This window comes from Rattus norvegicus, chromosome 6 (genome assembly GCF_021556685.1).
Source record: "Rattus norvegicus strain SHRSP/BbbUtx chromosome 6, alternate assembly SHRSP_T2T, whole genome shotgun sequence".
Classification (NCBI taxonomy): Eukaryota; Metazoa; Chordata; class Mammalia; order Rodentia; family Muridae; genus Rattus; species Rattus norvegicus.
In genome coordinates, this window is record NC_141539.1 from 44,002,143 (window position 1) to 44,146,321 (window position 144,179).

Sequence of the window (144,179 nt, forward strand, 5' to 3'; positions counted from 1 at the left end):
ATCTACTCCAAATATATTAAATACTTTTTCTCTGTAAGATATATTAAAAGGTAAAGAGAATTCCTGTAGCCTATGATAGCATTGAATTCCTAAGTATTATTTAGCATCTAAGCCTTCTGTCTGCACCTCTCCAATGCTGGGCGAGCCAGCCTGAGAAACCACAGACAGCTTTCTGTTATACCAGGAATGGAATCTAGATCCTCACAGATGCTAAGGACCTACCAAATGAGTTACATCCTATCCCTGCAAGATGTACCATAAACTCAAATTAGTCATTTTGTGGAGAAGCCCAAGCATGGTGTTGGAAAACCAAATGGTTTCTATAGAAAGGAAATTGACACTAATAATATTTGTTGATGCAATTGACTGCCAGTGTGATTTTCTAAACTTATTAGTCACTGTAGTCATGAGGCTCAGTAAACAGATGCCAGAAATCACCTCCAGAGGAGATTTTCTGTGAACAGCAGTGAGCACACGCTAGACAGACAAAGCATCTTAAACAGGATAATTGCTCTTGCAGCACATTCTGGGACGTCTCACCTGTTTTGTTTTCTATAATCTTTAATTTTCAGTTAGGAAGTTTGCAAATATGCTGCATTGACTTAGCCCTTTCCCCCTTGCAACTCTGTAAACATAGTTTTCCTGTCAAGTATGACTAAATGAGAAGTTCAGAATTGTTTGTGCCTAATTAAAGGTGGATAATGATAGAAAATAAAACAAAATTCAGTGAGGAGAAAAGCAAACAGGAGAACGAATATATTCCTGAGGAAGCCTAGCATATTCCCAAGAACTGATTATTGCTCAGGATTTCATTTAAATTAGAAAATGAAGGACAGTAAAACCCAATGTATATGAACATGGAGGAGGTACTCTACTGTATTTTTAAGTTCTTTGTTTGCTTTTCTGAGATGGTGTCTCAGTGGTTCTCCTGTTAATTGCTGGCATATAAGTGTTAAGTTCATGATGTAATTATCTGATCTCTCTTGGGAAAATGGACACCATGGGAAAATGGGCTGCCCATATAGAATAAAGGGATGCATTAAATAAGAAAGGGGGTTAGGTTTTCAGTTTTTGTTTATTGAAGGGGATCTCATCACATTGGTTAATAGAACATGTACTTTTTAAGTATTCCCAAAATATGTACCAAGTAGAATACACATAATTTATAATACCCTCACAAAATGAAAGCATTACAATAATATAGGCTGTTTGTGAAGCACACTGAGATCCATCTAAAAATAATAATTAAATGCAAGAAAACAGAACATTAATTACCAATACTTGAAACTAAATAGTTTACTTCTCATCTGTGGACTATAAAACAAAAAAAGTAGCAGACATGGGAATCCTGTCTCCATGGTTGGTGTTCAGTGGTGGTATCTTTGGTATCTGAGATTGTTGCAAAGATGGAGTCATCCTAATATGATTAGTGACTTTCTAAGAAGAAAGAAATTTAGCTTAATCTTAGGGTTTTTGAGTACAAGCAGACCGACTACTAAAGAGAATAAATTTACAAGCGTCTCAGCATGAGATGTCCAATCTTAGATCACTGTGTGGAATAGTTTGGGGGTGCTTAATTAACCTGTGCATGGAATTAGCATGTCAGACCTGAGAAAACTTTAAAAGAATTACAGTAATTCAGTAAAACGTGAAATACAATATGTCAAAAATGAAGGCATATATAAAGTTTTGCAGTATGGGGCAAGCATGGGAGCAATCATTACTGTGCATGTGACACCGCAGATGTGGACGTGCTTGAGATACGGAGTTATGTGTGCTGAAATCCTTCAGTGGTTAACTCACTCATTTAACCAGCAAACACATTGCTTATTGATGGAAGCCATGTGAAGAATATAGCATCAGACATTGTTATAAGACACTGCTATTCTTCTTTCTTTTTCCTTCTATATAGAAAAGAATTTCATGAAATAATGTCACCTCTTATAGTTATATGGAGCTCGATTAGTACTGCATAATGCTAACATATTTTATCAAGCAGAACAATTTGTAGACAATCCTGATTCCTTTAGGTCTAGCGAGTGTTTCTCTTTTAAGATTTACTTACATAGGTCATATGCAGTATATGTCCGTGCTGCGTCTGAATAAGACACGGATGTAGCTAATGGTACAATATGGTACAATAATTGAATACTGTTGAATATATTGCCTATGTTATTATCCATGATTTCACATTTTTTTTCCAAAATTTCTATCTAAAATTCCCAAGACTGGGCTGAAGACATGCTTCCTCAGGGAGGCGCAGTTGGGCTGGTGCAGAGGATCCCAGTTCAATTCCTAGAACACATATAACCATTTACAACCTCCTGTGACTTTATTCCTAAGGCCTCCAATGTTCTTATCTGTCTTTCATGGGTACAAAACTCACTTTGTATACTTACATACATGCAGGAAACATTCATACACACAAAATAAATCCAATAATATTTCCATGGGTGTTGGAGAAGTGGCTCTGTGGTTTAAGAGCCTTTGGTGTTTTTCCAGAAGACCTTTGTTCAGTGCCTAGCACCGATGCCAGGTGGCTCACAGCCTCACTATCACCTGAAACTACAGCTCCAGGGGAAGTAATGTCTTTTCATGGCCTTGGGCAACTACATGCAATCCAAATTAATATACATGTATGAATAAAACAAATCTTTAAAAATGCATATTTACAATCTTCATTTGACTAATTTAATTTCACAATTATATAAATACACAGTTTTATTTCTTCAATTAAATTAAGTTTAATTTTATTTTACATGTGTGGGCATTTTACCTGAATGCACATCTGTGTACCACTTGCATGCCTGGTGCCCACAGCATCAAGTAAAGGCTATTGGGTCTTCTGGAATAGGGGTTATATAGACTGTTGTGAGTTGCAATGTGGATGATGAAAATTGGATCGAGGTTTTGCAGAAGAGCAGGCAGTACATTGAACAGCTGAACCTCTTTCCAATTCCATATTATTGTCTTGTAACTATCTTACAGTGATGCGGTTATAGAAATAAGTTAATTAACTTTCTGAGGATCACAGAAGTCAAAAAATTGTTGAGAAATAATTTCAACACAAGTATTCTGACTTAGACTTTTGATTCTTAATTACTAAATTAGAGAAACCAAAATTGTCTAAGAAACAGCCACTATTTTCAATGCACATATTTTTTTATTAGCAAAATGATCAAATTGTCTAAATGAATTAAGTTACTATGTTTTATATGAGCATATTATAGAATTTGTTTTAGTGGGTTTATCGTTGACATGTATAAGTAATTTTACTAGTGAACAGCTCGGGTTAGCAATAATCTACAACTTTGTAGAGTATTGTTTGCTAATGGATACTAACAAGTTTGCTTAAATTATTCTTATGGGAAATTTTGGAATTTTATTTAAAGCCTAAGGAAAATACGCTTTAATAATCATGTTATAAATTAACTTTTGCATTTAATAAAGCACTTCAGACTTCATTATTTCATATTATAGAACTCAGAAATTAACTATGGGTAAATACCTTTAGTCTTATTGAAAAGGGCCTACAAATGTCTACTGTATGTAAGAGTTTCAAAATGTATCATGTTCTGATTTTTATTAAAGATGTAATTAGATTTTACCCACCTTTCAGAGAAATACTGGGCTCTAAGAAGCTAGTGCTCAGTCTTGCTTGATGAGTTTGGGTGTTTTTTTTTTTTTTTTTTGTTCTTTTTTTTGTTTGTTGGTTTGTTTTTCAATGACCAGGCAACTTGATAGTATGCTCCATTATTTATTTATATACCTCAAATATCAAAGTTTTCACTGGTGTTAAGAATTTCCAACTGCCTTTTAAGAACTGTAACTTTGATAGAATGACCATTTAGCAAAATAACTAAAATAGGTTACCCCTTAAGGCTTGGGAACTGCTTAGTCATTGTTTGTTGACTGGGTTTATTTTACAAAGTATGAATTCCCTTCAAAAAAGAATGCTTCAAATCCAACCAGAGGGTGATACCTCCATCCAAAATATCCATGACACTATCACACAAGTGGGCTCACTTTGACTGGAAGGTCCAGTGTTGGGTAAGATAGTTGATACCTTTTCCTACCCAGAAGTCTGCATAACACCTTCCAGAACCATAAAAGCTGGCAATCAGGAAGAGACTTTCTTGATCAGTTTTAGACTGATTTCTTGATGGACATGCCTATGAATATTTATGTTTATACTCTTAGATTTATGCCTCTTTCATCAATGGTCAGAGAAGCTACCCCCTCTCCCAACACACACTCAGTAGGTAGTGGTCAATGCAGAGACTCAAAACTGGTCAAAGTACTGAGAATCAACAAGTGGGTACTTAGTCATTGACAGGACACCTCTATCTACTTCCCTCCCAGCAAGGTTCAGAGAACATGGTGAAAAAGAAGGCAGGAAGAATGTAAGGTTGAAAGGACTGAGCAGAGTGCTGTGAAATGCCAGCTTAGAGACATGTTCTGGCTGTTTCAGATATGAACTCCAAGCTGCTAGGGTGGCCTATAAAAGACCTACACAGGATAAAGCTGGTTAGGATTTTACCATAGATGATAGAGCACCAGAGGTCCCATGCCAGAGAAATTATTGGCAACTGATGATTCCTGGGGTTAAAGGAGTCAGTTTTTCTTTGTGGATGTAACTATTTATTTATTTATTTATTTATTTATTTATTTATTTATTTATTTATTTCACTCCAGATCTTTTTCCTCTCCCGGCCCAATTTCTAACTGTTCCATATCCCATACCTCCTCACCGCCCCCCAGTCTCCAGGAGGATGTCCCCACCCCACCCACTCCACCAGACCTCTAAACGTTGTGGGGCCTTCAGTCTCTTGAAGGTTAGGTGCATCTTCTGTGATTAAAGCCAACCCAACAGTCCTCTGCTGTATATGTATTGGGGGCCTCATCTCAGCTGGTTTATGCTTCCTGGTTGGTAGTCCAGTTTCTGAGAGATCTTGGGGTCCAGGTTAATTGAGACTGCTGGTCCTCCTACGGTGTTGCCTTCCTCCTCAGCTTCTTCCAACTTTCCCCTAATTCAACCACAGGGGTCAGCAGCTTCTGTTCATTGGTTGGGTTCATATATGCATCTGACTCTTTCAGCTGCTTGTTGGGTCTTTCAGAGGGCAGTCATGATAGGTCCCTTTTGGTGAACACTCCATAGCTTCAGTAATAGTATCAGGCCTTGGAGCCTCCCCTGGAGCTGGATCCCACTTTGGACCTGGCACTGGACTGTCTTTTTCTCAGGCTCTTCTTCACTTCCATCCCTACAGTTCTATACTTATGTAGTCAATGTTTCAATTATTGTTCCCACACATGTGAGCATATTGGCAGTACTATCTGAACTGAATGAGTTAGACTGATAAAAATATAATTTATTCAAAGTTAAAAAAGGATAACTTTTTTGTGTACTGAAGCATTTTCTACTACAACGTTTTATACATTTAAATTACATCCACAAATGAGATGTTTTAAGGAAGAATGACTTTGGGCAGGTAAACAGGATGACTATAGATATTCCATGACAGGATCCACGTCTTAATGGCAAGACAAAGAGGCAACTTGCCTCTTCCCTTTTCCTCCATTGTGAAGATTTATCAAGAATTTGCAAACAAGGAAGAGGCTCCTCATGAACCACCACATCCTTGAGTATCTTGTCCCTGAACTTCCTGGTTTTTTGATCATGAGAAATAGACAATAGTTAATGAGGCCAGTCAGTGTGCCGAAGTTAGCTGTAGAAATCTCACCTAAAGCATTACTCTCTCAGGAAGTAGTTGGTGAGTAAGAAAACATACACATGTTCTTGTTTCATTCAAGTGTGTTCTGCCTATATTTGGATATGTGATGTGGACCTGGACATTCATTTAAAATGGAGTTGTGGAAGGCAAACTTCTCTGAATTTTATATAAGTATATATTGTTCTTCCTTTTATAGATAGCACAAGAAGCAAGATGGATGAGAAAAGAGGAAAAGAATGAAGAGCAGATAGAAAATGATCTTAGAAATGAATAGTCCTCAACATCAAAAAACTATATGACAAAAGAAAGTATCCTTAGGAGAGTAGTTCAAACATACCCCTAGTAATGAATGGTGTTTGTTATCTTACATACTCTGTAGACACTGCTAATTTTGGCACACACATACAAAAAGGACAGATTCTGTTATTCTTGTTTGCTTATATCATAACTTGTAAGTCATATAGAGTTTTTTAAAAACATGGCTAATGTAGAGAAGAACACAGACATAAGAAAAGGGCCAAGAGATTACCTCACTTGCCATCAAAATAGTTTCAAGACAGACATGAGGGTGTGAAGGTTAACTATGAGAAAGTTAGCTATAGGAAGTTAAACAAATATCTCAAAATCAGTACATGGAATAATAGAGTCTAATAACATTAAAGAACCTTACACATATAGAACAGATGTGCAGCTTAGTATGCTGTTAAACAGTTCAAAGATCTAATTCCAGTGGCATCTAAGAACAGTTTTCTTAGAATAGAGAAAGGGACAGAACTTGGTATAAACAGTTTTGCTATTTAGTTTGGGTTCTCTCTAAACACCAGTAGCCAGAAACTGGTGAAGCTCATTTAGTGTTTATTCAACCACTGGTTGGAAGTGACATACATAAACATAACATTAGAGGGTGATGAGTATGACATAGTATTTTTATATCATCTACTATTAATATATAGTCATTTATTTATATTATGTATATTTGCATGCAAATACAACCACTTTTTTTATAGTAAATCTGTATCAGCACAAGAACTGGGTAGACATCTACCCTTTGTGCTATTAGAATTTATTTTTCCATCATTAACCACATTATATAATTTGTCATGTTCCATTTGGGTAACTCTTAACTGCAACTGTCTAGCATCCATGGCCATATCTTTGTGACTCACCCACTACATGGTGGCTTCCTTCTCTTTCCACCTTCTTCCCTCCTCATGGTTCTCCTCTGACCCCAAGCCTCACGTATCTCAATTATGCAAAGCTATAGGTTGTAGATATCTATTTGTCTAATAGTTTTAAATTAAGGAGCAAGGTCACATTGTGCATGTGAAATACAACCACGCTTAAGTAATAGAAGTTTCATCTTTATTTTATCACAACCTGGGACAATATCTAATATTTGATAACTACTGAATAGAAGGAAGCATCAATAGATAACTAATCAATAATAATTACTAGATAACTATATTGTTTATGATAAACCTGCAACCATGTTGTATGTGCATTTGTGTGTCTGCATGTATGTATAAACTCAAAATGTTTAACTCAAAAGCTGAATAAAATAGATGCCAAAATAAATTTTAAATAGTCTAAAATCAAGTATAATTCATATGCATTTGTTGCTTCTCAGAATTTCCAAGATCAATTAATGGGTGCACATTTTTCTTCAAAAAGTGCAGGCATAATAACATGAAGAAACAAAAGCTTTAAACTTGAAAAGATATAATAAATTGAATTTTTATAAATCTTTTGCTTGTTATTTATACTTAACTGAGCATGATTAGATTTTTTTTCAAAATGTGTTGTCAAAAACCTACAGTTTTGTTCTAAATCTTCAAAATTGGGTTAGGTTTGTTTACAAAGCAAAAGGTATTAATTTAATCTTATTATACTTATAGTTGGCTTAAGATTCCAGAGAAACTTCATGGGATTGATTCTGTAAGTATAAATCTAATGAATATGAACAGTTTCACCCAAAATAATTTGTAAGCTTAAACCAGAGGATGATTAATAACATGAAACTATTATTTATTTATTATTAAGTGCTGGGGATTAAGCCAGAGTCTTCTCACATACTAAGGAAGTGCTTTGCTTCTGAACTATACCCCACCACATATACTTTTCAGAACGCTGGCAAATGACCTACATTTGAAAGCAGATGAATCAGCAGGCAAGCTGGAGGTCGATGAACCATTTTTGAAGCATATGACCAGAGCTTTTGGATTCTAATATGTAGGCAGTGAAAATTAAAACATGAATAAAATATCCTACTTATTTTTATTATTCTAATTTAATATGTTATTTCACATATTCATTTGTTAGTTTGCTTCTCGTGCCTATGTGTGAATGTGCGAGTACACACAGGACATGAAGAGATCAAAAGATAAATTCCAGGAGTTGGTTTTCTGCATCCATCATTTGTGTTCTGGGGAGTATGCTCATGTCTGCAAGCTTGGCAGCCCAGCAGGTATCTTTATCAGCTTATGATTTCCACTGGGCCCCAAATACAATATTAATATATACGCAGAAATGAATTTTCTTGTGGAATGAAGGGTTTTGTGTGAACAAAAAGTGATTAGCATTTAGAAAGGATTAATAATGGTGTTTTAATTATACAATGGGTCAATGATCAGAACACACCTAATAAAAGGATTATAACCTACAACCTCTGGAGGCACAAGTTTAGGAAGTCAACCCCCAGCCAGGCATACCAGTTGGTCTAGGCATGGAGTATTGCAACAAGAGTTACCTCTTCATTTTTAGCATCATTTTCCAGGAGATGGCCAATCAACCAAGAAAAGCCAAATGAATTTCCCTAATGTATGTCTCAGATATCTTGCTAATCAATTCCATCTCCCCAGGATATGAACCTCCAATCAGAACACAATTGCAAGCTTCCTTTTCCATGATAGAGCATGCTGCTCCTCCTCCTGCTTTTGAGTCTGTGAAATGGTAACTGGGGTTCTTGCTATACCTACCTCTTAAGAGGTAGTCTACTTGTTCTTATTTAAGAAACTTTTTGCCTATTTTTTGTAAGGCAATATGAATAGAGTCTTTTTTATTAAATAAATTAGATGCATGGAATAAAATGTGAGTTATGAGAGTCTTCAGATATTAAAATCTTGTGATTAGGAATGCTGTATTAGTTTTAGATTTTGTTCTTTTAAACCTTCAGTGTGTTGTATCTTGGCCTTGAATTTATGATTACCTTGAATCAACCTCCTGTGTTTGAAGGTCACCAGACATGCCCAGAAAAATGAAAGACACAGAATATTTAGCCTTTCTTAAGCTGTAGATATCAAAACAGTGACTTTTTACTTGGTACTCAGTCCAGAATCCTAATAGAGCACTGTAGAGAAATTCCTTGGTGTACTTACTTTAGCTATTCTATGAATGGAGATAAATAAGTGCATATTTTAGGGAAACAACAGAATTTTCATAGCACCACCTACAGTGTAAGAATCTGTTCCTTTCCTCAACCTCATCCCTACAAGGTCCTATTTATTAAGGATGTCAGTGATTGTTCATATTGGCATATTCAGAATATTTGAGCATATCTGATTATTTTAGCATTGTAATTAGTAAAATGAATCATTTAATAATGAGTACTGATAAGCCTTAGTGTCCAAGTCCAAACACAGTGTCCTCCTATTGAATTCATATAGGATAGAATGACATTGTTCTCTTACTTCCCTAGTCTCCCAAAATGAACATCCCTGTCTATTCTAATCCAGTGTCTTTCCTTAGCAAAGAATTTTGAAATCATTGATTAAGGCAAAATGAAGTCCCATGAGTGTCTAGAATAATATATTTGGTTCTACTTTTACTTTTTTAAAAGAAAGGAACATGTACACTAGTACTTAATTATGACACAGGTTTCTTACTCATGTAGAAGAATAGGATACTAGATAGGTGATATCTATTAAACCCACTAATATCTAGAGTTCATATCTCACAATCTTGGGGTTTGATGAATAGGGAAGAGATATTTTAATAAAGAGTATTATTGTAGAGGAGAATAATAAAGTAAAGGAAGCAATCAAAAACTCCTGTATAGAAAACGATGCTATGGTGGTTTGAACAATAAATACCTCTACTGTCTCTGGTATTTAAATACTTGGATCCTGTTCTGTGCTGTTTGGGGAGGCTTAGGAGATGTGGCTTTGCTGGAGGAAGTGTGTTACTAGGGGTGGGTTTTGTGGGTCTAGTTTTGCTCTCTGCTTCCTATTCGTGGTGCTTAGCTATTCCTGATGACTTGACTCATCTTGTCATGAGGTCTAAACCCCTCACCTCTAAGCCTTAACCATTCTTCTTTTCCCCAAGTTGCCACGATACAGCGTTGTATCCTAGCAACAGGAAAGTAAGTACTATACATGTGACCAAAGTTCCTGCACTAGGCTTTACTAAGCATTTACTGGATTGTAACATGAGAGGTATGACAAGCCATCTAGTCGCCCTATCCATTAAGTGTCTATGGACTCTCCATCTCAATGTGCTCTTTAGGGAATACCTTCCAGGAGTCTGATACCTTACAACCCAATCAGCTCATTATATTCACTATGAAAGAAGAGAAGAAAGTAAAAAAAAAATGGAAATTGAATGTTTTGGTATTTCTGGCTGGAACAGAACACCAAGAAAACAAAGGACATTTTCTGGTGACTGTTTAAGGCAGAACAAGTTGTCATTATCAAGAAACAGAAATTCATTTTCAAGATCCTGCCCTCAACTGCCTGTTTGGTTTCTTTCTCTTGTCCCCATCAACTTCATATGATGCATTGTCTTATGACAGTTTATGATAATCCTTGCTAATATCCTGTGGTGGTTTGGATATGAGTAGCCCACTAAATGGTTCATATGCTAGACATAGTGTCCAGTTACTGAATTCAACCATTGTGAGAGGATTGGACTTTGAGGACTTTGAGCTAATCCATGTATTTATCCAATGAACATGTCATAAACTAATAGCGTTCTTGAGAGATGATAAAAGTCTTTAGAAGTAGACTAAGATGGAGAGATGGGCTCAGTCTGAAGGTGTCCTCATGGGTATGCCTTGCCCTGAGTCATCTTCTGCTTTGTGACTACCACAGATATAACAGTTAGTCATACTCTTCCTCCTTCTCTTTCCGTCATTCTTGTCCTCCTCCACCTCCTCCTCCTCCTCCTCCACCTCCTCCTCCTCCTCCTTCACCTCCTCCTCTTCCTCCTTCTCTTCCTTCTCCTCCTTCATGGTGTTCTTCCTTACCTCAAGCCCAGAGCAACAAAGACATTTAATCATATCCATAAATATCTGAAACCATATACCAAGCAAAATTCTTCTCAAACTGTTTCTCTAAAGTACTTGTTCTCAACCTGTGGGTTGTAATCCCTTTAGGGGTTGAATGACTGTGAGGAGTTGGTTCCAGCTTAAGGCGAGGAAGGAGAGACAAAGTTCAGATAAACCTTGATCTCAAGGTTTATTCACTACAATGACAAGCAGCAGTCTATAATACATGCATGTACCACCTGACTCAGAAGCAAGCAGCTGGGAGGCTCATAGGCAAGGCTTGAGATCTGTCTGTCACACCAGCTTTTTCCTGTGGGAAGGCACATTCATTTGTCCTCTGGTCAGAGAGCAAGATGCCATGACTGTCCTCACTGTCATATCAACAAGACTCTCTACCTGCTTGTTGTGAGCCTCTGCTTTTATTTGCTATGAGAGGGCAGTCACTCTCTAGTCAATTACACTGAAGCAATACATCATGGGTTATTATTTAATTCTACTCTGCTATTCACAAATGATGTTAGCATTTTGTCTAAGCTTCGCCCCACAGTTACCAGGCAATAGCCAGGTATACTCCACCCCACAGTTACCTGGCTGTTGTCAGGTATGCCTGACTCACTATAAAAGGGGCTGCTTGCTCCCTCTCTGTCCTCTCCCTCCTTCCCAAATCTCAACCCATTACCCTCCTCCTCTTTTTCCATGTGCCCATGGCTGGTCTTCTTCTCTTCTCTTCTCTTCTCTTCTCTTCTCTTCTCTTCTCTTCTCTTCTCTTCTCTTCTCTTCTCTTCTCTCTCTTCCCTTCCTTCCCCTCCCCTCCCCTCCCCCCCCTCTCTCTCTCTCTCTTCTTTTCTCTGTCTCTATTACCCTTTTTACTGTCCTCCTCATGCCCTCAATAAACACTATTCTATACTATACCATTGTGTGCCTGGTCCCTCAGGGGAAGTGAATGCCTCTGCATAGGCCCTCAGAGGCACCCCCTTCCCCCATACCTGTCTACACTTCCACCAAAATATATTCTTCTTCTCTCTTTTTTGTTATTAACTTGAGTATTTCTTATATACATTTCGAGTGTTATTCCCTTTCCCGGTTTCCAGGCAAACATCCCTCTCCCCCCTCCCCATTCTTATTGGTGTTCCACTCCCCATCCTCCTCCCATTGTCGCCCTCCCCCCAACAATCTAGTTCACTGGGGGTTCAAACTTAGCAGGACCCAGGGCTTCCCCTTCCACTGGTGCTCTTACTAGGATATTCATTCCTACCTATGAGGTCAGAGTCTAGGGTCAGTCCATGTATAGTCTCTAGGTAGAGGCTTAGTCCCTGGAAGCTTTGGTTGCTTGGCATTTTTGTTCATAAGCCCCTTCAAGCTCTTCCAGTTCTTTCTCTGATTCCTTCAACGGGGGTCGTATTCTCAGTTCAGTGGTTTGCTGCTGGCATTCGCCTCTGTATTTGCTGTATTCTGGCTGTGTCTCTCAGGAGCGATCTACATCCGGCTCCTATCGGTCTGCACTTCTTTGCTTCATCCATCTTGTCCAATTGGGTGGCTGTATATGTATGGGCCACCTGTGTGGCAGGCTCTGAATGGGTGTTCCTTCAGTCTCTGTTTTAATCTTTGCCTCTCCCTTCCCAGCCAAGGGTATTCTTTTTCCTCATTTAAAGAAGGAGTGAAGCATTCACATTTTGATCATCCGTCTTGAGTTTCATGTGTTCTAGGCATCTAGGGTAATTCAAGCATTTGGGTTAATAGCCACTTATCAATGAGTGCATACCATGTGTGTTTTTCTGTGATTGGGTTAGCTCACTCAGGATGATATTTTCCAGTTCCAACCATTTGCCTACGAATTTCATAAAGTCATTGTTTTTGATACCTGAGTGATATTCCATTGTATAGATGTACCACATTTTCTGTATCCATTCCTCTGTTGAAGGGCATCTGGGTTCTTTCCAGCTTCTGGCTATTATAAATAAGGCTGCTATGAACATAGTGGAGCACATGTCTTTTTTATATGTTGGGGCATCTTTTGGATATTTGCCCAAGAGAGGTATAGCTGGATCCTCAGGCAGTTCAATGTCCAATTTTCTGAGGAACCTCCAGACTGATTTCCAGAATGGTTTTACCAGTCTGCAATCCCACCAACAATGGAGGAGTGTTCCTCTTTCTCCACATCCTCGCCAGCATCTGCTGTCACCTGAATTTTTGATCTTAGCCATTCTCACTGGTGTGAGGTGAAATCTCAGGGTTGTTTTGATTTGCATTTCCCTTATGACTAAAGATGTTGAACATTTCTTTAGGTGTTTCTCAGCCGTTCAGCATTCCTCAGCTGTGAATTGTTTATTTAGCTCTGAACCCCATTTTTCAATAAGGTTATTTGTCTCCCTGCGGTCTAACTTCTTGAGTTCTTTGTATATTTGGGATATAAGGCCTCTATCTGTTGTAGGATTGGTAAAGATCTTTTCCCAATCTGTTGGTTGCCGTTTTGTCCTAACCACAGTGTCCTTTGCCTTACAGAAGCTTTACAGTTTTATGAGATCCCATTTGTCGATTCTTGATCTTAGAGCATAAGCCATTGGTGTTTTGTTCAGGAAAATTTTTCCAGTGCCAATGTGTTCTAGATGCTGCCCTAGTTTTTCTTCTATTAGTTTGAGTGTATCTGGTTTGATGTGGAGGTCCTTGATCCACTTGGACTTAAGCTTTGTACAGGGTGATAAGCATGGATCGATCTGCATTCTTCTACATGTTCACCTCCAGTTGAACCAGCACCATTTGCTGAAAATGCTATCTTTTTTCCATTGGATGGTTTTGGCTCCTTTGTCAAAAATCAAGTGACCATGGGTGTGTGGGTTCATTTCTGGGTCTTTGATTCTGTTCCCTTGGACTATCTGTCTGTCTCAGTACCAATACCATGCAGTTTTTATCACTATTGCTCTGTACTACTGCTTGAGTTCAGGGATAGTGATTCCCCCTGAAGTCCTTTTATTGTTGAGGATAGTTTTAGCTATCCTGGGTTTTTTGTTATTCCAGATTAATTTGCAAATTGTTCTGTCTAACTCTTTGAAGAATTGGATTGGTATTTTGATGGGGATTGCATTGAATCTGTAGATTGCTTTTGGTAAAATGGCCATTTTTACTATATTAATTCTGCCAATCCATGAGCATGGAAGATCTTTCCATCTTCTGAGGTCTTCTTCAATTTCTTTCTTCAGATTCTTGAAGTTCTTATCATACAGATCTTTTACTTGCTTGGTTAAAGTCACACTGAGGTACTTTATATTATTTGGGTCTATTATGAAGGGTGTCATTTCCCTAATTTCTTTCTCGGTGTTTCTCTTTTGTGTAGAGGAAGGCCTCTGATTTATTTGAGTTAATCTTATACCCAGCCACTTGGCTGAAGTTGTTTATCAGCTTTAGTAGTTCTCTGGTGGACCTTTTGGGATCACTTAAATATACTATCATATCATCTGCAAATAGTGATATTTTGACTTCTTCTTTTCCGATCTGTATCCGCTTGACCTCCTTTTGTTGTCAGATTGCTCTGGCTAGAACTTCAAGAACTATATTGAATAAGTAGGGAGAGAGTGGGCAGCCTTGTCTAGTCCCTGATTTTAGTGGGATTGCTTCAAGTTTCTCTCCATTTAGTTTAATGTTAGCAACTGGTTTGCTGTATATGGCTTTTACTATGTTTAGGTATGGGCCTTGAATTCCTATTCTTTCCAGGACTTTTATCATGAAAGGGTGTTGAATTTTGTCAAATGCTTTCTCAGCATCTAATGAAATGATCATGTGGTTTTGTTCTTTCAGTTTGTTTATATAATAGATCACGTTGATGGTTTTCCTTATATTAAACCATCCCTGCATGCCTGGGATGAAGCCTACTTGATCATGGTGGATCATTGTTTTGATGTGCTCTTGGATTCCGTTTGCCAGAATTTTATTGAGTATTTTTGCGTCGATATTCATAAGGGAAATTGGTCTGAAGTTCTCTTTCTTTGTTGGGTCTTTGTGTGGTTTAGGTATAAGAGTAATTGTGGCTTCATAGAAGGAATTCAGTAGTGCTCCATCTGTTTCAATTTTGTGGAATTATTCTTCCTCTCTTTATCTGTTTTCACACACAACAGATGACATGAGCTGCCTGCTCATCACTTCAACAGCTAACTCAGTCTTCATCTTACTGTTTAAATGCTCTCTAAAATGACCTCACATGAGTCATATATCATATATCCTGAAAATCAAATATTTTTATTATAATCCATAACAGTAGTAAAATTATGAAGTAGCAACAAAAATAATTTTATAAAAATAGGTCTCCTATAAAACATGAGGAACTATATTAAAGGGTCACAACATTGAGAACCAGTCCCCTAGGACATTTACCACAGGAAGAAAAAACCTAATATAGTCTTTTTTAGATCCAATTGATAAGGTAAATTGCCCACTTAAACCTACAAAGCCCAGTACCATCCACCCCTTGAGAACATTAATAAAAACCTGTAAATACACAGAGCAGAACCTTTATGTCAGCCTCCATTGTCCTGCCATCGCTTCCCTCTCTCCCTCTCTCTGTCCCAGTCTCCTCTTTCTTTAAACTTTTCTCCCACCCATCCTTCCTTCTTGTCCAATGACAGGCCACCTTCTTTCTTGTGCCTGCCTCACCTGTGACATCATCCTACATTTCACCCTTTTTGTCTAATTAAAAAAATTTTTTCTCTCAAATATAAGCTGAACACAACTGTTATCATTTTGTAATTAAAAGCATAAAATATATCTAACTCCCAGTCCAACAATATATCAGTTAAACAGAACATTTAGTTATCCATTCCAGCTTAACTCTTAAACTCTATATTATATTTTGGCTAGTTCGTATACTATCTTATAACTATTTAATAAAATATGTATTATTCAAAGTTAAACAACTTGATAGGCTGTGAAACTATAATCAGTCTTCAACCCCATCAGAAATCTGAGAATGACCAAATATCTATACACAAAGGAAGCCTAACACGACTTCCAGAACTGAGAGGTTGTAGAGACAAATCTCCACTATTACAGTCCCCTGTTAACAACATGTGAGTGCAAGTCTTCAGCCTTCTGGCCCAAAATCAACTGACAGACTCTTGAAATGCAGATTTTGAAGGGCTGATCACCCTGTCTTGTCAGAGTTTATCAGTCAACTATTCTGCTAATTTATCCTTTTCTGGACAGTATTAGTCTGCAGATGAAACAGGCGGTTTTGTGCAGTGGCTGCCTAGACAGAAAGTATTGCCTCACCTGGAGGTAGAGATGTTCTAATTCTTCGTTAAATCTGCCAAAGGGGAACTGTTAGGAGCAGATATGTCCCAACAAAAGATAAATAACTTTAAATCTCAAATTTTGCGGATTTCTGACGTTTTTGAAAACCATCTACCTATATAAGACAATCTGTACTGTTGTCTTTTTAATCTTAATAATATCTTGAAAGTACTCTCACAAAGTCAGCAATGTTTGCTATTTGGTCCTTAACTCACATGTGTAATCAACTCAGGAGTTTGTAATGGCATCAATAGAAGGATTGGCTCTAAACCTTGTACTTTTAAACTTTTAACAAATAAATTCTATGTCAAAGTAAAGATATGATTTTAGTTTAGTTAACAAGTGAGATTACGACTGTGTAACACAATCTAACTAATTCCTCCCTATTAAATTAAAACCATTTCTAAATTCCTCATAAAAACAACTTTAGAATAACAACTTTCAGCCCCCCAAAGTCCAGGGAATTGGGGTGACGACTCCTCTATAACTTCTTCAAGCTGTACATGGGCGTTGAGTTATCCTTGAGGGTAGGGGCTAGGAAGAATGAAGCAAATGGTGTAGCCGATGTGTCCTGACTGGACCCAGCTGAAAGTCCTTGAGACCAGGAATCCAAGTAGGCACACTCTATAAAATACAACCCTCAAGACAAAAGTTTAGACTCAAAATCTCTTTTTTGTTTGATTCTCCTCCATTAATTTTTTCAGGCAGTCTGCCTCTAACAAATCTGATCAGTATAACTCTGTGAGGTTTCCAGAGCCTAATCACATTTCTTAAAAACACAAAGACAAAAATCTTTCTCCCAAAATACTGTGTTCCTTAGTCTGTAAGCAGAAAAGCTTGTATCTTGCACTCTCTCCCAGAGTAATAATAGAACCATAAAACTCAAAGTCACACCCATTATGAAGATTAAACAATTTTTTAAAAAGGAAATAAGCTAAACAATGAGCCTGATAGGCTTTTGCACTCTGTGATATCAGGAAATTAACCCAAAATTCCTATGGAGCCCATGTTAAGAGAATCTGAGCTTCCTGTTGTGGTAGATATAAAAAATAACCACAAACCCTCAGTAGTCGGCATCAACAAGCCATGTGGTCTTTAGCGGGGTAATTCATAGAACAAACCAAATACCTTCTATCAATTCCAATATGAATAAACAACATATTAAACCAGGACTTTAGTCCAAAATATGTCCATCTGTTAAGCTCTCTACCCGGAGCCACAGATTTTTATTTAACTGTAATAACTTTTATAATATATGTCTGCATTCACTCTGCCTGGTGTTACAGACATTTACCACAACTCTCTACTTGGAGTTAGTGACTAGTTTTTCCCTAAGTTCTGACCCGTGGATGAAAATTCCCACCTGATTCAGGTAATCTCTTTATTCTCTTCTTTCTAAAAACAAACTTAATCACCTTTTAATAATACCTGTAATTAAGAAGTAAGTTGTCTCACTAGGATTTCAACCCAAAATTCCCGTGGAGCCCACGCTAAAAGGAATATGAGTATCCTAAAAGATGTTCTAAACAACTTTCTTTAAAAAGCAGCTTTTAATCTCAAACTTTCTGAGCTGCCTTTACTTATCACACAGCCTGGGACCTACAGCCTGCCAGCCCAGGCTACTTCCCTGTTTCTTTGTTAAATTCCTGTGCTAGAGATATCACATGACTTAACATGGCGTCGGAATCCTCTTACTTAGAAAATAAAAGATTTCTCTCAACTCTTAGGATTACTAGTGGATTCTTGCCCATCACATTGGTTCACCATCTGTTGTTGTAAAAATATAAAAAATAAAAAAAAGTATTGGTGTCTTTTACCCTGCTAGGTCTGGCACTGCAGTGCCCCAAGATATCTGTTAGATATCTTGGTGGAAACACATCCCAACCTTGCCGTGATGGCCCAGTGTCTCCTGCCGCTGCACACTTTCTTACACGCAAACCCTCACATAAATAACACACAACACAATAATCTTAGATCCAATTGATAAGATATAATTGCCCACTTAAACATACAAAGCGTGGTACCATCCATCCCTTGAGAACATTAATAACAACCTGTAAATACACAGAGCAGAATCTTTACATCAGCCTCCGTTGTCCTGACATTGCTTCCCCCTCTCCCTCCCTAATATAGTCTTTTAAACTCTTTCAGTGTTCAATGCATCATTATTACCTCATAATAATATCCTTATGAAATTCTGTTTGCCATATATGATGGAGGCATTCCTAGCATCACCATCCACCCAAGAAGTCACAATTTCAAATGATATTTTATTTTTATTTTATATGTATGAGTACTTTACTACATGGGTGTATGTTCATCACACACATGTAGTACCCATGAAGACTGCAAATAGAAGATAAAAGATCCCCTGGGACTGGAGTAACAGATGGATGTAAGCTTTCATATGGATGTTGGGAAATGAATCTCGGTTCTTTTCAAGAACATCCAGCACTCTTTACCACTGAACCATCTGTCCATTACCACCCTGAAATCGAAATAGGATTTCAAAAGATTAATTTGTATAGAATCATGAAGTGAGTGAAGGAAGGGAATGAGTTCTCTGTTTACTATCTGAGCTAGCAAACACTTTCACAACCGCTCTTCCATTCACACTCTCTTCCATTAAGATTAGTTGGCCTTTTTTTGTATGCTTTCCTTTACTTACAACATCTTTGCAAAAAAAAAAAAAAAAAAAGCTTGCCTTGTGTAGAGACTACCATACTAGCTGCACTTTATGGCACTAATTGTGTGGATGCATTCTGTCTAAGTCTACTGGCCTCTTGGCCTCTTAGAATCTTAGAATACTTATTTTAAAAAAAAAAACCAAAACCTCACAGTGCAAATTCTTTCTTGAGCCTTTTGATGTATAAATCTTAATAAAAGCCTATTGACAATTTTACAACCCAGAACTGTCTTTCCCAAGGACCTGGGGGACCATAGACTTTGAAATGTGATCATCAAGGAAAATACTACCCTCACAGGTTGTTTTGGAAAACAGAAACTGAACACTGTGAGGTGTCTGGCTTCAAAGAATAAAGCCCCTGCCTGTTGGGAAGATGTGAAGTTTACTTTTCTTCTGAGCAAAGCTCATCAGACAGAACAAATAGTCTAACAGTTACCTCATTACAGACTTTAATATCTCTCCACCTTGCATGTTAGTTGCTAGGAGCTCAAACTGTGTGCCCTTTAAAGTCTTTTTATTTATTTATTTTTTCAGGTTCATGTGTGTCTGGTTTGCTCTGGTTTGGTAAAACCTTGAGCTTTGGTTTTATATTTTCTTTGCCTTAACACCTATGGAGTGTTGCCAAACTGAAAACTCATAATCACATCACATCTATCATGTGGTGAGAATGATCAACCATGATTCTTAATTGTTAAGTCCAAAGGAAGCTCCATTTCCTCAAATTGAAGCAAGTTGAGAAAAGCCAGGATCACCTAAGAACTCAGGGAGCTCTTACCCTCTACCCAAAGAAGCCCCTTTTCTTATCACTGCCAGAAGGGGAAAATGGTGGCCTACAGTGCCTATTAGCATATCAAAGTGACTTCTAGCTCTTCTTCTCCACCTTAAACTCCTCATTCCTGGAATTTCTTGACACCAGCTACTCATTCTCTTTATAACCCTGTTTTTTGACTATGTTCCCCCTTTTATTACTATAATATTTATTTATTTATTTTTCTTTGCTTTTATACTCCACATTTTATTCTCCTCCGGGTCCATCCTCTGACTGTTCCACATCCCATACCTCCTCCCTACCCCTGTCTCCAAAAGAATGTCTCCACCCCACCCATCCCACCAGACCTCTAACCTCCCTGGGGCCTCCAGTCTCTTGAGGGTTAGGTGCATCTTCTCTGACTGAACCCAGACCCTGCAGTTCTCTGCTGTATATGTATTAGAGATCTCATATCAGCTGGTGTATGATGCCTGGTTGGTGATCCAGTGTCTGAGAGATCTCGGGGTCCAGGTTAATTGAGACTGATGGTCCTCCTACAGGGTTGCCCTCCTCAGCTTCTTCAAGATTTTCTCTAATTCTACCACAGGGGTCAGCAGCTTCTGTCCATTGGCTGGGTTCAAATATCTGCATCTGTCTCTTTCAGCTGCTTGTTAGGTCTTTGGGAAAGGAGTCGTGATAGGTCCCTTTTTGTGAGTGCCCCATAGATTCAGTAATAGCTGGGATGGAAATGTAAAGAGCCTGAGCAAAAGGAGGTCCAGTGACAGGCCCAAAGTGGGACCCAGTTCAAGGAGAGGCCCAAGTATTATGTGCTCTCTTGCCCATTCTGTCTCCATCTTTTTCTCTGTCCCCACCTCCTTTTTCTCTTTTCCTATGTCTCTCTCTGACACATACTCTCTCAGTTTCTCTTTCATCTCTGTATCTCTCTGTGTCTCTGTCTCTCTCCTCTCTCCTCCCTCTCCCCCCCCTGCAACTGCTCTTGCTCTTGTTCTTGCTCTGTTTCTGCTTCTCTTATGGCCAGTGTATTCTGCAGTCATGTTCAGTCTACTTCTTTCTCTTTCTGTTCTGGACTCTTCCACATGTCTCTGGCTGTTCTCGCTCTCATCTACAATATAATTCACCCATTAACCATGCCATGCAGTGGTTATTTGACTGTTCATAGGCAACAAATTTTGTTGGTTACATAAATTATATATAATTATTTTTAAACTTTCACATGTATTTTATGCTATCAGTTATCACAGTCAGCTATGAGTCATTTACCTATAATAGATATATTTCAGTGTATTTCTGATGCTATTGCAATTTTTACAATACTATTGAAAAATTGTTAATTTTTATAAGTTAATTTTTATAAGAACAATTTGTTCTTGCAATATTTTAAAGTAGCTTATTTTAGATTAATTAATATTAGAATAAGACATGTTGTGATAACATGTAAATTATCTTTGATATGCATATTTGCTATGAGAAAATAAAAAGGCTAAAAAAGTAAAATAAATATAAGATTCTGGGTTAGACATATAGCTTATTCAGTGAAGTACTTGCCTTATAAATATGAGGATTTAACCCTAGTGGTTTATGCTTGTAATAACAGAGATAAGGAGGTAGAGCTATATGAATCTTTGGGAATTACTTGCCAGACAGGGAACCAGAAGTTAGGAATGAGCAACTAGGAGTTAGACAGACTCCTTGGAAGGCAGACAGATAGAGAAGGGGGGCTCAATTAAGCAATAAAAGTAGTGAACTTTCAAGAAGGTAATAGACTTTCAAGATAATATAGCTTCTTTCTTACCCTGCTGATCAGAGGCAAACACCTGGCAGCTTCAAACAAAGACCTTGTAGGCTCTTTTTTCCTGCTAGCAGCCTATTGATGAATTGGTTCAAAATTTTGAAGCAAGATCAGGTCAGGTCACACAACCGTTGTGGACCAATCAACCATCCTACCTTTTTATGAACAAAGCAATTCTAAATTAGGGGATGAAGAGCATTCAGAGAATTAAAAATATTCCAGCTATCAACTGTGCTTCTAAGGGCCCCCTCTGAAATGCAAAGGTTTGTCTCCGTGTGACTTCCTTTTCATTTGTATAAAACTCATTTAAAATTTATTATAATTTGTTATTAATCATTTCATTTGTTTACATCTCAACTGATAGCCCACTCTCTGGTTACCCCTCCACAAAACTCCCCTCCCACAACTGCCCTCTCACCCCTCCCCTTTGTCTCTATGAGGGTGCCAGCCAAAACCTGCCTCACTGCTCCAGCATTTCCCTATGCTGGGTGATCAAACCTTCACAGGACCAAGGGCCTCCCCTCTCATTGATGTCAGACAAGGCCATCTCCTCTGCCGTATGTGTATCTGGAGCTATGGTTGGTGGTCTAGTCCCTGGAAGCATGTGTGCGTTTCTTCATCCTTAAGAATGCCCTTTATCAGGAGGGAGAGCTAAACCTTCAGAGAGGCAGACACGCCTGGGAAACCAGAAGAGACTTCACTCTGCACACATTACTGATTCCAGAGGAAAACACCAAACGCCATCTGGAACCCTGGTGCACGGAAGCTCCTGGAAATGTCAACATAGATCTTCCTGGTTGCTGCCCCGTCGGAGAGCTCATAAGCAACACCCCACAAGCAAACTTGAGCCTCAGGACCACAGGTAACACCAACTTTTCTGCTCCAAGCAACCTGCCTGGTGAACTCAAGACACAGGCCCACAGGAATAGCTGAAGAACTGTAGATAGGAAAAACTACACGCCTGAAAGCAGAACACTCTGTTCCCATAACTGGCTGAAAGAAAACAGGTCTACAGCACCCCTGACACACAGGCTTATAGGACAGTCTAGCCACTGTCAGAAATAGAAGAATAAAGTAACACTAGAGATAATCTGATGGCGAGAGGCAAACGCAGGAATCCAAACAACAGAGACCAAGATTACATGGCATCATCGGAGCCAAATTCTCCCACCAAAGCAAACACAGAATATCCAAACACACCAGAAAAGCAAGATCTAGTTTCAAAATCACATTTGATAATGATACTGGAGGACTTCAAGAAAGATGTGAAGAACTCCCTTAGAGAAACACAGGAAAACATTAATAAACAAGTAGAAGCCTACAGAGAGGAATCACAAAAATCCCTGAAAGAATTCCAGGAAAACATAAATAAACAAGTAGAAGCCCATAGAAAGGAGTCAGAAAAATCCCTGAAAGAATTCCAGGAAAACACAATCAAACAGTTGAAGGAATTAAAAATGGAAATAGAAGCAATCAAGAAAGAACACATGGAAACAACCCTGGATAGAGAAAACCAAAGGAAGAGACAAGGAGACATAGATACAAGCTTCACCAACAGAATACAAGAGATAGAAGAGAGAATCTCAGGAGCAGAAGATTCCATAGAAATCATCGACTCAACTGTCAAAGATAATGTAAAGCAGAAAAAGCTACTGGTCCAAAACATAAAGGAAATCCAGGACTCAATGAGAAGATCAAACCTAAGGAAAATAGGTATAGAAGAGAGTGAAGACTCTCAGCTCAAAGGACCAGTAAATATCTTCAGCAAAATCATAGAAGAAAACTTCCCTAACCTAAAGAAAGAGATACCCATAAGCATACAAGAAGCCTACAGAACTCCAAATAGATTGGACCAGAAAAGAAACACCTCCCAACACATAATAGTCAAAACACCAAACGCACAAAATAAAGAAAGAATATTAAAAGCAGTAAGGGAAAAAGGTCAAGTAACATATAAAGGCAGACCTATCAGAATCACACCAGACTTTTCGCCAGAGAATATGAAAGCCAGAAGATCCTGGACAGATGTCATACAGACCCTAAGAGAACACAAATGCCAGCGCAGGTTACTGTATCCTGCAAAAATCTCAATTAACATAGATGGAGAAACCAAGATATTCCATGACAAAACCAAATTTACAAATATCTTTCTACAAATCCAACCCTACAAAGGATAATAAATGGCAAAACCCAACATAAGGAGGCAAGCTACACCCTAGAAAAAGCAAGAAACTAATCGTCTTGGTAACAAAACAAAGAGAAGAAAAGCACACAAACATAACCTCATATCCAAATATGAATATAACAGGAAGCAATAATCACTATTCCTTAATATCTCTCAACATTAATGGCCTCAACTCCCTAATAAAAAGACATAGATTAACAAACTGGAAAAGCAACGAGGACCCTGCGTTCTGCTGCCTACAGGAAACACACCTCAGAGACAAAGACAGACACTACCTCAGAGTGAAAGGCTGGAAAACAACTTTCCAAGCAAATGGACGGAAGAAGTGAGCTGGAGTATCCATTCTAATATCAAATAAAATCAATTTTTAACTAAAAGTCATCAAAAAAGATAAGGAAGGACACTTCATATTCATCAAAGGAAAAATCCATCAAGATGAACTCTCAATCCTAAATATCTATGCTATAAATACAAGGGTACCGACATACATAAATGAAACCTTCTAAAGATCAATACACACATTGCACCTCAAACAATAATACTAGGAGATTTCAACACGCCTCTCTCATCAATGGACAGATCATGAAAACAGAAATTAAATAGACGTAGACAGACTAAGAGAAGTCATGAGCCAAATGGACTTAACAGATATTTATAGAACATTCTATCCTAAAGCAAAAGGATATACCTTCTTCTCAGCTCCTCATGGTAATTTCTCCAAAATTGACCATATAATTGGTCAAAAAACGGGCCTCAACAGGTACAGAAAGATAGAAATAATCCCATGCATGCTATCAGACCACCACAGCCTAAAGATGGTCTTCAATAACAATAAGGGAAGAATGCCCAAATATACGTGGAAATTGAACAATGCTCTACTCAAGGAAGAAATAAAGAAAGAAATTAAAGACTTTTTAGAATTTAATGAAAATGAAGGTACAACATACCCAAACTTATGGGACACAATGAAAGCTGTGCTAAGAGGAAAACTCATAGCGCTGAGTGCCTGCAGAAAGAAACAGGAGAGAGCATATGTCACCAGCTTGACAGCACACCTAAAAGCTCTAGAACAAAAAGAAGCAAATACACCCAGGAGGAGTAGAAGGCAGGAAATAATCAAACTCAGAGCTGAAATCAACCAAGTAGAAACAAAAAGGACCATAGAAAGAATCAACAGAACCAAAAGTTGGTTCTTTGAGAAAATCAAAAAGATAGATAAACCCTTAGCCAGACTAACGAGAGGACACAGAGAGTGTGTCCAAATTAACAAAATCAGAAATGTAAAGGGAGACATAACTAAAGATTCAGAGGAAATTCAAAAATTCATCAGATCTTACTATAAAAGCCTTTATTCAACAAAACTTGAAAATCTGCAGAAAATGGACAATTTCCTAGAGAGATACCAGGTACCAAACTTAAATCAGGAACAGATAAACCGGTTAAAGAACGCATAACTCCTAAGGAAATAGACGCAGTCATTAAAGGTCTCCCAACCAAAAAGAGCCCAGGTCCAGTTGGGTTTAGTGCAGAATTCTATCAGACCTTCATAGAAGACCTCGTACCAATATTATCCAAACTATTCCACAAAATTGAAACAAATGGAGCACTACCGAATTCCTTCTATGAAGCCACAATTACTCTTATAACTAAACCACACAAAGACCCAACAAAGAAAGAGAACTTCAGACCAATTTCCCTTATGAATATCGACACAAAAATACTCAATAAAATTCTGGCAAACGGAATCCAAGAGCACATCAAAACAAGCATCCACCAGTATCAAGTAGGCTTCATCCCAGGCATGCAGGGATGGTTTAATATATGGAAAACCATCAACGTGATCCATTATATAAACAAACAGAAAGAACAAAACCACATGATCATTTCATTAGATGCTGAGAAAGCATTTGACAAAATTCAACACCCCTTCATAATAAAAGTCCTGGAAAGAATAGGAATTCAAGGCCCATACCTAAACATAGTAAAAGCCATATACAGCAAACCAGTTGCTAACATTAAACTAAATGGAGAGAAACTTGAAGCAATCCCACTAAAATCAGGGACTAGACAAGGCTGCCCACTCTCTTCCTACTTATTCAATATAGTTCTTGAAGTTCTAGCCAGAGCAATCAGACAACAAAAGGAGGTCAAGCGGATACAGGTTGGAAAAGAAGAAGTCAAAATATCACTATTTGCAGATGATATGATAGTATATTTAAGTGATCCCAAAAGGTCCACCAGAGAACTACTAAAGCTGATAAACAACTTCAGCCAAGTGGCTGGGTATAAGATTAACTCAAATAAATCAGAGGCCTTCCTCTACACAAAAGAGAAACACCGAGAAAGAAATTAGGGAAATGACACCCTTCATAATAGACCCAAATAATATAAAGTACCTCAGTGTGACTTTAACCAAGCAAGTAAAAGATCTGTATGATAAGAACTTCAAGAATCTGAAGAAAGAAATTGAAGAAGACCTCAGAAGATGGAAAGATCTTCCATGCTCATGGATTGGCAGGATTAATATAGTAAAAATGGCCATTTTACCAAAAGCAATCTACAGATTCAATGCAATCCCCATCAAGATACCAATCCATTTCTTCAAAGAGTTAGACAGAACAATTTGCAAATTCATCTGGAATAACAAAAAACCCAGGATAGCTAAAACTATCCTCAACAATAAAAGGATTTCAGGGGGAATCACTATCCCTGAACTCAAGCAGTATTACAGAGCAGTAGTGATAAAAACTGCATGGTATTGGTACAGAGACAGGCAGATAGACCAATGGAACAGAATTGAAGACCCAGAAATGAACCCACACACCTATGGGCACTTGATTTTTGACAAAGGAGCCAAAACCATCCAATGAAAAAAAGATAGCATTTTCAGCAAATGGTTCTTGTTCAACTGGAGGTCAACATGTAGAAGAATGTAGACCGATCAGTTCTTATCACCCTGTACAAAGCTTAAGTCCAAGTGGATCAAGGACCTCCACATCAAACCAGATACACTCAAACTAATAGAAGAAAAACTAGGGCAGCATTTCGAACACATGGGCACTGGAAAAAATTTCCTGAACAAAACACCAATGGCTTATGCTCTAAGATCAAGAATCGACAAATGGGATCTCATAAAACTGCAAAGCTTCTGTAAGGCAAAGGACACTGTGGTTAGGACAAAACGGCAACCAACAGATTGGGAAAAGATCTTTACCAATCCTACAACAGATAGAGGCCTTATATCCCAAATATACAAAGAACTCAAGAAGTTAGACCGCAGGGAGACAAATAACCTTATTAAAAAATGGGGCTCAGAGCTGAACAAAGAATTCACAGCTCAGGAATCCTGAAAGGCTGAGAAACACCTAAAGAAATGTTCAACATCTTTAGTCATAAGGGAAATGCAAATCAAAACAACCCTGAGGTTTCACCTCACACCCTTGGGAATGGCTAAGATCAAAAACTCAGGGGACAACAAATGCAGGCGAGGATGTGGAGAAAGAGGAACACTCCTCCATTGTTGGTGGGATTGCAGACTGGTACAACCATTCTGGAAATCAGTCTGGAGGTTCCTCAGAAAATTGGACATTGAACTGCCTGAGGATCCAGCTATACCTCTCTTGGGCATATATCCAAAAGATGCCCCAACATATAAAAAAGACACGTGCTCCACTATGTTCATCACAGCCTTATTTTTAATAGCTGGAAGCTGGAAAGAACCCAGATGCCCCTCACCAGAGGAATGGATACAGAAAATGTGGTACATCTACACAATGGGATATTACTCAGCTATCAAAATCAATGACTTTATGAAAATCGTAGGCAAATGGTTGGAACTGGAAAATATCATCCTGAGTGAGGTAACCCAATCACAAAAAATACACATGGTATGTACTCATTGATAAGTGGCAATTAGCCCAAATGCTTGAATTACCCTAGATGCCTAAAACACATGAAACTCAAGACGGATGATCAAAATGTGAATGCTTCACTCCTTCTTTAAAAGGGGAACAAGAATACCCTTGGCAGTGAATGGAGAGGCAAAGATTAAAAGAGACACAGAAGGAACACCCATTCAGAGCCTGCCCCACATGTGGCCCATACATATACAGCCATCCAATTAGACAAGATGAATGAAGCAAAGTAGTGCAGCCCGACAGGAGCCGGATGTAGATCGCTCCTGAGAGACACAGCCAGAATACAGCAAATACAGAGGCGAATGCCAGCAGCAAACCACTGAACTGAGAATAGGACCCCCGTTGAAGGAATCAGAGAAAGAACTGGAAGAGCTCGAAGGGGCTCGAGACCCCTTATGAACAACAATGTCAAGCAACCAGAGCTTCCAGGGACTAAGCCACTACCTAAAGACTATACATGGACTGACCCTGTACTCTGACCTCATAGGTAGCCATGAATATCCTAGTAAGAGCACCAGTGGAAGGGGAAGCCCTGGGTCCTGCTAAGACTGAAACCCCAGTGAAGTAGACTATGGGGGGAGGGCGGCAATGGGGGGAGGGTGGGGAGGGGAACACCCATAAGGAAGGGGAGGGGGGAGGGGGCTGTTTGCCCGGAAACCGGGAAAGGGAATAACACTCGAAATGTATATAAGAAATACTCAATAAAAAAAAAAAAAAGAATGCCCTTTATCTTCTGCTATTCTGTCTGCTCCTGTTAGTGGTTTTTGATATTTCTCTGCTTTTACCTACTGCACTTGATATTTTTCTGCTTTTTAATTTTTTTTAAACTGGCACAGCAAACAAACCTAATCAAGGGCTCTATACTATAATATAGCCCAACTAATTCATGAACTCCAGGTGAATTTTTGACCTTGTCTCTGGGGAAAATAGTGGACCAGACCAGAGGAGTTACTAACACCCAAGTTTAATCTCTGGCCTCCACTTATATCTGCTAAAATTCATGTTTGCATGTTAAAATGATGCTTTGGGGAACATATAAATCCTACTTACTTCAAGTAAACAGTAACTTCTCTACATAATCTAACATTAAGTTATATCTGATGATTTCATCAGCATAGTGATGCCTATGGGGAAGAACTGAACTTACAAGATTGTGATCTTGAAGTACAAGGTCCTTATTACAATATTTAGAGTGCATTAAGATTCTTGGCTAAGGAAGGCTGGCTGAACTGCTCTGATTATAAAGCCATCCTGGGATATATACCAAGAACTGGATCAATGTTGAACCTCTCACCCCACCAAAAAAAAAAAAGACAAATCACAAGACAAATCTTGCAAAGCTTTATTAATGGTGAATTTTGAAGAATGAGTTTAAGTTGTGATTGCTTCTGTTTTTGGAATTAGTTTTGAAATTACATTTTAGTTGGGTAAAATTGTTCATTTGGAGTAATCCCAGGACTGAGGCACCATTTATAATTCTGTTAGAGATTGATCCAAGGAGGTTTTCCTCTTTTTGTTTTTCCTATTTATCCTCCATTCTATCTCAAACACAGTCATGGACAGGTACACAAGTGTATGCACATACCAGTGGGCCCAAGCATAAAATATTTTCCTAATGGAGTCAACGAAATGATTTGCAATACAGATGAAAACCCTTTTGGGTATTATTATAAGATTATTCTTCATTAGGCATTAGCTAATTGCAGTTTCCTTCTCTTGCTCTACTCTACTGCTACACACATTGTGTACTTTAACTGATTACTTCTCTTATATTTGATTAGTGAAACACACACACGCACACACACACACACACACACACACACACACACACACACACACCACTGAAGGCCAATAAGATGATTCTTTAGCAGAGATACTTAATACCAAGTCTGACTAATGTTTGAAACCCACATGCAGATGGAAGGAAGTTAATTCCATCTACAAACTTCTTCTCTAATATCTAGAGATGCACATGGCACGCAGGCAAAACACCAAAACCATCACCACCTACACACTAAACAACTTTCAAAAATGTAAGCCCACTGATAAAAAATTTGAAATGGGTTTATTGTTATATATGATTATAATCTTCCCACACAAATACTTCTATACAGAGTAAATATGTTTGAAATGAATGCTTCGTGTAGATGGAACAGTGTCTTCTGTAAAACTTGTAGTTTGAACATGCTAATGTAAATATATTTGGAAAGAAGGCCCTTAAGACTATACAATAAGGTCAAACATGATCCAAAAATGGAGGCCGTACTGTAACAGTACTGGGACATTTAAAGGACAGAGTGCCACTAGGATGCACTTGTCAAATGAAATGGGAGGATGGCCAACATGACAGAACTCACAACAGCCAACGTACTGGATATTCGACCTTAGCGGTCTAGCCTCCAGTGCAATGAGAAAAATCTTTCTGGTTAGAAAAATACCTAGTCTGTGTTTAAATTTTGTTATGGTACTCTTAGGGAAATAATATACTCCTAAAGAGCATATAATAATCATAAATATTTTTAAAAACTCGAATAATCTTTTGCCTCATATCACTGCAGGGTTGAGTTGAGTGACTGGTGATCTCTTCCATCACTGAAATGAACTAAGGTCACTTACTGAATGCTATCACTCCTTATTGTCTAATAAAAATGTTGACTAATATTCACCAGGATGTAAAATGTTGTTCTGTGTATATGTGTTACATTCTCTGTCTCTAGCTTATAACCAATGTAAATGACTTGAGACCATTCTAGAGGAAACCACTGTACTACAGCTCTGAAATTGAGTGTAAATAATTTATAGCATAAAAAATTAGCTTTAAATAATATAAAATGAATCATCAATAAGTCAAGTTATGCAGCCTTTCTAAACATAAAACTCGTCACTTTATTAATATTGATTCTTTTTATAATGGGCTTTCTCTGAGACATAGAAATAATCTAAAATACATTTACACATGAATGGAAAATATACTTTTGGAAAATAACAAGAATCAGAATAATCTATTCTTATAATTAAAAATGAATTAACCTCAACTAAAGGCATATTTCTATACAATTAAAACATATATGCCAAGAGGTAGTACCTCAATGTTAATGATACAACATAAACCAAAAAAAGGGTTTACAAAGTCCACAAGGCTAAAAGATTTAGATAAGAACAAAAGTTTTAAAACAAAATGTTACAATTGAATTTCTATCAGGATGGTAGGATCAAGTTTGGAGAAAACATAGTCTTTTTTAGCAAATAGTGTTAAATCAAGTATAAATCTAAAATTAAAAAAAACCTATCCTCCATCTCCATGTTCCATGTGTATAATCAGTGAAATATATTATGATTATATCAACCAGACATCAACAGATAGACATTTATTACATAAGGCTATGAACTTATGAGAATAAATAATAGAAACATTTCAATTTTAGTCCAGAAAGTTACATATTAAATACAACAATAAAAACTACCAAATGTGTAAAGAAAATTTAGATATCACCATGATTTAAAAATCTGTTTTCATGGGCATTACTTTTTTCAAAATTTTTGTTTCTCTTGAGTGAGCATGCAAGCTCTTTCTGTATGGGTGTATGCCATGGATATTTGGCTAACTCTGGAGTACAGAAAAGAGAGTCAGATTCCCAAGAGCTAGAGTTAAGGGAGTTATGAGCAGACCACTATGAATGCTGTAAATGTAAATGTAATTCAATTCTCCTTGGAAGAGAAACAGGTGCAACTGAGTGTTCAGTCATCTTTTCAGCCCCTAAACAACTCCTTAATAGAAAATTAATGTAATTAAACCCCTGTGATTTTAAGACCTTTGGACACATATAAACCAGGGTATCCATGAGTGCTATAATACATATATTCTATATTATTACAATTCTTTTGGGATCTTTAAATATCTACCAATTTAAAAGAATTTGAGAGTTTAGAGCTAATAAATTAGTTGGGAAAGTATTATACTGTAGAGAGCCATTCTTTTCTTCAAATGACTGGCTTGACTTCAGCAAAAGATCCAAGAGAACTAGGATCATAGGTCTAGTACAGGTGTTTACTCTTTCACCTCTACATGTATTCTAAAGAAATGTGGTCATAGTAGATACATTTAAGCAGAAAGAAAAATCATTATGTCTGTCAGAAATACATCAACTTTTCTACAACATTCATACTAAACTCATTTTTTGATCAGTGGCTACAAAAAGTTGATTTTTATCAGAAGCATACCATTCAATTTCTGAATGAGCTTATAGAACTTAAGTGGGTCACACACTGAATTTGACAAGTCTGAAATCAGCTAACTTGGTTTGGTATAACAAGCATGGGTTTCCTCCTCTGGTTCAGAGCTGGAATCCAAGGGAGAGTCATCTGAGAGGAGAAAAATTCGATTGAAAAAATGACTCCATAATATCAGTCTATTGGCATGTAAGACTGTAGAACATTTCCTTAGTAATTTATTCAGAAGAGCCCAGCCCATTGTGAATGAGGATATTCCTGGTTTGACGGTCCTGGATGTTTTAGAAAAGTAGACTGAAAAAGGCCATGGAGAGCAAACCAGTAAGCAGCATTCCAAACCTGAGCATGATGGATCAGGTTCCTGTCTGGCTTTTAATTCTGCCTTTGCTTTGCTTAATGGACTGTGTTCCAAAGCACTAAATAACCCCCAAAGGCTTCAGGTTATCCTAAAAGTCTTCTTTATCAGTAAGGAAGCCACTGATTCTGAACTATTGACAGGATTTTAGAAAGAACTCCTGAAATCTTTAAACAAATGAATAAGTCAGTTTACAACTTTAAGTTCTGTAGTCAGATTAAAGAGAATACTTAAAAAGAGAGTACAAAAGTCAAAAAATATTTCTTCAGGACCCAAGTGGCAGGTCCCCTGTGGTCCAGACACCACCTGGATCTGAAGGGACCCAATCAAAAATTCCCTGCACCCAAATCCCCTGGGAGGAAGAGCTAAACCTTCAGATGGACAGACATGCCTGGAAAGACAGAAGAGACTACAGTCTGCCCACATTTCTGACTCCAGAGGAAAACACCTAATGCCATCTGGGACCCTGGTGCATGGGAGGCTCAGGAAAAAGCGGTGCAGGCCTTCCTGGTTGCCAACCTCACGGAGAGCTAAAAAGCAGCCGCCCAGGAGCCACTTCAGCCACAGAACCATAAGTAAGACCAACTTTTCTGCACAAAGCGACCTGCCTGGGGGACTCAGGACACAGGCCCACAGGAACAGCTGAAGACCAGTAGACAGGAAAGACTACATGCCTGAAAAAGGAACACTCTGTCCCATACCTGGCTGAAAGAAAACAGGAAAACAGGTCTACAACACTCCTGACAGACAGGTCTATAGAACGATCTAGTCATTGTCAGAAATAGCAGAACAAGGTAACACCAGAGACAACCTGATGGCGAGAGGCAAGCACAGGAACTGAAGAAACAGAAACCAAGACTACATGGCATCATCGGAGCCCAATTCTCCCACCAAAGCAAACAATGAATATCCAAACACACTAGAAAAGCAAGATCTAGATTTAAAATCACATTTGATCATGATGATGGGGGACTTCAAGAAGACATAAAGAACTACCTTAGAGAAATGGAGGAAAACATAAATAAACAAGTAGAAGCCAATAGAAAGGAATCACAAAAATCCCTGAAAGAATTCCAGGAAAACAAAATCAAACAGGTAAAGGAATTAAATATGGAAATAGAAGCAATGAAGAAAGCACAAAGGGAGACAACCCTGGATATAGAAAACCAAAGGAAAAGACAAGGAGACGTAGATACAAGCATCACCAACAGAATATAAGAGATAGAAGAGAGAATCTCAGGAGCAGAAGATTCCATAGAAATCATCGACACAACTGTCAAAGATAATGTAAAACGGAAAAAGCTACTGGTCCAAAACATACAGGAAATACAGGACACAATGAGAAGATCAAACCTAAGGATAATAGGTATAGAAGAGAGTGAAGACTCCCAGCTCAAAGGACCAGTAAATATCTTCAACAAAATCATAGAAGAAAACTTTCCTAACCTAAAGAAAGGGATGCCCATAAACATACAAGAAGCCTACAGAACTCCAAGTAGATTGGACCAGAAAAGAAACACTTCTCATCACATAACAGTCAAAACACCAAATGCACAAAACAAAGAATATTAAAAGCAGTAAGGGAAAAAGGTTACCTAACATATAAAGTCAGACCTATCAGAATACATCTCACCAAGACTTCTCACCAGACTTCTCACCAAAGACAATGAAAGCCAGAAGATCCTGGACAGATGTCATACAGACCCTAAGAGAACACAAATGCCAGTCCAGGTTACTGTATCCTGCAAAAATCTCAATTAACATAGATGGAGAAACCAAGATATTCCATAACAAAACCAAATTTACACAATATCTTTCTACAAATCCAGCCCTACAAAGGATAATAAATGGCAAAACCCAACATAAGGAGGCAAACTACACCCTAGAAAAAGCAAGAAACTAATCACCTTGGCAACAAAACAAAGAGAAGAAAAGCACACAAACATAATCTCACATCCAAATACGAATATAACAGGAAGCAATAATCACTAATCCTTAATATTTCTCAACATCAATGGACTCAACTACCCAATAAAAAGACATAAATTAACAAACTGGGTACGCAATGAGGACCCTGCATTCTGCTGCCTACAGGAAACACACCTCATGGACAAAGACAGACACTACCTCAGAGTGAAAGGCTGGAAAAAAAACTTTCCAAGCAAATGGTCTGAAGAAGCAAGCTGGAGTAGCCATTCTAATATTGAATAAAATCAATTTTCAACTAAAAGTCATCAAAAAAGATAAGGAAGGACACTTCATATTCATCAAAGGAAAAATCCACCAAGATGAACTCTCAATCCTAAATATCCATGGGCCAAATACAAGGGCACCTACATACGTAAAAGAATCCTTACTAAAGCTCAAAGCACACATTGCACCTCACACAATAATAGTAGGAGTTTTCAACATCCCACTCTCATCAATGGACAGATCATGGAAACAGAAATTACACAGAGACGTAGACAGAATTACAGAAGTTATGAATGCAATGGACTTAACAGATATTTATAGAACATTCTATCCTAAAAGAAAAGGATATACCTTCTTCTCACCACCTCATGGTAATTTCTCCAAAATTGACCATATAATCAATCATAAAACAGGGCTCAATAGATACAGAAAGATAGAAATAATCCCATGTGTCCTATCAGACCACAATGGGCTAAAGCTGGTCTTCGACAACAATAAGGGAAGAATGCCCACATATACATAGAAATTGAACAATGCTCTACTCAATGATAACCTGGCTCAGGTAGAAAGAAAGAAAGAAATTAAAGACTTCTTAGAATTGGGGGTTGGAGATTGGGCTCAGTGGTAGAGCGCTTGCCTAGCAACCACAAGGCCCTGGGTTCGGTCCCCAGCTCCAAAAAAAAAAAAAGACTTCTTAGAATTTAATGAAAATGAAGGTACAACATACCCAAACTCATGGGACACAATGAAAGCTGTGCTAAGAGGAAAACTCATAGCGCTGAGTGCCTGCAGAAAGAAACAGGAAAGAGCATATGTCAGCAGCTTGACAGCACACCTAAAAGCTCTAGAACAAAAAGAAGCAAATACACCCAGGAGGAGTAGAAGGCAGGAAATAATCAAACTCAGAGCTGAAATCAACCAAGTAGAAACAAAAAGGACCATAGAAAGAATCAACAGAACCAAAAGTTGGTTCTTTGAGAAAATCAACAAGATAGATAAACCCTTAGCCAGACTAACGAGAGGACACAGAGAGTGCGTCCAAATTAACAAAATCAGAAATGAAAAGGGAGACATAACTACAGATTCGGAGGAAATTCAAAAAATCATCAGATCTTACTATAAAAACCTATATTCAACAAAATTTTAAAATCATCAGGAAATGGACAATTTCCTAGACAGATACCAGGTATCGAAGTTAAATCAGGAACAGATAAACCAGTTAAACAACCCCATAACTCCTAAGGAAATAGAAGCAGTCATTAAAGGTCTCCCAACCAAAAAGAGCCCAGGTCCAGACGGGTTTAGTGCAGAATTCTATCAAACCTTCATAGAAGACCTCATACCAATACTATACAAACTATTTCACAAAATTGAAACTGAAGGAACGCTACCAAATTCCTTCTATGAAGCCACAATTACTCTTATACCTAAACCACACAAAGACACAACATAGAAAGAGAACTTCAGACCAATTTCCCTTATTAATATTGATGCAAAAATACTCAATAAATTCTAGCAAACCGAATCCAAGGGCACATCAAAACAATCATCCACCATGATCAAGTAGGCTTCATCCCAGGCATGCAGGGATGGTTTAGTATGTGGAAAACCATCAACGTGATCCATTATACAAACAAACTGAAAAATAAAAGCCACATGATCATTTCATTAGATGCTGAGAAAGCATTTGACCAAATTCAACATCCCTTCATGATAAAAGTCCTGGAAAGAATAGGAATTCAAGGGCCATACTTAAACATAGTAATAGCCTTATACAGCAAACCAGTTGCTAACCTTAAACTAAATGGAGAGAAACTTGAAGTAATCCCACTAAAATCAGGGACTAGACAAGGCTGCCCATTCACTCCCTACTTATTCAATATGCTTTTTGAAGTTGTAGCCAGAGCAATCAGACAACAAAAGGAGATCAAGGGGATACAGATCGGAAAAGAAGAGGTCAAAACATCACTATTTGCAGATGACATGATAGTATATTTAACTGATCCCAAAAGTTCCACCAGAGAACTACTAAAGCTGATAAACAACTTCAGCCAAGTGGCTGGGTATAAAATTAACTCAACTAAGTCAGTTGCCTTCCTCTATACAAAAGAGAAACAAGCCGAGAAAGAAATTAGGGAAACGACACCCTTCATAATAGTCCCAAATAATATAAAATACCTTGGTGTGACTTTAACCAAGCAAGTGAAAGATCTGTACAGTAAGAACTTCAAGACTCTGAAGAAAGAAATTGAAGAAGACCTCAGAAGATGGAAAGATCTCCCATGCTCATGGATTGGCAGGATTAATATAGTAAAAATGGCCATTTTACCAAAAGCGATCTGCATATTCAATGCAATCCCTATCAAAATACCAATCCAATTCTTCAAAGAGTTAGAACAATTTGCAAATTCATCTGGAATAACAAAAAACCCAGAATAGCTAAAACTATCCTCAACAATAAAAGGACTTCTGGCGGAGTCACTATCCCTAAACTCAGGCAGTATTACAGAGCAATAGTGATAAAAACTGCATGGTATTGGTACAGAGACAGACAGATAGACCAGTGGAACAGAATTGAAGACCCAGAAATGAACCCACATACCTATGTTCACTGGATCTTTGACAAAGGAGCCAAAACCATCCAATGGAAAAAAAGATAGCATTTTCAGCAAATGGTGTTGGTTCAACTGGAGGTCAGCATGTAGAAGAATGCAGATCAATCCATGCTTATCACCCTGTACAAAGCTTAAGTCCAAGTGGCTCAAGGACCTCCAAATCAAACCAGATACACTCAAACTAATAGAAGAAAAAGTGGGGAAACATCTCGAACACATGGGCACTGGAGAAAATTTACTGAACAAAACACCAATGACTTATGCTCTAAGATCAAGAATTGACAAATGGGATCTCATAAACGTGAAAAGCTTCGTAAGGCAAAGGACACTCTTGTTAGGACAAACTAACAACCAACAGATTGGGAAAAGATCTTTACCAATCCTACAACTGATAGAGGTCTTATATCCAAAATATACAAAGAATCAAGAAGTTAGACTGCAGGGAGACAATAACCCTATTAAAAATGGGGTTCAGAGCTAAAAAAAAGATTTCACAGCTGAGGAATGCCGAATGGCTGAGAAACACTTATGAAATGTTCAACATCTTTAGTCATAAGCGAAATGTAAATCAAAACAACCCTGAGATTTCACCTCACACCCGTAAGAATGGCTAAGATCAAAAACTCAGGTGACAGCAAATGCTGGCAAGGATGTGGAGAAAGAGGAACACTCCTCCATTGTTGGTGGAATTGCAGACTGGTAAAACCATTCTGGAAATCAGTCTGGAGGTTCCTCAGAAAATTGGACTTTGAACTGCCTGAGGATCCAGCTCTACCTCTCTTGGGCATATACCCAAAAGATGCCCCAACATATAACAAAGACACGTATTCCACTATGTTCATAGCAGCCTTATATATAATAGCCATAAGCTGGAAATAACCCTGATGCCCTTCAACAGAGGAATGGATACAGAATATGTGGTACATCTACACAATGGGATATTACTCAGCTATCAAAAACAATGACTTTATGAAATTCGTAGGGAAATGGATTGAACTGGCAAATATCATCCTGATTGAGGTAACCCAATGGTGTGCACTGATTGAGAAGTGGGTTTTAGTCCAAATGCTCAAATTACCCTAGTTGCCCAGAACACATTAAACTCAAGAAGGATGGCCAAAATGCAAATGTTTCACTCCTTCTTTAAAAGGGGAACAAGAATACCCTTGGGAGGGGATAGGGTGGCAAAGTTTAGAACAGAGGCAGAAGGAACACCCATTCAGAACCTGCCCCACATGTGGCCCATACATATACAGCCACCAAAGTAGATAAGATGGATGAAGCAAAGAAGTGGAGGCCAACAGGAAGTGAATGTAGATCTCTCCTGAGAGACAAACCCAGAATACAGCAAATACATAGGCGAATGCCATCAATAAACCACTGAACTGAGAACGGGACCCTCGTTGAAGGAATGTTAGAAAGGACTGAAAGAGCTTGAAGGGGCTTGATACCCCATCTGAACAACAATGCCAAGCAACCAGAGCTTCAAGGGACTAAGCCACTACCCAAAGACTATACATGGACTGACCCTGGACTCCAACCTCATAGGTAGCAATGAATAGCCTAGTAAGAGCACCAGTTGAAGGGGAAGCTCTTGGTCCTGCCAAGACTGAACCCCCAGTGAATGTGGTTGTTGGGCGGAGGGCGATAATGGGGGTAAGATAATGAGGGGAACACTTATAGAGAAAGGGAGGGGAAAGGGTTAGGGCGATGTTTGCCCGGAAACCGGGAAGGGGAATAACAATTGAAATGTAAATAAGAAATACTCGTTAATAAAGATGAAAAAGAGATAAAAATATAAACAAAAGAAAAAAGAAAAAGAAAAAATATTTCTTTGGACATGTCAAATTCAAAACTCTGTGATTGTTCACAGAGTGGGCAAGCACAAGAAATGTTTCCCATTACATCTGAAGCAAAATAAGTGGATGTAAATGGTAAATTTCACTATTTGTTATACCTGAAGCAATTTTTTAGCTTAATGATTTGAACCACAATATTCTGTGATATATCTAGAAAACTAAGTCTATATCCTCCTTTAAGGTTTCTAGGTTCCTAAATGGGAAAACACTTATCTTTTTCACTTTAGAGTTGCACACTGATTTTATGGAAGGATCAGTTTGATCATGGAAATAATGTAATAAATTTTCTCTGCAGATACATATACACACACACATACATGTATATATAATGCTTATAACTACAGTATTCCTTTCTCTAGAGCATATCTCATCTTATAAGACTATTCTTTTTAACTGTAGTTTAAACATCTCTTCACAGACTCCCTGATATTAGATTTCCATTCATGTGTGTGAATTTAATTTTTAATATTTTAAAAAATTGAAGTCATATCAAGTAAAATTTCTTCCCAGAGTTAAATTTGTAATTCTGCAGTTTTGTCAACATACAAAAAATTATACATATATCTCCCCATCTCTTCACATTTTGGGTCAAGCAGCTTTTAATTTTTTGAATGGTTTTTTCATCTAACATATATGTGAAAAAATCAATAAAATATTTCCTTACATCTGAGCCTTCAAATTTATGACCCAGAATGTTCTAACCCACATTAGAAACAGGTTAAAGGAAAGATACAAAGTTATCTATCCAGTGGGTTCTGTAAAAACTGCCATGTCTGACAAAATATTGACTTATGTCAATGGGTAAAATGATTTGTTCTATTTTTTCCCCTAAGTCAAAAAAAACCTCACCAGCACTTTAGACTTCATTATGATTCATAGCTTCTGTGGTCTACAAGAGTATTTTGAGTGTCTGCTTTCTAACACAAATACCTACAGAATTGATTCGCTGCATTATATGTCAGAACAAATGGCTAGCTGCTCCAAGAAAATGAAGCAAGACCCAGCTGAGCCTCTGCTTTAAACTTCATGTGCCATTCCAAGAATGTGACTTAAGAGTTCTACCTATTCTTTTCTGACAGCGTGTGTCCAATTATTTAAACATCTAACTTGTATCTATTGATCGCTATTGAATTTCCTTTGTCCTCAAAAACCTTGGAGGGATTCTCTAAAACTGTATAACTGTATTTCTTGGGAAAGTAAAAGAAGTAAAACCCTATGGAGTTGATATGTACAAGAGTAATTCAGACATGTTCCATTCACTGAATGATCTTTAAAATTGGTTTATTTAATGTGCTCAATATTTTATCCTCTATAGAGTTCACTCTGAAGTTGATTTTAGGTCTGGCTATTGCTGGTAGATGGATTATATAAACTCTACAACCCACACAAAACATCAGGCCATCAAATAAGCATAAGCTATTAGAAACACACACACACACACACAAACACATATGTATCAATATATACGTTTATCTTTATGTAACATATGATATGACATGTCATATGATGTGACATAACATAATATATGATTATATATAATGTCAACTATTTTGCCTCAAGTAACATTAATAGTAAAATATTCCTTAGTAAATAGTATGAACAATAATATTTAAATAAAATGCAAATTCATTGCAAATTATAAAATAAAGGTCTAAGATAAAAATGAGTTTATATGGAAATATACAAATTCATAAAAATATGTAAAAACTCTTGTAACCTCTAGTTTCCTTTTCTATGGGAGGTCCTATGGTTCAAGCAGCTGCTAAGACAAGGTCTGTGCTTTTCCAAAATACCTCTGTTGCTACAATTGCCTTCCATTGTCCCTTTAGCTGATTCTGTACCTTTGTAGTTGTGACTCAAACCTTAATTCTTCACATATGAAGAGCATGAGTAACTCTGCCTGGATTAAGCTCTTTCTGACAGTTTTCCACTGACCATAATGATAAGACCTAGACCATCCACAGATATCTTAGGCCTCTTGATATTGCAGATGCATCCTTCCTCAAATCTACTTTGAAACAGTAGTACAGTTTCCCTTGGCTATGAGAGAAGCATCATCACACACGGGATGCAAATTTTGAGCATGTATGCCCTACTGAGAAAATGTCCCTAATCTTCACAAGTTGCTGTGTTGTAGCTGTCAGTTGACAGGAGTCTTAAGGTATCTATAGTTCAGTAAAGTTTGCTACTTTAGGAAAGTGGGAGTGCAGTCAACCCTTAAAGTCCTTGAGCATAAGCATAGACTTGTCTCAGTAAAGTCAGAATCCTCCGAACTTAATTTCCATCATTATGCCACACACATTTTACATATTTCTGGTTGTAGAAGTGATAAATTTTGGGCACATGACTATTTTGGGGGATACACAGCTTCTCATTTGCTACATTTTAGATGCCCTGCAAAGTAGCATACTTTGACTCTAGAGGCAAAAAAGAAGCAAAAAAAAAAATGATGATTTAGAGAAGGATTCTGGGGAAAGATCTTTTCTATTTATGGGGTTAAAACATTTTTTCAAGAAAGTCAACAAAATTGAATGAGTCTCACCTTAAGAAAGTCGATTTGCTTAACTCAAAGCCTATTTATCTAGTATTTATCTCATTTAAAAACATAATCACAGAAACACCGTATGAGTATTTGAACTATTATCTTTTTAAACAAATAAGACAGAATATGTATTGTCCATAAATGCCACAATCAGTTGTCTTATTACTGACTCCCTTCAAACTTATTTCCTCACAAAACTTACATGGAAATGCATGTCTGAGTCGACCCTTATGTACCCCCCCAACCGACTCTCTGCTTTCAGTTGCAGTTAAAACGTGAAACCGATCGCATCCATCATTCTGAGTCTTAGTAATGACAGCTCTCACAGTCCATGCATCTAATGAAAACTATCTCCCTCATCACTTGAAATCCTCAACCTGTAGGATGATGGCCAGTGACTGAAAGAATAAAAGCATACCCTTTTTAGTTTCAAAGCTATAAATCTGAGGATTAATAATGTCTTGTCCTCACATTAAGTCTTCAAAACTTCCTGGAGGCTATTGAAAGAACAGATATCAATCATTAAATAAATATAGGATTCAAAGTGACAAACCTGTGACAGTCTTCAGATCCAGGGAAAAATATTACCAGGAATATTAATGTGACTATTTATTATTTATTGTGAATATTAATATTTTCTTTATCTGTAGAAATCCTGATGGGCTTGGTTTCATGTGAAACTGTCTTGATAGTAATTCTCTGCTTGTGGAGGTTCCTGCAGTCATTACAAATTAATTACTTTTAATCTATATAATATTTAATGTGATTTGTCCTTTCTCATTATTTTTTTTAAACCATGAGACATAATAATTAATGGAACTATATATCTACACATATGTGTGGGCATATGAGACATACACAAATGCACACACACATTCATAATAGCCACTACATTGTTTCTTTAAATGCTGAATCAAATACAAATGTCTATGTTAATGTAAATTCAAAATAAAAGCACAAACATATATATTTGTACGTAATATGTGTGTGTCACATATATTTTATGAATAGTTATATGTGTATATAGGCATACAATTCCATTTATTAGTCATCATAATTGTTCTCAAAAAACTTTCTAAACTCATATAAATTGTGGAATTGGAATGAAATATAATATACTAAATCAATCAGATGAAGCAGGATTCTCAGTGTGTGTAGTCATCCAAAACCAGTCCGTGGAACTGACCAACCACCACTGAGGGGCTGAGGTCAATGTGTCAGTGTGAGTCAGGGGACCTACCTATCTCTGCACAATGTCATCTTTGATTCTATGTGACTATTTTCATTTTAAAGTTATTTCCCTTTGGAGGCAGAGTGAGTAGTGGGGCTTAAATTGCTCAGTCACAACTATAGATATTTGTAAATCACAAATAGGTAGGAAAAATGAGCATTGTGTATTTTGTTGTTTTATCTTCGGTATTTTTCTTCTCTGTTTCCTATTTTCTGTCAGTGTCACAGACAAAGAGGGAGCCAGACACATAGGCAAAGCCACTATGTGCCTATCAGCCACATCGGTCACTTGACCACAAGTCGTGGGGGTTCTGCTTATATGTTTGTTGTGTATCAAGAGTGCCTGGAAGGATGAAAAGTCTGTAAAAGTACACAGAGATGGGCAAGGAGATTTACAACTGGTTACTGATTAAAAATATTGAGATGTTAAATTTCTTATCTAGAGCGATGTAATAGAGATGATTTAAAAGTATTTACACAGCCTTAAACCTGCAAGTTTTATGAAGGTTGTATATTTCTAAATAGCTTAGGGAGTTCATAGGCAGAGTACATGTTCCATGCATGTTGACTTTTCTCTCCTCTCTAACCCAAAACTATGAACATCATATATTTTTACTTCAGACGTTTTAAAGTTGTGTTTTAATATAATTCCTTCCACCTCATTAAGATTTGCCTTGTCCACTAACTTCTTTCCTAAATTAGGCTTATGGTTTTCTAAATATTCAATAGTGGTAAAAACTATCTAACCATCTAAAAGTCAGAATGTCAAAGTCAATAATATAAAATAGTGTCAAAATATCTAGGCAATGAGATGTTATGAAACGATCTGACAAGATGGAGGCAATTAATCATAAGAATATTATATCTCTTAGTTTGGAGTATTACAGATCTTTATCACCTGATAAACCTGCAGTGTTTTATAACTTGTTTTCCATGTGCAGTATGCAGAATTTCCACAGTCATCACTAAGAGTAGAGTATTCCTGTTTACCTAAAGCCAAATGAGTATTAAGGTTTCATTTTACAAGTCATTAAATATTAAATATATATCTTTTGACTGCACATAATTTCAAAATAGAGACTGCTTGTGGAAATTTAGTTAAGCTAGATCCTTTACATTTTTCCTTTTGGGAGGGTGTTTTAGGTGCTAGTATAGGAGAGTCACAGGGCAGAGAAATATATTTAATTTGACTACATGTTTCCCCTGACTTAGGTTTCATGGAGGATAATCTACTATAACTCATCACAGAACACATGAAACACATAACGAATGTTAACGGTGTGTTATAAAGAACATAAATAAACAAGCCAATAGAGACATACGTGAAAATATGTCTGGAAGAGTCCCATCATGATAGATGCTGTATACACACAGGGCTGAGATGTACATCTTTTCTGCCACATGGAATCATATGTGATCTCAGATTTTCTCTGAACTTCTTAGTTTAAAGATCTGCAAAGAGGCCTCTCCTCTCCTCTCCCTCCCTCTCCCTTTCCCTTTCCTGGTCCTTGTCCCTGTTCCTGTCCCTGTCCCTCTCACTCTCACTCTGTCCTCTGCCCTCTGCCCTCTGTTCTCTACCCTCTCTTCTCTCTCCTCTCTCCTCTCCTTTCTCTCTCTCTCTCTCTCTCTCTCTCTCTCTCTCTCTCTCTCTCTCTCTCTCTCTCACACACACACACACACACACACACACACACACACACAAACCCACAACAAAACATTAATGTTATCCCCAGCCTTTCCTGGAGAGTGGAGTGGTAGCTGAAAGTTTCAGAATCCTGCCCAGCTCTTATATTGTGGCACCATTTTAGTTACTGTTCTATTGTTGCAATAATAACATACCCTGACCGACACAACTTACCAAAGAAAGCATTTCATTTGATATACGCTTCCAGAGAGTCAAAATCCATGATGGTGAAGTGAATGAACAGCTGAGAGCTTACATCTTGATTAACAACCAGGAGGCAGATAGAGTTAAACTAGAATCACATGAGTCTTTTGAAATATCATAACCTACCCCCCTGTGACACACCTCCTCTTACAAATCCACACCTAATAATCAATCCTTCCCAAAGAGTTTCACCAAACAGTGATCAAATATTTAAATAGATGAGCCTAATGGAGTCCATTCTCATCTAAACTATCGCACTTTCTAAGAGCCTACGTAGAGTATCTTCTAAGACAGAACTGTGCCTATGTCATTCAGAAATCCCAGAAACTTCAGAAGTCCATGAAGCTATTCTTGTCATTCTATCATGATGGAATTATAGGTATGTGCAGCCCCTCAGAACAAAATGCCTGGGGGTATAGAAAGCATTAAATTGATCCCCTTCATAAGGATAGCAAAGTAAAATGTTTTCTGATTCTAAGACAGCACTTCCAAGAAAATGTGAGCTTTTGTGTTTGTGTATGCATTTACATGATGTATATATTGGGTTTTTTGGTGTGTAAGCATGTGCATGATGTGTATATGTTAGTGTGTGAATATGGACATGTATATCACACACTATACATTTGGACATCAGAGTATAACCTTAGGAGTTTGCATCTGTCTTTTACCTTGTTTGAGATAGTAGGTCTTCATTGTTCAGGGCAACACACAGCAGGTAAGCTAGTCGTGGAGTGTGCAGAGATTCTCTTGCTTCTGTCTTTGATCTCACCATAACAGCACTGTGAAGACATGTGTGCACTGCTATGCCTAGTGTTGGCTGCATGGGTTCTGGAGGTGCAAACACAAGGCCTCATGTTTGAAGGAAAGTGTTTACCCACTGATCCATCTCCATATCTCAAGGAGACGGATTTAAAGTTAACAGCAATGTAAAATTAATTATTCTTTGATTAATGCAGGATAGGAATACTTCAGAGGGATGAAAATGAACAGAGTCCCTGAGAAACAGCAGGATAGTTTTTCAGCACTGATCAGGATATCCAGACTGAGTCACCTTATGAGAGAAGTAATATTTATATTTTCATGTTTATTTGCCTTTCCTGAGGTTATATCATAGGCTGCTATGGTCAACATGCAAAATAGTGCAGACCAGGTAAATCAGAAAACAGGACTTTGTTCTTTCCTCATCCTCTTTTCCATGTTCCCCTACTACTTACTCTTCCATATCATTCCTTTCAATTCTGGAAATTTCAGACACTAGAATCCCATAAGCATGAGTCGCAGTGACTAGGTTCTGGTGAAGATTTTAGTTCTGGCTTTCAGATAACTACGTTTTCCGTATTCTGACACGATCCTTTAATGATGCACAACCTTAAAAGGAAAACAGACCACTTTCGTCTTCCCTTAAGCTTGCCTACCCATTAGAATGGAAATTCTCCACTTTTGTCTCTTACTGCCTTTTAGAAATCTCTAGTCCCATCTACTCACACTGGGATTCAGGACTTCAGTAGTTGGATTTAAATGTAATGGATATTCAATCCATAGATAAGCGGGTCATAAAATGTATTTACTGAAAGAATGACAAGAACCAGTCTCCAAACTCTCTGAGGAAATAAGTAAATAATGATAGACTAGGAAGTGGATGATCTTCTTTCAGCCGAAAAGGGTGTTGGACATACTGAAGAACAACATTTGCCAGATGTTTTGGGAAAACTAGTGACTTCCTCTCTGGGCTAGTTTCTGCTGTCTGTTGTGTTATGGCTTGCCTATCACAAGAAAGATACCCCAAAAGACATTTGATTTCATTTGATTTATTGATAATTGTGTGTATCCACTGTGTCTATGTGATCTGTTGGTGCAGGCGCATGCTGCCTTATGGCATCACTACATATGACTTGGAATTTTGACACTTTTATGAGAATACCCACCACTTAATATTCTTCTTATGATTGGTCACTTTGTCTGACCCATTTCCCTGATTTCATGTGACAGGTAACATATTATACTATGCAGAAGGATATCACATTTACTCTGTTTAATGGCATCTGACCTACAGAAATGAAGAATTTCAGCTGAGTCAACCTAATACTGATTTCATTAGGCATGGTAGCCATACATGCATATGAAATCATTGAATGCATATTAGTTTTGAAATGGAAACTATTAGCATTTGCTTTTCTTGTATTTGATGTTTTCTGGCATGGGCGAATACTTGCTTGGAAATATAATTTATACTTCAAGGCTCCCCACATGTAGTTGATTCAAGTCATCCTCAGTATCTTTCTCCCAGCTGTAATTTCCATTTATATTTTCATGTATTGTTTCCATTTTCCTCAATTCTGCTTCTTTTATGCTTATAAAATTATATCTGATCCAATCATTTCCAGGCTCAAATATCTTAAGAAGTTTGTCTTAAGAAAATTTGCCTGGAAAATGAAATCTTATAATTCTACAACATTATTTTTTAGCTCTAGTAATCTAGTCCACATTATAACTCAAACATTCACTTTGTCTCATTCTTCCTTTTTTCATGTTTCTTATCCTCTTCCTGCTCTCGTGTTCCACCTCACTATAGCTAATCAAAAAGATGTAACTAATTTCTTACCAACAGCCCAATACTATTACCAATTGTTAGAATATTCGTTTGGGCTTAGAACAATCAGTATATTATTTCCTAATTTTCACAAAGATGATTATCTCCCAATTATTATTAGCACAGTGTATCCTCTTTGCCCAACCTTAAAGCAATAGCATCTACCTATAGTAGAAAATGGAATTCCTTCTCTTGTCTTCCAAACCTTCCCAAGCACCTGACATTTACCATTGGTTTACGGTTATTGTAAATATGCTTACTTTCTCTTTGTTCTAGATTTAGAACAGAGTATGTATACCAGGCTAGACTGATGATTTGAGATGAAAGAACTTGCTCTGTAAGCCTGATGACCCAAGTTTGACTTCTTGAGTGCAGGGTAGAAGATCGACCAACATCAGAAAGCTGTCTTCTGAACTCAACATGCATACCATACTATGAACATACCTGCAGTAACACAAACACATATGCACACACACGCACACAAACACACACACAAGTGCATGTGTGCACACACACATACAAAAACAAGATGAATTATGAAACATGTATACACCAAAATTGAATTGTCTATAATAGTCTCTCTAATGATGAATTTTTAATATCATTAAAATACTCTACTATTAAAATGACATAATAATCAAAATGTAAATAAGAATACTCAAGTTAATAAAGATGAAAAAACGACATAATATTTCATTTTGAGAATTCAGGTGTTGTCTCTGAGTGATCTCTATTTCAGTAGTATGACTCCTTATGGGATTTTATGACATAATAAACTTGGAGATTTAAAGAATGGTTTAGAAACAAAAAAGTGGCCTTTTAAGTATTCATCTTCTGGAGACTGTAGCAGAGTTAAAAACTGGAAAGGAATTACAAAACAGATTGTGAATAGAGTTGATCGTATTGACAACCCATAAAAGCCATAATACTGTCAAAATGAGTAGAAAAGGAAATTCATTGTTGTTTTTGTTGCATGGATTCTTTGTTTTCCAAGTCAGATGCACAAATACCTTTTCAAGGTCTAATTGACTAAAGCCTTCTTTGTAAATTACCATCATTCTTTCAGGTGACAGATGGGACAGTTCAGAAACAATTGCTTCCCCCACCCCCCCTCATAATGCATACTGCTCAACTCTTTCCTGCAGACTAATTTCATTGACTCCTCAGCACTCAGCCATCTTGCTGTGACTTACTACAAAAACCAACCACTTCTTGCTTCTAGTCAGGATTTCTGCCTCATAAAAAGTCCCATGAACCTATCATATGTTTTCATTCTCACATAAGAGTCAATATTCCCACACAGGGTTCTACCAGGATACAAAAGGACTCCTCAGGCTGGTCCATCAATGCCATGGGCTTTAGAGATGCCATCAGTGCTACAGGTTGTCTACAGAATAGGACCCTATCAAGCTGTGAATTTCATAAGCTGCATACCTCATGGCTTGGAAACACAGTAGCTTCCAGTGACAACCGTTGCTGCTTCCTAATACTGAGACCTTCTCTAAATATTTCATTTCACTTTAGGAACTGAGGAGAAGGCGTTAAGCATAGCTCAATTCTTTAAAAGTTTAGAGTCGGTGGCTTGTCAGCAGAACAAATAGACAGGGCTCCAGTGGGCCTACATATAAAACCACAGGCTGGATAATCCTAAGGGATGTCAAAATCTATGCTTCAATGACAAAGCACTTCAATAATGGTTTTCTACAGTGATATTTTTTACAATCCAATGAGCTAACAAATTCTAACCCACCGAGCTTAAAACAAGATGAAATAAAATAAAACATAAAATGTTCCTGTTTGGCAGAACTGGGCATGGAAATTTCGTGGGGTTTTGCAAAAGGAAAGTATTGAATTTGAAATGATACTTCTTATGTGGTTTAGTTAGAAATGATTCCTAAGTAAGAACATTGATCATTTGTGTGTTATTAAAAGACTGTCCAGGCTATAGCAATCTATAGCCTTAGATAATTGTTATCTAAAGCCTTCAGAAAGGCAAATGAATGTTCAGCTGTGTGCACTTGTGTGTTAATTAGCATAATTTTCTAACATGTAGCAAGATAAAGTGTGCTAAATGCTGGTGAGATACAGTTGGTAAAAGAATACCAAAGCTGGTGAATATCCTACCTTTTTGTCAGCCTTTTCTCTTTTTAGTTTTAATTCAAGGTGGGTTTTCCATAAGCACGTCATCTTTAATAATTGTATCTTGTGCTTCCTCATTAACAACAGTAGAGGAGAAAGATGATAGGGACACTGAATATGTCCTAATATGTGGGTAGGACAACATGTCAAGGAGAGATAGCTATGGGACATGACATCAGCTACCCACCTTCTAGATCAGCACCCACCATGTGAATTGTAAACCCCTTGCCTGTGTCCAACAGCAAAATTAAACAGATACTGATTTGGCTCTATGGAAGAATTTTCTGTTATATAGATGGCAATTAGCTATAAAATGAGCATTTATTTTAAATTTCTTAAACATGTAATATAATGAGAATAATGGCAGCAACAAATTTCCCCTAGAAATAGTTTCACTACTCAAGAAGGATGACCAAAATGCAGATGCTTCACTCCTTCTTTAAAAGGGGAACAAGAATACCCTTAGCAAGGAATAAGGAGGCAAAGTTTAGAAAAGAGGCAGAAGGAACACCCACTCAGAGCCTGCCCCACATGTGGCCCACACATATATAGCCACCAAATTAGATAAGATGGATGAAGCAAAGAAGTGCAGGCTGACAGGAACCAGATGTAGATCTCTCCTGAGAGACATAGCCAGAATACAGCAAATACATAGGTGAATGCCAGCAGCAAACCACTGAACTGAGAACAGGACCCCCGTTGAAGGAATCAGAGAAAGGAATGGAAGAGCTTGAAGGGGCTCAAGACCCCATATGAACAACAGTGCCAACCAACCAGAGCTTCCAGGGACTAAGCCACTACCCAAAGACTATACATGGACTGACCCTAGGCTCCAACCTCATAGGTAGCAATGAATAGCCTAGTAAGAGCACCAGTGGAAGGGGAAGCCCTTGGTCCTACCAAGACTGAATCCCCAGTGAACGTGATTGTTGGAGGGAGGGTGGTAATGGGGAGAGGATTGGGAAGGGAAGCCCATATAGAAGGGGATGAGGAGGGGTTAGGGGGATGTTGGCTGTGAAACCGGGAAGGGGAATAACAATTGAAATGCAAATAAGAAATACTCAAGTTAATAAAGATTAAAAAAAGAAATAGTTTCACTAATGATTTGCTTACTCAAAACTTTCATAAGAGAAGGGAGCTAGAGAGTTATCTCAGTGGTTAAGAGCACTTGTTGCTCTTGCAGAGGACCAAGGTTCCATTCCCAACACCACATGGTGTCTCCCAACCAAGTCCAGTTCTAGAGGATCCAAACTCCTTTGGACATTAGCAGGAACTAATTTCATATGATGTAGGAAATGATACATAGCAACAACATAGCATGCAGCCAAAGTACTTGTAAACATAATCTAATAATAACTTTTCTTGCAAAAAGGGAGCAAATGTCTAACAAGGTAAAGTTTATATTTTTATTTTTTAGCATTTATGTGTTACTGTATGATTAAATTAGTGAATCATCTGTTATTTTTAAATGCTGTACTACATTCTTAGTAAAAATAGAATTTTTTCCAAATGTTTTTCCATTTGTCATAAAATACAATCATTCTTTTTGTAGCAAACTTAAAACTACAAAGTCATTTAACAGTTATTATGCATTCATAAATTTGGTTTGTAATGACAATTCTCTCTCTCACACACACACATACACACATACATGCATGTATATTAATAGGAAATTCTCATCTAAACATATATATACATATATATATATATATATATGTGCTAGGAAAAATAGGGAGAAATGAAAGTCTAAATGATATCTCTATCTGATGGCCAATAATACATTATCAGTCTGAAACAGGCTTCATTTATCTGTCCTTGCAATTTGTACTCAGTGGATTATGTGTATTCTAATAAGTTATTAGTTATGATACCAAGATAACAAAATGTATAGTATTCATTCCTATTCTACACTCCTCCAATAGCCCTCTTGGGTCATTCAAAGCCTGCAATGTGAGTTATTTCTTATGATTTATAATAAATCTCAGGGAATCAATTGACCCGATGTTTCCAGATTTTAAAAATAGTGGCCCTTCTCAGTCACCAGGCACCCTACTGCAACCATGCCTGAATCTGAACCAGCTCCATATTATTCTTTATTTTCTCATTCTTATCCTTTTCTTTTATTTCACTTTCAACTTTTTCATACCATGTCTTCCCCTTGCTAGCCACAATATAGATCATTCTACAAAGATAAATCTCTCAAGTTCAAACTAACAAACATAGCTCTTTAGTGCTTAAGAAAGGAATTTATTCCTACTGCTCTCCATGTATTCAATTGAAATTTTAAATATATTCAAACTTCATATTCATTTCTCCTTTTGAGCCACTATATTACTATATTTCAAAATTTAAAAGCCTCTTCCTCTCTATTAAAATGCTAGCTTCAGATATATATTTAATGAAATATAGTGTTATAAATCCTCATAAAACCTTGGCTATGTGCCTTATCAACTTTTGAGCATTCAAAGAGATCATAAATCTGAAAGTGAATATAGAAATTGAATGCGTTTTTGCTAATACAGCAATGACTATTGAACAGCAGACAACATTAATCTACTTGGAGGTTTAGATGTTGATTCTTTGGATACAATCCAAAGCAAAACAAGAACTTTAAGAAAACCAAATATTAAAGGATATACACTATTAGATCAAATTTAATATGAGAGTCAAAAGGATTCAGGTGAGAATTATAAAAATATGATAGAAAAGGATAAAATATATTTCACTAGGAGGCTGGAGGAGTGTATTACTGGTAAAAGGCATGTAATGCTCCCATATAGGATTATAGTTGGATTCCCATATCAGAGGATTCATAGTTGCCTATAACTATTGCGCCAATAGACTTGATGGTATATTCAGGCTTCGGTGGGCTATTGTACTCACATGTGTATATCCTCTGACCAACACTGACATATACACATAGTCAAAAATAAAATTTTTAAAATATTTGCTTAGGAAGGACTGAAGGGACTGAAGAGGATTGCCACCCCATAGGAAGAACAATAACAACTAACCAGACCACCCAGAACTCCGTGGGGCTAAACTACCAAGTAAAGAGTATACATGGAGGGATCCATGGAGCAACCTATGTAGACAGGATGGCCTTATCTGGCATCAGTGGGAGGTGAGGACCTAGTTCCTGTGGAGGCTTGATGCCCAGCATAGGGGGATGCTAGAGCAATGAGGTGGAGGTGGGTGAGTGGATGGAGTAGCACCCTCATAGAGGCAAAGGGGAAGGGGATGGAAGAGGAGGTTTGTGGAGAAGAAACTTGGAAGGGAGATACAATTTGAAATGCAAATAAGTAAAGTTATTAATAAAAATATTTAGCTAGTATGAACTTCCGGAATATTTTATTAGCTTGGAGCATCAGTGTGTAAACAAGGCTTGGAGGGATGGTCTGTAATAGTTAGTATCCCAAAGCAATACATCAAGCAATAATTCTATCACTTTCCCAAATGGATGCTCAGAAAGCACCAAGTCCAATAACAACTGGTTGTTTTCTGAGTATATTAGAAATGTGACTTATTGTAAGTGGCTTATTCATGTTGGAAACCTCAGCCATAATGGTGTTGACTGTTTCCTCACTCCATATTCCAAATACCTGATGTTGTAATTATGCCTAACTCACACCTTTGGAAATCACCCCACAGTTCTCCATCTCACATCCATTTGTGTTTCACTGTGCAGAAACCAAGTACTCATTATGTGGTTCATTGGTTCCCTCTGCACCATGTTATGAATGTGGCTCCGTCCATCAATAGCATGCCTACTTTTTGTTGTAATATATTTTATTTCAGTTTGACTCTCCTACAAAAGTTCCAGCTCTTTGTATTACCCACCTGTGCTTGAATGTTTTCTAGTTGGAACCTTCAAACTTTAATTATATTAATTAAAATCCCCTCTCTGATAATCCCCACATTTCTGAATGTGGCTCTGATAGTTATTTTCCTCTTCAAATGTGTAAAGAGAAAAAGTCCCCCAAATCTCAGGCATCTGAACACTTGGTTATCTTATTTGTTGCTGTTTGGAAGGTTTTGGAGCCATTAGGATGTGGAGCTTTCTGGATAATGTACATTGCTGGAGTTGGGCTCTGACTCTTTATGCCCTGACTCCATTTCTAGGTTGCTTTCTGTCTGCTGTGTGTGGTTAAAGATAAATTCTACCAGATTCCTGATGTAGCAACCTGTTGACCTGCTTCACCATGCTAGAATTAACCCTTCAGCTAGAACCCTAAACCAAACTTGACTCACACTTCTATACATTGCTTTTGATCGCGGTGGGTTTTTTTGTTTGTTTGTTTTTATTTTATAATAATGAATGCAACTGATATTCAATGCATTGCCTTGTGTATGTTGTTTGAATTTCCTCTGATATTTTTATCTAAAGTATAAAAACATATACTCACATACATACAGTATATAATTATATATTATACACAAATATCCACCATTGTAGATATATATTATATGAATATATACATATATATCATATATTACATATATATGATACCTGCATGTAAATGAGCTACAGTATATGGAGTCAAGTTAATCTGGCTATTGCACTAGTCTCAATTTAATACTTATTTTACCTATAGGATGCCATACATAATGTTAACTGTAAAGACATCAAGACCATCCACTATCCTCATATCCTGGTTGTGATTTTCTGTTCATCTCCTTGGAAACAATGTCAGAAGAGCTTCCTGGATCTAGAACAGCAAGTGGACAGACATCTGGATAGTAGTAAAAGCAGGCACACTTCATTAGAGAAGGACATATCTCTAAAGGAACAAGTGGCCAGACTCTTACGGAAGTTCAGTAACCCAAGTGTCAAACTCTAAACAAAAGGAAGAAAACTCCCTGGTACCTAGTGGGGGCTTTGGGGTCATTTGCACAGTGAAGACTTTGTAGCACATGACCTGTCTGCTACATATAATTTTACATAGAATGGCATGTATTTTTAGAGCATTAGCTTCTCAACTAACAACAATTGAGTATTATGCTCAGGCCACTGTGCTTTGTCCCAGTTCTCTGGAGCACCTTTGTGCTTGGGCTTTGTTCACTTGCGGATGATAACTTACGGGTATGGTAGTTGGAGTAAGTAGGCTGTGTCTTTCTGCTCAGATCCAGTGTTTTTACTTGTCTCTATTAAAATATTTTTGAAGTCCTATATTGCTGGGGACAGCATACCATGACAGAGACTGCCCACAGCAGAACAGGATGGAGATATCTCAGAAGCCCACAGTAGCTCCTTGTAATATAGGATGGCATCTAGGACCCTGGGAAGCAGGAGACATATCCCTTCAGGGTGCCTACCATTAGAAATAAGGGACTGCCCGCAGTAGCCCAGAATGGAGACATCTCAGTAGCCTGTGGCAGCTCTTCATAAGAAAAAAATTTTGTTCCCATTTCTCCTAATCTTAGCCCTGGACAATGGCTGTATAGATTTCATTTGTGCATGACTGCTTTTCTGTTGGCCTTGGTGTGCATAATTATTCTATTCTATTTGACTTTCCTACTCCCTTCTCCTTCTGCTCTGGTGAATTCTGTGAAACTAGATGTTCCTTGATGCAACGATTCTTAAACAATTAAAAATTAAGGCATAGGGGCACAGCATAGCACGGTCCTGGTGGCCCAGGTGCAAGCTGTGTGTTCTCATCTTGGAAACAATGTAATAACCGCCCAATGTTAGTTCCAGATTAATATTTGACTTGCAAAGAAATTTGAAGAAATTATGTTTAGAAATATTAGAAAATGAAACAAAGTCATGTACTGCTACAGTCAGACAGAGTCCATTACCAGAAAGTGAAGGAATTTACTGGAATCATAAAAGACATTAGTTTGAGATACATAATGTTGGAATAAAGGAAAAATGGAATAAGGAAATATAAACACAGTATATTTTAATTCAGAAAGGAAAATCACTATTTAAGTTATGAAATAAGTTTCATATAATACTTTAGAGTGGTTCTTGGATGAGCAAGTAGAGAATGCATAAAATTATATATTAGTAAATCTAGGTCAAAACACTGGGACTCTTAGGAGAGTCATTGTGTGCAATGTAAAGGAACAGAAAGCTAGGAGAACTACTGAGTTAAGGGTTAACTTAACTCTTTCTGGCCACTGCTTGACAGCTTTGCCCATGTCATTTATCATTACAGCTTCACAGGAAAATGCAATTAGCTGACAAATGGGTTCTGAACTCTGAAGTATAATAAGTCCAAAGTAAAAGTTTAAATAATGATAAGTTTGCCATTATTATTATTTGGGCCACAGGCCTGTGAATAGGGGAAGCTTGAAACTTTGGAGAACAATTGTAATTCTTGATTCTTTGTGGGATGTGGTTATTCTTTTGAATTTGATTTGGGCAATGAATATACGATGTCTTTTTTTTTCTACCTGCTTTTGAATTATCAGTAAAGACTGGGGCAAGTTAAAGGCAAGAGTGTTGAGAATATGAAAGAGTGTCGAATGAGTGGATGTATGGTATAGAGAGAGTGAGTGAAGAGAGAATGTGAGTTGCATGTAGATAGGGAGTGTGGAATGAGTGCGACAGGGAATGAGTGAGAGAGTATATGCAGAGAGAGTGTATGTGGAAGAATAACACACAGAGTGAGTGTGTGAGTCTCTGAGTGTGAGAAAGGGAGTGAACAAAAGAGTACAACCCCCAGACCAAAGAGAGAGTGAAAGTACATATAGCTTCAAGCTATGACAAAGAAGGGAGAGAAAGAGAGAGAGAGAGAGAGAGAGAGAGAGAGAGAGAGAGAGAGAGAGAGAAAGAGAGAGCAACTTTAAGCCTTAAAAATTGTCTGTCAGTTTGTACTCCAAAAAGTTGCCTGTGTGTGTTTATTATGTGCTTTCCAGATATGCCTGCTTCCAGTTGAAAACTCCAATCCTGTGTCGAGTCTGGACCCCAACACTATATTCTTTGCTGTATGTTTCCACATTATCTGAGACAGAAAATCTAGAGAATCTAGAAAGGGTAAGAGAGAGAAAGGCCCCCACAGTCTTATTTCCTGGAGAATAGTTCTTTTAATTTCTTTAAATTAATATTTTTATTCATTCAGAATTCTCTCCATGTATGCAATGAAGTTTGAGCATAAGCCCCCCTATTCACACTATGCAGTTATTCCTGGATTTGCCTTCCCACTGTCTAACCTTTTAGCCTTTGCGTCCTTTTAGCCACTGAGTCCATTTAGTGATGCCTCTTATGGACATGGGTGTGTGGCCATCCAATGGAGTATGGAAAACTTCCTTGAAACAAATTGACTCTTCCTCATAGCCATAATCAACTGCCAAAAGGTTCTTACTAGTGTGTGGACCTCTTGGGACACTCCTTCATCCACGATGAAGTATTCCCTAACTTTGTGAAGTTACACAGACAACTTGTACAGACAACTGAAGTTGGTTTGAGTTCACGTGTGCAATGGCTCTGTCACAATCACACAACATTCTTCTATAGTGGTCTTCCCTGAGCTCTGGCTTCCACAATCCTCCCAACTCTCTTCCCATGTTTGTTGATTCTCAGAGAGAGGAAACAGGTGACTGAGTGCACCACACCTCATACTCTTTGTACTTTGACTCTTTATGAGTCTCTGTACCAACTGCAGTTCTCAGTAAAATGTGATTTGAGGACTGAGAGTTGAAGTTATCTATGACGATGGAGCTGAATATTTAGAGGGCTATTTCATACTTTGTCAATTTGTCAAAATAATAGTAGTGGTACTCCTTCAGGGCCGAGGAGCTCCCAGTTATTAGTTCTGGGACATATTTACAATTTGCAGCACTAGGCATAAGTTTCATTTTGTGTAGTGAGTCTTAAGTGTATTTTGATATCAATTAGTTACTCATAACATCTGTGCTGCTGTTGTACTCATGGGCTTATCTCGTCAAGCTGGCTAATGCTACAGCGTGCAATAGATCTCTATAAAAACAAAATTCAGAGTCTCCTAGACAAGGATTATGATATTTCACTTATTTCAAGTTCGAGAGAGGACATTGAGACCCCATGGTGGTGTCCTCATGTAGGTAAACATAGTGATGATGGTTAAGCACTGAAGATTACCATCCTTGGCAACACCTATATTTGATGTATAAAGTTTCTCCACAAATAGCATCCAATTCAAAAAAGGTCTCTTTGCACTGTTACACACAATGTTACACTGCAGGGAAGCCGATCCAGGATGTAGATCTGTGTGTCTGTGTGTCTGTGTGTCTAGTGATGTGATTTGCTTGAATAACTATTCTCTCGAGGGCCCCAGATAAGTTGCCAGTTCTGTTTGGCCAATGTTTTCTGGTAGCACTGCATGTTAGAGAATTCTGTCTTCTCAGTTGTTTACAAGCTATAGCAGACAGTGGGAGTTAGGAAGTTTTAGAAACTCTATTTCTGGCCTTTCCTTATAAATAATTCTCTTGGAGTGGAGATAAAAATGGAACAGTTTTACTCTATTCTGTCACATGCCAGGGAGCCATAGGAAGCATGTTATAAAGTAACATGAATCAGGAAATAAATCAGAAGACATATAGTTCCCTGTGATGTGCACTGCTGCAGCTTCTTAAATATTGGAATAATGTGTTAACGTTTAACCAGTAAAAACTTTGCAGGTAAAATGCATCCTTTTTGTTTATTTGCTTTTGAATAGTTGGATTTTAGTATCACTTAAGATAAATGTGTGCATATTTATCTGTACTAGGGCGTTTATTGAAAACAAACATTTCCTTTTGCATTTCTTAGCATTTGTCTACCACCTACCAGACCTTTGTAAAGTTACATAGAATGATAAAAGGTCAATTACTTGAGAGATTGTTCAGAATGCATGCTTCTCTTCCAGCGGTTCCTAGTCCTATTCCCAGCATACCTTGCAGCTTATAACCATCTGAGACTCTAGGTCCCAGGGATCCCATACCAGCTTCTGACCTCCATGAGCAAGACACACACACACACACACACACACACACACACACACACACACACACAATGTCTTTGTTCATGGATGGAGTTACAGTTGGTTTGTAAAAATAATTTTTCCATTTTATACACCGATAAGGGATACATGCACTGAGCTTCATTTTCAATTTTGTAAAAACTGTGAGTTATTGCTTTCACGATTCATTGTTTAGTGTCAAAGATAAATGAAATTTAAGGAAAATTAGTAAAATTCAGAAATAATTTTAATGTATTATAATCACAGATTAGACCACTATGGAAGAATATCCCAAACAGCAAAAAACAAGTAAATTAGTTTTCCACCTTCATTGTTTTGTGTAACAGGACTCCATATATTTGTATATATTTGAATAAGCAAATAATAGAGTAATTTCTAAAGCATAAAATTTAAAGCTCATGAATATTTCCACAGTCAATTCAAACACTATCTATATCACATGCATTCTAATTAGCAAAAAAAACGGCTGCAATTAGGAGCACATGTCTTATTAATTCTTTAAAGAAAGGAGGTGCTCCATCTTGGTACCTCTCACAAGGAAGATTTGGAAATGTCAGAGATTGAGTTATATAAAAAAGAACATTTCATGGCTTAGTAATTCAGGCAATAGATGCCAAGCAATAAGACTGGGAGGGAGATAATTGAAGTAGGTAGGATAGAAGAAAGATTGTGGGATAAACATTATATATGGAGGCATACTCCCAGGTAATGAGGTGATAGATCTAATCTTTTGTAAAATGCAATATACAAATAGCCCTGTTTTGTAGAAACAGACAATCCTTGCAGCCATAAAAGAACAAGTAATCAAGCATTTATTATTCTCTAGCTCAAGCAATAAGCAGAAAATTATAAGAGTGAAAGAAACTTTTATATTAAGGAAATCGTTCAATATAATCTTTCTCTAACTGCAAGTCCGTTTTCAAGTGTATGTGTTGATGGAAGAGTGGTTATGAGGCAGGCGTTTGGAAATGACAAATAGAAATTTTGGTTGACACTCTGGGAATGGACTATACATATTCTTATGCGAGTTCTGCACACAATGAAGAGTCATCATTTGCTGGGCAATTTTGGCACAGGAATCTATAACCTGGATGTCTGTGTCCCAATAGCTGAGAATAAAGTTTCATATTTGCATGAATGCTACATTGTATAAAATTAGTAATTATTAATCTAGATAAGAATCCTATAGGTTTTCTGATCATTAGTGTTCTTGTGCATTAGTTGTGTTAATATTTACAGCACATTATTTATACAGGTTTTGTAATGTCTGAAGAATTAATGCAATATGTTGCATGAAAATATTAAGGAATGATTTACATTCTAGGTATTAATCATGTTGGGGAGATGGCTTGGTAGGTAAGAGTATTTGTTCTACAAGCATTAAAATCTGAGTTCAAATCATCACACGCATAAACAAAACTTTTCATGCCAGTTAATGTGTGGCATCTAGACTTAGAGTGAGTGTGGAGACAGACAAATCCAGAGAGCTAAGTGGCCAGCAATTCTTACTAAATGGAGAGCTTTCAGTTTGATAATGGAGCCTGTCTGAAGGGAAGAATGTGGATATCAATAGAAGATACTCAGCTTCCTTCTCTGTATATGCAGATACTCTTACTCCTGTGTATATGCTGCATAAAAAATATACTATGCACCACACACACACACACACACACCATATATTTAGATGCATATACACATGTGTGTAATCAAGATAATTTAGAAGCCTAAAAATTTAGTCACAAAGCCAACTGATGCATCTTTAAATGTCCCATTTCCATTATATGAATCATACACTAAGTAAATTTTGAACATTTGAACAAATTAAAAGTTGAATTGTTATAATTATAGTTTCAATCCAAATGAAATGTAAAGCAACTCTTCAAACTGGACACCACTGCAGTGGCAGTAGCTGGCGACTTAAATTTTGAGGAACTCTGGAATTGTAATTGACCAAATATAATTACAGAAGATTCAGAGGCTCCCAGCGTTCCTGTGGGGATCAACTATGCTAATACTGTGAGCTTTTCCTGTATCAGCGAGCCAGCTGGAACAATTCCTAGTTAGTAAAACCTGCTATTATTTAAATACCTAATAATTGTATCAAATTGCAAGTCCTGTATAACACAGAAAATATTATATGTAGCTGGTTCATACCATTTGACTTCCTGAAAGCTGACAGAAAAAAGAGGTGGAAGTTGTAAAACATTTCCTAGCAGATACTTAGCTGGAATCCCAGCTGAGAATTATTCTATACCATTTTTTGTCCTTTAACAATATTTATGCTATGTAAATGGAAGCATGAGTTTTGTAATCGAGTGTAAAAGAATATGTAAAATACATTTACGTTATATGAGTCCTTTTAACTTTAGAAGGTATAATGTCATATGATTTTTCCTCTTCATCCTTTGTAAATGCCAAAAAATACTTGACCCTTCTCCAAATTTCTACCCATTCCCTCATGAAATAAAATTACAGACAATTATAAGATTTAGAAATTTGTTTAAAGATTTATAGTCTAGAAGACAATCGAATGCTATTGTTCTACTAAAGGAATACAACAATAAAATGAATTCTAGTGGAATTCAACTAGACCCCCAAATCAGTGCCTTGCTTAGCACTCCTCAGAGAAGCTTCTTCGTGCAGTAGATGATAATTAGGGTAGAGATCTACATCCACACAGTGTTCAGATGACTGGGATATCTTCATCAGACCTCTGTCCAAAAGCCTCAAGACTGTGTGCATTCAAAACAAACAAACAAACAAACAACAAACAAACAAACAAAAAGACAGAAAGATTATGAGAGCTTTAGGCTATGAATAAGTACAGAGAAACATTTCCCAGAAACAAAAGGACTGGTGTACACATACATTCACAGAGACTGTGGCCACATCCGCAAGACCAGCAGAGGTTCAAGCCAGACAGAATTCAGTAACTGAGAAGGGAGGGTAAACTTGAGATCCCATCCCTAACTTAGAAACTATTTACAATGGATATTGACTGGCAAAGGGAGATCACTTTGCTCTAGTAGAGTGACACTGGATAAACCAACCATTGTCTAGGGTTGCCTCCATGCCTACAAGTAGATCGACAAGACTCAATTATATTTTTGTGACTTTTTGCTTCATTTTGATTTTTCTTGGAGGGGAATCTTATTGCTCTGTTGTTTTTTTTTTCATTTTTCCTCTCATCAGATGTTTATGGGACTAAGATATTAATCCACATGTGTAGGGTGGTCATGGGATGGGGAGGATCTATGAAGAGTTGGGGGATAGAAAACTGTCATAATATAATATATAAAAATCTTTTAATAAAAAGAAAGCTAGAGCCACTGTAAACTTGAGCATTCCTGGTGCTAATGCTTTTTTCTGACTTGTGAAATACCCAATGTTCTAAATGTATTTGAATTCAGTGTAGAGTATTATTAAACTAAAAGGAAGATCCTTAGGCTTGCCAAACCAAGAAAGTCCTGAGGAATGCAAAACACATAGTTCACACTCACCCCATTCTACCAAACTCTCTCTGTCCTACTATGTTTAAGTTTATTATGTATTTTTCTGGAATAACCAAATAAGAACAGGTGGGCTGTTCTGTCTGGAGGCATACTTAGCCTATGACATATATAAAACAATATCATTTTAAGCTGAATTATTCTGTGTGCTGTATTATAGAACTATTAACAAAAGTGAATATTGTTAGTCACTTTGAAAATAAGGGCTTCTGGTTTCTGCAGTCACCTGCTATAGAATGTTTTATGAGTTTAAAGGTTATATATGGTATTTTGATAAATGGATTGCCTTTCTAACCTTCCTTTTTAATTTTTCATTTTCTGAGGTATACGTTTCCGTGACTAAACACCGTCAATGCAAAATTTCTTACCATCATGAATAACTCGGGTTAATTTAAGGCCTGCAAAGGAACGCTTGGTTAGAAAGCAAGCACGGAACAGTGCATGACCGAATGCAAATGGAGGTCATATGTCAGATCTTTTAGGAATAGCCCGAGTGACTGCATGTGACGAAGATGAAGATGATGATGATGTTAACCCTAAAGCGATACAAATTGCAAGTATCAGTTTGTGACAGCAAAAGAGGCTTTGATGGACCCCTTGCTTATCCCCTAAGCCAAAGACTCAGCATGGGCACTGAATTCCCTGGTTGTAAGTAACAGCAACTCACATGTCACTTGATCTATTCTCAGAGCTAAATGCTTCCCAATTGCTCACGTTAAACTTTGCACGAGTACAACAGTGTGGACGGTAGTAGTCTCCACTTTATAAAAGAAAAAGAAAAAGCAGAACAGAGAAAATCTGATTGCTCTTCCCAGGTTTCAAAGGCACATTGGAAAGAGAACTTCATAAAACAAAGATCAGGTACTTATTCTCACCATGACAGTCCCTTCCTTCCCCAGCTCAGCATGGACAATTCACTCCCTCCCTTCATCAGTGGCTTTTAGGTTGAAGCTGTGTCTGGTTTAAAATCCTGTCTGGCACTACTAGCCATTTCCCATGCTCTAGAGTACTAAAGCTGTATAAAGCTCTGTATATTGCTAGTGGTTAGCAGAGGCAAAGTCTTGAGTGAACCAGACATTAAAGCACAGAATGCCAGACAAAGACAAGGGAGTATTTGTCAAACTTGAAAAAGCCGATGCATTACCTCAATAAACATGAGCATTAGTATACACTGTATTGGTGATAATATAAAATGTAAACCCTCTTATAATAGGGATGATAAGATATTCATGTTCTGCCAAACATTAAAAAGGGTGAACATCTTTTTTTACGAATTATTTAATTTAGTCGGGCCCAATGCACAGACTCCCCCTTGCCTCTCTTAAGGGCACTCTGTCAAGCTTAGCAGGAATATCCTCTTTCAGTTGCTCTTTATGACTAGAAGTTGGTGACTATGTTTCTCCATATTTCTGGTTTTCTGCTTTTTCTGCTCAACAATTTTTATATTGATTCAAATGTACAGAAACGTCTTCCTCATTCAACAAGATATATGTGGACAAATTTTCTTGGGGTTGCTGTTACAATCTCACTTTTTTGTTGCCCAATTCTTTTTATATTTTATTGGCTATTAATTAAGTTTATTTACTTTACATTTGGATCCCAGTTTCCCCACTCCTCTCTTCTGCCATTACTTCCCTGTCAGCTCCCATCATCCCACCCTGCTTCCAGTTCTCTACAGAGAATAGGAGGGCTCCCATGGATACCACCCTGCCTTGGCAAATCAAGTTGCTGTAGGAGTATGCACCTCCCCCAATTGAGGAGAGACTAGGCAGCCCAGTTAGGTGTCTAGTTCTTAATAAGTTATAAGAAATCAAAAAGAATACATTTGTACTATCAAAGAACTAAATAATGATGGAATATCATTTTGTTTGTCTGTTAAAATGTATCAAGATGCTATTTTCTATCACTTTCCCCAAATGTTAATTGTAATTTCATTTTCCCTAAATGCAATCCCTTATCCAAAAGTTTCTTTTTAAATTCCAGTCTATCCTTCAGTCTCTGCTCGACTTTTTGTCCCTGTATTTCCTTTAGCCAGGAGCAATTCTGAGTGAAAATTTTGTGAAGGGTAGGGGGAAGGCCTTCCAAAGACTGTCCCACCTAGGGATCCCTTCTATACGCAGCTATCAAATCCAGACACTTGCTGCTGCCAAGAAGTGCTTGCTCACAGGTGCCTGATATGGATGTCTCTGAGAGGCTCTGTCAGAACCTACCGATACAGATGCGGATGCTTGCAGCCAACCATCAGACCGAGCAGGGATCCAATGGAGGAGTTAGGGGAAGGACTGAATGAGCTGAAGGGGTTTGCAACCCCATAGGAAGAACAACAGTATCAACCAAACAGACCCCCCCAGAGCTCCCAGGGACTAAACCATCAACCAATGAATGAACAAGGAGGGATCCATGGCTCCAGCTGTAGATGTTGCAGAGGATAGCCTTATCTGGCATCAGTGGGAGGGTAATCCCTGGGTCTTGTGAAGACCTGATGCCCCTGCGTAGGGGAATGATAAGGCAGTGGAGTGGGAATGGATGGGTGAAGGGAGGAACACCCTCATGGAGGAAGCGGGAGGGGGTGGAATCCCGGTTTTCAGAGGAGAAACCAAAAAGGGGATAACATCTGAAATGGAAATAAACAAAATAACCAATAAAAAAATCAAAAACATATTCCAGTTCATAATGCCTTAAAATTATCATCATTAAACAATAGCTGACAGATTACAAGAGAGGTCCTGTGGTTCTCTATGATCTCCATTCATACGTGGTTTGCAGAAAGCAGCCCAGACTTTGACTGCCCTCTGTCCTCTATGTTGTCTGTAGACAATGAATGTAACATTAACAAGATGAGGTTCTTGGCGACCAGATAGAAAACACGCCAATGGTAGTGAGGGTGACAGGAACAGAAACATCTCTTGCAAAGCTGGCACGTGAGGATGACCAATTTTCCCAGTATGTGCAAAGTGCAAAGAAAACTGCGTTTGGTCAAATGATCTTTGTATTCTAGCTGTACAGTTTCAGCATCATATGACCTGAGTTTCCAAAAACATTGGTCAGGAACAATTAGATACAGAAACCATTTTGAAAGTCCATTTATATCAACTCCTTGATTCTTGACGATATGAAGTTGGTGCTAACTGAAAGTCACTGAAATGGATATCTTAGCTAATACCTTTATTCTTCACCAATGGAACTCATACAAATTAGGAGGCAAAAACAAGAAAATGGTCCTCTCTCTTGCCATTGATAGTGTTGAATCATGAAGCCATGGGGAGATCAAGAGTGAAATATAGGGGACATAGAGGTTATCAGATTGAAGCCCATACAAAGAATCCAGGTTCATTTCCCTGAATCTACACCTAGCAACCATTGTCCACCTGTGCAAGGAGATCCCACAACTCTGACCTCCCAGAACACGTCTACACATGTTCTCTACCCATGGTAAAATATGCACACAATTAAAACTTAAATAATTATAATTAATCTTAAAGTGTGTGATATAAATAATCTGTCTTAAGGCCAATATTTCTGTCTAAAGTGTGTTCAATAATGAACCAAGAAACCACAACTACCATATTTCCAAATACTAAAGATGACAATGATGCCAAGTAGAAACAGGTTTATAAAATCATACATAATAACATTTGAGATTATTTAAAGAATGTAGAAGGACTGGAGAGATGTTTATTTTGGATATAAGCACTCTACAGTTGTAGGATTGTTAAATATCTTTTTGCAATATGTTGATTGCATTTTGTCATAATGACAGTGTCCTTTGCCTTACAGAACATTTGCAATTTTATGAGGTCCTATTTGTCCACTCTTGATCTTAGAACATAAGCCATTGGTGTTCTGTTCTGGCAATTTTCCCCAGTGCCCATGTGTTTGAGATGCTTCCCCACCTCTTCCTGTATTAGTTTGAGTGTATCTGGTTTGATATTAATGTCCTTCGTCCACTTGGAATAACCTTTATACAGGGCAATAAGAATGGACTGATATGCATTCTTCTACATACTAACCTCCAGTTGAACCAACACTATGTTGAAAATGTTATCTTTTTTTGCACTGGATGGTTTTAGCTCCTTTGTCAAAAGTCAAGTGACCATAGGTGTGTGGGTTCATTTCTGGTTCTTCAGTTCTATTCCACTGGTCTATCTGCCTGTCTCTGTACCAATACCATACAGGATTTGTCTCTATTGCTCTGTAATACAGCCTGAGGTCACAGATAGTGATTCCTCCAGAAGTTCTTTTAATGTTGAGAATAGTTTTCATTAGCCTGGATTTTTTGTTATTCCAAATGAATTTGCAAATTGCTTTTTCTAACTCTATGAAGAATTGAGTAGGAATTGTGATGGGGATTGTATTGAATCTCTATATCGCCTTTGGCAAAATAGCCATTTTTACTATATTAATCCTGCCAGTCCATGAGAATTGGAGACCATTCCATTTTCTGAGATCTTCCTCAATTTTTTTTCTTCAGAGACCTGAAGTTCTTGTCATACAGATCTTTTACTTGCTTGGTTAGATGTAGACCCAGGTATTTTATATTATTAGTGACTGTTGTGAAGGGGGTCATTTCACTAATTTTTTTTCTCAGCCTTTTATCCTTTGAGTAGAGGAAGGCTTTGATTTGTTTGAGGTAATTTTATACCCAGCCATTTTGCTGAAGTAAACATATCAGAGTTAGTAGTTCCCTGGTGGAGCTTTGGGGGTCACTTAAGTATACTATACTATCATCTGCAAATGGTGATATTTTGACTTCTTCCTTTCCAATTTGTATCCCTTTGACATCCTTTTGTTGTCTGATTGCTCTGGCCAGGACTCTGAGTACTATATTGAGTAAGTATGGAGAGAGTGGGCAGCCTTGTCTACTCCCTGATTTTAGTGAGATTACTTCAAGTTTCTCTCCATTTCGTTTGATGTTGGCTACTGATTTGCTGCATGTTGCTTTTACTACATTTAGGTATGGGCCTTGAATTCTTGATCTTTCCAAGACTTTTAACATGAAGGGGTGTTGAATTTTGTCAAATGCTTTCTCAGCATCTAATGAGATGTTCATGTGTTTTTCTTCTTAATGTCCTCTATCATCATCATGTGATGTGATTTTTAAATCCAAATCTTGCTTTTCCACTGTATTTGGATATCCAGCATTTGCTTTGGTGGGAGAACTGGGCTCTGATGATTCCAAGTAGTCTTGGTTTCTGTGGCTTAGGTTCTTGAGCTTTCTGCTAGCCCTTAGTTTGTCTCTGGTGTTAGCTTGTCTTGCTGTCTCTGACAGTGGCTTCACCCTCCGGTAAGCCTGTATGTCAGCACTCCTGTAGACCTGTTTTCTTACAGCAGAATCTAGTTACAGAGGTATGGAAGCAGCTCAGCTCTGGACACAGTCAGAAACCAGAAGGGTCCTTTCCCAGACTGCTCCTGGGTTTGTATGTCCTGAGGGCTGCAGGCGGGTTTCTCAGAGCAGAAGATTTGGTTTTACCTCTGCTCTCAGGTGTGTCAGCCAGGTTATACAATTTAAACAGTTTAATTAGATTCTTGAACTTTGGCTTCTCATTTGTGATAGGAATAAAAACACCTCACAGAATTATTTAAGAATGAATGAGGAATTAATTAAAAGTGAGGATCTTAGCAGAGGATCTAGAGTTTAATAAATACTTTTGCTACTGTTAATAATTACACTGTACCTGTCTTGTTCTATAGATTGACCAGATTGTTCTGATGTAGTGTGAGACTACACACACACAACACATACAAACACACCATACACACATACACACATACACACACACCACATACACACACACACACACATACACACATACACACACACCACATACACACACATACACACACATAACACACACCATACACACACACACCACACACACACACACACACACACACACATACTTCACAGGATGAAGTAGCATAATATTGTAGCAGAAAAAAAAGAAAAAAAGAAAAGAAAATCTGGTTTTGTAAAAATAGTAAAGAAAAGAGTAAAGACCATCTCAACAAACTTTCTATGGGAAATTTTAGATAAGGCCAATAGTGTATTAGTACTATTAAAGAACTAAATAAAGTACCACCCCAGAGGAGATAACTGGTGGTCACTGTACTACAAGATAAATGGCAAAGAAATCTATGTAACTTTGTTAAAAAAACATTTTAAAATAAATCCATTAAAAGAAGAACAGTTGTGGTAGCACAAAGATATATTGAAAAGCTGATAGTACTCTTCTGTGCATTGTTAAGAAGACAAGGGGTCTGGGTACAGAATGTTGGTCACAGAAAACACCAAGAAAATGTGTGTCTTTTTCTCTTCAAGTTGCCCTGAAAGTTACCAATGTTTTTTATAATATGCCTGCCTTTTTTGAATCTCTTATTAATGGCATTTGTTGTATTTCTATGAACTACTTGGCAACACTTCTTTTTCATCCTGTTTTTCTGGCTTTCTTCTTAACCTTATTAAATGTGTAATGGTTCCTATGTACCTGTCCTCAGAGACACTCAATATCATTAAGAATTAAGTTGTCTTTGTGGAATTGGGACTTTGGCTCTTTACAGTTCTTAGAAGTATGTTGGTGTCTTTCAGGTGCCCTTCTCCATAGTAGCCACAGACAGAACACACATATGATTGCAGAACTATGTTGCAATCCAAGATAAAGTAAGGATTTTATATCTGTAAGCATTCACCCATTTTGCTTATTTTGCTTATTTTATTGTCTACCTCAGTAGAATAAAAATGCCTTCCAAGTAAGGGCTTGTGTTATTATCATTTATGGCCTTTGTACTTAAAATGCTTAGAAAGGGTTTCTAAGGATGTCAGAAAGATGTTCTCAGTAAATATTTTTGAATGAATTGTTATTTAGTAATGTATACTTGAGTGAGGACTTTAACTTGTTTTCATATCTTAAAGGTACTTAAATACATGTGCTTCATTTTGAAGAAATAAAATGATTTTTTTTTATTAACTTGAGTATTTCTTATATACATTTCGAGTGTTATTCCCTTTCCCGGTTTCCGGGCAAACATCCCCCTCCCCCCTCCCCTTCTTATGGGTGTTCCCCTCCCAACCCTCCCCCCATTGCCGCCCTCCCCCCATAGACTAGTTCACTGGGGGTTCAGTCTTAGCAGGACCCAGGGCTTCCCCTTCCACTGGTGCTCTTACTAGGATATTCATTGCTACCTATGGGGTCAGAGTCCAGGGTCAGTCCATGTATAGTCTTTAGGTAGTGGCTTAGTCTCTGGAAGCTCTGGTTGCTTGGCATTGTTGTACTTTTGGGGTCTCGAGCCCCTTCAAGCTCTTCCAGTTCTTTCTCTGATTCCTTCAATAGGGGACCTATTCTCAGTTCAGTGGTTTGCTGCTGGCATTCGCCTCTGTATTTGCTGTATTCTGGCTGTGTCTCTCAGGAGCGATCTACATCCGGCTCCTGGCGGTCTGCACTTCTTTGCTTCATCCATCTTGTCTAATTGGGTGGCTGTATATGTATGGGCCACATGTGGGACAGGCTCTGAATGGGTGTTCCTTCAGTCTCTGTTTTAATCTTTGCCTCTCCCTTCCCTGCCAAGGGTATTCTTTTTCCTCATTTAAAGAAGGAGTGAAGCATTCACATTTTGATCATCCATCTTGAGTTTCGTTTGTTCTAGGGATCTAGGGTAATTCAAGCATTTGGGCTAATAGCCACTTATCAATGAGTGCATACCATGTATGTCTTTCTGTGATTGGGTTAGCTCACTCAGGATGATATTTTCCAGTTCCAACCATTTGCCTACGAAATTCATAAAGTCGTTGTTTTTGATAGCTGAGTAATATTCCATTGTGTAGATGTACCACATTTTCTGTATCCATTCCTCTGTTGAAGGGCATCTGGGTTCTTTCCATTTTCTGGCTATTATAAATAAGGCTGCGATGAACATAGTGGAGCACGTGTCTCTTTTATATGTTGAGGCATCTTTTGGGTATATGCCCAAGAGAGGTATAGCTGGATCCTCAGGCAGTTCAATGTCCAATTTTCTGAGGAACCACCAGACTGATTTCCAGAATGCTTTTACCAGGCTGCAATCCCACCAACAATGGAGGAGTGTTCCTCTTTCTCCACATCCTCGCCAGCATCTGCTCTCACCTGAGTTTTTGATCTTAGCCAATCGCACTGGTGTGAGGTGAAATCTCAGGGTTGTTTTGATTTGCATTTCCCTTATGACTAAAGATGTTGAACATTTCTTTAGGTGTTTCTCAGCCATTTGGCATTCCTCAGCTGTGAATTCTTTGTTTAGCTCTGAACCCCATTTTTTAATAGGGTTATTTGTTTCCCTGCGGTCTAACTTCTTGAGTTCTTTGTATATTTTGGATATAAGGCCTCTATCTGTTGTAGGATTGGTAAAGATCTTTTCCCAATCTGTTGGTTGCCGTTTTGTCCTAACCACAGTGTCCTTTGCCTTACAGAAGCTTTGCAGTTTTATGAGATCCCATTTGTCGATTCTTGATCTTAGAGCATAAGCCATTGGTGTTTGTTCAGGAAATTTTTTCCAGTGCCCATGTGTTCCAGATGCTTCCCTAGTTTTTCTTCTATTAGTTTGAGTGTGTCTGGTTTGATGTGGAGGTCCTTGATCCACTTGGACTTAAGCTTTGTACAGGGTGATAAGCATGGATCGATCTGCATTCTTCTACATGTTGCCCTCCAGTTGAACCAGCACCATTTGCTGAAAATGCTATCTTTTTTCCATTGGATGGTTTTGGCTCCTTTGTCAAAAATCAAGTGACCATAGGTGTGTGGGTTCATTTCTGGGTCTTCAATTCTAATCCATTGGTCTATCTGTCTGTCTCTGTACCAATACCATGCAGTTTTTATCACTATTGCTCTGTAATACTGCTTGAGTTCAGGGATAGTGATTCCCCCTGAAGTCCTTTTATTGTTGAGGATAGCTTTAGCTATCCTGGGTTTTTTGTTATTCCAGATGAATTTGCAAATTGTTCTGTCTAACTCTTTGAAGAATTGGATTGGTATTTTGATGGGGATTGCATTGAATCTGTAGATTGCTTTTGGTAAAATGGCCATTTTTACTATATTAATCCTGCCAATCCATGAGCATGGGAGATCTTTCCATCTTCTGAGGTCTCCTTCAATTTCTTTCCTCAGTGTCTTGAAGTTCTTATTGTACAGATCTTTTACTTGCTTGGTTAAAGTCACACCGAGGTACTTTATATTATTTGGGTCTATTATGAAGGGTGTCGTTTCCCTAATTTCTTTCTCGGCTTGTTTCTCTTTTGTATAGAGGAAGGCAACTGATTTATTGGAGTTAATTTTATACCGAGCCACTTTGCTGAAGTTGTTTATCAGCTTTAGTAGTTCTCTGGTGGAACTTTTGGGATCACTTAAATATACTATCATGTCATCTGCAAATAGTGATATTTTGACCTCTTCTTTTCCGATCTGTATCCCTTTGATCTCCTTTTGTTGTCTGATTGCTCTGGCTAGAACTTCAAGAACTATATTGAATAAGTAGGGAGAGAGTGGGCAGCCTTGTCTAGTCCCTGATTTTAGTGGGATTGCTTCAAGTTTCTCTCCATTTAGTTTAATGTTAGCAACTGGTTTGCTGTATATGGCTTTTACTATGTTTAGGTATGGGCCTTGAATTCCTATTCTTTCCAGGACTTTTATCATGAAGGGGTGTTGAATTTTGTCAAATGCTTTCTCAGCATCTAATGAAATGATCATGTGGTTCTGTTCTTTCAGTTTGTTTATATAATGGATCACATTGATGGTTTTCCGTATATTAAACCATCCCTGCATGCCTGGGATGAAGCCTACTTGATCATGGTGGATGATTGTTTTGATGTGCTCTTGAATTCGGTTTGCCAGAATTTTATTGAGTATTTTTGCGTCGATATTCATAAGGGAAATTGGTCTGAAGTTCTCTTTTTTGTTGTGTCTTTGTGTGGTTTAGGTATAAGAGTAATTGTGGCTTCGTAGAAGGTATTCGGTAGGGCTCCATCTGTTTCAATTTTGTGGAATAGTTTGGATAATATTGGTATGAGGTCTTCTATGAAGGTTTGATAGAATTCTGCACTAAACCCGTCTGGACCTGGGCTCTTTTTGGTTGGGAGACCTTTAATGACTGCTTTTATTTCCTTAGGAGTTATGGGGTTGTTTAACTGGTTTATCTGTTCCTGATTTAACTTCGATACCTGGTATCTGTCTAGGAAATTGTCCATTTCCTGAAGATTTTCAAATTTTGTTGAATATAGGTTTTTATAGTAAGATCTGATGATTTTTTGAATTTCCTCCGAATCTGTAGTTATGTCTCCCTTTTCATTTCTGATTTTCTTAATTTGGACGCACTCTCTGTGTCCTCTCGTTAGTCTGGCTAAGGGTTTATCTATCTTGTTGATTTTCTCAAAGAACCAACTTTTGGTTCTGTTGATTCTTTCTATGGTCCTTTTTGTTTCTACTTGGTTGATTTCAGCTCTGAGTTTGATTATTTCCTGCCTTCTACTCCTCCTGGGTGTATTTGCTTCTTTTTGTTCTAGAGCTTTTAGGTGTGCTGTCAAGCTGCTGACATATGCTCTTTCCTGTTTCTTTTGGCAGGCACTCAGCGCTATGAGTTTTCCTCTTAGCACAGCTTTCATTGTGTCCCATAAGTTTGAGTATGTTGTATCTTCATTTTCATTAAATTCTAAAAAGTTTTTAATTTCTTTCTTTATTTCTTCCTTGACCAGGTTGTTCAATTTCCACGTATATGTGGGCATTCTTCCCTTATTGTTATTGAAGACCAGTTTTAGGCCGTGGTGGTCCGATAGCACGCATGGGATTATTTCTATCTTTCTGTACCTGTTGAGGCCCGTTTTTTGACCAATTATATGGTCAATTTTGGAGAAAGTACCATGAGGAGCTGAGAAGAAGGTATATCCTTTTGCTTTAGGATAGAATGTTCTATAAATATCCGTTAAGTCCATTTGGCTCATGACTTCTCTTAGTCTGTCGACATCACTGTTTAATTTCTGTTTCCATGATCTGTCCATTGATGAGAGTGGGGTGTTGAAATCTCCCACTATTATTGTGTGAGGTGCAATGTGTGTTTTGAGCTTTAGTAAGGTTTCTTTTACGTATGTAGGTGCCCTTGTATTTGGGGCATAGATATTTAGGATTGAGAGTTCATCTTGGTTGATTTTTCCTTTGATGAATATGAAGTGTCCTTCCTTATCTTTTTTGATGACTTTTAATTGAAAATTGATTTTATTTGATATTAGAATGGCTACTCCAGCTTGCTTCTTCTGACCATTTGCTTGGAAAGTTGTTTTCCAGCCTTTCACTCTGAGGTAGTGTCTGTCTTTGTCTCTGAGGTGTGTTTCCTGTAGGCAGCAGAATGCAGGGTCCTCGTTGCGTATCCAGTTTGTTAATCTATGTCTTTTTATTGGGGAGTTGAGGCCATTGATATTGAGAGATATTAAGGAATAGTGATTATTGCTTCCCGTTATATTCATATTTGGATGTGAGGTTATGTTTGTGTGCTTTCATTCTCTTTGTTTTGTTGCCAAGACGATTAGTTTCTTGCTTCTTCTAGGGTATAGCTTGCCTCCTTATGTTGGGCTTTACCCTTTATTATCCTTTGTAGTGCTGGATTTGTAGAAAGATATTGTGTAAATTTGGTTTTGTCATGGAATATCTTGGTTTCTCCATCAATGTTAATTGAGAGTTTTGCTGGATACAGTAACCTGGGCTGGCATTTGTGTTCTCTTAGGGTCTGTATAACATCAGTCCAGGATCTTCTGGCCTTCATAGTTTCTGGCGAGAAGTCTGGTGTGATTCTGATAGGTCTCCCTTTATATGTTACTTGACCTTTTTCCCTTACTGCTTTTAATATTCTTTCTTTATTTTGTGCGTTTGGTGTTTTGACAATTATGTGACGGGAGGTGTTTCTTTTCTGGTCCAATCTATTTGGAGTTCTGTAGGCTTCTTGTATGTCTATGGGTATCTCTTTTTTTAGGTTAGGGAAGTTTTCTTCTATGATTTTGTTGAAGATATTTACTGGTCCTTTGAGCTGGGAGTCTTCACTCTCTTCTATACCTATTATCCTTAGGTTTGATCTTCTCATTGAGTCCTGGATTTCCTGTATGTTTTGGACCAGTAGCTTTTTCCGCTTTACATTATCTTTGACAGTTGAGTCAATGATTTCTATGGAATCTTCTGCTCCTGAGATTCTCTCTTCCATCTCTTATTCTGTTGGTGAAGCTTGAATCTACAGCTCCTTGTCTCTTCTTTTGGTTTTCTATATCCAGGGTGGTTTCCATGTGTTCTTTCTTGATTGCTTCTATTTCCATTTAGGGAAAAGGAATTAAAAATGGAAATATTCCTTCAACTGTTTGATTGTGTTTTCCTGGAATTCTTTCAGGGATTTTTGCGATTCCTCTCTGTAGGCTTCTACTTGTTTATTAATGTTTTCCTGTGTTTCCCTAAGTGTGTTCATGTCTTTCTTGAAGTCCTCCAGCATCATGATCAAATATGATTTTGAAACTAGATCTTGCTTTTCTGGTGTGTTTGGATATTCCATGTTTGTTTTGGTGGGAGAATTGGGCTCCGATGATGGCATGTAGTCTTGGTTTCTGTTGCTTGGGTTCCTGCGCTTGCCTCTCGCCATCAGATTATCTCTAGTGTTACATTGTTCTGCTATTTCTGACAGTGGCTAGACTGTCCTATAAGCCTATGTGTCAGGAGTGCTGTAGACCTGTTTTCCTCTCTTTCAGTCAGTTCTGGGGACAGAGTGTTCTGCTTTCGGGCGTGTAGTTTTTCCTCTTTACAGGTCTTCAGCTGTTCCTGTGGGCCTGTGTCTTGAGTTCACCAGGCAGCTTTCTTGCAGCAGAAAATTTGGTCTTACCTGTGGTCCCAAGGCTCAGGTTCGCTCGTGGGGTGCTGCCCAGGGGCTCTCTGCAGCGGCAGCAACCAGGAAGACCTGTGCCGCCCCTTCCGGGAGCTTCAGTGCACCAGGGTTCCAGATGGTCTTTGGCTTTTTCCTCTGGCGTCCGAGATGTGTGTGCAGGGAGCAGTCTCTTCTGGTTTCCCAGGCTTGTCTGCCTCTCTGAAGGTTTAGCTCTCCCTCCCACGGGATTTGGGTGCAGAGAACTGTTTATCCGGTCTGTTTCCTTCAGGGTCCGGCGGTGTCTCTGGCAGGGGTCCTGCCGCTCCTGGGCCCTCCCCCACGGGAGCCCAGAGGCCTTATACAGTTTCCTCTTGGGCCAGGGATGTGGGCAGGGGTGAGCAGTGTTGGTGGTCTCTTCCGCTCTGCAGCCTCAGGAGTGCCCACCTGACCAGGCGGTTGGGTCTCTCTAATAAAATGATTTTCAAAGATGCTCAATTAATTGATGTCCATAGAACACTCTTACTTGTCAAGAAAGGGCAAAGCCGCATCTTGGAGAAAATGAGGATTTGTGTTAGGCAAAATTGGGTTTGAGTCATGGCTTTACTTTTTGTTGCCATGGAGAATTTGAGCAAGTATCTTTCATTTTTCAGGGGGGAGAGGAAGAATCTGAAGTATCCTTTACAGTAGTGATAATATCATTTCTGTTAAAATGTTGCATTTTTTCATGTTTTCAATCTGGCCTCTAAATATCTATGTTTAAACCATTGGTTTGTGCAGTTCTCAATCTTTTTTTTTTTTTTTTTAGCTTTTTTTTTTTTATTAACTTGAGTATTTCTTATATACATTTCTTTTTTTTTTTTTTTATTAACTTGAGTATTTCTTATATACATTTTGAGTGTTATTCCCTTTCCCGGTTTCCGGGCAAACATCCCCCTTCCCCCTCCCCTTCCTTATGGGTGTTCCCCTCCCAACCCTCCCCCCATTGCCGCCCTCCCCCCATAGACTAGTTCACTGTGGGTTCAGTCTTAGCAGGACCCAGGGCTTCCCCTTCCACTGATGCTCTTACTAGGATATTCATTGCTACCTATGGGGTCAGAGTCCAGGGTCAGTCCATGTATAGTCTTTAGGTAGTGGCTTAGTCCCTGGAAGCTCTGGTTGCTTGGCATTGTTGTACTTTTGGAGTCTCGAGCCCCTTCAAGCTCTTCCAGTTCTTTCTCTGATTCCTTCAATAGGGGACCTATTCTCAGTTCAGTGGTTTGCTGCTGGCATTCGCCTCTGTATTTGCTGTATTCTGGCTGTGTCTCTCAGGAGCGATCTACATCCGGCTCCTGTCGGTCTGCACTTCTTTGCTTCATCCATCTTGTCTAATTGGGTGGCTGTATATGTATGGGCCACATGTGGGGCAGGCTCTGAATGGGTGTTCCTTCAGTCTCTGTTTTAATCTTTGCCTCTCCCTTCCCTGCCAAGGGTATTCTTTTTCCTCATTTAAAGAAGGAGTGAAGCATTCACATTTTGATCATCCGTCTTGAGTTTCATTTGTTCTAGGGATCTAGGGTAATTCAAGCATTTGGGCTAATAGCCACTTATCAATGAGTGCATACCATGTATGTCTTTCTGTGATTGGGTTAGCTCACTCAGGATGATATTTTCCAGTTCCAACCATTTGCCTACGAAATTCATAAAGTCATTGTTTTTGATAGCTGAGTAATATTCCATTGTGTAGATGTACCACATTTTCTGTATCCATTCCTCTGTTGAAGGGCATCTGGGTTCTTTCCATTTTCTGGCTATTATACATAAGGCTGCGATGAACATAGTGGAGCACGTGTCTCTTTTATATGTTGAGGCATCTTTTGGGTATATGCCCAAGAGAGGTATAGCTGGATCCTCAGGCAGTTCAATGTCCAATTTTCTGAGGAACCTCCAGACTGATTTCCAGAATGGTTTTACCAGTCTGCAACCCCACCAACAATGGAGGAGTGTTCCTCTTTCTCCACATCCTCGACAGCATCTGCTGTCACCTGAGTTTTTGATCTTAGCCAATCGCACTGGAGTGAGGTGAAATCTCAGGGTTGTTTTGATTTGCATTTCCCTTATGACTAAAGATGTTGAACATTTCTTTAGGTGTTTCTCAGCCATTCGGCATTCCTAAGCTGTCAATTCTTTGTTTAGCTCTGAACCCCATTTTTTAATAGGGTTATTTGTTTCCCTGCGGTCTAACTTCTTGAGTTCTTTGTATATTTTGGATATAAGGCCTCTATCTGTTGTAGGATTGGTAAAGATCTTTTCCCAATCTGTTGGTTGCCGTTTTGTCCTAACCACAGTGTCCTTTGCCTTACAGAAGCTTTGCAGTTTTATGAGATCCCATTTGTCGATTCTTGATCTTAGAGCATAAGCCATTGGTGTTTTGTTCAGGAAATTTTTTCCAGTGCCCATGTGTTCCAGATGCTTCCCTAGTTTTTCTTCTATTAGTTTGAGTGTGTCAGGTTTGATGTGGAGGTCCTTGATCCACTTGGACTTAAGCTTTGTACAGGGTGATAAGCATGGATCGATCTGCATTCTTCTACATGTTGCCCTCCAGTTGAACCAGCACCATTTGCTGAAAATGCTATCTTTTTTCCATTGGATGGTTTTGGCTCCTTTGTCAAAAATCAATTGACCATAGGTGTGTGGGTTCATTTCTGGGTCTTCAATTCTATTCCATTGGTCTATCTGTCTGTCTCTGTACCAATACCATGCAGTTTTTATCACTATTGCTCTGTAATACTGCTTGAGTTCAGGGATAGTGATCCCCCCTGAAGTCCTTTTATTGTTGAGGATAGCTTTAGCTATCCTGGGTTTTTTGTTATTCCAGATGAATTTGCAAATTGTTCTGTCTAACTCTTTGAAGAATTGGATTGGTATTTGGATGGGGATTGCATTTAATCTGTAGATTGCTTTTGGTCTAATGGCCATTTTTACTATATTAATCCTGCCAATCCATGAGCATGGAAGATCTTTCCATCTTCTGAGGTCTTCTTCAATTTCTTTCCTCAGTGTCTTGAAGTTCTTATTGTACAGATCTTTTACTTGCTTGGTTAAAGTCACACCGAGGTACTTTATATTATTTGGGTCTATTATGAAGGGTGTCGTTTCCCTAATTTCTTTCTCGGCTTGTTTCTCTTTTGTATAGAGGAAGGCAACTGATTTATTTGAGTTAATTTTATACCAAGCCACTTTGCTGAAGTTGTTTATCAGCTTTAGTAGTTCTCTGGTGGAACTTTTGGGATCACTTAAATATACTATCATGTCATCTGCAAATAGTGATATTTTGACCTCTTCTTTTCCGATCTGTATCCCCTTGATCTCCTTTTGTTGTCTGATTGCTCTGGCTAGAACTTCAAGAACTATATTGAATAAGTAGGGAGAGAGTGGGCAGCCTTGTCTAGTCCCTGATTTTAGTGGGATTGCTTCAAGTTTCTCTCCATTTAGTTTAATGTTAGCAACTGGTTTGCTGTATATGGCTTTTACTATGTTTAGGTATGGGCCTTGAATTCCTATTCTTTCCAGGACTTTTATCATGAAGGGGTGTTGAATTTTGTCAAATGCTTTCTCAGCATCTAATGAAATGATCATGTGGTTCTGTTCTTTCAGTTTGTTTATATAATGGATCACGTTGATGGTTTTCCGTATATTAAACCATCCCTGCATGCCTGGGATGAAGCCTACTTGATCATGGTGGATGATTGTTTTGATGTGCTCTTGAATTCGGTTTGCCAGAATTTTATTGAGTATTTTTGCATCGACATTCATAAGGGAAATTGGTCTGAAGTTCTCTTTCTTTGTTGTGTCTTTGTGTGGTTTAGGTATAAGAGTAATTGTGGCTTCGTAGAAGGAATTCGGTAGGGCTCCATCTGTTTCAACTTTGTGGAATAGTTTGGATAATATTGGTATGAGGTCTTCTATGAAGGTTTGATAGAATTCTGCACTAAACCCGTCTGGACCTGGGCTCTTTTTGGTTGGGAGACCTTTAATGACTGCTTCTATTTCCTTAGGAGTTATGGGGTTGTTTAACTGGTTTATCTGTTCCTGATTTAACTTCGATACCTGGTATCTGTCTAAGAAATTGTCCATTTCCTGAAGATTTTCAAATTTTGTTGAATATAGGTTTTTATAGTAAGATCTGATGATTTTTTGAATTTCCTCCGAATCTGTAGTTATGTCTCCCTTTTCATTTCTGATTTTGTTAATTTGGACGCACTCTCTGTGTCCTCTCGTTAGTCTGGCTAAGGGTTTATCTATCTTTTTGATTTTCTCAAAGAACCAACTTTTGGTTCTGTTGATTCTTTCTATGGTCCTTTTTGTTTCTACTTGGTTGATTTCAGCTCTGAGTTTGATTATTTCCTGCCTTCTACTCCTCCTGGGTGTATTTGCTTCTTTTTGTTCTAGAGCTTTTAGGTGTGCTATCAAGCTGCTGACATATGCTCTTTCCTGTTTCTTTCTGCAGGCACTCAGCGCTATGAGTTTTCCTCTTAGCACAGCTTTCATTGTGTCCCATAAGTTTGAGTATGTTGTATCTTCATTTTCATTAAATTCTAAAAAGTCTTTAATTTCTTTCTTTATTTCTTCCTTGACCAGGTTATCATTGAGTAGAGCATTGTTCAATTTCCACGTATATGTGGGCATTCTTCCCTTATTGTTATTGAAGACCAGTTTTAGGCCGTGGTGGTCCGATAGCACGCATGGGATTATTTCTATCTTTCTGTACCTGTTGAGGCCCGTTTTTTGACCAATTATATGGTCAATTTTGGAGAAAGTACCATGAGGAGCTGAGAAGAAGGTATATCCTTTTGCTTTAGGATAGAATGTTCTATAAATATCCGTTAAGTCCATTTGGCTCATGACTTCTCTTAGTCTGTCGACATCACTGTTTAATTTCTGTTTCCATGATCTGTCCATTGATGAGAGTGGGGTGTTGAAATCTCCCACTATTATTGTGTGAGGTGCAATGTGTGTTTTGAGCTTTAGTAAGGTTTCTTTTACGTATGTAGGTGCCCTTGTATTTGGGGCATAGATATTTAGGATTGAGAGTTCATCTTGGTTGATTTTTCCTTTGATGAATATGAAGTGTCCTTCCTTATCTTTTTTGATGACTTTTAATTGAAAATTGATTTTATTTGATATTAGAATGGCTACTCCAGCTTGCTTCTTCTGACCATTTGCTTGGAAAGTTGTTTTCCAGCCTTTCACTCTGAGGTAGTGTCTGTCTTTGTCTCTGAGGTGTGTTTCCTGTAGGCAGCAGAATGCAGGGTCCTCGTTGCGTATCCAGTTTGTTAATCTATGTCTTTTTATTGGGGAGTTGAGGCCATTGATATTGAGAGATATTAAGGAATAGTGATTATTGCTTCCCGTTATATTCATATTTGGATGTGAGGTTATGTTTGTGTGCTTTCATTCTCTTTGTTTTGTTGCCAAGACGATTAGTTTCTTGCTTCTTCTAGGGTATAGCTTGCCTCCTTATGTTGGGCTTTACCCTTTATTATCCTTTGTAGTGCTGGATTTGTAGAAACATATTGTGTAAATTTGGTTTTGTCATGGAATATCTTGGTCTCTCCATCAATGTTAATTGAGAGTTTTGCATGATACAGTAACCTGGGCTGGCATTTGTGCTCTCTTAGGGTCTGTATGACATCAGTCCAGGATCTTCTGGCCTTCATAGTTTCTGGCGAGAAGTCTGGTGTGATTCTGATAGGTCTCCCTTTATATGTTACTTGACCTTTTTCCCTTACTGCTTTTAATATTCTTTCTTTATTTTGTGCGTTTGGTGTTTTGACAATTATGTGACGGGAGGTGTTTCTTTTCTGGTCCAATCTATTTGGAGTTCTGTAGGCTTCTTGTATGTCTATGGGTATCTCTTTTTTTAGGTTAGGGAAGTTTTCTTCTATGATTTTGTTGAAGATATTTACTGGTCCTTTGAGCTTGGAGTCTTCACTCTCTTCTATACCTATTATCCTTAGGTTTGATCTTCTCATTGAGTCCTGGATTTCCTGTATGTTTTGGACCAGTAGCTTTTTCCGCTTTACATTATCTTTGACAGTTGAGTCAATGATTTCTATGGAATCTTCTGCTCCTGAGATTCTCTCTTCCATCTCTTGTATTCTGTTGGTGAAGCTTGAATCTACAGCTCCTTGTCTCTTCTTTTGGTTTTCTATATCCAGGGTTGTTTCCATGTGTTCTTTCTTGATTGCTTCTATTTCCATTTTTAATTCCTTCAACTGTTTGATTGTGTTTTCCTGGAATTCTTTCAGGGATTTTTGCGATTCCTCTCTGTAGGCTTCTACTTGTTTATTAATGTTTTCCTGTGTTTCCCTAAGTGTGTTCATGTTTTTCTTGAAGTCCTCCAGCATCATGATCAAATATGATTTTGAAACTAGATCTTGCTTTTCTGGTGTGTTTGGATATTCCATGTTAGTTTTGGTGGGAGAATTGGGCTCCGATGATGGCATGTAGTCTTGGTTTCTGTTGCTTGGGTTCCTGCGCTTGCCTCTCGCCATCAGATTATCTCTAGTGTTACTTTGTTCTGCTATTTCTGACAGTGGCTAGACTGTCCTATAAGCCTGTGTGTCAGGAGTGCTGTAGACCTGTTTTCCTCTCTTTCAGTCAGTTCTGGGGACAGAGTGTTCTGCTTTCGGGCGTGTAGTTTTTCCTCTCTACAGGTCTTCAGCTGTTCCTGTGGGCCTGTGTCTTGAGTTCACCAGGCAGCTTTCTTGCAGCAGAAAATTTGGTCTTACCTGTGGTCCCAAGGCTCAGGTTCGCTCGTGGGGTGCTGCCCAGGGGCTCTCTGCAGCGGCAGCAACCAGGAAGACCTGTGCCGCCCCTTCCGGGAGCTTCAGTGCACCAGGGTTCCAGATGGTCTTTGGCTTTTTCCTCTGGCGTCCGAGATGTGTGTGCAGGGAGCAGTCTCTTCTGGTTTCCCAGGCTTGTCTGCCTCTCTGAAGGTTTAGCTCTCCCTCCCACGGGATTTGGGTGCAGAGAACTGTTTATCCGGTCTGTTTCCTTCAGGGTCCGGCGGTGTTTCTGGCAGGGGTCCTGCCGCTCCTGGGCCCTCCCCCACGGGAGCCCAGAGGCCTTATACAGTTTCCTCTTGGGCCAGGGATGTGGGCAGGGGTGAGCAGTGTTGGTGGTCTCTTCCGCTCTGCAGCCTCAGGAGTGCCCACCTGACCAGGCGGTTGGGTCTCTCTCTCACCGGGTCTGGGAGCATTGAGCTGCTGCGGCCCCGGATCCGTGGGTGCAGTTCTCAATCTTGAATAGGGAGAAGCTTGTGTGTCAGGAAGCATTCAATGCAAACGGTCATAATAGCTCAGAACCCTGAGATAATAACAGAAAGTGTTCATCCCTCAGTGGGATATTTATAACCCTTTTCCCCGAAACTCAGGGGACTTCTGGGAAGAGGAGACAAAGAGAATGTGAGAAATGGGGAGAGTGCTGTGAAGGATCTTGGACATGAAGGGACCTCTGTACTCAAGAACTCACAGCAGTAGGTCTAGCCAGTCAAATCTCCAGCACGAATTGAGGAGAGGTTGACTTAGTCTTGTCTTAACTAAGAAGCTTTAGCATAGGTGCTGAGAGCAATAGTGTCATAAGCATTAGAGGTATAGCCAGTCCAGTGAGTTGCCCATACTCCAGGGAAAGGCCCCACTCCCATGTTCATATAAACAGCACTGATCATCCTCAGTGGATTATAGTTTAAAAAGAAAGAGCATGTCATCAGTAGACAGATGGATTTTGGCAGATAATGAGTATTCAGAGTGGGTAGTACTGGAGAATATGAAAAAGATACAATAAATAAAGGACATATTAAAATGATATTAAGGAAGGAATGTTCTGGGGCTGGATTATATAATACATTGTAAACTTGTTTTGCAAAAGACATGAGTTCAAGTCCAGGCACTCATGTCAGGTGCTTTAAGGTGATTTACAACTATCTGCAAATCCAGAATCAGGGGGATTCACGCAGTTGGCCTCTATGGGCACCTTTAGTCTTGTTCACCCCCCCCCCCGCCACCAACACACACAATTAAAGACAAAGCTTAGACACTGAAGCAGGGGATCATTAATAAGAGTGTTACAGAGCACGCACTGACGACTCAGTCTGCAACTCTAATTGCCCTAATTATCCCATCTTTACCGTTCTCGGCATCTGGAGCTTGCTTCCAGTTTTCCTCATGATAAACCCCGAGAAGGTGTTAATTGATTAAGCTGCTTTTGGACAATGGAGTATTTATGGTAAGTAAAGTTCATCAAGTGTACAGTGCGATATGAGCACACTCAGAGTCTGCAGAACATTAATAGGCACTGAGAGAGTAAGGTTTCATCGCTGCTAAAAAAAAAAAAAAGCAGATGACCTTCGTATGCTAAGTGCTCAGAATCTATTTGTAAGAACAATCATTTCTTAAATGGTCAACATACATGCTAGCAATTTATGAGAAAAATGTATGTTAAGTTTTAAATACGGTGTTTTCAGTATTTTTCAAAAGAAAAATGATCTTAAGACAACTTATATAAACAAAGTAAGAAAAGGCAGAAATTAAAATATATATTCAACAACTTATAACCTGGACAAGGAAGAAATAAAGAAATTAAAGACTTTTTAGAATTTAATGAAAATGAAGGTACAACATACCCAAACTTATGGGACACAATGAAAGCTGTGCTAAGAGGAAAACTCATAGCGCTGAGTGCCTGCAGAAAGAAACAGGAAAGAGCATATGTCAGCAGCTTGACAGCACACCTAAAAGCTCTAGAACAAAAAGAAGCAAATACACCCAGGAGGAGTAGAAGGCAGGAAATAATCAAACTCAGAGCTGAAATCAACCAAGTAGAAACAAAAAGGACCATAGAAAGAATCAACAGAACCAAAAGTTGGTTCTTTGAGAAAATCAAAAAGATAGATAAACCCTTAGCCAGACTAACGAGAGGACACAGAGAGTGCGTCCAAATTAACAAAAACAGAAATGTAAAGGGAGACATAACTAAAGATTCAGAGGAAATTCAAAAAATCATCAGATCTTACTATAAAAACCTATATTCAACAAAACTTGAAAATCTTCAGGAAATTGACAATTTCCTAGACAGATACCAGGTACCGAAGTTAAATCAGGAACAGATAAACCAGTTAAACAACCCCATAACTCCTAAGGAAATAAAAGCAGTCATTAAAGGTCTCCCAACCAAAAAGAGCCCAGGTCCAGACGGGTTTAGTGCAGAATTCTATCAGACCTTCATAGAAGACCTCATACCAATATTATCCAAACTATTCCACAAAATTGAAACAGATGGATCACTACCGAATACCTTCTACGAAGCCACAATTACTCTTATACCTAAACCACACAAAGACACAAAAAAGAAAGAGAACTTCAGACCAATTTCCCTTATGAATATCGACGCAAAAATACTCAACAAAATTCTGGCAAACCGAATCCAAGGGCACATCAAAACAATCATCCACCATGACCAAGTAGGCTTCATCCCAGGCATGCAGGGATGGTTTAATATACGGAAAACCATCAACGTGATCCATTATATAAACAAAGTGAAAGAACAAAACCACATGATCATTTCATTAGACGCTGAGAAAGCATTTGCCAAAATTCAACACCCCTTCATGATAAAAGTCCTGGAAAGAATAGGAATTCAAGGCCCATACCTGAACAAGCCATATACAGCAAACCAGTTGCTAACATTAAACTAAATGGAGAGAAACTTGAAGCAATCCCACTAAAATCAGGGACTAGACAAGGCTGCCCACTCTCTCCCTACTTATTCAATATAGTTCTTGAAGTTCTAGCCAGAGCAATCAGACAACAAAAGGAGGTCAAGGGGATACAGGTCTGAAAAGAAGAAGTCAAAATATCACTTTTTGCAGATGATATGATAGTATATTTAACTGATCCCAAAAGGTCCACCAGAGAACTACTAAAGCTGATAAACAACTTCAGCAAAGTGGCTGGTTATAAAATTAACTCAAATAAATCAGTTGCCTTCCTCTATACAAAAGAGAAACAAGCCGAAAAAGAAATTAGGGAAACGACACCCTTCATAATAGACCCAAATAATATAAAGTACCTCGGTGTGACTTTAACCAACCAAGTAAAAGATCTGTACAATAAGAACTTCAAGACACTGAAGAAGAAAATTGAAGAAGACCTCAGAAGATGGAAAGATCTTCCATGCTCATGGATTGGCAGGATTAATATAGTAAAAATGGCCATTTTACCAAAAGCAATCTACAGATTCAATGCAATCCCCATCAAAATACCAATCCAATTCTTCAAAGAGTTAGACAGAACAATTTGCAAATTCATCTGGAATAACAAAAAACCCAGGATAGCTAAAGCTATCCTCAACAATAAAAGGACTTCAGGGGGAATCACTATCCCTGAACTCAAGCAGTATTACAGAGCAATAGTGATAAAAACTGCATGGTATTGGTACAGAGACAGACAGATAGACCAATGGAATAGAATTGAAGACCCAGAAATGAACCCACACACCTATGGTCACTTGATTTTTGACAAAGGAGCCAAAACCATCCAATGGAAAAAAGATAGCATTTTCAGCAAATGGTGCTGGTTCAACTGGAGGGCAACATGTAGAAGAATGCAGATCGATCCATGCTTATCACCCTGTACAAAGCTTAAGTCCAAGTGGATCAAGGACCTCCACATCAAACCAGACACACTCAAACTAATAGAAGAAAAACTAGGGAAGCATCTGGAACACATGGGCACTGGAAAAAATTTCCTGAACAAAACACCAATGGCTTATGCTCTAAGATCAAGAATCGACAAATGGGATCTCATAAAACTGCAAAGCTCCTGTAAGGCAAAGGACACTGTGGTTAGGACAAAACGGCAACCAACAGATTGGGAAAAGATCTTTACCAATCCTATAACAGATAGAGGCCTTATATCCAAAATATACAAAGAACTCAAGAAGTTAGACCGCATGGAAACAAATAACCCTATTAAAAAATGGGGTTCAGAGCTAAACAAAGAATTCACAGCTGAGGAATGCCGAATGGCTGAGAAACACCTAAAGAAATGTTTAACATCTTTAGTCATAAGGGAAATGCAAATCAAAACAACCCTGAGATTTCACCTCACACCAGTGAGAATGGCTAAGATCAAAAACTCAGGGGACAACAGATGCTGGCGAGGATGTGGAGAAAGAGGAACACTCCTCCATTGTTGGTGGGGTTGCAGACTGGTAAAACCATTCTGGAAATCAGTCTGGAGGTTCCTCAGAAAATTGGACATTGAACTGCCTGAGGATCCAGCTATACCTCTTTGGGCATATACCCAAAGATGCCTCAACATATAAAAAAGACACGTGCTCCACTATGTTCATTGCAGCCTTATTTATAATAGCCAGAAGCTGGAAAGAACCCAGATGCCCTTCAACAGAGGAATGGATACAGAAAATGTGGTACATCTACACAATGGAATATTACTCAGCTATTAAAAACAACGACTTTATGAATTTCGTAGGCAAATGGTTGGAACTGGAAAATATCATCCTGAGTGAGCTAACCCAATCACAGAAAGACATACATGGTATGCACTCATTGATAAGTGGCTATTAGCCCAAATGCTTGAATTACCCTAGATGCCTAGAACAAATGAAACTCAAGATGGATGATCAAAATTTGAATGCTTCACTCCTTCTTTAAAAGGGGAACAAGAATACCCTTGGCAGGGAAGAGAGAGGCAAAGATTAAAACAGAGACTGAAGGAACACCCATTCAGAGCCTGCCCCACATGTGGCCCATACATATACAGCCACCCAATTAGACAAGATGGATGAAGCAAAGAAGTGCAGACCGACAGGAGCTGGATGTAGATAGCTCCTGAAAGAGACAGCCAGAATACAGCAAATACAGAGGCGAATGCCAGCAGCAAACCACTGAATTGAGAATAGGACCCCCGTTGAAGGAATCAGAGAAAGAACTGGAAGAGCTTGAAGGGGCTCGTGACCCCATATGTACAACAATGCCAAGCAACCACAGCTTCCAGGGACTAAGCCACTACCTAAAGACTATACATGGACTCACCCTGGACTCTGACCTCATAGGTAGCAATGAATATCCTAGTAAGAGCACCAATGGAAGGGGAAGCCCTGGGTCCTGGTAAGACTGAACCCCCAGTGAAGTAGACTGGTGGGGGGAGGGCGGCAATGGGGGGAGGGTTGGGAGGGGAACACCCATAAGGAAGGGGAGGGGGGAGGGGGATGTTTGCCCGGAAACAGGGAAAGGGAATAACACTCGAAATATATATAAGAAATACTCAAGTTAATAAAAAAAAAACTTCTTTTCCTGTCTACTTACTTGGTTAGTAGATTTCTTAAAGCTAACAACCATGAATTAAAGATAGAAAGCAGTTGTTTATCTACAGACAGATGAGCTATTCACAAGGGATGGAGACATTGCTCAGTGTTTAAGAGCACACATTCTTTCAGAGGACCTTGTTTGGTTCCCAATACCCACATGGTAATTCCCAACAATCTGTAGCTCCAGTTCTAAAGAGGAATTTGATCTCTTACTCTATGGGCACCATGCATACATGTGGTATACTTGCAGACAAAATATTCATGTACATGAAATAGAATAAATAGGCCAAATACAACTTAGAACATTTTTCTAAATACATTAAAAAAGTTTTATTTTTTGTAAAAGACAATGTTGTTTTTCTATTATTTTAAAACAAAATAGGTGATGAGGCACCAACAACTTTGGTGAAATTGTTGCATATCGTCAAATTGAGACATTTGTTGGTAGAGTGCTTACCTAGCATGCATGAAGTCCCTAAGTTCAAGTCTCAGCACTGCATAAACTGGGCATAGTGCTGGATCTAACAGTCTTGCAACTTTGTAGCCCCAAGCGGAAAGATTAGGAGTTCACTCCTTGGTACATACAGCAAGCTCCAGGTCAGTTGCTTTCAACCATCCTAATGCTGCTACCCTTTAATACAATTTCTCATGTTGTGGAACCCCAACCATAAAATTATTAACTTCATTACTCTTCATAACTGTAATTCGGCAACTGTTATAAATTATAATAGAAATATCTGTATTTTCCCATGGTCACAGGCAACCCCTGTGAAAGGCTCATTTAACCCATCCCAAGGGGTCAGAGTTGAGAGCCATTGCATTAGGGTATCCTAGACAACAAAAGACTCTCAAAAATAAGGCCAGCCAGATCTGTTAGAGAGTATCATTTTAGACAGCATGACAAAGTGTTAAAGGCGTCGGGGGTTATTAAAAATGATTTGCCCACTTAAGTTTTATCTCTTAGTAAAATAAGGTGCTATATAAGCAGGATGATGAGCATTTGTTTACAAAAGAATAATTATTCTCTATACTTTTGAGGAATAGAGAAAGCAGAAACTATCAGGGAATGGCTGGTAAGAAGAGAACACCATGGAGATTCTTATACTTACCAGATTTGTTATAGCTAAAGATCTCACTGGAAAAGGAAATCAACCTGTGTACCTCCCGAGTATGCTCACTAGGTTGTTTAAGCCTGCTGATCAACAGCACTTTGGGGGGAAAATGATGGAATTTTCTGCATCATTTGAAAAAAATCTTCAAATTACTTTTCTTTCAATGACAATTTTATAGCAGTTACAAGAAATTTTGAGTAAAAGTATCTTGGTGATGACACTATACAATTTTTTATATTAGAAAAAGATTCTATGGTGGTTTTCTTTGTGTATTTATGGAAAGCAACCCAAGGCATTATGTGCTAACATGATAGTTATATCTATTTTTCAGAGTCCATTAGTTAAGGAAACTCAGGCTGAAAATTAGTGTTCCTTTTCGCCTCTTCTGTTGTTTATATACAGATATTTTGAATGTTAGAAAGACATTGTAGCTTCAAGTAACCCGAAAGCACATGAGGGAAAATTTATTCCATGATGGGAAATCTAAGACATAAGCCAAGACTATTATGTCTAAAGGCACAGAAATCTGTTCATTGACTGAATTTATCCGAGTTGTCTTGATGTCAACTTCCAATGAAGTCAATTCATTTACTGACATTCATCTTTGAGCAATATTCTATTTCGGTTCGTAGTTTGTAAAATAAACTAGGGACTTTCACATATAGATCTCTCACCTTGCTATATGTCATGAAGTTTAAATTAGTATTTTCCAAATTTCTCAACTGTTACACAATAATGAAATAATGTCAAAAGTTCATACTAAACTTTAAGTTGGAAAACAAGGACTATCCAAAATGCTACTCCTTAGAAGAAAATAAAGTCAGTTTCCATAACAATGAATATATTAATGTCAGTAGAATGACTTAGCAGGAAAAGACGATTTCTGGCAAACTGGCAGCTCAAGTTCAATTTCTAGGACTCATGTGGATGAAAGGGAGAGTAGACTTTTTCATCACCTCATAAAAACCATGTCACACAAAAGCACACATGTGCACACACACATGCATGTGCACATACACACACATACGTATACACACAATATACATACAGAAAAAGAGAGAAAGAGAGAGATGAATGCAATTAATTTACAGAGGCACTCATAACAAGTTCAACAGAACTATGTCAATGTAATGAGTACCCTCTCTTCAATAAACTATATTTAAAAGCATATATTTAATAAATGAGCATGAAGAAAATAAGTATAGTATTTGATTATGACATTTTAGGGTAGGCAGGAGAAAAGATGGTTTGGAAGATGGGAAATCTTGGTTAGTATGAAGGAATTGAAGAGGACAGAAAATAGAATTCTATTTTATGTTAATAATACAAAATATATTCATATTTTGATAACTTTAATAAATAGTTTTATGCTTATTTATCCTGAATGTAAGCCAGCAATTTGAACTAACATTTCCATTCTTAGATTACAACTGGACTAGAAATGATGTATATGTAAATTTTTAAATGTTTTAAAATGATTCATCGATCATTTTATTTGCTTACATTTCAAATTTTATTCCCTTGCCTGGTCTCCCCTCCACAAACCCCTCACTTCATTCCTCTCCCATTATCCTCTAAGAGGGTGCTCCCCAACCCACCCACTCATTTACCCACTATGACATCACCCCTCTAGCTTCCTCCTTCTCTGGGGCATTAAGTCTCCACAAGACCAAGAGTCTCCAATCTCACTGATGCCAGAAGAGACAGTTCTCTGCTACATATATAATGGGAATCATGGATAAGCCAATGTATAACTCTTTGGTTGGTAGTTTAGTGTCTGGGAGGTCTAAGGGTCTGGTTAATTGATACAGTTGATTTTCCTATGGGGTTGCAATCCCCTTCAGCTCCTTCAGCCTTTTCACTAACTCTTCCTTTGAGGTCCCTGGTTCAGTCCAATGGTTGACTGGATCTCTATCTGTCTTAATCAGGTGCCTGCAGAGCCTCCCAGAGAATAGCCATACTTATTTATCATATCTTAGTTTATGGGTGAACGTTTCTTTAAAGTAGAAAGGACATATAGTTTCATTTTAGTAAGGAAAGGAGTTGGAAAAATACAAAGATAATTGTATAGAATTTCTTTTCAGTTACTTAGACTCTCAAACTGATCCTAACGTGGACAAAGTTTATTTCTTTGAAATGATCCTTGGTTTTACCAGTTGGGATGTGTAATTTATTCCACTCAGATTTCTAATTATAATACAACTGCAGTAATTAGTCATTTGTTGATTGCCTCACATTAATCATTACAGTGTGCTAAGATGGTAATTTAACACGGATCTTGTCCCTCCAGAGCAACTAGGGTATTAAATATATTTCACACCACCCATCCCTTATTATCTAACATTCTGATGAGCAATCAGACAATGGCTTGCATAGCTGATCACATGTGAATGAGAGGGTCATGTTTTCATTTAACTATGCACAATTTCCTCTTCTTTATAACAGTGTCCTGATTAACTGGTAATTGTGATCACCAGACACACACACACACACACACACACACACACACACACACACACACACACATGCACAGAGAGAGAGAGAAAGAATGATTTAAAATTTTCATTTAAATAAATAAATACTTAAGTCTTAATTAGCTTTGCATTATTACCAATAAATAACATTACAAACATTCAGTATGTAAATAAATGTTTCATTGGCTCATAATTTTGGTGGTTCAATTCTGAGATCAGGGAGCTCCATTTCCTTGCAAATCTGGAAAGATGATATTTTAGTGAAGCAATGTGTTTTGGACTAAGAACTTAATGAGCCAGAGATTGTGGAAAGTAAGATAGAGGGAGGGACAGTGAGAAAGGAGAGGGAGAATGGAGACAGGGAGACATATCAGGGTTCTAAAATCCACTGGAGTAACCATTCTCAATAACCTGAAATATCTCTTTAACTCTTTAAACATACTTTTGAAATTCAAATATAATTCTTTACAGCCTATTTTCCTTCTTCTAGCCCTCTCATATACTACCTCTCTTGTACTTAAATTCATGACCTCTCTATATTTTTAATTTCTACTACACATACAAACATTTTATAGATAGATAGATAGATAGATAGATAGCTATAGGTGTGTGTGTGTGTGTGTGTGTGTGTGTGTGTGTGTGTGTGTGTGTAACCTGGTAAGTCTATACAAAGCTAAATTAGCTAAATTATATGATTTCAGGGTTGACCACTAGACAAAGAACTATAGTCAACTAAGGAATGCTAAGAACAGAAGAAATAATCTTTCCCAGATAATAAGAAGCCCCAGATTTGTTATTAGTACAAAGTAATCAGCCCAGAAACCTTTAAATTTCAATAGTCTATCATCATTCCACATTGACCATCAAGAAGACTATGTGTTTATATGAATATTCTCAGGAGACATTCATTCAAACCACAGCTTATAATTACAGCTTGTAATTTTCATCTTCATTACAGCTCAAGATGCCTTACATAGGGAATGGAATACCCACAGTGGACTTGTCTTCTAATAACAAGAACATAATCAAGATAATTCCCCATAGATATACCCACAGTTTAACCTGATTTAGATAGTTTCTTATTGAAACTCTGTTCCAAGGTAATTCTAAACTGCTTCAGATGGATAATATAAACTGATCATTACCAACTCCCTTTTTTCTTACCTTGACATGCAAACCCAACATTTTATGCTTTAACAGTCATTATCTCTAATGATCCATATTTCCCTCATAATGCAAAATTCACCGTCTTTAAACTTTCCATCTTAAAATTATAAAATTTCTTAACTATTAGCTTCTATAATACAAAATTTCTTTTTTAAAAACACCATTTTCAACCTATAACGGCAGATAATACACATTTCCAGTTCAAAATGATCAAAAGGATTAGAACATTGGAGTTTGGAACCAAATAAAAAAATCAAGATCTAACAGAAGAAATTACCAAAGTCTGCAGGTCTATGTCTGGAACCTAGGTAACTTGGTATCCCACCCTTCTGACCCTGCTACCTTAGCCATACAGATTGCCCTTCAGGTCTGGTACCTGCAACTCTCCTTCATAGGCAATTCCAGTACTTAAACATCCCCATTACAACCTTTGCAATGGCCTCTCTGGGAAGCTCTACAGATACTGTGGCCTTGTCACATGGTGCCTGGCCTCAGGTGCTCTTCATGACCCTCTCTATTTTGCTACTTTTGTGATTCTTTTGTGAATTCAAAATCAATACCACATGGATGACACTTATGACATTGCCAAGTTCTACTGAAAGCACAAGATGTAGCCTGCTCTTGGACCATAACCACATCAGCCTCTGTATGCTGAGCAAGACTTTCCTGTTCTCCCACTGGAGTTCAAGAGAATTCTCTCCAACTCTGTTCATCACTCTGGCAACCATAGCTGTTTCGTTAGCACCAGGCCCATAGGAGGCAATTTTGAAGTTTCCTCTATTAAACAGATTAGTCATTATCTCTCCATTTATTCTTACCCAGGCTCTCAGGGCATGGACAGGATGAAGCCTTGGGCATATATCATGGACAAATATTATGCAAGCAAAAATTACTAGAACTGTTCATGGTGGCCTGCTTTCCTTTTTCAAATCTCATGAGCTAGGTGTCCCCTGCTAGTATTTCTCTAAGCATTATTTTCTTGCAAGCTTCCACAAGACCTTGCTATAATAAACATGATCTTTTCTAGCTTAAAGTTCTAAGTCTTCCCATATTCTGTAAACATAATAGTTCTAAACACCTAAAAACCACATAGATAGGGCAACCATAGCATTAATCCTAATTATTAGTCCTGGTTTATATCATAGTTGATTTCTAGCTGCTGTAATAAAGAAAAGTGACAAGATCAGCCTGAGAGAGAATATGTTTTAGACTATCATCACAGATTATAGTCCATCAGAGGGAGTTTTCTCATGAGTACATGCCTAGCTGGTAGAATACAGACCTTGCTTCTAACTAGAAAGTCTAAATTTTCCTCATTGATTTATAAACTCTATAGACTGTTGATTACACATTTCTGGTTCTCCTAAATTAGGTTTGAAATAATTTGATGTGTTTTGTCTTATATTGTTCTTGTTTTGTCATTTTTCCTGTCTTCTATACCACCTGATTTTTTATGAAAGGATATATTTAAAATATTTATTTATTTTCTGTATATATCAATGTAAGTGTATACTTGTGACACTTATATTCAGGTGTCTATGAAGGCCAAAAGAGGTCATTTGACTCCCAAACTGGAGCTAGAGGTGATGATGAGCCACCATGTAGATGCTAAAAATGGAATCTTGATCCTCAGGAAGAGAGTAAATGCTTTGTAACTAACTGCTGATCCATCTTTTCAACCCTAAAATAAGATATACACTAATAACATTATATACTGGGGTTTCTGTGAGACTTTTTATAGATACTATGCTATGTAATTCTCCAATTTATTAGTATATATTGTCAGGAATCACCGTATACTCAGATAAGTTCAAAACTTAGTTGTGGAAGGAGTATAGATCTGATTTCAAATGGTTTGATTTTTATATCCCTAAATCCTCTTTCCAAAGGCATAGTCTATAAGCAAAATGCTAAGAGAACTCTTTTGATAATACAATAAAGTAGAAGCAAATTTATCGACGCAGAAGGTATAATTGATGTGCTAGAGAAATGGGTAAATCATTTCAGGAAGCTTTAGAGAAAGAACATCAAGTAGAACTTGAGATACAAATCCACATGCCTACCCAGTGAGGCATTAGACATAGCTAGAAACAAAAGTAAACTCATTGTGTGTGTGTGTGTGTGTGTGTGTGTGTGTGTGTGTGTGTGTGTGTGTGTGTGTGTTTGGGCTGAACTTTCCACATAAAATAATGTAAAAGGACAGAAGAATTTTGAATGGATGGATGGGAGGAGTCCTAGTGTTTGTCCTTTAGGGATAGAAAGTAGAAAGGCTGTGGCTGGAAGACAGGAACCTCTAGGAATGCTGGTAATTGTTAACAGGATAGCTATAAAAACAAAAATCATATACTCCTTATAGAAAGTTTGAAAGTAGCTAAATATTGAAAAATCACTACATTAAGTTTTCTTTATTTTCATAACTATGAAAATAAAGAAAGAGCAGAAGATGAATACCATACTCACAAACATAAAGCTTGCTGGGTGTAAAGCCTTATGTCTCCTTTCCTTAGGCCAGAGCTTTTTTTATGGATGGCATATTAGTGTGCTTGCTTTGGAATAAACTTATAGGAATTCACATCCAAAAAATATCTATTCTGTAGCACAAAGTAAGTGTACTGTCACTAGATACAGGTGACATGTCTCCATGTGGTTGGCTGCATACTCGGGAAGTGAGAGCTCTTGGTTTTCTAATTTTCCCTGTTTTTCCATTCTATGCCAGCAGGACACAATGAGTGCATATTCTTCTCAGGGAACACTAAACATTGAATCTTTCCCACAGATAATGTTAATGCATTTCTTCTAATTTCTAAACCCTGAGCGATTTTTACTCAAGTTCAGTTGAGATTGTGACCCAACCTACAAAAACCAATTTCTCCCAGAGTAAGGGAGTTTATGAAGTAAATGAGAATGCATATTCAAAGTAAAAGATTCAATTGTAGGGATTCAGAATGAAATATGTTTAAATATCTTAATAGTTTCATAGGTGATTCTTTGGGTTCAATGGCCATAATATTCAATGCATATAACCTATAACTTTATAAATTTAATTTTGGAGTAAACTTTTTAAATTGAGAAAAAATCACCTAGCTATAAAGTTAAAGTGTTATACATTGATTTATGAAGGAGACCTTATAAGCTTACAATTAAGAAAGATGTGTTGAAAACTTACAGGAAAAGCACAATGTTTTAAGGCATGTGTTTTATATTAGACATGGCATACTTTCTTAATTATATTTACTTAGTTATTTTTATGTGCATGTATATATGCTTGTGTATGTTTATGTATATATGTGTTTTGATATGCATGTCACAGTATACATATAGAAGCCAGAGGACTTTCAGTGTTCATTTACCCCCTTGAGGAATATAGGTCCTAAAGATTCAACTCCAGTCATCGGACTTGAAGACAACAATCTTTTTTTTTTTTTTTTTTTGCTGAGTCAAATCACTGGCCTGTGGTAACTACCTTAATAGTTTTTCTTGAAATATTTCTTGTGAAACACAATATATTTCTTCTCAGGTGCTCTTGCAAATGTTTGATCAGTTATGTTGAAATGTTAGACATTTCAGCCAACAAGATTCAAACTACATCAGAGGAGTGAGAATCTTTTGCCTTTTGAATAGACCCTTAATTTCCCCCATGTTTCTATTCTAGACCAGCATAACAAAGTGTTTGCACTCTCTATTCACGGTACACAAATCAGTGAGTTTTTCAGTGGATAATGTTAACACATGTCTCCTTATTTCTACAGTCTGAGAGATGTGTTCATCATGTGAGAGGTAGATGTGGACGGAACACCCAAAACAAGACTCCACGTACATTAAAGCCTGAGAGTTTAGTGAGAAAATACTACTGTGGAAATTGAGTCTCTAACCTATCCCTCAGGTAACTAATGATAAAGTAGAGGCACATTGCAGAGGATATGTTAGAAAATTAAAGGGTAAAAGTAAAACATCTCTGAGATGTAATGTATAAGAACAATGAAGTAGAGTTAAAGGGTCTACTCTTTGAATCCAGGTTTAAGCTGGCAGCATTTGGATATCTTGAAACCAGGATGCTGAAATAACTCATAACAAAATTCCTGTACTCTAGAAGAAAATAATGAAGAAAAATTTTTCTTTTGAAGAAATGTCAGCATGAAATATTTCTGTGTGTTTGTTTGAAAAATGATTGCAGAATTCATTTAAATTAGGCAACAAAATTCTATATTTAAAAGAATTCAGAATGATCTGTGGAGAGACAATTTTTAGGATGAAGATTGAAATTAAGTGACTCTGGAAAACAAAAATAATAAATATAAGACATATTGTTGATATTTCTCAGTAACAACCTGATACTTTTGAAGATAACACTAAATTATTGCTGATTTCCAACTTAAAAAATAATAAAAGCCAACTACAGCATCTATCCACTTCCTATAGTGGTTTTACAGAGATTCTCAACCTATGGGTTATGTCCATGGAAAAACATGTTTCCAATGGTATTCTGTAATACATTACATGGAATCTTACACTATTTATCGCAAAATTACAGTGATAAAGTAGCAACAAAAATAAATTTATGGTTGAGGGTTCTAAGACCATCAGGAGTATGAGTTTTTTGATGGTCATGACATACAAGTTGAGAACCACTTTTTTAATAGGAGGTGGTCTTTGGCCTACTAATTTCCAACCTTTTAAAATTACAATTACAACTCAAGAAGACTCCAGGAAAGAATAGGAAAATAATAGGAAGCAATTGTAAAGTGAATGCAAGGGTGAGTTTTAGCTTGAGAATAGTAGCTGCTTGAAGTGGCCAGAAAACACAAGTCCAGAGAAACAGAAGCACATGCTTTGGCACTCCATTTTCTGTAAACATATTTCATTCCAAAGAGTTTTTTATTTTTTTTAACCACATTAATAATTCAGGAAAGTGTTTACCCAGCCTCTAGATACATTATTAGTACAAGTAAGTTGATCTTGCCCTCACAGTTAATCCATTGTCCCAAAGATAGAATGAATGTTTACCTCAGCATTTACTCCTTAGCTGACTATTCAGTGCTAACTGAAGGATTTTGTGCTCCTGTACTTTTACCACACCACTCACTCTGTCATTCTATTCTGTTTGCTGATGGGGATGACTTATTCATGAGTCACACAATGCTCATCTGATTATTCATTTAAATAGCAACACTGCAAGGCAATTTCAGTCATTATTTGATTTTAAAATAAAAGATTATTCTAGCATATTATTAACAAAGTTTCAAATAATCACATTAAAAAGAATGAATTTTATGGTGGAGAGCTAATGAATTCCTTTTCATTATGCTATTTGTTTAGTAGATAACAGATTAATTCTGTAGATTTGGTGATAGTTGATGTCAGAAGACAAGATGAATTTACTAATGGGAAACTGAAAAAGTGAAGCAGAAGGAATGTGGATGGGAAGATGAGAAGATAAACAGTAAGGCTTAGAAGCAAAACCAGGCAGAAGGACCAAAAATATTTAAACCTGCATATATGATTTTTAAATAAGCAAAATAAAGCAAAAGCATCATGAGTCAAGAAATTATCATGTGTAAAAAAACCTGCTCTAAATTAAAGCAAAAATACCACAATAATCCATCATTTAAAATGACAGCTGTACACCCACAAGAGCTCCACAGACTCAACTCTGTCCCCTGAGTGTGTCACCAGTCACCAAACTACGAATTTAGCCTGTCTAAATAAAACTCACTAAGGCATGAACTATTAAGAGAAATATATAGGAAAGCATGTACTACTAAGAGAAATACTATACAGTCCAATCCTTGCATGTAGGTAGACCAGTTGACTGATTCTATGACTTAACCTAAATCAGCTAATGCAATCTCTATCCCATAGAATTGCTGTAAATGTTGAGGTAAATGATAGTTATACCTCAGTTTTACATAGTTTCCCTTAATTCTTTGTGTGGGGCTGAGAGTGGGCTTTCTCTTATCTACTTTGACATGTCCATGTTTTCCTTGTTAAACTCATATTTAGGCAGTCATGTTGGTGAGATTTTTATGACTGTTGCTCCTGATATTACTAGAAGACACAGTCACACAGCAAAAAATCCATGGTGTCTGCCTCTTACACTTTTTCCTTTTACCTTAAGGATTGTTTTATAGATGTATCCCTTGGGAGTGAGTCCACAAATCTGTATTTTGATAATTGGTGGTTTTCTATAAGGCTCTCCATCTGTTGCAAAGAAAAGTTTCCTTGATGAAGGATGAGACTACTCTTACCTGAGAGTTTAAGCACAAATATGCAGCATGAAGTTAGGGATCATGCTTCTTTAATAAATTGATGGTTTTAAGTTCTATTCAAAGATTCATGGCTTCACTAGCACTGGGCAGATGCCTAGGTTTCTTCCTAACTCACTACTAAGGTTTAACCAGGACCCGAGGCATTTCTGAGAACTTGAGAAATCCTCCTTCTTGATTGTCCTTGTGTGTCTGATTAACTAAGGCTGGAGCATGGTAAATATAAGCAGGTCACAAACCATGCATATGAGCTGTGACATGTATACCTATTCTTTACTTCTGCTGACCCCCAGCACTTTCATGCCAGTGTGCCAGATTATTCTTATACCAATACCTCAGCATCAACTAAAAGGTCTGTGTGTGTGTGTGTGTGTGTGTGTGTGTGTGTGTGTGTGTGTGTTATTAATGATTTTCTTCTTACAGAACATGTTTGCATAGTGATTAACACTGGCTAACTATAAAGTTCTATTTATAAACAGTGAAAAGGGATGGAAAGATAGCTCAGCAGTTAAGAACACTGGCTGCTCTTTCAGAAGCCCTAGGTTCAATTCCCAGAACCCACATGACAGCTCACAAATGTCTGTAACTCTAGCTCCATGGCACCAGACAACCTTGCACAGACAGTTAGGGTAAATACCAACATATCTAAAACAAAAAGAAATAAATATAAACAGTGAAAAGATTTTAAACAGTATGACTTTGTTTCAGTTGGTAAAATGTTAATTATAAAAATAGTTCATTAAAAATGAACTATATACGTCCGCAAGTTACAATTGTGTATTGTTTCATCCCAGAATTAGAAGGTGTAGACACAAGATTCAATATTCAAGCCAGTATCCATTGCATAGTCAATTTACCTTGGGTTAAAAGGAACTATCAAATGCATACATGCATGCATACATACATACATACATACATACATACATACATACATACATACATGGCTCAAAGATGGAAGACTTTCAGAACATAAACAAGGCAGGTGTCTGATCCTCAGTATCAACACCTCCATATTTGATTAGTTTTATACTACTTAAAATCCCCTCCCCTCCAACTAAAAACAGTGGTTTTTGTTTGGATTTTGAAAGATTACTGGTCAAAGTAGTAGGTATAGAATTTCAGAAGACAGTAAAATTTTATTTTTCCCCTTTGGCAATAAAATGAAATTCATCTAAACACATGGGGTTTAAAACTTCCTTAAAAATGCCAAAATCATAAAGACATTATGATACGAAATATTCACAGATAACTGATGCCTTCAACACAAACTATACACTACAAAAAATTCAGATGTTTATATATCTTATATAAGATTATATTAAAAACTATTTTCTGTGTGCTACATTATTTTTTGTTTTCATAATAGTTTTATTGATAATGTGTGAATTTCATATAATGAACCCTGATCGCAATAGTTTCCCAGTCCTCTGAGGTCTGTCTACAACTTTCCAACCTCCCCTTCCACAATTAAGAAGAAAGGAGGAACAGAAAAAGTCTAATTTGTGTTGCCCAAATACTCAATGGAGCATGGTCAAACTCTTAGTGTCCAGCCCCTTAAAGAGAACTGAGTTCTTCCCTATATGTATCCATACCAGAGGCTAACAGTTGTAGAGAACTGCACATCTTTAATGCAAAGTTGAATACAATAATTTGTGTGAACAGATTTTATTTAGAGCAATTTTGCATTTGTAGAAAAAGTATTTTAAAAAATTATGAAAATTAATTCCAAGGCTGTATTATTTTAAACTGACTGATAAATAGCACAAGCAGTAAATGTATTTATCTTGTCACCAACCTTCATCTCGTAAATTCTATCCTCAGAACTTTCTCCTGTACTTTATCCTCTTAAGTGCACTCCCTTACCATGGCATAAGTACACATACAAAATAAATAGATAAGTAACATTTAAGAAATCAAGCCACTATTATATTACTGTAGAGAAGACCTCAATGCCTTAAAATTCCTTTGAGTTTAAACCTGTTTGTATTTGTATTTTGTTCTTTTCTCTATACATAAATATCTAGGACTATAATTGACAGATTATAGGTAAAATTATGTTTAGCTTTTTTGAGAAGTTCTCTTCCAAAGTGACTGCACATTTTATTGCTACCACGGGTAAGCAGAAGCTTATGTGGCTCACATCCTTGATAGCAATGTGTTCCAAATAATTTAGTCAGTAGCTGCCATGGTTGGCATGAGAGATGCCCCTTTCTGTCTTGGGTATTTGAACACTGGGTTCCCAGTTGGCAGCCCTATTTGGGCAGGTTTATATGGTAGAAACTTGCTTCTGATCTTCTTTTTATCTTTGATAATCATTGCATTTGTTACTGTGGGAACTTTTAATTCTGCTACTTCAAACTTTAGACTTCTAGGAAAGACATGGTTACCATAGCATCAGCTGTATTTGTCCACAGCTGTGGTCCACCATCAGAAATCTTGAAAGAAAAATTTAACTTTGAATGCCTGTCTGGGCAGAGATCATAAGGCCTCTTCATATACTGGTATTTCCTACTAGGTTTAGAGAACACCCAACCTGATTTAGGAGCGAAGAGCTGAGGTTTCTACCACATTCCTCTTTATTCTTTTTAAAAGCATGTATGGGAGTCACTTGTATTGAGAAGACTCTCCAATCCAAAAGAACTTAGAATGAGTTGAAAGAAACGTTCCAGTTTCAGATAGCAATGCAATGAGTGGAGCTGGGTGCTCAGTTACAACTTACTCCCAATAACCTTGGCCATACTACTTGGTGCCTTGAAATTCTTCATCTTCATTTGTACAACAAGGCTATCTACAGCTCGCTTATAGCATTTCAGAAACAGTTAAATGAATCCATGCATTAAATCATCTGGTAAGTATTAAGCACTCAGCATGTTTCTGCACTGAAGGTTTATATGAGGTATTTAATAGCTCCCTATTCTACACATGAATTCCTAAATGATGAAGCTTATCTCATCTCCAACAAGCCCTTGGTGAAGGTTCATTTGCCATTATCAGGACAGTCTTTGACACAAAACTAAAACTATCTTTTCTTCCTTAAACCTTTGTTTTCAACACAATATTTTATATCTTGGAAACTCATGTGACATTTCCATAAAAATTAAGGTAAAAACTCAACCATGACTCCAAATAGTAAAAGTCTTCAGAAGTTAAAGGTGATTAACCATGTGGATAGAAACTGCATGAAGCTAAAGGAATTCTGAACTATATAAGAAATGGTGGCTGTTTAACCATGAAAGTTATAGCTATTTAATGGTAACTTGAAATTAAAAAGAACTATTTGTCACCAGTAGTACTATTTATATGGAAGTCTTCTAAATGACAGTGAATATATGTAGAAATATTTTCCTCTTTTCCATGAACCATTGTGTTGGCAGAACAAGTCACTTTCTTGACTGAAAGAAGTTTATGCATATATTAATATAGATGATATGTTTATATATGGCAGATAGATATACATATATGGTATGCCATTAGTTCAGGGAATTTGTTGGCATTCAAGTACATCTCAATGGTGGAGTACTTGCTTAGTAAACTAGAGATCCTTAGTTTGAGCTGCAGTATAGCAGCAGAAGAAAGAGGAGGAAATAATGGAGACAAAGTTTGGAGCAGAGACTGAAGGAAAGGCCATCCAGAGACTTCCCTACCTGGAGATCTAGCTCATCTACATAAAGTCACCAAACCCAGACAATATTTCTGATGCTGAGAAGTGCATGCTGACAGCAGCTGATATAGCTGTCTTCTGAGAGGCTCTGGCAAAGCATGGCAAATACAGAGGTGAATGCTCGCAGCCAACCATTGAACTGAAAATGGGGTCCCCATTGGAGAAATTAGAGAAAGGTTTGAAGGAGGTGGAGGGGCTTGCAACCTCATAAGAACAATACCAACCAACCAGAGCTCCCAGGAACTAAACCACCATCCAAAGAAAACATAAGTCAAGCCTATGGCTCTAGCTGCATATATAGCAGAGGATGGCCTTGTTGACCACCAATGGGAGGAGAAGCTCTTGGTCCTGCCAAGGCTGGACCCCCGCCCAGTGTAGGGGAATGTTAGGGTGGGGAGGCAGGAAGGGGTGGGTGGAATGGTGGGGGAACACCCCCATAGAAGAAGGGGGAGGGTGATGGAATGGGGGGGGTATGGATGGGAAACTGGGAAAGGGGATAACATTTGAAATGTAAATAAATAAGTAAAAAAATCCAAAAACCAAAAAGAAAAAAAGAGAAGAGGCAGAGGAAAGGAAGAAGGAGAACAAAAACATAAGGAAGGGAAGAAGGCATGAGCGTCTTTCCTATTTACTAAAACTTCAATAAAAACAGTGTTGAAATTTCATTAAGAAATACTTATCAATACTTCTCAAGCCTAAAGTATACCATTTAATTCAAGAAAGATATTCATTTATATGTCCATATAAAAGTCGTGTAGAGATAAACTACAGTGGGATCTCTAGCTATTAGCTATAAATTCTGAGACACTCAACTTTGAGAAGTCCGCTGTGATATAGTGGTATTTCTTGTTTTTATTTTTGTATTCGGTATTTTTCTTTTCTTCCCTTGGTTTAGTCTCTGTCAGTCTTCCCACAGCCTAAACCCTGCTATCAAGTCCTTCATTGGCCCATTTTGGGACACATTCAATGTTCTAGTTGATGCAGAGACCACATCTCACGACCTCCAGAGACCCCAGCTTCCATGCTTCTACTGGAAAATGGTGATGTACCCAATACAAGCTCAAAACTTTTATCAGCCCCAAGTACCCTAAGATTTCTTCTGTTCAATATTTTCTCTCCTATATTGTGCTTGATCCTACATCTTTAAATATCATTTATCCCAATGGATATGCCTCACTCCCAGCAAGCACAGGCAAGTGATATTACAAAGATAATATGAACTGAAAGTCTTTACATCTGTGTCTTTTTTGTTTCTCAAACTTATGCCACAGTCTAGTTCCCTGAACAGTAGGCTTAGGCCCTGTATCTATTATGTTTTTAATTATGTATTCTAGATGTCTCTATGCATTTAAAGTAGTAAAAGAAAGTAAATAAAAGACTAAAATATTGTAAAGTCATCTTTGTAATTAATGGGTTTTTTTTTTTAGTTCTATTATTGGTCATTAGAAATCTAACCCATGACCCACTGAAATGCCAAAACAAAACAAAACAAAACACCACAGCATAGAATCTGTTATTTATTAATCATATTTATCTACACATATAAATTATACTGAAATCCCTTCCATGAGAGAGAATACAGCATTCCCCCAATCACTCCTCCTGGTTTAGATAATGGCTCCAGACCAAACTAAGAGTTAAGAATGGACACTTACATCTGACACGAGGCTTTAAGCAGGAGGCACTCACCATGCTCCTGTGAGAGGCGGCTATTTAATTTCACTCTCTATAAAGAACAGGTCTCTCCCCTGGCTTTCAGATCAAGCTGCAGCACCAGTTCCTTGTCCTTGTTCTTTGCACTGAGTAGATTACCACGCAGAGTGTAGGGCATTCCTGAGAGATGCAGTATTTGGAGATGTCGCTGCTAAGAGGGTATTTACATATCGACACGGTTGTTTCAAGTTTCTAATTGTCTGAATTAATGTCTCTTTAGCAACACACTTCTACCAACAAAGGAAACAAAACATCAGTCTTTATCTGAGCTTTGACGAAGGCGTTTCTTAATGCACCTCCACCTTTCCTGCTTCTCACTGTTAGCGTAAACAGGTTAACTTACCTTCCAAGTAAATACATTACTAGGCTTTTTGTTCCCCTGTCTTTCTTGTTCTATTTTTGTAATATTGCTTAATTTCTATTTCTGCTGTAACAATGGCATAAAATAACACACACACACACACACACACACACACACACACACACACACACACACACACACACCAGAAACATTTTACCAGTGTTTAGAGAAAACTGATAGGTTTTGTAAAATAACTTAGAGATGAAGAAATAGCTCAGAGATTTGCTTAATGCTTCTGCAAAGGACCCAAGTTCGTTTCCCAGCACAGCTGTCGAGCAGCTCACAATGGCGTGAAAATCCAGATCCAAAAATATATCATCTTCTGGCTGCCTTGGGTACAGAATGCACATAAACATTCAGACAAACTCACAACTGAATCTTCAGGTTTGTTTTTTTTTTCAAATTCACTTATTCTTCCTTTACTGAGGATGATGCTTGGATTGCCCTCTCAGGTTTTTTGTTTTTTTTTTGTTTTTTTTTTTTGTGAGGGCGGGGTTTATATCATATCCTGGTTTAGCAATTTGTCAGCATCACAGTAGCTTTTCCTAATTATAAAAGCTGTCACTGCCGTTGTTCTCCATGTTTGCTTTATACTTTTAGATGCTTCAGTCTCACTGATTTCAATAAGTTTTCACTGTTGGAGATTTCATAAATGTACCCTAATCTGTTTAGTGTGTGTGTGTGTGTGTGTGTGTGTGTGTGTGTTTCTATCATATAACAAATGGGAAAACATTTCAGTTACCGTGACCAGCTTCCAGTGCCTCTTCTGCCCCACTTCCCACACTTGTCTCAATTGCACTCCACCCTTGCCAGACTTAAGTAGGAAATCAGCTGGTTCAGTCCCTTTTCCTCAGGAGGCTCTGAGCATTTTAACTTTCAGCTCATTTCCCTTTGTATATTAGTTTGCATGACATTGGATATTATTGTTATTATAATTATTACTATAGTTGTTGTTGTTGTCATGAATTTGTCCTATCCTATGTTCCTCTGCTGAAGTCCCAATTTCAACTTCATTTTTAAGTTCTACAATGCCATTTTGATATTTCCTTACATTTCCATTTCTTCAAGATTTTCTTTCTTTTTCACTCTTTCTATGCTTTTCTCATAATAAATGAACCTTACGTCCCTCCTATCCTTTCAGCATCCTCACCATGTGTGTGCGTGCATGCGTGTGTGCGTGTGTATGTGTGTCTGTCTGTCTGTCATCTGTATGACATTTGTATGTGGATGACGACAGAAGACGGTCTTGGACCACCTTGAACTAGAGTTGCAGCAACTATGAGGTTCCAGGCAGGGGATGTGAGAAGCAAACTTAGGTCTTCTTCAAGAGCATCCAGGTCTCTTACCACTGAGACAACTCTTTAGCTCTAGTTTTCCCACTTTTGATCAAGAATATTTGTGTTCTTGCTGCTTTAAACCTCTTGATAGAACAAGTTTGGCTCAGTGACAAGTTGCAAGCATCTTCTACAGAAGGTGCACATCTGTTCTTCTGCGGCAAAAGTAAGTAAGTAAGTAAGTAAGTAAGTAAGTAAGTAAGTAAGTAAGTAAAGTCTTTCTGTAATAAGGTCCACTCGGAGATTGACCCTGACAGATACAGATACCCACAGCCAAACAGTGGATGGAGCTTGGGGACTCTTAGGAAAGAATAGGAGGAAGGATTGCTGGCCTAGAAGGGAATAGGAACTTCATAAGAAGACCAACACAATAAACTAACATGGATCCTTGGGGTTCTCAGTTTCTGAACCACCAACTAAAGAACATGCACAGGCTAGAATTAGGTCTTTCCACACACACATAGCAGATGGGCAGTTTCGTCTTTGCATGGGTTCCAAACAACTGGAATGGGGCTATCCCAAAAGTCGTTGCCTATATATAGGATACAGTCTTCTAGCTGAGCTCCCTTGTCTTGCTTCAGTGGAGAGGAAGCACCTAGCCTCACAGAAACTTAAAGTGAGGTTGGAGGTGGAGGTAACTGGAGGGCACACACTCAGAGGAGAAGGGGAGAGGGGATGGGGGAAAGATTGTGGGAGGGAGTAACCAGGAGGTCACTGAGTGGGATATAAAGTGAGTAAGTAATAAATAAATAAAAATTAATTAATTAATTAATTAATTAATTTCTAAGAAATGTAGCTGTTTTCCCATCTATGAGTTGAGTTTTCTTACTCAGATTAAGACTTCTCTAATTTTTGACTCTAGTAGGTGAAAGCCTTTCTGCTGGATTTATCATGCATTGATTCCCTACATCTTAGTTTACATTCATTTTAGGTTCTCATTGCTAACACTGTCCCATGAAGACAGGTGACATATTTCACTATATGACTATGAAAGTCCACTCAACAGACATGTCATCCCAAGGGGTGTTACTCTGTTCTGTGAGTAGATTGGACATTAGATGCTCACTCGTGTGTAGTTTGTAGTTCCTATTATCCTTTAAGCTCTGGAAGGAATGAGCTATCAGCCCCCACCAAGAGAATACAGAATCCATGGATGACAGACACACACACACACACACACACACACACACACATACACACACACACACACACACACACACACACAAGTAGCTCAATTTCAACCCACCTTATAGGCTCAACTGCTGGGCACTTCTAGTCCACCATGGCTAGTGTGCCCTTCCCGATACTCTTAGATCAGCACCACTTAATCTGCCCTAGCTTTGTGTCCCAGATACCTTCTCCTTGTTCAACAACCCACAACTGTCCTCTACTTTTTGTGATTCTAATCTCCTGGCTAGGGAAGTGGCCTATGGCCGTGCTGCCTGAGATCTCACATGGCTGGTCAACCTTTCTCCTTCAGAAGCATGACAAAAGTCTCCTTTCCTCTTCCTGTGCCTCTTGACCTGCCTGAGGGGACCCAGAAGTCCTACCTCTTTCCTTCCACCCAGCATTTGGCCCCTAACATCTTTATTGATTGACCAAGAACCAATTGGGGAACAGAACCTTAGCATCAGGACCAGTCCCTACACCCACGTGAGAAGAACAGCGTAATGCCTAGATAAGACCCTCCAACAGTCTACATTGACATGGGATCTTTGCTACCTTTTTACTCTGTCCTTTGGTAAAAGTTCTGATTTTGTTTGCTTTTTTGACCACAACCCTCCTGCTAAAAGATGGACAGGTATCATGTTGCCACAGCTTAAGAGTAGAGGCTCAGGATCCATCCTGTTCGTTGTCACAAGAAAGAAGATCATGCACTGCCACTCAGCTGGGATACTTTTCGTCTCTACCTAAGCTTCTTTCTAGGGCCATGAAATTCCATTGCATTTTCATATGTCAAAATCTTAAAATTCATAGGATTCAAATTAATATCTGAATTAATCCACTGGAATCTATTCCTTCTTTTGGAGTCTATTTAGGACTTTCAAGCCAGAGTAACCACCCTTATTGTTCTGCATTCGATTACAAACTCCTTCCTTTGACCTTTCACAAGCTTGTGGAGATGTATAAAAACAAGAAAATATTAATAAGTTATTAGACCTGCCTTCATCTGCCAGCGAGAAATGTCATTTTGCTACAACAGACCCCCTGTTATTATGCTTCATGTAGCTCCAAAGGTAAATTTTTAGTCCCTTGAGCTGCCAGGTAACATTTCCTAGGGTTCTGCCCAAAACAGCTGCTCCTCTTCTGTTTTAACATCTGGTCCCCAGTAATAGGATAGTGTTGTGGTTGTCCTTATACCGCTCTGCCTCACCCTCTGGCACTTTTATTTGTCCTAGTAGAAAAATTTGAGTCTGCTTTTACTTTGGGCAAGCAACTTTCATTCTCACTCTAAATGAACTTCCTGCCCTCAGTTACTCATCCTAGAGTTATATTTGGTGATAGCTTTCCTTTGTAGCCTCTTCTCTGTGACCTAAGTTCTCCCAAGTCAAGTATACACTATTAATACAATACATTTTACTCATAATCTTCTAACATTTAAGCTACTTTTAGGACATATTTAAACATAGAGACCCATGGTGGCGATACTGCACAGTACCTGTACATTATTATAATTATCCACACTTAGTAACAGTGATGAGGGAACCAGTGTCTATCTACTATTACTAACTTAAATGCCTGAGACACTGAGAGTGCATGCTGCTCTTTCAAAGGACACAGGTCAGGCTCCTAGTGTCTCACAATTGCCTACAATTCTAGCTCCAGATGATCTTGTATCCTCTTCTGGCACCTGCAGTCACACACACACACACACACACACACACACACACACACACACACACACGCACACAAATTAATAAAAGTAACTCATTAAAATAATTTTCATGAATCCATGTTTTGCTAATTCTATATAAACCACACAAACATTTCAAAGTTTCCAGTAAAAATATGAATAAAGTATTATTATTATAAAATGTTCTAGGCATAAAAACATTTTCAAATCTCACTATATGAGAGAAGATACAGCAATAACTATCACACAATGTGGTCACTGAATGTTGACAGTTTTTATCACTGAACTGCAATAGAGGTATCTGTGTATGACTGGAGGATGGCAACCTCATTGTCCCTGGAAGAATACAATGCAGGCAAAGTTCAGTAGCCTCTAAAGCTGTGCATTTTGCCTGTTCAAACTTTGCACCATGATATCCTCCCCCTGAATTGGCAGCCAGTAAGCTATGGTTGCTATGATTTTGCCTTCAAGAATGGTGTATCTTAGGAATCATCCTAGATATAAGCTGAGCAGATGGCTTTTTTCACTTAGCATTGTGTATATCAGATTTCAGTATGGCATTATTATGGTCCCAGAGTCCATTTATTTCATTGTAAAAAAAATTCATTATATAAACACTCAATCATTTCCCCATCCTTTTCTTGAAGTGCAGTTTGGTTGTTGTTTTTAGTTTTGAAAAGGATTAAATTTGCTGTGAAATTTCAAGTGTAGTATTGACTGTTGTTTTGGTCTGTGTGTGTGTGTGTGTGTGTGTGTGTGTGTGTGTGTGTGTGTGTGTATGCATGTCCCTTTGTTTCTAGGTGTAATCATGTGTACCCAGACTTTGAATAAGGTGTGATATATTCATAATACTTGCAATTATTTGTTGTCTCTTGTCTCTATGTCTTATATGTTCTTGGTATGTGGTATATGCATGCTTGTGTAGAAGTGAGCACTTGTGCATTAGCATATGCATGCTTGACTTCGTATTTTCTTCTTCTACCACATTAGAGCTTACTTTTTGAGACAGATCTCTTCCCTGATCCTGCAGATCATCACTTCACTATAGTAGCTGACCACTGAGCTCTGCGGATCTACCTGTCTCTGTCTTCTTCCCATGTACCCTCCGGTGCTGAGGTCACAGGTATGTGCTGTCATTGGCAATTTTTGCAAGACCATTGATGATCTGAACTCACCACCTTGTGCTTGTACAGCAAGCACCTAATTCCCAGAGTAATCTCCCTTGTGGTGTCTTACATGTTTTTGATGCTTTTAGAAAGGTATGCAATATAAGATTCATGTTTGGCAATTATTTTAGACCTACTTAGCTCCCTGGGTCCACATAGACCTTGTGATTCTTACACCTCTACAGGTCAGGCTCTTCTAGCATGTATAGTTATCAACAAAGATATGCTTTCTTTTGGATGCAGGCACAGATTGCTTTGCCTTCTTTAGTCTTCTGAGCTCCCAGGGATCCAAAGTCGCATTTCCTATTCAAGAAAATTATTACCTCAGTCGAGATGATTGAGGCCAATTTGGAAAAAAGAAAAGGAGGAGGCTGTGTCTGTGAGTTACCTTTTTCCTGGAATATATATCAAAAATGGCCCCTGGTTGTTTGCTCCCTCTTCCTTCCTTCCTTCCTTCCTTCCTTCCTTCCTTCCTTCCTTCCTTCCTCTCTCTCTCTCTCTCTCTCTCTCTCTCTCTCTCTCTCTCTCTTTCTTTCTTTCCTTTCCTTCCTTTTTATTGGCATATGGTATGACTCAGACCTTTAGGAAATTGCATAGACTAATTTAACTACTAAATTAGAATATGTAATCAGAATAACTTGGCAATTACTTTTCTGATAAAATGTCTGTCTCCATATGCCAAAGTGAGTGGATATTTATTTCTAATAAATGAGCATATTCTCAATTGATTCATATTTTCTCCAAATTTGACAATTTATCTTATTTTGGAGTAGAAGGTTAAATAACACTTGAAGAACGGTGTTAGCTATGTTCTCATAGTTTGACCGGAAACACACACACACACACACACACACACACACACACACACAGAGTTTAGGCTTTCATACATCATTCACAATTTGAATAATTGTTTGACTTAACCAGGATAACTCCTGGCCCCTCCACTTTAAGAATTTTACTAAATATCGTTACTATTTTGATATAGTACTCAGTAATTAGCTGCTCTGATTGCAAAGCCTTTTTTCCTGTGAAAATTTGAAGTGTAGGCATTCAACTTCTAAATATACTTATCAGTTAATACAAATATAAATGGATAGTTAATAAATGTTCACTTGAGTGTCTTATTCAAATGATGAAGGTAGTCAGCCATGTTACATAAGTTAGAGGAAATAATTTCGATGATTAATCATGTCAGAATTTCTCATAATTATTACATGTCAGGAGTATGATTACTTAATAAAGAAATTAAAATTTATTTCTCACCTTTTGCCAACACATACTCTATAGAGTTAAACAATCAAATTATGTGTGATTCTCTGCATAAATAAATATATTACAATCTATGGTGCTTTTTTTCTAACATTTGCCTTAGAATTTCCAAAGCTTTCTAGTAAAATTTTAAGGTGTCATTAATGTTGCCATTTGCAATCCTGAGTAAAATCATATCAAAAAAGTGGGATTCTGATCTTCAGATACAATTATGAGGCACAGGAAGCATACAGATAAAAAGGAGGATACCCAATACAATTTTATTACCAAACATGATTATGATGTTAGAGGCAATTCCAAACCTACGCCATCTCCCCTGAGGCATGAAGTACCTACCACAACCCTGAACAAGATTGCATTCTAGTCTTTGTGGTAGGGATTATTAATGATGTATGTCATTTCACGCTGGTTGTCAGACTGGTGGGGTAAGCACAATTGTCAAAAGGTGAAAGCATGGAGCTAGATAAATCGCTCCCTGATTCAGAGTGCATACTGCTACTGCAGAGAACCTAAAATCCTTTCCCAGCACCCGTCTTGGATAGCTTACAACTGCCTCGAACTCATGCTCCAATGGATTTGTTGTCCTCTTCTGGCCACTGCCGGCACTGCACTCACGGATGCATCTACACTAAAATATTCAGGATGGTTGGCTGCGGTCATCTGTCTCTATATTTGTCATGCTCAGACACAGTCTTTCAGGGAACAGCTATATCAGGCTCCTCTCAGCAAGAAGCTTTTGGCATCAGCAATAGTGCCTGGGTTTGGTGTTTGCAGATGGGATGTATCCCAAGGTGGGGCAGTCTCTGGATGGCCTTTCCTTCAAGTCTCTGCTCCTTCTTTGTCTCTGCATTCCCTTTAGACAGGAGCAATTCTTGATTAATATTTTTGAGATGGGTGGAAACCACCAACCAAAGAGTACACATGGAGGGACACACGACATTAGCTGCATATGTAGCCTTATATGGTATCAATGGGAGGGGAGGTCCCTTGTCCTTTGGAGACTGGATGCTTCACCATAGGGAAAAGCTAGGGCGGGGAGACAGGAGTGGGCAGGAAGGTTGGAAGCACCTTCATAGAATCAGGGGTGAGAGGGGATGGGATAAGGCATATGCAGAGGAAAAACAGGGAAGGAGGATAACATTTGAAATTTAAATAAATAAAATAACCAATAAAAAAGAAACCGTCAGAGAAAGAGAAAAATATTCATGATAAATAATATTATTTTTTGAAGGCTAAAAGAATGCATCTCAGTTTTGGAACCCTAGAGTTCTTAACCAAAGGTAGAAGGAGCTTTTTTCCAAGCACATACTCAGCATTCAGGCTTTTGCTGGTTTAATAATTTTGTGGCACATTTCTCCACTCTCATAGATAGCTAAATATAAATTAACACATGGTTCTCAAACTGTCTTAAAGTTACAACTAAACAGACATATCAGACAAGTTCAGTGCTTTATTTAATGAGCTCCTATAATCTAGGGAGGAAAACTAGATAACATGAATATATGCATGAGTCAAACTAAAGTTCATGTAAAGTATGCTGAGTCAGATCCACTTTGACACTGGGACAGAGAAAAGCAGCAACAAACACCTTAAGTTATGCCAGAGAGGGGAAACTGTCTGAACTAGACTTTCGGTTTTTTAAAATAAACATATTCCTGAGTACCTGTCATAAAATTGAAATAAATTATCTGTACTTCCAGTAAAATTACTGTAAAGTTTTGGAAATAGCTGAGTAAGAGTGTTATTTAGGGAGAAGCATCAAGATGGAGACAGAGAAGGACGACCCAGATCCAAGTGGCCTTAAATGGCCATAGATTTATATCTTTCAGAATGTACAGCTTTGTGAGGCACATGATCAGAATGCTGAACTGGCTTCCTTGTGCAGATCCGGTCAAGGAAGACAGCAGAGACTACAATCATTGCTGGTATGACCTTCTTAAGGCCTAACCAACTTCCTGATTTTTCTCTCTCCCCTCACCCCCAAAATATCTCAATGCCAATGTACAGCTTGAAGAAGTTATTGAAAAGTCATCACTCTGATTCCCTAAACTTGGAGAAACTAGAAGTAGTTATTCTAAGGTTGTCTTTTGGGGGAATTTAGAAATGGTCATATACCCTCGAAAAACCAAGAAAGTAATCTTCTTTCAACTAACCCAAAAGAAGATAGTCACACAAACCTAAATCTACCTTTACAAATAAAAATAATAAGGAACAATAACCTTTGGACCTTAATACCTCTTAACATCAATGAACTCAATTCCCCAATAAAAAGACATAGCTGACACACTGGATACATAAGCAGGACCCAGTATTTTTCTGCATACAGGAAACACACCTCAGTGACAAAGACAGACACTTCCTCAAAATAAAATCTGGGAAAAATTTTTCCAAGCAAATGGTCCCAAGAAACAAACTGGAATAGCCATTCAAATATCAAATGAAATTGAATTTCAACAAAAAGTTATCAAAAAAAAAATAAGGCAGGTTACTTCATACTCATCAAAGGAAAAATCCATCAAGATGAACTCTCACTTTTGAATATCTATACTCCAAATGCAAGGGCAAAAACATTCATAAGAAAAAGCTTTACTAAAACTCGAAGCACACATTGCACCTCACACAATAATACTGGGAGATTTCAACACCTCACTCTCATCAATGGACAGATCAAGGAAACATAAACTAAACAGAGACACAGTGAAATAAAAAGAAGGTATAAACCAAATGGATTTAACCAATTACTATAGAACATTTCATTCTAAAACAAAAGAATATACCTTCTTCTCAGTACCTCATGGGACTTTCTCCAAAAATGACCATATAATCGGTCACAAAAGAGGCCTGAACAGATGCAAGATGATAGAAATAATCCCATGTATCCCATCAGATCACCATGCACTAAGATTGGTCTTCAATAACAATAAAAACAAGAGAAAGCCCACATACACATGGAAGCTGAACAACACTCTACTCAATCATGATGTGGTCAAGGAAGAAATAAAGAAAGAAATTAAAGACATTTTAGAAGTTAATGATAATGAAGGCACAACATAGCCAAACTTATGGGACACAATGAAAGCAGTGCTAAGAGGAAAACTCATAGTTCTGAGTGCCTCTAGAAAGAAACTGGAAAGAGCACACACTAGCAGCTTGATAGCACACCTGAAAGCTCAAAAACAAAAAGAAACAAATACACCCAAGAGGAGTAGAAGGCAGAAAATAATCAAACTCAGGGCTGAAATCAACCAAGTAGAAACAAAAAGAACTACACAAAGAATCAACAAACCAGGAGATGGTTCTTTGAGAAAATCAAAAAGATAGACAAACCCTTAGCCTGACAAACTAGAAGGCATAAAGACAATAACCAACTTAACAAAATCAGAAATGAAAAGGGAGACATAACAGAAACTGAGGAAATCCCCAAAATCATCAGATCCTACTACAAAAGACTATTCTCAACAAAACTGGAAAATCAGGATGAAATAGACAATTTTCTAGACAGATATCAGGTACTGCAGTTAAATCAGGATTAGATAAACCATCTAAACACTCACATAACTCCAAAAGAAGAAGGGTAAGTCATTAAAACTCTTCCAACAAAAAAAATGCACAGAACAGATGGGTTTCGTGCAGAATTATATCAGACCTTCATAGAAGACCTGATATCAATACTCTCCAAACTGTCCCACAAAAGAGAAACAGAAGGAACACTGCCAAATTCCTTCTATGTCTACTTATACCTAAACCACACAAAGACTCCACAAAGAAAGGGAACTTCAGACCAATTTTGCTTATGAATATAGACACCAAAATCCTCAATAAGATTCTCACAAACCGAATCCAAGAACACATCAAAATGATCATCTATCATAATCAAGTAACTTCATCCTAGGGCTTCAGGGATGGTTCAAAATATGGAAGTCTATCAACGTAACCCATTATATAAACAACCTGAAAGAACAAAACCACATGAACTTCTCATTAGATGCTGAGAAAGCATTTGACAAAATTCAACACCCCTTCATTGTAAAAATCTTAGAAAGACCAGGAATTTGAGACCTACACCTAAACAAAGTAAAAACAATACATAGCAAACCAGCAGCCGACATCAAGCTAAATGGAGAGAAACTTGAAGCAATCCCACCAAAATCAGAAACTAGACCAGGCTGCCCATTCTCTCCTTACTTATTCAATATAATACTTGAAGTCCTATCCAGAGCAAGGAGACAACAAATAGAGGTAAAAGGGATATAAATTAGAAAGGAAGAAGTCAAAATATAACTATTTGCAGATGATATGATAGTATACTTACATGACCACAAGAATTCTACCAGAGAACCTCTACAGTTGATAAACAACACTAGCAAAGGGACTAGATATAAAATTAACTCAAACACATCAGTAGCCTTCTGCTACACAAAGAATAAAAAGGTTGAGAAAGAAATTAGGGAAACAATTCCCTTCCCAATGGTAATAAAAAAAATATAAAATGCCTCTGGGTAACTCTAACGAAGCAAGTGAAGTGTTTGTATGACAAGAACTTCAAGTCTCTGAAGAAAGAAATTGAAGATCTCAGAAGATGGAAAGATCTCCCATGCACATAGATTAGCCAGGTTAATATAGGAAAAATGGCCATCTTGCCAAAAGCATTCTACAGATGCAATACAATACCCATCAAAATCCCAAGTCAATTTTTCAAAGAGTTAGAAAGAGCAATTTGCAAATTCATTTGGAATAACAAAAAAGCCAGGATAGCTAAAACTATCATCAGCAATAAAAGAACTTCTGGGATAATCACCATCCCTGACTTCTATCTGTATTACAGAGCACTAGTGATAAAAACTGCATGTGCATGGTATTGGTACACAGACAGGCAGATAGATCAAGGAATAGAATTGAAGACCCAGAAATGAACCCACACACTTATGGTCACTTGATCTTTGACAAAGGAGCTAAAACCATCCAGTGGAAAAAAGATAGCATTTTCAACAAATGGTGCTGGTTCAACTGGAGGTCAGCATGTACAAAAATGCAAATCGATTTATTCTTATCTTCTTGTACAAAGATCAAGTCCAAGTGCATTTTGGACCACCACATAAAACCAGAAACACTGAAACTAATAGAAGAGAAAGTGGGTAAGAGCCTTGAACAGATGGACATAGGGGACAATTCTTTGAAGAGAACACCAATGGCTTTTACTATAAAATCAACAGTTGACAAATGGGACCTCATAAAATTGCAAAGCTTCTGTAAGACAAAGGACACTGTCAATAGTACAAAATGGCAACCAACAGATTGGGAAAAGATCTTTACCAATCCTGCATCTGATAGAGGGCTAATATCCAAAATATACAAAGAACTCAAGAAGTTAGACTCCAGAGAGCCAAATAACTCTATTAAAAATGGGGTACAGAGCTAAACAAAGAATTTTCAGCTGAGGAATATTGAATGGCTGAGAACCACCTAAAGAAATGTTCAACATCCTTAGTCATCAGGGAAATCCAAATCAAAACAACCCTGAAATCCTACCTCATACCTGTCAGAATGGCTAAGATAAAAAACTCAGGTTATAGCAGATGCTGGCCAGGATGTGGAGAAAGATGAACACTCTTCCATTGTTGGTGGGATTGCAATCTATTAAAACTCTGGAACTCAGTCTGTAGGGTCCTCAGAAAATTGGACATAGTACTACCTGAGAACTCAGTTATACCTTTCCTGGACTTATACCCAAAAGATGCTCCAACATATAACAAGGACACATGCTCAACTATGTTCATAGCAGCCTCATTCATAATAGCCAAAAGCTGGAAAGAACACAAATGTCCTTCAACAGAGGAATGGATACAGAAAATATGGTAGATTTACACAGTGGAGTACTACTCACCTATTAAAAACAATGACTTCATGAAATTTTTAGGCAAATGAATAGGATTAGAAAATATCACCCTGAGTGAGTTCACCCAATCATAAAAGAACACACATGGTATGCACTCACTGATAAGCTGATATTGGCCCAAAAGCTTGGAATACCCAAGATACAATTCACAAACCACATGAAGCTCAAGCAGGAGGAAGACTAAAGTTAGGATCTTCAGACCTTCTTAGAAAGGGGGAAAATATTCACAGTTGGAAATATGGAGAAAAATTGTGGAGCAGAGATCGGAAGGCCATTTAGAGACTGGCCCACATGGGGATGTGTCTCATATACACCCACCATACTCAGACAATTTTGCTGATGCCAAAAGTGCATGCAGACAGCAGTCTGATAGAGCTGTCTGCTGAGAGGTTCTGCTAGAGCCTTAGAAATACAATGGCAGTTGCTTGCATTGAACTAAGAATAGGGTCCCCAATGGAGGAGTTACAGAAAGGAGTGAAGCAGCTGAACTGGATTTGCAACCTTATAAGAAGAACACAGTATCAACCAAGCAGTACCCCCAGAGTTAACTGGGACTAAACCACCATCCGAAGAGAACACCAGGATGGACCTATGGCTCCACCTGCCTATGTAGCAGAGAATGGCCTGGTCCAGGTATCAGTGGGAGAGGAGCCCTTTGGCCCTGTCAAGGCTTGATGCCCCAGTGTAGGAAAATGTCACAGAAGGGAGGTGGGAGGGACTTGATGTGTGGGTGAAGGAAAATGCTCAAAGAAGCAGGGGAGGGTAGGATAGCGAGTTTCTAGAGGGGAAATCGGGAAATGGGATAACATTTAAAATGAAAATAAAAAATAAAATTAAAAAACCAAATAAATTAAAAGAGTGGTATTTATAGATGTCCTCTGTGATATTTAAGTTAGATTGAAACAGTAAAATGTTAATTGGGTTCATAATGTGTTTATATACTATGTAGTAATATATTATGTACAATACTATACAAATGTGTGTGAACTTTTTCTAAAAAACACACACTTAACAACCATGTATTTATGACAGTATACTACCTTTGTATCATACAACATATTTTATGTGCTATATGTACTTCTTATTATATTTTATTATACTTCAGTATATTTCACATATTACACAATTCCTAAAATGATTTATGTTGGTATTTCAGAAAATTGTAAGATCTAGGTTATCAGCAAACACAAAGGTGCCTTATAATTTTTTAATGCTTACATATTTCAAAAAAAAGTTAAGTCATCTAAGTAATATTTAAATTTTCCCTTGAAATTTCACATATATTATTTGCCCAGTGACCAAATTTTAGTTCTAGAAAACAGACTATCAGGTACTATGAGCCCCACCTTGAATATGAGAACTCTGTCAAATTTATTTTTTAGACTGTTTGACCTCAAATTTGTCTTAGGACATAGAAAGATATCATCTTGGATTATTAGTCAGGGTGATAGTGTGTATATATGGGGTTTTCAGAAAGGATATTCTTCACTGACAACAGTGGAGGTCATACAGAAGAGATAAATATAAACCATGTTAGGGTGTTAACTTGATACTCTCTTACCATTTGCTCAAAGTAGCCATTATATCTTTTAAACTGTTCTATAACTCTAGGGAAACTATGAAACAATGTCTATTCACATATTCACAGTCAGGAGAAGTCTCCCAGATGTAATCAAACTTGATGCTAAACATAGCCAAAATTTTCTCTCATAGCCGAGAATCATTTCCAGATGAGAATTGTGAACTACTCATTTGATAAAATATATACGTATCCTTAAAAATAAATTATTTTGAATAAAATCTTTTATACAATAAAAATAATTTCTCTTGGTCCCAAGCAGTTTGTGCCACCCTTATGATTAACTGTCTTCTAAGTGACAAATGACAAATAGCCTTTACTTAATGGACAACCCTTCTAGATGAGATATGGAGACAAGGCATAAAAGCTGGGAAAAGAGCTGTAACTGGTTTTATGACAGTGTCTGCACAAATCCATTTTTCTTGATTGATTTTATATGCCATTATTTTAACAGTTGTATTTTAGAGAGAAGAGTAAATGTGTGTGTGTGTGTGTGAGAGAGAGAGAGAGAGAGAGAGAGAGACAGAGAGACAGAGAGACAGAGAGACAGAGAGACAGAGAGAGGGAATAAATGAATAAGGGACAGGGACTTGTCCTAGGAAAGACATATCAGGGCTTTGACATTCTTTACTGTGACAAAATTACGTGTTCATAGTGTTAGCTGATTGTTGCTTAATGTGGATTTTCTCCTTGCTTATCAAAATTAATGATTTTTATGTTGAACTGGAATGTAAGCATGATGGGAATGAGCTTGCTTTTAAAACTCCAAGTCATATATTCAACCACCTCATTTCCCCAAGGCTTTCTGCAGACACAGACTTAAAGAATAGAATTAATTAATGTTGTTTAAATAAGTAACTATTTCATGATTTTATGAGTGGATAAACAAGAATGATTGATATATTGCAAGACATCATCCAATCCACTCTTAGACATGTGAGGAGATCATAGGTCAGAGGTCATCACTCTCATCATCACTGGAGGAGGGGCTGAATGCACTGAAAATCAATTAACTTTTCTGGCTCCATTAGAGACTTCCAGCCACAGGGCAAACTGCCAACTTGATATTAGGAGTGAGCCAGGTAAAGACAGGGAATTCATCCAAGATCAGACCATGCCAAATAAAAACTACCAGAGTAATAACTAGGCAGGAATATTTGAACAGTATCCTGATAAGCATTAATGAAATAGCAAGAAATTCCCAGAGGCTTTGCACTTTTACAAATCTTAATTCAAGGCCCCTGAGCAGGTCTCACAGTGATGTGTGAAGGTCTCTGGAAGGCAGTGAAAAAAAATGAATCATCTGAAATATTACCAGAATGTTCTCTTAAGGAAGAACAAGTCTACTTAGAATGACCTTGTTCATGGTGGTTCAAGAACAGCCACTTGAGGATTCTGGCTAATATATTTGAAGTGAATGATTCGTGTTTTTAATACAGAACAGTTTTTACAAGTTGATGACGATACCCTTACGAATTGTAGAATGTTAACAAGAGATTATAATAGTTATAATGCTGTATTGTCATTGGTTTCTCTTAAGGATTTAAAAATTCAGATATAATCTAGATAATTGCAATGTGGGGGCATGTAACAAGTAACTAGTTATACCTCTTGAATAAGTGGTATCTAGGTAAGTCTACTTCTTATCATTCAGTCAAAAAGACAGTGACCATGATTGCTCTGGAGGAGGCTGGAGCAACAGCAGGATTTTATCTTGCTGTCTGTCAGGAAGGGATTGTACACAGAAATTTATTATTTATCGTTGCATGAGATTATCTTTATGATTCTGATTTGGCAACATGCAAATCAGTTAAAAACAAAGAAATTTGTTCAGTTAATATTATTAAATCAAAAAAATTTTATCTACCAAAGACTGACACATGATTCCAAAAGTTCCTACCAAATATAAAATATATAAAATATAGGAATTTTATAAAATTGTAGGCAAAACATCAAGCATATGTTGGCATAATCGTTAAAGAGAGTCCTGAGAAATGACATAATGTCTCTGAGGACCATGAAGATATCAGTGATGGATGCAAAACATAGCTCCTATTTAAAAAAATTGATTTAGCCACTGTGAAATCTGTCCAGCCCCTAATATTGGCTAAATATAACCTTCAAAAATTCCATACATGTGTACAATGTATTCTGATTAAAGTCTTCTGCACCATTTTATCATTCTGCCCCCATATCTTTCAATCTGGCCTCATTTAAATCTATTCTATTCCCAGATTATTGAGTTTTTTATTAAATATTTTTTATTTACATTTCAAATGTCATCCCCTTTCCAGATTTCCCCTCTGGAAACCTCCTATCCCATCCTTCCAGCCCCTGTGTCTATGAGGGTGTCCCCTACCCACCCACCCAATCCTTCCCTCCTCCTTGCACAGGCATTCTCCTGCACTTGGGCACCAAGCCTTGACAGGACCAAGGACCTGTCCTACCATTGATTCCCTATAAGGCCACCCTCTGCTACATATGCAGCTGGAGCCATCAGTTACTCCATGTGTACTCTTTTGTTGGTGATTTAGTCCCTGGGAGCTCTTGCAATGTCTGGTTGGTTAATATTGTCATTCTTCTTCCTATGGGGTTGCAAACCCCTTCAGCTTCTTCAACCCTTTCTCTAACTCCTCCATTTAGAACCCTGTTCTCAGTCCAATGGTTGACTGTGAGCATCTACCTCTGTATTTGTCAGGCTCTAGCAGAGCCTCTCAAGAGACAGCTATATCAGGCTCCTGTCAGCATGCACTTCTTGGCATCTGCAATAAGGTTTGGGTTTGCTGACTGTATATGGGATGGATCCACAAGTGGGGCAATCTCTGGATGGTCCTTCCTCTAGTCTCTGCTCCACATTTTGTCTCCGTGTTTCTTCCTGTGATTATTTTGTTCCCTCCTCTAAGAAGGTCTGAAGCATCTGGACTGTGGTCATTCCTCTTCTTGAGATTCATGTGGTCTATGGATTGTATCTTGGGTAATTCGAGCTTTTGGGCTAATATCCACTTAACAGTGAGTGCATACCATGTATGGCTTTTTTTTTTTTTGCGATTGGGTTACCTCACTCAAGATGACGTTTTCTAGTTCCAACCATTTGCCTATGAATTTCATGAAGTCATTGTTTTTGATAGCTGAGTACTACTCCTTTGTGTAGATGTACCACATTTTCTGTATCCATTCCTCTATTGAAGGACATCTGGGTTCTTTCCAGCTTCTGGCTATTATAAATAAGGCTGCTATGTACATAGTGGGGCATGTGTCCTTGTTATATGTTGGAGCATCTTTTGGGTCTATGCCCAAGAGAGGTATAGCTGGGCCCTCAGGTAGTTTGGTTTGTGACACAGTTAGCTTATACAAGGCCATCTATATGACTACTGGGCTGGAAATACACATTGCAGCCTAGAGGGATTACCAGTAGGTATACACATGAAAACTTTGTGCCCTGTTTTCCCTGAATCCATCAATAGCAAATATTTCAGCAATAAATAGTTAGTGACCGTGAGAACCTTCTCCACCCATGTCTGTTTAACAACATGCCCATTTTTGTGTAGACCCAGTGTAGGCATCCACAGTCACTGCGGGTTCAGGTTTGTATTGATTGAACCAAGCATGCTAAAGCACAGCAATAGGAAAATATAAAAATTCTCTATGCAATTGCTTCTATAAAAAGGATATACTCTAAGGGAAAAGTAAAACCTTTTTCAATTCATACCACATGATCTTCTACATCTGAATGTATCCATCTCGGTCCATTTCATGGCTTATGTTTACTGTGGTCATTTGTTCAGAACCAAAGTGGCAGTAACATTGCTAAGACAGCATAGGTGAAAGCAACCAGAAATGCTTTTTAGTTTGCATTTTATTTAAAATTAATTTCTGGCCCTGCGTGTTCAGGAACCTTTTCCTCGTGTCATGCTTTGGTCAATCTCTTATCCAGTGTATAACCCTAGATAGGATTGCAGTCTATCATTTTAGAATATGGGGAATGTGTATATGTGTATGCAAAGTGATACATATAAAGTTTCTATATACATATCATTGCAGTTTAGGACTGAAATATCTACCATAGGATCTTACGTTGAAGACTTGGTCCCCAACGGAACAACACTTACTGGTTCAGAGGTAGTATATTGGAGAAGTGATTGAATTGAGGGCTCTAACAGGCTTATAAGTCAAGGAGCTAAGATGAGAGGGTGGAAATTAGATGCTCCTTAAAGGCAGTAAGTCCTTGTATTCTTTTAGTCGTTACATCTGTCTTGTGGGCTTCTCCCTTTCTGCTCTGTCTTCTCTCTTTCTGATGTTTCTTCCCTCTATTACTCTGTGTCTTCTCTCTTCTTTCTGCCTTTTCCTCTCTCTATTCTATCTTTTCTCTCTCTCATCCCTTTCACTTCTTACAGTCTACATCCTCACACCCATTTTCTCTTCTGGCTTCCATAAGGTGAGCAGACTTCTGTTCCATATGGTTTTGCCACTGTGATTTGCTTTGAAAATCTCAAGCCCAGTGTAATCATGGAATAGTGCCGGAAAACTTGGGCTCACCTGTGAAACAGAGAAGTAAACTGTGACTTAATTTCATCTTAAGTTGTGGCAGGTATTTCGTCAAAGCTATTTAAAACTGGCAAAACATGGAAACATTTAAACACATGGTTATGTAATAGCAAACTAAAATTCAAGAAGCTTTGTCATTTAGAAGGTACAGATTGGTAGCATGAATTATAAAGACATTGTTTTCTTTATATTCAATTAGCTCATTTAATAGAACATTCATACACACAGTATAGGAGACATAATGTTAAGTGCTAAAGAAATCTATTTATTTTGTTTTTCTACCATTTTATGCTCTTTGAAGGGACTAGGTCCCTGGAAGTGTGCCCTGGGTAGTTGCATTGCTGTCTTTTCCCTTTTGATCTACCATAAAATCAATATATTTTGTTTATGTAAGTGAAGAAGATGCCATGGACTTGGGCTGGTTTAATAAGTATCATATCACCATTCAAAGCAGATTAAAACTGTGTGTTTCATTGGCCTTCTGTATTGAAATTGGAAAGGACTGGCTCAGGTAATAAAGACGAAAGCTTTCCATATTCCACAAGGTCAATAGGTAGGAAGGCTAGCTCTGTATTGCCAAATTCAATTAATTTAGTTTTAATGGTCCTTTTAATCTCTCTGTTTTTACATTTGTTCCTTTTATATGTGTGTATATTTTGTCTGTAGATATATGCAAAATCTGTGTGTCTGGTGCCCATGGGGGTCAAAGGACAGAGTTGGATCCCTTGAAAAAGCAATTACAGACAGTTGTAGACCACCTTATAAGAGGAAAAATGGGACCTTAGTCCTATGGAAGAACAAGTGTTAACCACTGAGCCATCTCTCCAGTCTTTGACATTATTAAATTCTATGAAGTAAATATGAGAGCTGTCTTAGTATTTAACAAACTGTATATTATTAAAAGATATATTCTTAAATCAAATGAAAATGTCAGCCAGTTACATCAGTCATCTTCAGCTAATATCAAGTAGATAGAAGATTATACTGTGTCTATATAAATCAAATATATCAACAGAAACGCAAATTAGTTGCTAAGTTAGTTGCCCCATTATAAACTAATCTATATCTGTCTACGCTGTTATAAATAAAATCTGGTAGTTCATTTTCACATGTACCTCATGCCTACTTAGGTCCAGCAACAAATTAATAGAAAACACTAGGCCCCTGCTAATGACCACCCACTCTATCTACTCCCCCTCCCCCGAATAAATATAAGCTATTCATCCTCACACTAGAAGTCCAGAGTAGGAAATTACCAACAGCCACTCTTTACTGCAAGGTCATCTAATAAACTTTAAAATAAACAACACAAAACATAGAGTAGAAGTTGTACATAGACTTTGTTGAAAAAAAGATGATACAAGAAAATGACCTAGAGAAAGGTGAAACTTGGATGCCATGTGGTTTTGTGTTCTACTTATTACTCAGATGATAAGGAAAGGGGAGGAGGCCAGTATTAGGGTTATAAAACCTGTCATCTGTGCTCAGTCAGTACGGCTACCCTTCTAGGCTGATGTCTAACTTCGCAAGGTCAGCCCGTTGGTCTTGTGGAGGTTTGATGCCTCAGCAAAAGGGGATGCTAGAGCAGTGAGGCAGGAATGGGTAGGTGAGGGTGGAGCACCCTCATAGAGGCAAAGGGGAGTGGGAAGGGGATGGGGGAGTTTGTGGAGGGGAGCCTGGGGGGGACAGCATTTAAAATGTTAATAAATAAAATAACCAATAAAAAAAGGAGAATTAAAACTGCTTTGTTTTTGCTAATCTGACTAGTACTTTTACTATGAAATGAGGGTTCATGTTTCTGCCATTCATCTCACTTTTATTTTTAATTCCTAACCTTTCCATGTTGTTGAATGGTGGTCTCTGAATCTCCTTTGGTTCTGAGGTCTGCCCAACTCATGAAGAATTCCTTGCTGCAGTCAATTCTATTAAGTGTAAGGATTTTCCTTTCATCATGTTCAGGTAAATAACTGAGACGGATTTGTTAAGTCTGACAGGGAACCAGGTGGTAAAATTGTCTTGGGAGTTGGTAGACAAGAACAGCAGTGAAGTGGGACAAATACACAGATATATGATTTCAAAGTACCAGGCAGGGGACAGAAAAGAGTAAAGAATAAGATCAGTTCATAGATGTGTGGTATAAGAAGATACCAGAGAAAAAGAGAGGCAGTGAGCCTAAGGGCAGGGGGATGCTCATCATTTCAGAGTCCTTTAGAGCAACCGGACTCCTCAAGGATGGATCCTGTGTCCTATAGAACAAAGAGAGCAGGCTGATCAGGGCAGATGAGAAAGAGGCCAGGCCTTTGTCATAAATTAATCAGAAGCATTCAGATGATGAGATGAAGTTACACATAAAGTTTATCCCCAAGAGGCTCACATAGTGCAGGTTAGACCCCAGCTGATTGCTTGATTGAAAGCTGCTTTGAGGATTAATCTGCTGAAAGTATTAGGTATTTTTCTTATTGCAATTGTAAAATCCCTGACAAAAGCAACTTGAGGAGGAAAAGAGGAAGGGTTTGTTTTCACTCACAGAGTGGAGATTCAGCTCCTCCTGCCAGGAAAGAAATGGGAGCAGGAGCTTGAAGTGGCTGGTCACATGAGAGTCTCAATTAAGAAGAGGAAGATGTGTGTTTTCTTATTTTGATTCATTAGACGATCAACTCAGGCAATGGTAGGCTCACATTTAGGATGAATCTTCCCCCCTCATTTAACCAAATGTAGAAATGCTGTTACAGTCACAGACACTTGTAGAGCGTTTTCTCCTTACTACATCCTTCTAGGTTCTGTCCAGTTGACACTATTAACTGCCAGTGAAGAAACTAAATGGGCAGATGAGAGGTCTAGGCTATTTGAAGGACACGGGTCACTGGAGACATGCTATGTTGGTTTTGAATGAGAAACATATGCTGAGGTATTTGAACTTAATCCCCAGTCGGGCCTTGGCTTGCATCGACTTTTCTGTGTGTCATGTTTGAGGTTAAAGAGGGGTTCTCTCTCAGCTTCCTGTTCTGCAAGCCCATCTCCATGCTGTGCCCACCATTACGGATCTAACCCTCTGGAACTGTAATCAAATAATAAAGTCTCCTGTAAGTTGCATTAGTCATGGTGTTTCATCATGACAACAGAAAACTAATACACGTAATATGGAAGAGTATGCCTTATCTGATCTCTCTCTTTATATATATATATATATATATATATATATATATATATATATATGTCTTTGTCTTTCTATCTGTCTCTGTCTGTCTCTGTCTCTCTCTCCTCTTACCTTTCTCCCGTCTTTCCTTACCTCAGCTGTCTTTGAGCTTGCAGTGTTCCCACTACTGTCCGTGGGATGCCAAATTCCGGGTATTGCTGTCACACCCAAGCTTAGGGTAAGTTTCTGAATCCTAATATTTATCTGAAGAACACACCCTAACGGGTCCCTTAGAAATCTTCCAAAAGAAGTCTGCCTTTCCAAAATAGTTAACATCTCCCATTGCAGTAAGGAATTAGATGAATCATGTGTGTCAAGTTCTTACGAACAATTTTATCATGAACACCACCAACTTTCTACAATAATGTGTCTAACTTACGAAGTAGTTTCTGTCACGCCTACATGCACTCTTACACAAAAAGAAGCCCAGTATCAATTTTTTTTCTTAACAAGAACTTCCAGTTTTGAATTCTCTGAAGTGAAATTGAATGACATAATCCACCTTTTAAACACAGCTAATTTTCCAAGAACTGAACATTAAATAGAAGCACGTGCTCTTGGTAGGATTATGCCCAATTTTCTACTGTGGAACATGTGCTATAATTACCAGGTAAGATGCTTAGGTCTATAATAAAAATATACCCACATTTTACATTTTAAAATCAAGAAACAATTAAGCTGTGAATTTCATGCTACCATTACCTCTAGCATAATTGCCAGACAATTTTCAGGCCATAAATAACCCTGCAATTACTTAATGCTTTTTATGGTCTGTAGTCTACATGGCAACAATTACATTATTACAGAATAATTACATGAATTACTTTATTTGTAATCGCCATAAAAAAGCATTATTCCACCACTTTGTTCGAAGCCCAAAGACTTAGTACAATACGTTTAATGCTGTGTAGTTGATCTATTATTAGGGAATTAGCCCTCAACCCTTTGGCATATGTTTGAAGAAGCACATATATGAGTCTCAGTGGGTCATTTGTCTAATGTTCTTTTTGTGCTTTAAAACATGGTTGGTAAAGCAAGACAAAGCAAACTTCTGAATTCACTTCGTTATTTTCTTCTACAAGTCATGATGCAAGAACGCTCGATAAAACATCAAATGCTCTAAATATGGTTTTGGGGACATATTAATTATAGACGTTGTAGTAAACAATCTCTAAACAGCCAGCTGTAGCTATACTATGCTGATTCCCCTGGGACCCAAGGATATTTGAATGGACCTAAAAATTAAAGTATATTTTTATCAGAATAACAGGTTTAATTAATTTTAATGAGTGTAAAAGCAATTGCTTCATTCAAATTAGATATCCAAGCAATCAAATGAGAATGAGCCAGGTGGAAGCAATGTCATTTTTTGTTGATTTGGTAGTCACATGCCTGTTACAGTCATCATTTTACTGCAGACCAATGTCGTTTGGGGGCTAAGGTAATTTCTGTTTGTAGGAAGATTTCCTATGTCTCTCTCTGGCAAGAGAAAACAGAACACAGTGTCTCATCTATATGTTGACGAATAGCAGATGTTTATTCTCAGGAGAGAGAAAGTCTGCAGAAATCTAAGTTACTGTTAAATTAGTTTTCCTGAGATTAGGAAGACTTTTAATGTTAAGGCATTGTATTAGACAGGGTACTAAGGAACCCAAGCACATCCATGCATATGTGTGTGCATATTTGTGTGTGTGAATACACATATGTATCTGTGCATATTTATATGCACACACACAGTTGGAAGAGAGCCAAGTTCAAAATCAAGGACTACAGGCTTCGGAATTCACTTTGGCACAGAAGTTGACAACTTTGTGTATTCAGTCCTTCCAAAGATTATATTCTGGTTGAATGAGGACTATTCACAGTATGCATAGAAATCTGGTGTGTTCAAAATGCATAGTTTCAGTATTCACATCATTCAAAAATGTTTTGGAAATGGTTGACCATATGCCTTGGAACCATGGCCAATGAAAGGGGATATATGAAATTATCACAATAGACCTTTTATTAGAAAATATCCAAATACACATAGGAGAATTTTTTTTACAGTGGACAATATATCAATCTATAATATATGCTTTCAAATAGTTTTTAATGCTGAAATTTCCTCATATTTGTATCCAGACCTCTGATAATAACAGTGCTTTAGGAATTTACATATGGGAGAGACAGTAGCCATGCTCTAGGGGCCAGGATACCTTGAAGTGCATATAACAGCCACATCTAGTATTACCACCAGGATGCCATGCTGTGCCATCTATTCTTCAGCATGCTTCCGCCTCTGAGAATCTCTGGTTCTACGTAGGTGACAATGGAAATGTGCAGCAGAACTGTTCCTCAGAGTAAAGAATGGCATTAGCTCTACATCACTTAACCGGTCACTGCATTGTTTAATTTTGTGTGCAAAGTGCCAGTGCCAGTGGCATTCAGGTATTGATGTGATGGCTCTGGTCTGTAATCCCAGCACTCAGCAGACTATAGCAAAAAGATTACAAGTTTGAGGCAAGCCTGAACTATGTAGACAGCTAGCTATACAGTGAGGCTCCATCTTAAAAATTAATTATATGGTTTAGAATTAATTAAAAAGAATGAGAACAAGATTTTTAAAATGGACTGCATGGCATCTTCAGAACCCCAAACTTGCAAAATCAGGGAGACATGTAGGTGCAAGGTACACATAAGAATCAAATATGTGGGCTGGAGAGATGGCTCAGCGGTTAAGAGCACCGATTGCTCTTCCAGAGGTCCTGAGTTCAATTCCCAGCAACCACATGGTGGTTCACAACCATCTGTAAAGAGATCCGATGCCCTCTTCTGGTGTGTCTGAAGACAGCTACAGTGTACTTATATAATAAGTACTTATTATATAATAATAAGTACTACAGTGTACTTATATAATAATACAGTGTACATATATAATAAATGAATAAATCTTTAAAAAAAGAATCAAATATGCAACATTGAAAATAAGCTGTTTTTAGGTGGTAGAAAATAGCAACCAAAAGTCCGCATGTGGAAAAGTAGACCTTTGCACTAGGTCGTTGTGGAGGATGACGCTGGGAATTCGAGCGTTCTGTGTCTTATCTTCACTTCTATACTTATTCCTTTCAACTCAGATGTTAGTTCACTGGAACTCAGTTGAATCCTCTCGAATACCATGTTGAAAATGTCTTAGATAAGTCTTACAGAATCACCTGTGTGTGACCTGGGTGGAGAGGAAGGATTCAGAAAATGAGGCAGGGTGGACAAGAGACCTCTGCAAACCATGAAGCTTGATGAGCATTTGAGAAAAGTCAAATGAAATAATAAACCCACAAAACCTCACAGTGTCCCTGTCCTTAATCTCAAATGTCAAGATCTGTTCTTACCCATGACATTTGGATTCTTGTTAATGGGCCATGTAACCAGACATAATGAGTTCCTGGATGATGTTGTGAGTGTAATGCACCTTCAGATAATTCTGCTGAGTGGTTGTAATAATCCTGACCAATTCTAAACCCCCACATCACACTAGAAGCTCTGCGTTAATTATTAAGCATCATCGCATCCATCCTGTAGTGAAGCCATACTTTACTTAAGGCACAGAGAATATGCGGTCTCCCAGAGGCTAAGCATTTGCCCTCTCTCAGATAGATATTGGAAGGAGAGGTCTCATTCAGAGTAACCACAAACACTGGGCCAATTTTAATTCCCTCTAACATTCCCTTGTGATTAAATTTAACACATAATTCTCAGAAAGGACTGTAAAGTTATCAGGAATGGCAAGCAAAAAATTAATGCAGCCATCCCAGTGAATACAGAGTACTGATTATTACAGATGTGATTGCAAAGCTTTCAGATGAGCTGTTATTTATCCCCACAGATGTTCTCTCTTCATAAGCCACACCAAAGAGCCTGCGGATAATGCATGCAAATTTCTGTAGCCGCTTGTCTTCATAATGTCCCAAGGATGCATGGCTGACAGAATTTCAAATATACTTCTTTTTTAAGTATATGATTCAAGAAATTTCTATAAGAGTATATATCCATATGAACTCACATTTTATTATCTCTGTTTCAGGAATTATTTGTTTTCTGAAAATGCTTAAAAATTGGTTGAAACTGAATATTTTATGCCTTTGTTTCCTATGAAGCTGATAAAATACAGCACATACTGATTAATGATTTCATAAATGGTGTGAGAACTCTTCATCATGCTTGCCTATCATTTGATATGAAATTGAGTTTCCAATATTCATATTTTAAGACAATGCTATGTTGCATGGTTCACCTTTATGGATTTTCTTTGATGCTGTAGGATATGACTACTTTTCTAAATTACTATAGTATCTTCATTTATTGTTTTAGCTAAAATTACTAGACAACAAAACACAGCTAGTGTATTGGGTCCTGTCCATCAGGAATGGGTACTTTCCTTTTAGAAAAGTCATTCTCAACCTTCGTAATGTTGTGACCCTTTAATACAGTTCTTTAATGCTGTGGTGACCCGCGACCATAAAATTATTTCATTATTACTTTGTAACTGTTATTTTGCCACTGTTATTTTAAAAATGTAAATATCTGTGTTTTCCACATAGGGGATCCCTATGAAAAGATCATTCAATCTTCCCCCAAGGGTTTGCGATCAATAGTTTGAGAAGCGCTGACTTAGAAAATGGCAGAGTATGATCTCAATCTCATTTCTGTCTCTGTGCATGCTGAGGTCCAAAACTTATATTCCTAAACTTTTGAAAGTGCAGTAATTATAGACTCAAAGATAAAAATTCACTCAGACAAGCTATTACTTCTGAAATCCTTCCCATTTTTAAAACGTGTTTGCGTTTCTTTTTTACTTAAAATGTTATGGCCCAAGAATTTTTCTTTCCTTGAAAATGTAACCTTGTATTACAGAAAAAGTTCAAATATATTGCTGTGTAAATGTCTATATACTTTTCAGCCTGTCACCATGTTAAAATAGAGTGCCCTCTCAAAACTGCACTCCATGTAGACTTGAAACTACAAAAATTACCTTTTACACAGTTATTTTTTACCCCTACATGTTTTATGGTATTTCAAAGGGTAGTGATAAACTACATATTAACAGAGAGGCAATGTGACCCACAGTAGAAATGACATCAATTGGTTGATAAACAGACTGTGTTTGTGTTTTTGTAGAATAAATACAACTTTTATGGTTTATTGAGGTAACCAGTAACTGTATCTTGCTTTCATTTTCAAATTATTTGAATTGGGCAATAAATTATGACAGCTCTGCTAGTAGAGTGTATCGACATCTTTTATAATAATCATCTTTGTTGAATTGATCCAAAGTACTCTGAGCAAAACTTCAAGTAGCTTGGTGACTTCATTGAGCTCACCCTGTATCTCTGTGGCCTTGGGGCTTCCTTTTTAATAATGACCATTTAGTGGGTGAACCAGCTGTTCATAGTTATGAAATTATTCCAAAATAAGAAATTAGTAATACTTTATATTTTATAACAAAATAGAATATTTAATAGACTTTTGTAAGTTTACATCCAAGTTAATCTTCACTCTAGTTAGACAAAGAGTTATAGGTTGTACATTATTTTAAAAATTAGAAAATAAATTTAATAAACTATACCTAACATTGGCAATATGTATGCAGCTAGCACCTTAGAGGGCATAATAAGGTCTTTTGAAACTAGAGTGCTTATAATTCTACAGGTAGAATATATCAAGGTAATAAAAGGAAAGGTATGCTGATTTCATACATTAAACAGAAAATAATTTATCTGATACATCACGTTAATACAAGCCATCACAGGGCAAGAGAAGTATGCCTTATGAAGAGAATTTGAGGGGTAAATATTCTTTTTTTGCAAATGACCTTATTTGATGGCTTTATTTGATTTTTATGTCAGAACAGAGCTATGATGTGTTAATGGATTACTAACTTTTCGTGTCATTTCCTTGTTGTGTCTGTTCGTGAGTGTGTCTGTGTGTCTCTGTGTGTCTGTATTTGTGTTTGGTGTTTGTGTATGAGCTTCTTGGATATATGTTCACATTTATATGCATATGGTAGCCAGGATAGTAGGCTGAAATGTCTTTTTCTATTGCTATCACCTTGTTTAAAAAAACATTGCATGCAAAGGTAAATGTGCTTTATTTACTATTTGTTTATTCTTTAAGTATTTCATACATCTGTACAAACTATATTGATCTCCATTCCTCCCAACTCCTCCCACATTTCTTCCTTCCCATGTCATCCCCAACTTTATGCCCTCTTCTTTTCTTTTAATCCACTGAATCCAATTATTGTTGTTACATGGGTGTGGAACCATCTGTAAGCACTGTCCATCCTAAGTTTTCAATATATTTTTATTTATGAGACTCAAATATAATTACATCATTTCCCTTCTTTTCTCCCACTTGTAAAATTTCCCATTTTTCAGACATCCTTTTTTTTTTAAATCTGTGGCCTCTATTTCTTTGTTTTTTTCATACACACACACACACACACACACACACACACACACACATACACACACACACACACACAGGTTCATAGTGGAAAGGGGCTCACGGGGGAGGAAATATTGTAAGAGCCAGAGGAGCAAGACATTTGCTATGAGATTTTTGCCTCCTAAAATAAGTTAGAAAAGTTACATTAAAGAAGACCTGAACAAGGAGAGCATCTTATTTCATTTTATTATATTTTGATACAAAGCCTCTTCACTGAACCTAGAATTCCCTGTTTCACTTATGCTGGCTAGCCATTGACCTCAATAAATCCATCTATCCCTGCCACTTTAAGGAAGGACTGTGGATTCTCATTGATATCCTCATGCTTCCTAGCAAGTTTCTCTTCCCATTAAACCTTCTTGATACCCTATCCTTTGCCATTTTATAAATAGCAATGTATCAAGATAAAAGTTGCACTGAACAGGAACCATTTCTTTCACTTACATAGAAATGACTTCATGTTTTTCATCAACATTCTGAATACAAAGCGTGTCCTTCACCCATGTAGAAATGACTGCATATATTTATTGCCTTTGCAAGAATTGCCAATGCTCTGCTATCTTCAAATAAAGGTCATGTTTAGGGCATCTAGATAACTTATACAATTTATACGACAAATTTTATTGAAATCCTATGAGATATAGGTTCCATTATCATTTATTGATGAAGAAATTGATCCTAGGGATGCTATGATATTCTATGTGTCAAGGTGGAGTGATGCAATGACAGTTTTCCATTCCAAATTAATAATAGTCCCAAGTCAGTTATTTTGCACCCTTTGGAATACATATGGACAGAATGGAAAGACTACTTGTACTGCCTCAAGGGGCTTGCACATAAAGTATCTTAGAGTGACCACATTTATTTGTACACTTCAAGAATCATCTGTTGTGACATCTCCTAGATCTAGAAGAGAAAGATAGACTCCAGTCTAGGTCATCAAGAACTGTGGTGATAAATGGAATTTTTGTAACTTTTAAAAGATTACCAATATTGTTTAGTTATTTCACCTCTCAAAATACGTGTTGACTTGAATACTAAATTCATTTATAATTTTATACTTTGAAAAATCTGTAAGCAGTAGCTGATTGAATTTTACTGAGATAAGTATTAAGTAAAATGGAACTTGGGGCCTCTCGTTAGAACATAGAGTTCTTTTGCTAGTCAACACATATAAAAGTAAGAAACACTTTTTGAGCACTTATTTCTATATAAGATGCTCCTCTGGGAGCTGTGGGTAAAGCAGTTAAAAGATGTGAACATTGGGTTTGATTTAGATCTTTAATGTTAAAGACCATAGAATATATAAAGAAATGAAATAGGAAAGAGAAAGGTGCAAGAGAACACATCATCTAGGGAACTTGACTTCTGTTTAGACTGTCTGATCTTAGGACAAAAATCATCACTGATTCTCAAAAGTTGTTTATATTCATGGTTAGGCAGATGGAGATGACATCTAGAATAGGGATGGGAGATAGTTTAGTGAGTAAAGTACTTGCTATAAAAGCAGGAGGGCAGAACCTGAGGTCTGGCTCTAAGAACCCACATAATGCTGCTGGTGGTAGCACATGTGTGTAATCCCAGAACACATATGGTGGTGAGAGGAAGAGATAGAAGAATCATTGGAAGCATAAACAACAGTGAACAAGAGACACTATCAAATAAAGTAAAAGGCGAGGACCAATACCCAAGGACCTCCTCATATATGCTGTGGTACACATACCCTAAACACATATATAACCACTCTCGAGTGCACACACACACACACACACACACACACATACACACACACACACACACAAACACACACACATGTTTTTAATGTCTGAATTGCTAAAACCAATTACCAGGTTGGTCGTGTAAATGGAGTAGTAACCATGTTTGGTCTGAATTTAATAACATGGTATTAGGTAGGGCCATTCCTTCCCAGTTATATGTAATAAGGGAAGGGCAAAAAAGAGGAATGAGTCTCCAACAGTAATCACACTGACACTTCAGATCCGAGTGGTCACAAAGAAACTGAAGACCTAACACAAGAGACCAAAGATAAGTTGCTCTGAGGCCAGATGAGAGCAGAGGCCATGGTGGGCTGGGCACTGGATGTTAGTTTCCAAATTTTACATATTGTAGTCTGAAAGTATACAGACATAAGATACTCTATAAAAATTCAAGTTGTGTAGCCGTACCTAACTACAGGCTTCCATGCCACTTTCCATATTGAATTGAAGACAAGACATTCTGCTTGGCTGATTCCTTCCCTACATTTAAGACCTTCTCATTAATAAATAATGTTCTCAGATTAATAGATCCTCACTAAAATATTGCACTTTTTGTATGAAGTGTAGCTGGCAAAGATTTTCTCCCAAATGATTGTAAAAATAGCAATATCTGTGGGAGTTGGAAGTAGAATGGCCAAGTCTGGTGAGAAGCAGCGTGGGCTCATGCAGTGGACTGAGAAGTGGTGGCGCTCGAGGCAGCCAAGGAGGTGGTCAAGTCCACTAGGCAGCTGGCCTCCACAAGGCAGCATGGTCTGGTGGTCCCAAATGGGACTGATGGAAGTCACTAAGGCTGGACAGGTGGAGGAGGACAGGTCTGATTGCAGCATGGCCGAGTCAGGCTTTGGAGAACCAAAAGAGAGATGAGCCTTCCTTCAGCAACTCCCAGGATTTTGTAGACATGTGAGCAAGGAGTAAGAACTACTTGGTGATGTAATCAAAGATCAGCCTCAGGAAGTAGATGGGATTGCCTCAGTGATTGTTGTTGATAACGTTCCTCAGGTGGGATCTGACCTGCTGGAGAAGCTCCAAAATGTCATCTACAAGATCTTCTCCAAGTTTGGGGAAATCAGAAATGACAATTACCCTCAAGAGGAGGAAAAGACAAAAGAGTACATCTTTCTGGAATATGCTTCTCCTGCCCATGCTGTGAAGGCTGTGAAAAAATGTGAATGAATACAAGCTGGACAAGCAGCACACACTCCGGGTCAACCTCTTTACTGATTTTGATAAATACATAAAATCAGTGATGAGTGGGACATTCCAAAGAAACAGCCTTTCAAAGACCTGGACAATTTGTGTTGCCAGCTGGAAGAGGCAGAGTGTATACATCAGTACAGCCTGATTTTTCAGAGTGGAGAGCACACATCTGTCTTCTGGAATGGCATCAAGAACCCAGTCTCTACTGAAGAAAGAGCAAGATGGACAGATATACAGTCTGGTGACATGGTTCTACTTGCCCCACAGACAGAGACATATGTGCACTGGTCCCCTAAGGGCACCTACCTGGCCACTTTTCATCAGAGGGGCATCACCTTCTGGGGAGGGGACAAGTTCAAACAGATCCAGCTACCGAGGCATGCAGCTCATCAATTTCTCTCCTGTGAAAGATACCTGGTGGCTTTCAGTCCACTGATGGACATTCAGGAAGACTCTCAGACCATTGTCATCTGAGACATCCTCACAGGTCATAAGAAGATAGCCCTTCATTGTGAATGCTGAGCCAACTGGCCCATCTTCAAGTTGAGTCACGATAACAAATTCTTTGCAGGAATGACCCTAGAAACTTTCAGCATCTATGAAACACCTTCTATGGGTCTTTTAGACAAGAAGAGCTTGAAGATCTCTGGAATAAAAACTTTTCTTAATCTCCGGGTGGTAACATCTTTGCCTTTTGGGTGCTGAAAGACAAAGATATTCCAGCCAGGGTGACCCTTATGCAGATACCCACTAGACAGGAGATCTGAGTGAGGAATTTGTTCAATGTGGTAGACAAGCTGCACTGGCAGAAACATGGAGATTACCTGTTTCTAAAAGTGAACAGAACTCTGAAAGGCACACTGGGTGTTGTCACAACTTTTAAAATCTTCTGAATGAGGGAGAAGCAGGCACCTGTTGATGTTCTTATGGTTTCTTTCATCTTATGGCCTTTGCCTGGGAACCCAACGGCAGTAAGTTTGCTGTACTTCATGGTGAGGCCCCGCAGATATCTGTCTCCTTCTAGTATATGAAGGACAATGGGAAGATCAAACTCATCAAGATGTTTGTCAAGCAGCAAACAAGCACCATCTTCTGGAGTACCCAGGGGCTTTCATGGTGCTGGCCTGGCTGAAGAGCAAGAGCCATACCTCAGTGTTTGTTGACACCTCAGATTGCATTGTCATGAACATTGCAGAGCAATACATGGCCTCTGATGTTGAGTGGGACCCAACCGAGCACTACATAGTGTCATGGTGGAGCCATAAGGTGGACAATACTTATTGGTTGTGGACCTTTCAAGATTGCTTTCTCCAGAAAAACAACAAGGACCGTTTTTGCCAGCTGCTTTGGAGAACAAGGCCGGCAATGATCCTCAGCCAGGATAAGAGAAAGCAAATTAAAAAGATCTGAAGAAATATTCTAAGATCTTTGAGCAAAAGGATCACTTGAGCCAGTCCAAAGCTTCAAAGGGACTGTAGAAAGAAGTTGGATCATGATTGGGGACTTTCAGCAATACCAAAAAAAAAATGTCCCAGTAACTCTATATGAAGCAGAAGAGCAAGTGTCTGTAGCAATGGGGAGAGCTGAATGCTGACAAGCTGGACAGCAATGTGGATGACTGGGAGGAAGAGATCATCGAGATGTCATTTTCGAGAATGACATCGAAGAGGTCATTCCTCTGGGAGGTCAAGAGTGATCTCAGTACTATATGTCACTGTGCTGTGCCCAGGATCCAAGGCTACTCTTGATAGAGAGCCTTGGGCTCAGTTCCCATTTGTGCTTTCTTGCTCTGGATGTGAGTGCAACCAGGGTTCCTTCATCCTGACAGAGTTCTGTATCTTCAGCCCTAGGTCCACTGAGGGGACATTCACCTCTGCTCTCACACTGCCCTGTTTGGGATTTTATCAGTCATATCTGCACTGAGTCTCACTGCAGTGCTCCTGAAGGCTCTTTTAATTCCTGTTGCTGCCCATGTGGTTTCCAGAGCCTCCACTTGCAGCTCAGTGGCGTTTCTGCTCAAGGACTTGCCCTTCCTGTGGTCTAGTCTACATGCCCACCACTTACATGTCCTGAAGCTTTGAAGGCACCCCAGCAACTCACACCTGTTTAGATTGTGGCAGGGCCTCTGGGCAGGTTGGATGTGGAAATAAAAACAACCCTATGTGGAAAAATAGCAACATTTGCATGTTTAAATAGAAATTAATTATGGATACTGAAAAAATATATCGAAACTGTAACTAGGAAAAATAAATGAAATAAAATTGCTTACATTACTCTCAAGTATTTTGTATCTGTTTTTTTACAAATACCTGTTGTCTCTTATCACATGAATAATTTGTAATTAATTCTCAGATTCGGAAAAATATATATTAATTCTCTGCTTGTACGGGTATATCTTACAATGTACTCTTTTGTATCTAAGTATTTGAAGTCCAAAGAGCACTTATTGTTGCTTACCTTTTCCCTCTAAATACAACAGCTTTCATAGTGAGTATGATACAAGTTATGGAGCAGGCCCATGTGACCATTGTAAAGATTGCCTTCTCCTGAGGCATGCATGAACTCCTTTTATTTGTAACGTGTTGTCATGACTACAGTGAATTGGAATTGAGCCAACTTCTTAAACCTCCCCTTTGCTTTTATCCATGAATGATATAGCAATCTTTGTTTGGCCTGTTTTGTTGTTTCTTTCATCTTCCTTTATTTATCTTGCTTCATTCGTCTATTTATTGATGTAAACTGAGACCCTTCGCCCCTTTCTCCTTCCTCTCTCTTCCTATTTTCTTTCCTTCCATCTTGAATTGGATGTTAGGTCTCGCTATATACCAAGAGTTACTGTAGACCCCTCTCTACTGTGAAATAAGGGTCACTGAGAAGAACATGGAGGGAATGGCAAAAGCAACTGCATAAAAGTTGCTAAGTGTGCTTTTTCAGGCATACCTCACTAACCAGTTCATGAACTGCTTCAGAAATTGTTCCAATGAGTCATATTAAGTAATCATTTCAATTATGGGCCACTTTCATGGGGATTTTCTTTTATTTGTGCTAAAAGAGCATCCTGACTCATGCTTCCTCACTGCCTTCTGGAAAAGACTCACCCAGATTTGACAGTGGAGCTGCACTGTCTGATAGAGGTAATGGTCACCAATGGATGAATAGCATACTCAACAGCAGAGAAGATGAAATGACTTTCCTTTAAACCAAAACCGGGCATCAAAGCTACTATCACTGATTATGACATTTTTCCCCATGGCCTTCATCTTTCTCAAAAGTAAGTGCTGAAAAATCTTTTCTGAAAGGAAGGCAGTCATGGTCAAAATGGATTGTACTGCCTAGTTTGGAGCAGCCTGTTGATTCAGAGTGACTGCAAGTGTTGCTCCTCCTTGGTAATTTAAGGACAACTAAACTTCCAGTAGTTCTACTAAAATGGGTTTGATACAGATTTGAATAAAGATTCCCAGAGAAAAGAATTTATTTAAATCAAATGTTTAGATTAATGATAAAATGGTCCCAAATGTCTTCTGTACAGGAGGATAGTTTGACATTGCACTTCTAGTCTAGGATTTCCAATTCACGGAGAGTTACTATCATTATGAACATGACTTTGTCCTTTTCCAACAGGGGTTATTTTCTAATTTTTACCAAAAATGTCCCTTGATGCCTTTCCCAAATGATTGAATCATTTGACATATATATTGCAGTTCCTTCTGATAAAGTATTACAGTTATATGAATCTTTAGATATATTTCAAATATTGTTACATGCACTCAGTTTGTACATTACTGAATTATCAGAACTATGAATACATGTTCTCCTGGGTTTGTAAAGGCTTCGTAAGATATAAGGATTTGTTCTATAAAATAATTATTTTCTGTCCTTGTACATAACAATGCCATTAGTTTATGAGGGAATATTTCCCCTCACAGATTTTCTTCTTAATGTATATTGGGATTTATAATCTCCCATCTCCACTATTACCTATTTCTATGTTACTTGCAATTAGTTTCAATTAATTATTTTCTATTTGTACTCAAGCTTATTAAAATGTTTCCTAAGTATTTCTCAATTTCATAGAATAAAATAAATGAAATGACTGATTATAACAGAAATAAATAACATAAAATAACAGAAATGGGGTGGTGATCTTTATAAAGAAAATGGATAATATCAAAATATCTTTGTGGATTTACCTGGCAAAAGCTGCTTGCTGCTACTCTTATAGACACAGGTCTGATAACTGCACACTTTTCTATAACGTTCTCTTAGGAGACAATAAGAGATTTTGCTTCCTGGTCAGCCAATATTCTTGAAATGTACAAACAAAAATACTTAGGGTACCTTTTTTAACTACTGCAGATAAACAAATTTTTGTGTGTCCAGTGTAGCAGCAATGGCAGTAGTAATGGTATAAGTATTGTATAACCGGGCTTTAGAAACTTTTCTTCTTGCAAAACTGATTTGGTAAGAGGTATAATAAAACAATTTTCAGTCTGCCCTCTCCATCTATTGGTCACCATTGTTCTGCATTCTGCTTCTGTGAACTTATGTTGAGATACTTCACATAGACCTATGCATTGTGTATCTTTTGAGGGATTTATTTCATTTACTATAACATTTTCCACACAAACATTTATGGGTATACAAATACAATATAAACATCTTAGCATAATATAGTCATTTTAATGCTATATAAATCATTCCATAGACATTGTATATATATTTTATCTATGCATCTAATCTTTAATTTATTTCTGAAATAATTTATAAGATATAGATCTGTTGCTTTCTTGTTAAGTATTCTTAACATTTATTCTTTTCAATATTTTCATTAATAAAATTGTCTAAAATCTCTTTTTTAGGATAGTGTCTTGTTAATAGAAGATTTTGAATACTAAAATTTGTATATTGTATACTTTCTGGCTTCCTTTACTAGTTGTAGGAATTTTGAATGAATATTTCTGCATATATATACATATATAATATGTATAAATGATATATATACATATATCATTCCATCTATTAAATGAGAGACTTTTACTTCTTTTATAATTTGTAAAAGTTTTCGTTATTTTTTTTCCTCCAGTTACTTTACCTAGTGCTTCAAAGAATGTTTCATGTAACAGTGGATCTAAGCAGATTTCCAGGCTGCTCTTCCAGAAGACCGCAATCTGTTCCTCCCCTACGTGTCATTTGGGAGGAGAGTTGAGTTTCCCCACATGGCCAAGCTTCTCCTTCACTCTCCCCAGCACACAGGCATTCAGAAAGTCCTGATCCTCATCAGTGTTAGATTAAAAGATAAAGAAAGCCATTCATTGTGGCCCTTCGAGACTGCATCCTGTCAGATGTTGACTGTTATTTTTCAATTGCTATAACAGAACACCATGGCCAAAGCAACTTTTATGGAAGAACACATTTAATTTGAGGCTCACAATTCCATCCATAGGTTAGACAGAGTCATGGTGGGAGGCACAGCATCGGGCAAGCAAGGCTCTGGAGCAAAAACTGAGAACTCAGTTCTCAATTTACAAACTGGAGGGAAAGAGAGCTATGTAGGAATCTGGAGGGCTTTTGAGACCTCAAAGGCTACCCCTAATGATGTACCTTCTCCCACAAGGCCATACTCCCTAAACCTCCCAAAAAGAATTCCACCAACTTGGACCAGGTAACCCAGTACAAGAGCATGTCGGGGGTGGACTATTTCATCCAAACCAACAAAGATGCTGTCAGTTCTTTTTCTGTTAGAAGTAAGTCATGCTTGGACATTCTTTTCTGCTAGCTCCTAACCAGGCTGGTTTAGGTCATCACAGATGAGAACAATTGCTCTATTTCAATCTGTTATGCACTCTCAGCCTTACTGAGCACTGCAGCTTCATTACCCATTCTTACACAGGCTCTCTAAAGTTAACACATCATTAAGTCAGTGTCTTTGTAGGGAACTGAAATCTATGGTTTCCTGGCCTAGCCCAGATTTGTGCAGCATCCAGTCCTTAGAAAAGTCTGTTATTAGAATCCGATGTTCATGAGAGTGTCAAAATAAAACCATCTTTACCTCAGTTATTTTTTTATCGGATTTTTTTATTTACATTTCAAATGTTATCCCCTTTCCTGGTTGCCAATCCATAAGCCCCTTAGCCCATCTCCCTCCCCCTTCTTCTGTGAGGGTGTTCTCCCATCCAACTACCCACCCCTTCTGCCTCCCTGCCCTGACATTCCCCTAAAATTGGCAGGACCTAGGGCTTATCTTCCCATTGGTGCCCAACAAGGTCATCCCCTGCTGCATATGCAGCTTTTACCTGAGTTTTTAACATGTACTAAATTAAACCACGATCTCTTGGAGGCTTCAGGAGTCAAATAGAATCCTTTCCTTTATTTAAATTCAGAACTTTTGCAAAATTCACAGAGGCGTCAAGTAGGAACACAACTTTAGAATTTCTGCCAAAGTAGGAGTTTTAATACTTTACTCCTAAATTGTCTTACACAGCTGGATCACAAAAGTTCCCACAAAGGAAAGAGACAGTACTAAAATCATTATTCAAATCAGGAGGCAAAAAAACTACTTAAGAAAACCAGGCATATTTAAAAATTTACCCTTTATTGCTTTCATTATGTGCCAGGGTTTATATGACAATTCTATTCATAAGCTATTTAAAATTTAAAAAGTTAAACAGATAGAGTTATTTGGAAACATACAGTAAATATGTAAAAATAAAAGGCAAAAATATGTTTTGTTGTACATGGAAGGCTAATGTTCTACTTTTGCTTTAATGTCATGCTTCTTGTGTGTTTGTTTGCAAGAAAGTAGCTTTAACATGATGTAATAACATGAAATTATTACACTTCATTGTTTTGGCGTAAGTGCTAGCGCTCCCTGGAGCTGCATTAATAATGGGCAGATATTGAATTTTATGATGCTTTCAATTGACTGCCTAAAATAGTCCTTAATTTAAAACCTAATTATCTCTGCTCAGAGATGCCTGAAAACACCAAAACAAGATTTAATAAATGTTGACTAGTCTATTTTATTTGTATTCGTGTAGACTTTTCATAAACAATTCAAGCTAAATTGGTGCCTAGGTAAAGAATTTCTGTGTCCAGTCTTTTTTTTATTTTTCTAAGAAATACCATATCAAATCATTGCATTCATACATTATTCTTCTATATCACAGCTATATTGAAAACAGCAAAAGGTCAGGCCTTATTGATTTCATCTTTGTTATTCAGAATAAATATTTATCTTTATTATTCAGAATATATATTCATTCTGTTAAAAGTGGAAGCTCATCCTACACTACTCCAGTCGCAATATTTCAAACCTTGGATATACAAGCTCAGGGTAATTAAATTTCACAGAGTGACTGAATATTCATCTCTCTTTTTTTTCTACTCATCCTTTGCTTTGGTAACAAAAAATCTTAGAGGTCTTAGGATTGTAATCATTGTTCTTAGAGTTGAATTTGCTAAATCTCCCAAGTTAATGTGTGCGTGTGTTTCTATTTATCAAATCCTTTAAGTTAAGGATCTAAACTGACATGGAAGAAAATTTAACGAGAATTTCCTTGACTTTCTTAAAGGTTTGCCACTGGAAAACATTTAGATGAATAAAAGTGATTTTTTTTCCAGAGGCATATATTTTCCAAAACTCCAATTTGGTAGCAACACTACAAAACTACTTTCCCAAGTGCTAAAATTATCCTTTGTAATTGTTTCTCTGTGTGACTGGGAGGCCACCTTGACATTGTCATTATTACAGCTCTTTGTAACTCAGCTACCTCTAATATTTGTAAATGTATATATCAGGAAAGAGACAAAAACTTCATCATACCCAGAAAGGTAAATATCTATCTATCTATCTATCTGTCTGTCTGTCTGTCTGTCTGTCTATCATCTATCTATCTCTATATCTATCTGGATGGATATATATATATATATATATGTGTGTGTGTGTGTGTGTGTATGTTAGAGATAGATAGATATAGATATGCATACATACACTTATTGTGCATGTGTATAATATGTATACAAGCATATTAACCTATGAAAAAGCACATATATGTGTGTGGGTTTACATTGTGTGTCTGTTGAGAGCATCAAAGTCAATGGCAGTTGTTCAGATATTTGCTGAACCCAGAGGTCATAGATTCTGGCCAGTCTGGCTAGGCTGTTTACCTGTGGTTTCTCCTCTCTCTGGCACTACTCATACTGTTGTGTTTTGTTTTGTTTTTAAGATGGGTTTTAAAGATTCGAACTCTGCTCCTTCTCATTCCTGTGCAGCCAGCAACATATTCTCTGAATGATTTTCCCAGATCTGCACCATGCATTTTAATTCACAGTTTGTTACAGCATTATCTTACTTCTTCAAAACTATTAACTTTATGTGAATTGCCTAGGAACAGCCTAGACTTGGAGAGGGATTCTGAGAGAAGACGTATCTGGGAGCAGTGAAAACAAGTATTTGATGTCAAATCATGGGTCCAAGCTGGTGTCTTATGTTCTGCTACAGACAGCTTTCCAGATTGCTCTCTCTATTCTGCTTTCTCTGGAGGTCTGTAGACAGCCCTCTGTCTTTTGCTGCAGGCAGTTCTCCAAGCAGTTCTCTCTTGTGATTCTCAAAAAGTTCTCTGGGTCGCTCATCTCTTGCAGATCACAAGCCCAACTTCATATTTTACATATCGATCTAGTCATTTACTCCAGGTTCCCTTTTGATTATCCTATGAGTCAGCCTCCAATGACCCCAGAGTCTTGATTCTTAGGAGACAGCAAGTACACACCATTTTTTTTAACATTGCAAATTGGAGATCTGTCTTCCTCTGTTAACCCCAATGATAAGCTAGCTGGGTAGGATTCTTGTCCCGAAATTACCATTTCTACCTAGTTTAGGCCTTACCTTGCTCTTTTCCAGACTGATGAACTCAGGAATCTGCCTTTGTAAGTAAGCATGAACAAACAAACAAACAAACAAACAAACAAAAAACTTAGCTGGGTGGGATCCCATGCCATCACCCAGATTTCTCAATCTTTATATCTTTAATATAATCTCAATCCTTAATATCTTTCTGATAAGTTGGCTCACAGTACAGCTACTTTTGTTCCTTTAGATTCACAAAGTCCCTCATATGATTCATATTGCATCCTTATATTTGCACGGTTGAGAAATTCTATAATTTTGAACTCTTGTTTTTAGAGTCCTTTACAACAACCTT

The 144,179-nt window shown here is 37.8% G+C and overlaps 1 pseudogene; it reads left to right on the top strand.

Moving 5' to 3' along the window:
* The first annotated feature begins 134,412 nt into the window (after positions 1 to 134,412).
* On the top strand, positions 134,413 to 136,675 carry Eif3b-ps1 (eukaryotic translation initiation factor 3, subunit B, pseudogene 1; annotated as a pseudogene).
* Positions 136,676 to 144,179: the final 7,504 nt, after the last annotated feature.